The 144179-nt window shown below is 44.7% G+C and overlaps 1 long non-coding RNA gene across 1 annotated transcript; it reads left to right on the forward strand.

Moving 5' to 3' along the window:
* Positions 1–46811: 46811 nt before the first annotated feature.
* LOC144824772 (uncharacterized) lies at positions 46812–109117 on the forward strand. Its single transcript, XR_013609108.1, has 3 exons — positions 46812–47012; positions 66280–66422; positions 108419–109117. It is a non-coding gene; the product is annotated as an uncharacterized LOC144824772 (long non-coding RNA).
* Positions 109118–144179: the final 35062 nt, after the last annotated feature.

A 144179-nucleotide genomic window follows, 5' to 3' on the forward strand; every position in this document is an offset into this window, starting at 1 on the left:
GTTCTAGCCCCCCTTGAACTTGAGACAGGTACCCCTTTCTTTTCCTTTAAAAGGGGCAATAACTTGAAAGATCATTTAGTGAGAGCTGCTTGTTGTGCAAAAAAGAAAAATGCAACTATAGAGACCTATTTAAATCTTCCACCAATTATAGGGCACTATAAATGCAATAACTGTACTGCATGCTTGTTCACGAGTAATACGAAATGTTTTGAGTATGAAAATTGCAAGTATAACTTGAAATCTTTTACGAATTGTAACTCCAAAAATGTTGTGTATTGCATTCAATGCCCCTGTAAAAAACTGTACATCGGCCAGACTACGCAACAAATCAGGATGAGAATTTCTCAACACCGAAGTCGAATACGATGTAAGGTACTCACTGCGCCCCTGGTTGAACACTATGTGGAACTTGGACATTCAGAAAATGATTTGTTGTGGCAAGTGATTGACCATGTTGTACCTAATGTGAGAGGTGGAAATCAACAGGCTATTTTGAATCGTCTAGAGTGTAAATGGATTTTCCTATGTAAAAGTATTGAAAAAGGACTTAACACTCTGGATCAATGGAACAGTTCTGGCTAAAGTAATAATTTACAGTTTAGCTCTTATGTTAAAAAGCTGGTCCAAACTGTAAATTCTGATGATGACTGCTATATATATCTATATATAGATTTTCCAAAATGCAAAGTATATTTGTGCATGCAAAGTTTTTTGTTTCCTGGCTTAAACAAATTATCGGCATAAAAGAATTATAATAATATGTGGCCCGCTTCTACAATGTGATTATAACAATATGTGGCCCGCTCCTACAATGTGACCATAATTCATTCACTAGCCCGGGAGTTTTGTTTTAAAAAAACGGAATCTGCGCTGGTGACACTACCACCTTCGACATGCGCATTACCAAGACAATAGTGCGCATGCGCGCTGTTAGACCCAGCCGACGCATGCGCTTTAAAAACATCAAGGCAGCAAGAGATTAGTGCTCGAGAGAACGCCAGATCGGTGAAGCTATCTGCGGTGCCGAACAGGACAGAACTTAGCGGTGTTTAAGTAAGTGTTGGAACTAAGATAGATACGTCCAGTCCCCGTACTCTTCTTCTAAGGTAACCGTCAGAAGAGACGAATCTAACTACCTTGTACTGTTTTTGATTAGCTCCCGCATTGACAAAGTCTTTGAGGTACCGATGCGAGTAATTGAAGCCTCACATCCCATAACGTTTTCCTGCCACGAAAATTACATCTGGCACAGAAAAAAGCGGCTTCTTTAATCCAAAAACGTGAAGAGGTAAAAATGTCTTATGATTAAATGTTAAGGTTTAGCTTACCTTAGAAAACACCACTGAATACATGAGTCACATAAATGGTTTTCTGTTTCTTCTAGATAACGCTATGGAAACGAAGACCCAAAATACAAACAACATTAGATATTGCAATTTCTGGCACTTATTGCATAGACTACGTGTAAGTGCTAAGTTCAAATTAAATTTGCGTGGGCCATTCACTGCACCCCCGTTAACTGTAAATGTAATCACCTCCCTTTTTAATTTTAGGAAGGTAGTTTTACAACACCGGCCCTATTAATTTTCCTGCCGCCTAGGAACTAAAGGTGACACTTCTCTAAGTAAGTTTACAAGCAAAATAAAGCGCGTAATCCAGCCTATAACTGGCTAGGGTAGGTGAAATTATTTCTCTTGCCGCCTAGAAATCAAAGGTGACACTGCTCTAAGTGAGTCTACAAGCAAAGTAAAGCGCGTAAACTAGTCCGCAACTGGCTAGGTCCAGTGCTAGAACTGCCAATTTTTGTGCAGCTATAAGAACTTTCTTAAGTGAGTGTGGGCAATTTAATAACGCCTAACTACTAGTATCTTTATCTGGAGAATTTCAAATTAATTTACTGGTCTGTCTTGTACAATACCTTAGGACTAAATCTAATTTTATTATTAGTTTCAGGGAAGCTCACGTCCTGATGATGATCTAAAACAAACTAGATTGAAACGCCGTCGACAAACTCAAGGAAAACTCCCCCCTTTTTTATTGTATATAATTTGTGTGGGAATACCCTTGTGGTGACATCTTTGTATATAAATGTATATAAATGCTTTTTTAATATATTCACTAAAGTCACTTTGAGCACCTTTGTCACATATGTGAGCACCTGATAAGAAAGTAATTATCGCTATTGTTTAAAAAATTTCTGTATAATTTTTGTTTAATACTGTAATAAAATTGACCTATATGGTATTCTACCGAGACCTTCTCCCAGACTTAATTTTATGAATTAATTTCATAATTTACAATACTTTCCTCAGGACCTCGTTGAGGCCACCAAAAACCATTGTAATCCCTACAAGTACTCTCAACCCCAGGTTTTATTAATGGGGTACCCTTGTTCTCTTTAAATACTGGAATAAGATTGAAGCGAAAGAACTATCAGACATACTGGAATCTTCCCTACCATCCTTGTCTGGTGAGGTGGATGTAGCTATTGCTAGTTTTGATGAGTGGATCAACAAAGCCTGCAACAAACTCGCCCCTAAAAAACGTTTTGGCGGTAAAAGGACTCATCCTTCTGCCCCTTGGTATACTCCCAATTTAAAAGCGCAGAAATGTCTATGTAAACACTCTGAGAGAGAATGGAGATAGCGTTATAAGACAGAGGAGAAAACTAAATATAAAGATTGCCTAAGGGCAGATAAGCAACTGCTGGTGACATCTAAGCAAGAATACTTTGCGGCTCAAATTAAGTTAGCAGAAAACTCAGCAAAGGAACTTTTTAAAATTGTCTGTCAATTGGCTAATCCTCATCCACCTAAAGTATTAGAGAGTCAAGAACTCTGTGATAAAATTGCTAAATACTTCTTAGATAAAGTGGAAGACATTTTTTCAATTTTTAATAATGCTAACAATAATCTGTCTTGTGATTTAGGTACGGACCTAATCCTAACCCCGGAAACACAATACGCTTTAGTGAAATTTCCCCTGCTGAGCGACACGGATACAGTTGCGCTTCTGCATAAGGTGAAATCTGGGTCTCCTTATGACCCCTGCCCGGTCAAAATTGCTAAAATGACTTCTCAGGTGGTTACGTCAATGCTGACGCCCCTTTTTAACAGGGTATTGGAGGAGGGCAGCTTCCCAGCACACTGGAAGACGGCTTCCTTGATCCCGCTGCTAAAGAAACCTAACTTGGACCCCACAGATGTTCGTAACTTCAGGCCCATCTCTCGGCTACCCTTTCCAGCCAAAATGCTGGAAAAATGGATAAACAAATATCTGAGTAGCTACTTATATGAGGCGGAGGTGCTTGACCGTACGCAATATGGCTTCCGGGAGGGTCATAGTACTGAAACGGCTCTCCTTAAATCAACTGATGAGATAAGGAAAACGTTAGATCAGGGAGGTAAAGCTGCAATGATCATGCTTGATCTCTCCGCAGCGTTTGACACGGTCCATCTCTCATTGTTGATGGACCGTTTGTCAGCCTGCGGAATAAAAAACGCTGCTTGGAAGGTTCTAAAATCTTTCCTGTCTGAGCGGAAGCAGATAGTAGCCCTTGGAGAGTTCTGTTCAACTCCATTCCAACTGCCTTGTGGGGTCCCTCAGGGATCATCACTAAGTCCAACCTTATTTAATGTGTACGTATCGTCCCTGGCCCCATTGATAAGATCTTACGGGTTCCAGCTTACATCTTATGCCGACGATATGCAGATAGTGGTATCCCTCCTCCCTGGATTAAAAGGAACAGTTAGCCACAATTTACATGATTGTATGAAAGCAGTTGGACTATGGATGACCAGCAATTGTCTAAAATTAAATTCAGACAAAACTGAGGTCATCCTCTTTGGTAATGACATCAGTATCTGGACACCAAAATGCTGGCCAAACTCCCTGGGTCCTCTACCGGTTCCCTCCCCACAGGTGAAGAACCTGGGAATCCATCTAGATGACAGATTGGATATGAGAAAACAAATAAATGCGGTGGTATCTTCCACGATGTTCACTATTAGAACCACTAAGAAAATTCTCCCCCTTGTGCCCAAGGAGAGTCGGCAGACGGTGGTTACTACACTTGTCATGTCAAGACTTGATTACTGCAACAGCCTCTATTTAAACATCCAAGAGAGGTTGTTGCAGAGGTTACAGTTGCTGCAGAACACAGCTGCCAGGCTGATTTCTGGCATACCCAAATTCTCCCCCATCTCTAGCGAAATTCGTAGACTGCACTGGTTGCCGGTAAGACAACGGATACATTTTAACCCCTTCGACGCTCATGACGAGCTGGGCTCATCATGGCGTAGCCTCCTCGCACGCTCATGACGAGCCCAGCTCGTCACGTAAAGTGCGATTCCGCAAAACCCAGCGTACGGGCGGAATTCCGCCCGCACGCATGCGGTTAAAGCTTTATGTCTTGTCTTTAAATCTCTTCAGAAGCAGGGTCCACTTTATCTCCAAGATCACTTGCAATGGTACTCACCATCTAGATCTTTGCGTTCATCAGGGCAAAGACTGGTAAAAGTGCCACTGGTGAAGAAGACTCGGTGGGGGGGTAAGAAATTTGTGGTTGGGGCAGCAAAACTTTGGAACCAGCTCCCCGTTCATCTGAGATGCTGTACCGAACTACTCCCGTTCAGAAAAATGCTTAAAACCTGGTTATTCTAGATCTATGTCTATGATTGTGCACCCTACTTCTCCTTAGGGACAGCAGATAGCGCCAGGACACCCTCGGGTAACTGATGCGCTTAACAAATCAATTAACATAACATAACATAACATGCCTCCAGCCCTGACATCCGGCAAGCATTAAAAAAGCACTATGCAGCGGCAGGCACTGGCCGCACCACAGCACCTTTTTTATACTTTCAGCCATGCTGCATGACAGACTCAAACGCACAGTTGTGTAACATATTTAAAACATTATTAAAACAAATAGGGAACATAAGTGAGACCTAGTGGCTTCGCCAATACCTATTTGAGTTGTACCTCTTTTCTCTCTTTGCGGTTAGCTGTAGTTCGGCGCATGGCAATTTTCTATTTTTATATTTGGAAAAACATAACAAAATATGAACAGTAATTAAAAAGAAAAAAATAATTATTGATATCATATGTAAAAAATGAAATCAAAAATTATATATTTTTGTATCAAAAACAAAAAAAGTGCACAGAGTTAATATGTTTTTGGCTCTTTAAGCAACCTCGTTGAGAATTAGGCCTGTGATGTTGTAAGTCTATAGTTCTTGTACCCAGCAAAATGTTCTATTTTTAAACATATGAATGAATGTAGCACATGACAAATTGAATTGTAAAACTGCTTTGCTCTTTGTTGAGTTTTTTCGGATATTGGATTCATCTTCATAGAGTCTATTTCTGAAATAGGTAATTTTGTTTAAATGAGAGTATTTAATACTTACAAGATGCCCTGTAGGAAAGACGTTCATCAGTGTGTTCTGTTCTTTTAGACCGTCAGAAGATTTTAACAGTCTTATTCACATGAAGCCAGAATGATGGTCTCAGTACAAGCTGTGTGCACAAGTTGTAACCAGGCAGGCGCAGCCCGTCCAGGTTAAAGCGGTGAGGCGGCAGGGGGAGCCGGCATATGATGACAAGGGAAACTTAAATTAAAAAAAAGAAGAAAACCACTTACCTTGGAGTTATGTTGGAAAAGGAAATATCTTTTGGAGAGACATTTTCTGCTTAAACCTGTATCCTGTCTGATTTCATTAGATGTTATTAAGCATGGTGTACGCGTGCTTAAAAAACATGCAAAATGCCAGACAAACACCTTTCACACTGAAAACGTTATTTTTCATAATATCATAAATGTCACAAAAAATACTCAACTTCACACACCCCTGTAACCATCACGCTTTCTTCTAAGGGCCTCACAGGGCTTCTTTTGTGTGCACAAAAGATGCATGTTAGCTTAAACTAGAAGGTCCACAGTGAATGAGCGCTTCATGCACCACCGAAGCCAAAGTTAACCAACGACTCTAAAATGTATCTGCAGTGATCTGGAGCCCCCGCAGATATGCCTTCAATCACTGTCATCACCTCCACCTAAAGTGATTTGCCAGGTAGATGGACCTGTCAACGGCTTGGCAGAGCTCAACAGTCCACTTTAGAGGAACCCTCTGTCTTTCCGAGATGAGGTGACAGGGCTGTTGGCAAGAAGAGAGAGCAGACTTTCTGTTCTGAATCCTCAAAAGGTAAGCACAAATAGGTTTCATCTAGACAATGAGAAACTCAATTGATGTATGGTATCCGGTAATTGACAAAGTTTTGATATTGTCTGAATTAGAATGATGAGCGTTACAGTGGAACCATAATGAGATATTTCAATATTCTGTATTACATGTTTAGATGTTTTTGTTACGCAGTGGCTTAAAAGACCATATTTTATGACCGAGTGAAATATAGAAAATATTCACTTTTGCACGTAAAATATTGGTTTTGTCATTATAGTATTAGTGCAGCACCACAACCGAACAGTACAGTGCAGTATTTCATTTACGCATTCTCCTGTTGGAAAAAATAAACACTTTATTCAAGTGTAATGCCACAAAATAAGCATGTAACATAAAAATACATAGGTGCATGATGGGTAACGTGTAATATGGTCCTATATTGTCATCACAGGTTCATAATCAGATGTAATCAGATGTACAAGATGTCAACCTCTGGACAGCTACACAACGTAAATCCAATGTACAGGTTTACTTAATATATATCCTGATTATATATATGTGTGTGTGTGTGTGTGTGTGTGGTTGTGTCTGTGTGTCTGTGTATATATATAAAAACAAAGGTAAATGTAACGTTATAGTTAGGATATTAAGTACAAATAAAAATATAAAATAAGCGTGTTCAGGACATTCTTACAACTTTGGGTGTCCTGGAGTAGTTTAAATGGCTATATTTGAAGGACTGTAGTGCATTTGGCAGTGCTGGTAGTGGGAGAGGGTGGTGCATGCTATAGTGGCGTCCTGAGAGATACCTCAGGCGAGATGGGGGCCTTAAGTGATCCCATGGGGGGGCGCCAGGCTCTAGCCAAAACAAGTATTATGTGATAACAGTGCTTTGTTTTCAACTGAAAAAACGATTGGCAGTAACACACTCTGTGATGGGCCATCACTAACATCTTTTGTCATTTATATCTTGGCTGGAAAAAGGTGTCAACTTTTAATTTTCTTCAAGGCTCCCTCCCCTATTTCTAATAATCGCACTGTAGATACTTTACACAATTGTAAGGCCTGCCTTACCAGAATGGTATGCTTGCCAATCATTTATTCGATTGCATTTTTGAAATAATAACAGAACTTAACGGCAACGTTTAAATATTTATAAGCAAGTACTGATCAGCAGTATTAAAGTGTGCAGAAACACATAACTAGCAAAACCAATGTCCAGAGTATCACCAAAACCAGAAAGTCAGAAGCAAAAAGACTAGGAAAACCCCCAAAAGAAGCCAGGTCTAACACATACCTTTCATAATTGATATCAATACATCTATAAATATTATGCCTGAGAGGAAGTATCAAGAATCATTTCCCATACCACAACTTACAAAGTCAAAGACAAAAGTATACCCATGGGCTGCCTCAACGCCTTTAAGAAGTCAAAGTCTGTTTGTAGCCACATTGAAACATAAGAAAACTGTGGTACAAGTGCCCATTCATGTACTTTAAAGAGCAGCTTCAAGTGCCTTTTTGCTGAGTTTCAACATTTCTGCTGAAATGGGAGTGATATCAGTGAACTACAATATGAATGATCATCATGGAATTGTAGGTTAATTTCCTTCAATATTTCATGGGTAAGGAAAACTCAAAACAATGAAAGTAAAGTTACATATAAATTAGGATATCCTTCCTTTTGCATAAAGACACAGACAAATTACGTTTCACTTGCAAGAATCTGTTGAAAAGCAACTTAATTCATTGCTTGGACATGTCATCATCATTGAACGTTCCACTGGCCCAACACCATGGATTTCTTTCATCGCAGTAGTGCCTAAAAGAAACAAGGAACGAGCTGAATGTATGTGTGTTGACATGCATCAGGCCAGCAAGGCAATAGAGCGAGAGAGGAGTCCAGGTCTGCACATTGCTGATATGATAAGTAAGTTGACTGCTGTGAAGTTCTTCTCTCAACTCAAATTAAATAAAGGAAATCACCAATTGCAACTTGAAGAAAAATCCAGGTACATTACAACTTTTTCTACGCATATTGGTCTGTTTTGCAATAAGCAATTGAGTTTTGGTGTATCCACCACTGCAGAATTTTTCCAGAATGTCATTCAACATATCATACAGTCTGTAGTAAATGCATTTAACTCCATTGATGACAACTTTGATCTTCTGAGACACACAGAAAGAGCATAAGAAAGCTCTGATGCAGGTATGTCAATTGTGAACGATGTAGGCCTAACTCCGAATGCTGTCAAATGTAAATTCCACAAGAAAATCTTGAAATTCTTTGGCCATGCCTTTTCTGACAGGGCTATGAAAGCTGATTCAGTTAAAGTGCAAGTGCTGTCTACTGAAAATCCACCACAAGACAATTGTATGTTAGGATAATTTATTGTAATGGGCAGTTACTGTTCAAGATACATATGAGACTTTGCTACGGTCAGTGCACCATTATGAGAACTGACGCAAAAGAATGTGTCTTTTCATTGGTCATGTAAAGGTGAGAAGAGCTTCCATAAAAGTAAGCAATCTATTCAGAGTGCCACTAAAATGGCCTTCTTTGATCCCAAACATCATACAGAGGTTGTAGTTGATGCTAGCCCTGTTAGGTTAGGCGCAATCCTTGCACAACACAACAAACAGCCAAATGCCCTGAGACATATCATGGCATAAGCCAGTAAAAGCATTTTACAAATGAAACGTGCTTTCTCGCAACCCGAGAAAGAAAGTTTGGCAGTAGTCTGAGCTTGCAAATATTTTCATGTTTTCCTGTACCGAAAGTATTTCACAGTAGTGACTGATCATCAAGCACTATTGGCGATATTTGGCAATCCCAAAGCCAAAATGTCTCCTCGAATTGAACATTGGGTTTGAGATTACAAGAATACAAGTATACAATTCTTCATTGTCCAGGGAAACATCAAAATCCTGCTAATTATTTTTCAAGAGTGCCATTGCAGTGTCCCGGTACCTAATCTAAGACATCGGAGGCCCATATCTATTTTATTGTGAAATCGAACACACCAGCTGTCATGTTTTTAAAACAAATTGTCACTGCCACGAGTCAAGATAGTGACATGTTAAAGTTAAATAACATTATTATTCATCAATCATTGAACCAGCACTCCAGACCTCTCGCTATTGACAGTGAGTTTTTGAAGTTTAAAAAAGTAAGAGATGAACTGTCAGTGATTCAAGAACAGTGGTGTAGCAAGAGTGGGGGCAGTCTGCCCCTGACGGCACAAGTTTTGGGAACGGTGGACACCCCCCTCTTACCTGCAGACTTTGCAGGATGGCATACGGAGGGACCGTCGATACCCCCCACTTTTATCTAAGGTGGGGCGGCAAACAGGCTGACTGCCACAGGCAGCAAAAGGTCTTGCAATGCCACTGACCAAGAAGGCCTCATTCTGCGAGGTACACAAATTGTTATTCCAGAGAGACTACAGCAATAAGTAATCGACGTTGCCCATGAGGGACATCGAGGAATAGTTGTCACCAAGAGAGCTCTCGGTGACCAAGTCTGGTTTTCTTATCTCAACGAAAGGGTAGAAAAGATGAAGTCTTGTCATAGATGCAACTGTCCTTCATCTCAAGTTATTTAGTATCCTTTGAACATGTCGGAACTGCAACATCATGCTTGGGAGAGAATTGCTGTTGATTTTTTTGGTCCTCTTGAGAATGGACATCATCTTCTAGTCATTGTTGATGAATACTCATGTTTTCCATTAGTAGAAGACCTTTCATCTACTACACATGACAAGGTTATTAAAAGATTTGATGGCATCTTTGCAACATGTGGTGCTCCTGGAATCTTAAAATCTGAAAATGGCCCTCCTTTTAATAGTTGAGAATTGAAAGACTTACTCAATCACCTCAATATAAAGCATCAAAAAAGCACTCCTCTTTGGCCCCAGTCCAATGGTCTGGTACAATGATTCATGAGTACTCTACAGTAAGCTGTTCAGCCTGCTGCATTGGAGAAGCTCGACCTCAAAGCTGTTTTACATACTAGTCTTTGAGCTTACAGTTCAACCCCTCACTCAACGACAGATGAAAGCCCTGATGACCAAACTGCCCCAATGGACCAACCTCAGATCCAACAATGAGGAAGACATTCATAGTATGGACTTTGGCTGCAAACAGAAAATGAAAATATATGCTGACAGACAACGTCATGTGAAAGATGTCACCTTTACAAGAGGAGATCGAGTGCTTGTGAAACAACCCAGAAAAAGAAAGTCTGATGCTCATTTTGAGGCTGAACCATTTACCATCACTAACACCAATGGACACACGATGACTGTCCAGCATTCTGGGAAGTCCCTTGCAAGAGATTCCTCTTATTTTTGACATGTGACCCATCTCTCACCAAACATTGATGTCAATGTAGAGACTGGGTCCCAACAGACTATTGACGACTCGGTGTCTGCTGATGATTGCACCTGACCTCTGCCAGTTCCCCGTTTCCAGTGACCCTTTCAGGACATGCGATTCAGGCACCACAACAATTAATTGAAGAATTATAATTGCCTGTATATCCATGATCGTCTGTTTGTTTATTCTGTATTTATTTGTTTATCCATATTGAAAAAGTTGTAACTTTGTATTTAACAAAGCAGTGCATGTAGTGTCTTGTGAATAAAAGAGCGCTGGGACTTAAAATGTTGAGCTATGACTTACACGCAGTGGAAGAAAGACGTGTAAAACTACTCTTCATGTGTGGCGTGGTTATTGGTGAGTACCTGGGTTGGTGGGAAACTACAATATTTATCCCAGGCTCAAATGTGGATGTGTGTGTATTTATCAACTATTAGTTCCTGAAGATGCAGAAAATAATGCTTAATTAGAATACAGGAACATTGGGAGTTACAAAGAAAATGGTGGAGGCATACTCCCCTACCGAGGGTAAGACCCTCTGCAATAGGCTATACTGTTTGTAGTTAATAAGGTGGTTCATCATATGCTTGTTTTAAAACAAGAATGGACCTTTTATGCTTAAGCTTTCCTGAAACATTTTATTCAATTTCTACATGTCAAAGAAACGTCTATCCCACAAAAGATTCAATCTGATTTCAAAAACCTTTCACATGCACACCACATTTCTTCAATACAACGTATTGTAATATACAAAACAACTTATGTAGTGGCTCATAAACACATCAATGCAAACCTTTTGATTTGTCTTAAGATCATGTTGGTACATATAATAATACAACTATTATTTATTATGCTACAAAATATTTCTGTCGGCAAGAACTACATTAAACGTAATAGTAATTACTATTTTGAATATTTACAATATTGCCTTTACTATTAATGTTGCTAGCAGTAGTAGTAGCACCAGTAGTTTTAGAAGTATTTTTAGTAGTTGTATTATGATGACGATGTAGAAGTCATGCTAGCAAAAGTAGTATAGCTTTAATATTTCTACAAAGCCTGTGCTTCAGTTATAGCACCATGGAGAACAAACAGTGTGCAAAGTATCGAACCAACCAAAACGTCCCTGAATTATCTTTGCCTGTTTTTTCGCAAACCCATATGACAACAGCAGGGTCTGCTGCCTGCTCCGTACGTGCACATGCCTGGCGGCGTGGCGTCTCGGTAAAAGGTCATTTGCACAAAGGTGAATGTTGCACGCATGAGGGGCTGTCAATGGTCGGTATATCAGCAGGGGATGAAAAGGTCAGGGTGGCACATACTGAACTCAATGCTTGCTGTCCCTGCAGAGGAGCTCTTGATGACCACCAGCCATCATGGCCGCCATGGAGGGCTCAATGTATCTAAATCCACCATGGTATATTGGTAATACCGAAACGATCCTTAGTACTGGGACTGGTCAGCAACTTCGTCACAGACAGGAGCAACTGGAACAGGCAAAGAAAGAAAGGTATGGATCCTATTTTAGGAAAACATGCTCTTTCCTAGTCTCTCCTCTCAATTTTTGTGACAAATGTAACAGGTAGAGTAGCGGCTATACTTTGCAAGGGAGAACCTTAGACTGTGGTATTTTAATAGGTTTATCTGTGATCGTGTTGCTTTATGGTTCAGATCTATGCATGTTTTTTAAAAGGTCGCAAATGTGACATATTCAAACATACCAATGTTTTTTGTTTTTTAAAAAACAATGATGCAATAATGAGCCCTGCTCAAGGTATAGCACCACAATGTCATATACAAAATATCGTCAGGCAGAAATATTGCATCCTAGATGTCGCTTACAAAAATGCCACACATTTGTGGATCGTAATAGGACGTCTATGCCAAACAGAGTAAAAGATATTTAGGGAATAATACTAATAATGAAATATGTCTTCCCGGCGCTGCCATCACGTTTGTCTGCTGTCACTCAGGGGTGCCGTAAACTTTGCACGCTGGAATATCCCTATCATGGAGACGCATTGGAGTACTTCTAGGATTCTTTGTGAATGTTTAAAGAGGCAGAAACCTAAACCAAACTTAAGAATAACTACCATTAAAGGGACGGTGCAGGAGAGCATAAGGCAAATGCAGTTACACAGAGTCTGAACGGTGTTAAAAGAAAGCTTTCCACAAAAACGAGACCAATGAATTATGTTACATTCCACTGATAAATCGCAATGATTGACACCCTTGTATAATACTGATTAACACAAGAAGGGAGTTATAAACGAACTGAACGTAGTTTTTTAGGACCAGAAAATAGCTCGTCTTAAAAATGGAGATAACACTTGGGGCCTCTTTACAGCAGGCTTTGGTGCTGGACAGCGCTGCAGGCAATGTTGCTGCGCTGCCCTGCAACCAAACTACAGGGCAGGAATGTGCACCATCAATAAGATAGTGTGCATTCCTGGGCCTTAGTCATGAAGAGTGTTGCAAGACAAGACAGCGTTGCAACACTTTTCACTACTCCCTTCTTGCGACACCATGGATGCGCTGTATTCACTGGACAGCGCTCCATGACGCAAGTAATGACATATCAGTCTGGAATCTAGACGTATCTGTCTGCGCTAAAGTCATGCATTGCTTCAGTCATGTCACAACCATGATACAACTTCAGCAATGCATGGGGCAGCCTATCCCTGTGGCACTGCATCACCCTTATGCCTGGCATCAGGCAGGCATGAGGTACTGACGCAGTGCCGTTCTTGAGGGGTGTCAGGGTGTCGTGCAGTTGGTGGTTGCGCACTGTGGTGTCATTGTTTGTAAGCGTTGGCGGAATGGTGGTGCTGAGGGAGTTGATGGGATGTTCTTCGATGGCCTCGATCCAGCTGCGAGAGGGGGGCGATCATGGTGGTGGTATACGGTGGGCATGGTGAAGACGTGATGTATACAATGATGGTCGGTCAGGGAGAGTCTTTGGTGTGCCTGTAGCTGAAGTTCCAGCTGGCGGAGCTGACATGCTTGACCGTGTGTCCTGCTATCTGGCTTGCTGCGGTGACTAGCTGTGTGAGTCTGAGGTTAGAGAGCTTCTGGTGTTGTTCTGGTCACTGTGGTTGTCCAGGTGGAACTTGAGTTCACTGAGTAGGATGTCGAGCCTGGGGTGCAATAAGGTCTACAATGGTATCGGAGAATGGGGTCCATGGTCCGGGGGGCCTGCAGATGAGGGTGCCACAGAGGATGGGCTTGGGGTTGGTCTGGATCTGGAAGTTGAGGTGTTCCATGGTCACCATTGGGTCATTAGAGTGCATGGTCAGTTGAAGAGGGCTTCTGTAGGTTCTGGACGGTTGGGGTGGTCCTTGCGGGTGATTTAGTAGCCGTCAGTGATGGCAATGGCGATGTCCGGTCCGGAATAGAGGTTTTTCCTGGCAGGCGATGTGGCGTCCAAGGTTGATGGCAAGGAGGGTGCTGGCGCTGTAACGGTGGAGTGTCTGAGAGGAAGGGTGCTTGGTGCTGAGCGCGTTCCAGGGGCAGACGGATGCAGACTGGCTCGCCTATGGCTTGCCTTTGGCACAGGAGACGTCCATAACAACGCAGGCATTACATCATAATGCCTGTACAACATAACCCTAACAACGCAGGTGCCTTTACATCACATTCCATTACGCATTGTGAGGTCAGTATTGGGATATTTTTAAGTTTTAGGGCGGGTATGGGTTTCGGGTGTCGGAGATGAAACTTAGGGTGTATTATAGGGTAACATTTAAAATTTGGGGTGTGTTTTGGGCTCAATTATGAAAATTGATGTGTGCATTTGGGTCAAATTTGATTTTTAGAATGAGTTTTGGGGGCTCAAAGATGAATTCTAGGGTTCAGGGTTTGATTTGGGGTGCAAGGGTCAGTTTTAGGGTTGCACTCACTGATGTAAGAATAGTAATATTTATACATCCGCTATCCAACACCTTCCCTACTGTTGCAATATGCCTAGTATTAGTATGCATTGTAATGGAATACCATGTAATGGTATGCAGCGTAAGTTCATATATACGCATAGCGGCTGTCATTGAGAAGTGCTGAAGGGGGGACTGGACAGCTGGGAGGTGGGAAATGCCGGAAAGGACACTGGATGGAGCGTGGATGCAGGGCTGTGTGTGTAAGCCGGTGTTGTAAATATTTAAATGAGAGAAATCTTACCTCGAGGCCTGATCCCGTGTCTTCGTTGATCCTGCTCTCCTGAGTCTGCTTCCTGGAACAGGAAGTACGCAGCCAGACTCCCTTTCCTAAGCCAATCACAACGCTGCTATGCAGCGTTCGGATTGGTCATTGGCACCCGGACCAGGGGCTGGAGGGGTGGGCATGTTCTCCATGCAGGCTGTAATGCAGCCTGCATTGCGAACAGGACAGTGCGCATGACTGCTTTGGGCGGCCTGAGTGGGCTGACCAGACAGTCATTACGTACATAGGTGGACATGACATTCTGCCCCTGCCAAGGTCCGTGAGTGGAGCAGACCTACCCAACCTCCCGCCTGCAAAGGAAACTTAGAATGATTACATCTGGAAGTTATCATCATGTGATGATTTTTCCTCTTCTTGCACTGCTTGGAAGCAGTGAGGCGACACTCTCCAACCATAGCGGATGAGCCGCCACTGGGGGTGTGTCATCTACAGGTGCTAGGCCTGGGTGACTTGACCCACGGGCCACCTCCACTATGCGCCCCACCTTCTCCTTACCTGTACATTGACACTGCGGAGCAATCTGCTGCACTCTCTCTAAATCTGTGACTCAGCCAGCAGGAGCCTCAGCCAGGTGGGATTTCACAAGCCTGGGTACAGCAGTCACCGACAAGTCCGCTGGTGAACTTCCCGATGCAGTTGATGCAGTAGGGCCCCCTTAGGCGGGAGGGTGCAGCGCTCCCGCCAAATAAGTTTGGTGCAGCTCAGGGGCCTCACCCTCCACAGCGTCCGGCCAGTGCAACATCATTCAGCCTGTGATGCAGAGAGGCACTGTCCACTATTGGTAATCCCCTCCATGCACCCCAGTGTAGTGGTGGATCGTAGTATGCAATGCAGGCCTCTCTACTTTGGTGCGCAGGAGCGCCTCTACCAGTCACAGCTCCAAGGGGCTCAAGGCGGTCTTCTCACACAGGTCAGCTCATTGTCTCAACAGCTCCTCCGCATCCCACTCCAGGCTCCAGATGCAGGTCCAGCGAGGCATCCATGCTCCAGGCGCAGGTCCAGCGAGGCATCCAGGCTCCAGATGCAAGTCCAGCGAGGCATCAAGGCTCCAGGCGCAGGTCCAGCGAGTCATCCAGGCTCCATATGCAAGTCCAGCGAGGCATTCAGGCTCCAGGCACAGGTCCAGTGAGGATGCCAGGCTCCAGGTGCAGGTCCTGCTAGGCATCCAGGCTCTCATCCTGGTCATCCTGGTGTGTGCTGCACTTTGCCCTGGCTGCTCCATTTTTCACTTCATTTTTTTTTGCCTATTTTCTACTGGAGGTCACCTGATAGGCAACTTTTTCCAACAGGGGCAAAAAAAAAACTAACATTAGGCTGACTAACGTCGATTTTCCCCCCGCTAATGAGCCTTTTGTTGTTTTTCACATGCTAACGCCGGAATTCCTATCACCATCACGCTAATGTTAGCGGCAGTTTTTGCCACTGATCCCTGAAGCTATCGCCATGTAGTGACGGCTTGTAAATAAGTCGCTAACATGGCGATAGTTTTCAGCGGTACACGGCGGTAAGAAAACGGCCGCTAACTAACGTTAGCAATAGTTTTCGCCAGTCCTTGTACACATGGCCCCCAGTGTTTAGTCCTGTCCCTGCAGTGTTCATCTAAACTCACAGATTTGCCAACATTATTATCTTGTATCAGGAACTCCTAGAAATAAAGAGCTAACAGGACAGAATATTTGCAGAGGCAGTTCTAGCCTTGGTCAAATAGTTTTCTGGAGTTGTACCAGCATGTCATGCCATTTTTTATGTATGTATGCCCATACGTGGGTTCCTTGCTCACTTTGCCACTAGTTTCAAGCCTGGCTGATGAGGGCTATTAGTCCGAAACCGGTCCCAAGATACTTGTTTCCGGTCCGGGGAAGACATGGCTTTGCAGTTCAGGGTGGACTGTTCCCATGAGGCACAGAGTTAAGACTGGTATGCATATAGCTGTGTCTGAACTGGGGTGGCGAAGTGAGCTAAAGAATGGTGATGGATTCAACCCAGATCTGTGACTGGGGGTGAGTGTCTGAAAAGTTTCAGCGATCCGTCCATCATCTCCTTATGTTTGCTTGGTCTTATGTAACAGCACCAAATATTGGCCTAGCATGATGAATTATTGGGCCAGGGAAAAGTACGTGCACCAGAATTGCATGCTTGTGTGAATGAAATCACATTGCCCTGTTCTGTCTCTGAAGGTGTCCACTAAAATACCAACAAATGATTTCCCCCTAAATTGACTAGGATAATGAAATGTGTCTAGCTCGGCTTACTCACCAGCCATTCCGGTGTCTGACTTTTGGTTGCATACATACATGTCTACATAGCATATAACAGTAACAGAGGCTGGTAAATCTGCCTTGGCAACAGCGGTTGCCTATCTTGCTATTATCCTACCCCCTGGGGTAATGAAACTTGAGGGGGCCCCCCTGCAAAGCATGTGCAGGGGGCCCCTCTGGACTCAATCAGGAGCCTGTGGCCAGAGTACTGTGCTGAGGGGGGCACCTGGAGCTTGGGCCCTCCACACCGGGGCCTACGTTATGACACTGATCCTACCTGGTTCTTTGTATTCATCAGTATGCAGTACTACTACTTCTAACATTAGTCAGGAGCCAGAAAGTGTGGGCATGCAGCAGAGCATGGAGCCGAAAAAGAGAGTGCAGTGGTGCAAAAGCTGGGGCGTGGCAGCACAACAAGTCTAGCCTCCTGAATGAGGATACTGTATGTGGGTGATCAGGAAGTTGACACACAGTTAAAAGAATCATTTAAAGCCTATTAAAGGTGGTGGCATCAGCAGAAACACAATGGGAGGAGGTAAGTGGATAAGCTGAAAGGTCAATTTGGTTAGTTGGCTGCAGTGACTACAAATCTGTGAGCATTAGAATGCACTAGGATGCCATCTACTAATGTTGCATAACAGCTCAAATAAATTCTAAGGAAATACAAAAAACCTTTATCTTAATATATGCACTTCTTTAATGCCTCTTCAGAATAAAAAAAAAATCTAAAGGTGTCAGGCTTTCTCAGTATGGGAAAGCAATTAGGGAGAAGAGGAAGAACCTAAGAAACACTACAATCGAGGATGAAGACAGAGACTTGGACTCATCAATGTCCTTCAACGGAGCAGGGGTGCCTGGTCAGTTTGGCTGTAAATATAACACTCAGTAAAATTAGCTGCTTGTTTTAGGGGTTTTGTGGGGAAGCATTTTAAGATAAGCAAAGTTGGTACGTCACTAAAGGCACCATTGTCCATGATGTAGAGAAAAGTTTACGCAATCTACATTGCTTGTAAATTTAAGAGATAATATGCTTTCTTCTCTGGCAAATCAGTCTATGGGATTTTCTACAGCCACAGTCATCATCCGCCCCACTGCTAACGCAAATACCCCAGTGTAGCTTCATCTCAGATGATAGAGAAGAAAAAGCAAATAAGGGAGATGAGTCTTATAAGAGGTACTATGGAAAAAGTGTTCCTCAAGAGAGCATATGGGCACATAAGTTAAATGTGCATAGACTTCAGAGCAAGAAACACAAATCATTGCTCATTCTCGAGACTTCAGCAACTTCTTCTTCATCAATGCTGGGTGTTTGCTTCCTCATTCAAAAAACTTTACATGGCCTTCTTGAATCAATACTTTGGACAATGACTGACTAAGGGCCCACACAAATATAATTAAATCAATAGACCATGAGCAAAAGAACATTAATGATGGTATGTCCTCCCTCGTATGACCAATTACATGCCCAGATAATGGTTTTCATATAAAATGTAATGATCATCCCATCCTGAAGGAGTAAAGTCAAAGGAAATCATATAGTATATATATATATATACACAAAATCCCAATGTTGATAAAATGAAGATGCTATCCTCTGTGTGACAGAAGAGTAAAGTTCCCAGTAAGTAGTAATCGGGGCAGTACCTTAAAGAATGCTGTAATTGCAAATAATTTTAAAAGAGTGGGTAATAATAAGATCTTAAAATGTAGAACATTGAAAATCAGTAAGATGAGGAAGGGTATAAGAGAGTAGTAACATTCTCTGTTTCACCAATGCATAATAGGAGACAGGAATTTGCAACAAAAAGAATAGAATAGAAGATGAATGCAACCTAAATAACTATCGGGCCCATTATGAAGTCCGTCCGCGACCATAGAGGAGGAGGGAACCTCCGCATGGCCTGCGGAGTTCCCTCCTGTCCAATTAGGATGTGACCGCCACCCTGGCGGTCACATCCTCTATTTTTACCATTACGGCGGGTGCGGCTTCAAGCTGCACCCGCCGCAATGGTTAAAATGCATACATTGCATTTGTATGCAGAAAGCAGCAGGCACCGTGCGGTGCCTGCCGATTTCTGCACACAAATGCAGGGGGGATGGTACCCCCCATGTGCACCCCCACCCCCCTTCACCCAGGGGGCCCGCAACGGGCCCCCGCACTGAAGTTCCACATGCTTTTCCATGGCGGATAACCCGCTGCGGAAAAGCATTTTTTAAAGCCCATCCTAATATGGCTGGCGGTGTCTGAGAGACACCGCCACCATATTAGAGCTTTTCCGCCACGGTTGTAAGCCAACCGCGGCGGAAAAGCTGCGGACGGAAACCAGGACCCACCAGCCATCCTAATGTGGCGGTGGGTATTTGGTGGGTCCGCTGCGGTTTTTCCGCATCCTCCGGGCCGGCGGTGGCTTCCGCCGGCCTGGAGGATGCGGAAAAAACGCAATCGTAATAGGCCCCTATGTTGGTATGTACAAAAGAATAAATGCGGCCTTTACAAGTCAAAGAAAGGAAGGAAGAATCAGGAGCTCTGTGGCCAGAGTACTGTGCTGAGGGGGCCCACTGGAGCTTGGGCCCCCTGCACCGGGGCGGGGTTATGACACTGATCCTACCTGGTTCCTTGTATTCATCGGTATGCAGTACTACTACTTCTAACACTAGTCAGGAGCCAATGCATAATAGAAGACTGGAATTTGCAACAAAATAATAGAATAGAAGATTAAACCAACCTAAATACCTATGTATGTATCTAAAAAAGAATAAATGTAGCCTTTGCTAGTCAAGAAGGAAGAAAGACTCAAGAGTAGCTTAAGGAAGCGCCTCAGCTCCCTCTTCCTAAGAAAGAGACTAGACAGTAGCATCTTCCCCAGCCAGGGAGCATGCAATTAAATTTGCCACCAATGGAATCTCTGGATTGTACATCTTCATTCCTCAGCATACGATCTCACTCTGTTTTCTGATTACATCATAACCGTTAATTACCATACCTAACACCTCCCAACAAGTTACGTACTTCCTCTATTGAGTCCGTCCAGAACCACAAGGGTCATAGAGCCATAGTCTCACGACATTACATCTCCCACTTTGTTAAATAAAAATACAAACAACATTTATATTATATTTCTTCAATGAGTCTTTGAGGCACTTGCACTATTCGACCAGGTCGAGTGACATGAAGTGTTTAAGATGCACTCCTTTCAGGAACCAGTGGTTCAGGTTCTAGTGCATGATCAGGACAGCCTCATCTGTCAAATCAAAATCAAATCAGGTGTTTGTTAAGCAGACCACTCACCCGTAAGGGTCTCAAGGGTTCCAGTCCATCAAGAAGGGGGTCTGTCGAAGAGCCAGGTTTGAGGTTTCTTGCAAAGATGGGGAGCGATGTTATCTGTCTGAGGTGGAGTGTAAGGTTGTTCCAGGCACTGGTCGCCCAGAAGGAGAATCTGGTCTTTCGGGTGCGTGGGAGAGATGGGCTGACCATAGGGTCCTTTGGGGTGCGTGGAATTTGAGACGGCTGTTTAGGGATGCTGGTCCGGTGTCGTGGAGGGCCTTGTGAGCATGGGTTAGCATCTTCAAGGTGACTCTAGCTTCAATAGGGAGCCAGTGGAGTGTGGGCAGGTGCTGGGAGAAGTAGCAGTTGCTTGGCAGGTTGAGGACCAGTCTTGTGGCGGCGTTTTGAATGTTCTGTAGCTTGCAGGTGAGGTTTCTGTTTATTCCGGCATAGAGTGCGTTGCTGTATTCGAGAGTGCTGGCGACCAGGGCATGAGTGACGGTCTTTCTGTGTTCGAGGGGGATCCTTTCGAAGGTCTTAGGTAGAAGGCAGAGGGTATGGAAGCAGAAGGACGGGACGGAGTTGATCTGTCGGTCCATTTTGAGCTCTGAGTCCAGGATGATTCCCAGATTGCGTGCGTGGTCCGTGGGGGATGGGCGGCCTTCTGAGGGCGGGGGGCCACCAGGTGTCGTTCCATCTATTTGGTGATGGCTTCCATGCCTTCTTCCAAGTTGTGTCTGGCGGTGTTGGGTTCGTTGGATAGGGAGAGGATGAGTTAGGTGTTGTCTGCGTATGACACAATGTTGAGTTCGTAGGTTCTGACAGCGGGGGCGAGCGGAGCCATGTAGATGTTGAAAAGCGTAGGACTGAGGGAGGACCCCTGGGGGACTCCGCAAGTGGTAGGTGTAGGATCTGAGAGGAAAGGGGGGAGTTGACCCACTGCGTTCTGCCAGAGAGGAAGGAGGGGATCCAGTCGAGGGCCTTGTCTTGGATCCCTGCATCGTGGAGTCTGCATATTAGTGTGCGGTGAGAGACTGTGTCGAACGCTGCTGAGAGGTCGATGAGGATGAAGGCTGCTGTTTCTCCTTTGTCCAGTAAGGTACGAATGTCGTCTGTTTTGGCAAAAAGGGCAGTTTCCGTACTGTGGTTTTTTCTGAAGCCGGATCTGGAGGAGTCGAGGATGTTGTGGTCTTTGATGAATGTGCCGAGTTGTCTGTTTATGGCTTTCTCGATGAATTTCGCTGGGAACGGGAGCAGGGAGATGGGTCTGCAGTTTTTGAGGTTGGTGGGGTCCGCTGAGGGTTTCTTCAGGAGGGGGTTGATCTCAGCGTGTTTCCAGACGTCAGGGAAGGCGGCAGTTGCCAGGGAGCGGTAGATGGTGTGGCAGAGCATGGGTGCGATGGTGTCGGCGGCTCTGTTGAAAATGTGGTGGGGCGGGGGTCACTTGGGGCCCCGGAGTGGATTGACTTTATCGCCTTCATTGTGTCTTCAGTGGTGAGGGCTGTCCAGTTGTCGATCTTTGGCTTCAGGGTGTCAGGGGTGGTTGGTGAGGGTTCAGTGTGTTGGTTGTCTTTGTTGAAGTTGGCATAGATGCTCTTGATTTTGTGGTGGAAAAAGGTGCTCAGTTTGTCACAGAGGTCTTGTGAGGGAGGGATGTCTGTGGACACGCTGGTGGGTTGGGTGAACTCCTTAATGATGTTGAAGAGTTCTTTGCTGTTGTATGCATGAGTGGAGATTCTGTCTTCAATCGCTTTTTTCCTAATTTTTCTGATGAGTTGGTGGTGGACGTTGGAGGGGGCTCTGAAGTTGTTGTGGGCTTCTGTGGATTTGGTGTTCCTCCAGGTCTTTTCAAGGCAGCATCTGGACCCTCGTAGTTCGGTGGTGTACCATCTAGCTTTCTTGGCATGGGTGTTGTTGTTTTTCTTGAGGGGGCTATGGTGTTGGCGCTGTTGGAGATCCATCTGTGCAGGGTTCGGGCTGTGGTGTTGGCGTTGTCAATTTCCATGATGGTTGGAGTGGAGTTGCTGAGTGATGAGGTTACCTGGCCGTCAGTGATTCTGGTCCAGTTTCTTCGTGGGAGCAGGTGCTGGTGTCTGTGGATGGTGGGTGTTCTGAAGATGAAGTGGACGCATCAATGGTCAGTCCATGGGAGTTTGGTGGTGTGGCTGAAGGTGATGGAGTTTCCTGTTGTGAAGAGGGGGTCGAGGGTTTGTCCTGGTGAGTGCGTGGGTTCCGTCACGATCTGGTGGAGTCCAATGTTGTGGAGGTTGTCCAGGAGAGCTGTGGTGCTGGGGTCCAGTTTGTTGTCGAGGTGGAAGGTGAGGTCTCCCAGTAGGGTGTTGTTGGTGGACGCCATGGCATGCGGGGAGATGATGTCTGTAATGGAGTTGGTGAAAAGTCAAAAAAATCAATTGGGGAAGTGTAGAGGAGATGATAGAATCACCCTCCTGAACTAGACTTGTAAACAATGGGATTCTATCAATGTGAGTGGTGACTAATTTTATATGATATTCTCTAAACTTGTGAAAAACTACAATGTGAAAATTAGGCCTCTCTGCGGGTGGCAGAATGAGGGCACTGTGTGTTTTTAAAATACCCCTCACACACTATCAATCCCATAGTGTCATTCTCCCATCATTGGGGTCTTCCCGTCCCTCTACGGGGCGGGGCGTGCTTCAACCTACGAGTGACGCGGGAGCACTTCTATTTTTTGACAAATAGGCTATGTGATGTGATGAGGATAGTGGTATGTGTTAGGGAGTGTAGGGACCTGTTTATGTGAATGGTGGTGTAAAAAAGGTAAAAATTCCCTGGCTAGTCGAAAAAATTAATTTTAATGGCTTCGCAAGCTGGGAACATTAAAAAGGGGTTAGTAAGTAGAATTACAAGTGTAGTCTACTTTGTCGACATGACATGTTTCATAGGCAGACCCCTCCTGCCTACTCATCAGGACCTCTGTTGATCCCTACAAAAATGCTCAATTCTAAACTAAATGTTAAATGCCTATGGTCCTTAAACTTGACAGCAAAAATCGGCTGCTAGGTTTAGCCTCTGGGCTTGAGTTGGCCCTTAGTGAGGCATTATCATGAAAAATTGTCATGAAAAATGACCTAATATGGTCTCTGTGGTAAGACAAAAAGGGAGAAAAAGGGGTACATGATTGTAGAATTACAATTTGTCAAGCACAATTCATACATGGCTCATTTTTGCGTGAGTCACAATGTGGCTTAGTATCCCAAAGTATTCTCAACATTAATTATGTATATGACCTGATGAACTGCCTTTCGCCATCGTGGCCAAAGGGTATGAACCCTTGGAAAACTTCAACACAAAGCGTGATACACACTTCAGACACAAACACATATTCATAATCCAAAACGACCCATCTGGTGGTGGGTTTTTAAACAAGCAAGGGTGTGGGCCTTGCAGTTCCAGGACAAGTGTCTAATCAAGAAAAATGTCTCACTAGCGGCATGACATCAAAACATCCACTCATCATACTAATAAGTGGGTCATTTATCACACATGCCGGTTGATGTATTATTCGTGAATAAAACGGCAAATGATGGCTTAATGCCTCCCAGACATCAGCCTAGTAAGCTCCCAAATGCGCCGTAGTCAAACATGCTGGTTGAAATAATGATCGTAAAGATGAACAAAACCAAATGATGGCAAATGCCTCCAAATGTGCAAGCATGCTACAATTGATACATACATTTGAAGCGTGGTGATAAGACCTCATGAGCCTGCGTCTTAGGGTGATTAGTTGACTGGTTACAAAGGAGGAAAGTTTAAACATAGTCACTCACGCTCTTTTTGGGCGGCAGAATCTCACTGTCAGAGACGCACCCTTCCGCTATCACAAGACCAAGTTTTTAAAGACCCATGGTCAGGGTCTCACTTACGTGAACGCATGCCTAATCTGGCTTTATTCCGTACCCTTCAGCAGCTCCGTGGATGTGACCGGAGTCCTGCCTCGGCTTGTGTTCTTATGCCGGAAATAAGCCTAGTCATGATTGCCTCTGAAAAAAGACTAGAGAGCTGACCCAAAATGGCGGCGTCCATTGGGACACTGCTAGTCTATAGTCTGTCATCTATTTTTTCTTCTCTTGATCGAATTTTTTAGGAAAATTTGCGCAGTACTTTCTAAATACATCTCATTCATGCCGCAACATCTTAAATTAATTTGGAAGCGATTTTTGTTTTTATTTTGTTTTGAATTAGTCTGCCAGGAGGCTCACTGAATGTGATAGGCGGGCTCGAACTTTCTTAAATGTGAAAGGTGTTATATGAATGCATGATCCATATTCCCAGGGTGGTCAGATTCTATGCACTGTCTTTGAGAAATGGGGAGCTATTCATGGGTCCTTCCGCAAGACATGTTGCACTATGTTCGTCAGTATTATGCTGAGTCTCACATTAGCCCATGTTCCTATTGTTTTTTTCAATCTGCTGAAACTATAATACGGATAGCCTCATAGTTTGAGATCTCAGGGTATCATCGTTCTCGTGTCATCATGATTACTGTTGCTGTGGCATGCCATGGGGTGGGTATATGGCGCAATCATTAATGTGGTGGATGGCCGTGCCAAACGTCAGAGTTGGCCCCTATGGAATATCATCATTAAGGCCGCAGTTGTTAGTGTCCAAGCGAAACACCCACCTTTGTTCTTTCTCCAAGAGTATATGTTCCCTGGATACCTGCTCTATCACTGTCCATGAGATGTCATCAGGCCTGTGTCCTTTTTCCAGAAAGTGAGCGGTCAGCTTAGTACTAGCTCTTTGGCATCTGATTGTGCTCTTGTGTTCCCCTATCCTGGTCTTGATTGCCCTGCTCGTCATTCCCACATATTCGAGGCGGCAGGGGCACGTGATGAGGTACACTACGTTGCAACTGTTGCACGTTGTGAAGTTTCGCTGTTCCCAGGTAGATCCATTTCTAAAAACCAGGTTGTTGGTCTTCTTTGTCAGGCAACATACTTTACATTGACCACATGGATGGTGGCCTTTCACAAAGTTAGTGTCCCGACCTTGGTTATTGTTGTTGGTCTTTGGTCTAGTGTGTACAAGGATGTCCCGTATGCTCCTCCCCCTCCTGTGGGAGAACATAGGTTTAGGTAACTGGAGTTCCCCACTGTTTAGAATACTCCAATGTTTGTTGATGACTTTCGAAACCCTGTCTGAGCAGGTATTGAATGTGGTAATGCATATGGGTCTCTGTTCCTCTTCTTTGAGTATCTTTTCTTCCAGGAGGCTCTCCCTGCAATTATTCCGTGCCCTCTTACATGCCTGATCTATTATCCTTTCTGGATATTGGCGGACTGCTAGTTTCTTCTTCAGATCCTTTGATTGGACCTTGAAACTCTCAATTTCCGTGCAATTCCGTCTTAGACGGAGGAATTGTCCGTAGGGTAGGTTATCTCGGAGATGTTTGGGGTGGAAACTCTGGTACATGAGGAGGCAGTTCCTGGCTGTACTTTTGAAATGTGTTGTCGTCATTAGCCTTCCATCTCTTGGGAAGATGTTCAGGTCAAGGAACACCAGACTGGTTCCGGAGACCGTGCTGGTGAACTTGGGAAATTCGTCTTGGTAGTTCAACCACGTCAGGAATTGTTTTGATGTATCCTCATCCCCATCCCAAATGATCAGAATATCGTGGATGTATCTCTTCCAGACTTTTATCCTTTGTCTGAATGGGTTGTTGGGGTGTAGGATCCTCCTGGTTTCCAAATTGTGTACGTAAAGACCAGCTATGCTGGGAGCAAATGTGCTCCCCATGCTGGTCCCATGTTTTTGTAAGTACAGAGTCCCGTCATATTCGAAGAAATTCTCCTTCAAGGCGAGGGAGCAGCACTCCATCACGATGTTCCTTGGTGTTTGGTATTCCCAGTCGTCATCAAATAGGACGTCTTCAATGATACTGAGCGTCTCATTGTGGGGGAGACTCGTATAGAGACTCTCCACATCACAACTGATCATTAGTTGGCAATTTGGATCAAAGGGGAGGTCTTCCAGCAAATTCAGTACATCCTTAGTATCCCTGAGGTATGTACTAGTGCGTTATACCATCGGGCGTAAGAAAGCATGTGCAAATTTTGAGATCGGTTCCAACACTGAACCGATGCCAGACACAATTGGTCGTCCTGGAGGGTTATCCAGTCGTTTGTGTATCTTGGGTAACGTATATAGGTATGGTGTCCTTGGGGTTTTTTGACACAGGAAATCACCTTCCTTCTTTGTTATCCAGCTGTGGGCCAGTGCTTCTTCCACCATGGTGTTGATTTTTACTTGGATCCTCTTGGTTGGATCGGTCCTGAGTATTTCATAATTTCTTTGGTCCTGAAGCAATCTCACGCATTCATTGTTGTATTGTAATTTGTTCTGTATGACCGTCGCTCCCCCTTTGTCCGCTGGTTTTATTATCAAGTCGGGGTTGTTGCTCAGTTCATGTAAGGCTTCTCGTTCATCCTTGGTGATGTTTTGGAAAACCTTCTTTTCCTTTGGGTCCTTATCCTTGATGTCTTTCATAACCGCCTTCTCAAAAGTAAGGAGTTCCACAGGTAGGGTGCTATCCAAAGGAGTGAAATTGGACTTTGGTCGGAGACCTGTGTCTCCCAAATCCGTTATTTTTTCTTTGTCCTTGAAGAAAACCTGTATCTTCAAACGTCGTATGAACTCTTGGATTTCCTTGCAGAGAAGGAATTTGTCCATGTTGGCTGTAGGGACATACCCCAGGCCTTTTTCCAAAACTCTCATCTGAGCTTCTGTCAGGGTTGAATCGGTCAGGTTTACAACGAGACTTACTTCTTGTTCTTGGATGCCCCTGTCATGCTCCTTGTTGCCACTCTCGGAGGATCTTCTTCTACTTCGGTCCAGTGTACGGTCGTTCCCCTCCGGTTGCGCCCCCGGTTGCCTCCATGGCGCACCTCTAAAAAAGGATTCTGATTGTAATAGCCATAGTCTTGTTGTTGGTAAGACCATGGTGGGTATGGTCCTTGTGGGTGTTGAAATGGTGGGGGCCCGTATTGCTGGTGTGGGTACATCATTGGCGGCGGATGGTTGTTCCAACCTCTTACCCCCTGGTAGTGTGATCGTCGATAGTTCTGGCGAGTGCCTTGGTATCCTCGTCCTCTTTCTCTACTTGAGTTTGAGCCGGTGGAGCCACTGTCTGAGGAGTCATCATCAGTGGTGTTGATTCTAGTGGAACGGTGATCATCCTTGATGTAGGGATAGACCTTCTCTTGTGTCCATCTGGATGTATCCTTCTTGAATTTCTCGTACTTATTCAGTTTCAAGGATGTTTTGAAATCATTGAGTGTTTTATTCAATTCATCCAGGTGTTTTTTGAGTGCGGCAGGTGACTCGTAGTTCTTCAGTCGAACCTCAATGGCTTGAATTTCAATTTTTAAATCAGATGCTAGTCTGCTGGCTGTTTTTATAATTAATACAATCCAGTCCCGGGTGCATCGCCACGAGATCTGGGACCAGTCGATTCTGAAAGTTTTATTCTCAAGGAAAATGAACGGTTCGTTATGGACCACCAAGCCTGGTGGTGCTGTATTGACTCTTAGATACTCAGACATGAGTAGGCCATGGAGCGCAGTCTTGATCTGGGTTCTCCTCAGTTCCTCCACTTCATCCCAGTCGCTGTTACTCGTACTAGGCACCGCCGTGTTAAGCCCCTCAAAAGTGCCTAGTGATGACATGAGGTTTGAAATTTCATCCTCGGTAAAGGCAAGTCCTAGATTAGACATGTTTCAACTCGTATTTCACTTGTCGTATGGAACTTCCGTGGTGGTAAATGTGTAAAGGTAAGTGGAGGTGTTATATCTCTCTGTGGTGAAGTTGGTAGTTTGACTTCCGCAGCTGCACGCTGACTGTAATTCCAAAAAATCAATTGGGGAAGTGTAGAGGAGATGATAAAATCACTCTCCTGAACTAGACTTGTAAACAATGGGATTCTATCAATGTGAGTGGTGACTAATTTTATATGATATTCTCTAAACTTGTGAAAAACTACAATGTGAAAATTAGGCCTCTCTGCGGGTGGCAGAATGAGGGCACTGTGTGTTTTTAAAATACCCCTCACACACAATGAATCCCATAGTGTCATTCTCCCATCATTGGGGTCTTTCCGTCCCTCTACGGGGCGGGGCGTGCTTCAACCTACGAGTGATGCGGGAGCACTTCTATTTTTTGACAATAGGCTATGTGATGTGATGAGGATAGTGGTATGTGTTAGGGAGTGTAGGGACCTGTTTACGTGAATGGTGGTGTAAAAAAGGTAAAAATTCCCTGGCTAGTCGAAAAAATTTATTTTAATGACTTCGCAAGCTGGGAACATTAAAAAGGGGTTAGTAAGTAGAATTACAAGTGTAGTCTACTTTGTCGACATGACATGTTTCATAGGCAGACCCCTCCTACCTACTAATCAGGACCTCTGTTGATCCCTACAAAAATGCTCAATTCTAAACTAAATGTTAAATGCCTATGGTCCTAAAACTTAACAGCAAAAATCGGCTGCTAGGTTTAGCCTCTGGGCTTGAGTTGGCCCTTAGTGAGGCATTATCATGAAAAATTGTCATGAAAAATGACCTAATATGGTCTCTGTGGTAAGACAAAAAGGGAGAAAAAGGGGTACATGATTGTAGAATTACAATTTGTCAAGCACAATTCATACATGGCTCATTTTTGCGTGAGTCACAATGTGGCTTAGTATCCCAAAGTATTCTCAACATTAATTATGTATATGACCTGATGAACTGCCTTTCGCCATCGTGGCCAAAGGGTATGAACCCTTGGAAAACTTCAACACAAAGCGTGATACACACTTCAGACACAAACACATATTCACAATCCAAAATGACCCATCTGGTGGTGGGTTTTTAAACAAGCAATGGTGTGGGCCTTGCAGTTGCAGGACAAGTGTCTAATCAAGAAAAACGTCTCACTAGCGGCATGACATCAAAACATCCACTCATCATACTAATAAGTGGGTCATTTATCACACATGCCGGTTGATGTATTATTTGTGAATAAAACGGCAAATGATGGCTTAATGCCTCCCAGACATCAGCCTAATAAGCTCCCAAATGCGCCGTAGTCAAACATGCTGGTTGAAATAATGATCGTAAAGACGAACGAAACCAAATGATGGCAAATGCCTCCAAATGTGCAAGCATGCTACAATTGATACATACATTTGAAGCGTGGTGATAGGACCTCATGAGCCTGTGTCTTAGGGTGATTAGTTGACTGGTTACTAAGGAGAAAAGTTTAAACATAGTCACTCACGCTGTTTTTGGGCGGCAGAATCTCACTGTCAGAGACGCACCCCTCCGCTATCACAAGACCAAGTTTTTAAAGACCCATGGTCAGGGTCTCACTTACGTGACCGCATGCCTAATCTGGCTTTATTCCATACCCTTCAGCAGCTCCGTGGATGTGACCGGAGTCCTGCCTCGGCTTGTGCTCTCATGCCGGAAAAAAGCCTAGTCATGATTGCCTCTGAAAAAAGACTAGAGAGCTGACCCAAAATGGCGGCGTCCATCGGGACACTGCTAGTCTATAGTCTGTTGTCTATTTTTTCTTCTCCTGATCGTGTTTTTTAGGAAAATTTGCGCAGTACTTTCTAAATACATCTCATTCAAGCCGCAACATCTTAAATTAATTTGGAAGCGATTTTTGTTTTGAATTAGTCTGCCAGGAGGCTCACTGAATGTGATAGGCGGGCTCGAACTTTCTTAAATGTGAAAGGTGTTATATTGAATGCATGATCCATATTCCCAGGGTGGTCAGAGTCTATTGATAGAATCCCAGTTGGTGAAAAGTCCGCGGGGTCCAGGGAGTCGGTAGATGAGTTTTCCACGAAGGGTGGGGGTAGGGTTGGCCAGTATCTTGAAGTGAAGGTATTCTACCAGTTCTGTCGGCTCATCGGGGAGTGTGCTCAGGCGGAGGGTGAATTTGTGGGCGATGGCGATTCCTACTCCAGGGCTGGTGGGGCGGTCCTTCCTAGAGATCTTGTATCCTTGGGGAATGGCGATGGCGATGTCAGGTCCCGAGGTGGTGTTGGTCAAGGTTTCGGTAAAGAATGCTACGTCCAGGTTAGTGCTGTCGAGGAGGTCCCAGATTTCGGTGGCGTGTTTGTAGAGGGAGTGGACGTTGAGGAGGATGCATTGCAGGGTCTTCGGTTTGGTTGTGTTCTTGCGGGTGGTTTGAGCTGGGTCAGTGGTCTTGGCGGTGCTGCAGGTGTGCCAGCAGCAATGACAGCTGAAGGGTCCGTGGCTGCCAGCTGGTGATGCTAGCTTGCAGTTGTTGCTGCTGCCTGGATTCAGAGCATGGAGTGCCGCTGGGTTGTAGCGTTGGCGGTGCAGAGATCTAGGGTTCCTGGTGCTGGTCGCAGTCAGGTTGCGGACGGGTGCAGACGGGCTAGCCTTTTGTGCCCCGGCGGCGCGACCGGGAGGGGAGCTGGATTGGGCCGGTCGCCTTGGTCGTGCTGGGGGGAGGGGCCACGGGGACAGCAGCGTCGGGGGAAAACGGGATAGAAACGGCAAAAGAAAAAAGTGCAAATAAGGCAGCAAAAGTTCAAGAAAGAGTGGAGGAAAGACACAGAGGACACAAGAGAGTGAAAGGGGGAGATTGAGATGATGGTAAAAAACAAGTGAAAAATGGAGGAAAACCACAGGAGAGTGAAGGGGGGAGCTTGAAATGAGGGGGAAATGACAGAAAATGGAGGTTAAGACCCAGAAGGAGAGTGAAGGGGGAGATTGAAGTGAGGGAAAAAACGAGTAAAAAAGGAGAGAAAAAGCGGAGCAAGAGAATGGAGACAGAGGTCCACTGGACCATCAGGGATGAGGCGCAGGTGAAACCTGCGGGTGGAGGAGGGCTTCGAACACCAACACTCAAGATTGCAGGGGCTCGGGGGAAGACCTCAGCTAATGGTTGAGCTGTGAGGGAGGGAGAGCAATTTCACTGACAATGAGTCTGTGGTCTGTAAGCAATTTCATTGGTCTGTATGTGTAGAAGCTGACAATTGCAGGGGTAGGTGTTCAAAATGTGATGAGTCCTGTGTGATGGACTGTCCAGGACAATGTGCAGTCACCATTTGTCCTTCGCCTGTCACAACCCTCGGTGGATCGACAGCAAATGGAGTGTCTGTTTTCCTCTTTCTCTTCTGCCTGACCAGGACTAAGTCACCTTTATTGAAAACTGTTGATTAGGCTCTCCGTCGCATATTATGGTATCTTTTAATCTTGCACATTCAGAAGTGTCAGTGACACGAACTTGTCAGCACTTAAGGATCGCTCTTCTGTCCACTGTGATAATTTGGTTGTGATGGCTCTTGTAGATAGCAAGGTGGTGGGACTTTCACCCATTGTAGAGTGCATAGTAGGCCTGGGTGGTGAACTCCGCTCTGTCCACACTCCACGAAGCACACGGAGTTTGCAAGCACAAGAGATGAACATCTAACGCTAGACCACCTCCAAGCAATATTTCTCAATGCAGGAGGTTACGGATGGTCGTGACTGCTCACATTGAGAAACCATCCGTTCACGTGGAGGAAGCTGCTGCTCGAGTAGAAAATGTACTTGAGCAACAGAAAGAAGCAGCGCCCTCTTGTGCTGCGCATGGTGCCATTTGCACTGATTTTCCAGCGTGGGACAAATAGCCTGCACCAAAAATTGACACAAACGGCGCTACCTTACGCACTCCAATGGTTGTGCAACTATGAGTAGTGCGGCAGAGTTTTTTGGTCACTTTGCAGGTTTTCCATACTGGAACTCCACGAACTCCACCCAGGCCAAGTGAAGAGTTGAATGATAAGAACCGTGAGCTTGACACAGGTATTGCTTTAATTCAGTCCCTTCCATGGATGCTTGCTGAATACCCTTTTGAGGGTACTCATTTATCGTTCCACAACACCATTTTCTTGGGGCCATAGAGGTGTACTTTTTTGGTGCTTGATATTCATTCTGACTAGGAACTCGCTGAACCCTTTGCTATTGAATCGTAAACTGTTGTCAGATTTTAGAATGGTAGGCATACCCCATGCTGCAAAGATGTTGTCCAGCCGCTCAGTGACCTCGTCGTGGTTGTTGATCTACCAAAGGAAAACATAAATATTTCATCAGTGACTATCATGAGATGATGTCTGTTTCCTAGGAGCCCAAAGAAATCAACTGCAATCCTTTCACGAACCTTTCAAGGAAGGTCAAACATGGTCAGTTGATGTTGAGTCACTTGCAAAGATGACACTCTTTGAGTTCCCTCTCAACTCGTTTGTCTAAGAGCGGGATCCACACTCAGTCTCTTAGAGCTCTTTTGGTAGCTACAAGACCATGATGTCCTTCAAGCTGTTGTCTTAGGCTCTCAACAATGACAACTCTTGAGCCTCTCGATTCAACACCTTCTTTGGTCACAGACAGTTCATCCTGTAATTTTTTTAATATTTTGAAATTCGACATTGTCAGCAAGAGGTCGAACAATCCTTTTCCAGGATTGAGTCAGAGTGACATCTTTGAGGATATGCATGTTCTTGTCAGCATTCATGGCCTCAAAATATGTTTGATTGATATGGCCACTGGTGTACTGGACTTTACAATGAAGTGATGTAGTCCTCAGCTGTCTTGGATGTTGAACTGTGGCAACGTAGTTGTATCTCATGAAAAATAATCAGTTTGAAGCAGTGAAAAGGCAGCCGGGTTATGAGAGACTGCACTTCCTAGGTCAGTCACAATTAGTACGAATATTGCCCACCTCAATCAATCAATCAATCATAGCATTTATATAGCGCACTACTCACCCAGAGGGTCTCAAGGCGCTGGGGGGGGGGTCCGCTACTGCTCGAACAGCCAGGTCTTGAGCTGCTTCCTGAAGGCGAGGTGGTCCTGGGTCAGGCGGAGGTGGGTCGGAAGGGAGTTCCAAGTCTTGGCAGCCAGGTGGGAGAAGGACCTTCCTCCTGTGGTGGCTCTTCGGATGAGGGGGACGGTGGCGAGGGCGTGGCTGGTCGATCGAAGCTGGCATTTGGGAGCGTAGAAGTTGAGGCGGCTGTTGAGGTATCCTGGTCCTTGGTTGTGTAGGGCTTTGTGTGCGTGGGTGAGGAGCCGGAAGGTGATTCTCTTGTTGACCGGGAGCCAGTGCAGGTCTCTCAGGTGTCCGGAGATGTGGCTGCGGCGGGGGATGTCCAGGATGAGTCGTGCTGAGGTGTTCTGGATCCGCTGGAGTTTGGCGGTGGTTCCAGCGTAGAGGGAGTTGCCGTAGTCCAGACGGCTGGTGACGAGGGCCTGGGTGACCGTCTTCCTGGTCTCGGTGGGGATCCATCGGAAGATCTTTCGTAGCATGCGCAGGATGTTGAAGCATGACGAGGAGACGGCGTTGACTTGTCTGGTCATGGAGAGGGAGGAGTCCAGGATGAAGCCCAGGTTGCGTGCGTGGTCTGTTGGTTTGGGTGCACTGCCCAGGGCGGGGGGCCACCAGGAGTCGTCCCAGGCGGAGGGTGAGGATCCCAGGATGAGGACTTCGGTCTTGTCCGAGTTCAGTTTCAGTCGGCTTTCCGACATCCATTTGGCTACATCTGTCATCCCTTCGTGCAGGTTGGCTCTGGCGGTGGCGGGGTCGTTAGTGAGGGAGAGGATCAGCTGGGTGTCGTCGGCGTAGGAGATGATGTTCAGGTTGTGTTGGCGTGCGATGGCTGCGAGGGGGCTCATGTAGACATTGAAGAGTGTTGGGCTAAGCGAGGAGCCTTGAGGGACGCCGCAGATGACTTCGGTGGCTTCCGATCTCAACGGGGGGAGGCGGACTCTCTGTGTCCTTCCGGCGAGGAAGGAGGTGATCCACTCCAGTGCCTTCTCCTGGATTCCGACGTTACTGAGGCGCTGTACTAGGGTACGGTGGCAGACAGTGTCGAAGGCCACGGAGAGGTCCAGGAGGATGAGGGCCGCTGTTTCTCCATTGTCGAGCAGGGCTCGGATGTCATCGGTGGCTGCGATCAGGGCGGTCTCGGTGCTGTGGTTGGACCGGAAGCCAGATTGCGAGAGGTCGAGGGATCCGTTCGTCTCGAGGAAGGCGGCCAGTTGCTTGTTGACGGTCTTCTCGATGACTTTTGCTGGAAACGGGAGCAGCGAGATGGGGCGGTAGTTCTTGAGGTCGGTTGGGTCTGCTGATGGTTTCTTGAGTAGAGCGCTGAGTTCGGCGTGTTTCCAGCTCTCCGGGAAGGTGGCGGTGTCGAAGGAGGTGTTGATGATGTCCCGCAGGTGGGGTGCGATGACAGCGTCGGCCTTGTTGTAGACGTGGTGAGGGCAGGGGTCTGTCGGAGATCCGGAGTGGATGGAGTTCATCGTGCGGATGGTGTCTTCGGTGCTGATCGGGGTCCAGGCGCGGAGGGTGGTGGTGGGGGGGCGGTGGTTCGGTCGTGGCGTTCGTCGGTTGAGTGCTGAAGCTGTTGTGTATATCTGCGATCTTGTTGTGGAAGTAGGAGGCGAGGGAGTTGCAGAGGTCTTGCGAAGGGGTGATGTCGTTGTTTCCGGCGTTGGGGTTGGAGAGCTCTTTCACGATGTTGAAGAGTTCCTTGCTGTTGTGTGCGTTGTTGTCCAGTCGTTCCTTGAAAGCGGTTTTCTTGGTGGCGTGGATCAGCTGGTGGTGTTTTCGGGTGGCGAGCTTGAGAGCAGTCATGTTGTCCGGTGTTGGGTCTCTGCGCCAGGTTTTCTCAAGTGCCCTGCAGTTCTTCTTGGAGCTCTTGAGGTCGTCGTTAAACCATGGGGCTTTCTTGCTGCCGGGTCTGCTCAGCGGGGTCTTCAGCGGGGCGAGGTCGTCTGCGCAGTCACTGATCCATTTCGTGAGGTTGGTGGCTGCTTGGCTGGGGTTCGTTGTGCTGGTGGGAGGGTTCTTGTTCAGGGAAGTAGCAAGCTGGTCTGCAGTGATCTTGTTCCAGCTTCTGCGGGGAGCCTGTTGCTGGTGATGGTGGAGCGTGGTCCTTCTGAAGCTGAAGTGGACGCAGCTGTGGTCCGTCCAGTGGAGCCCCGTGGCATGGATGAAGGCGATGTCCTTGCTGGAGGAGAAAATCGGGTCGAGAGTGTGTCCGGCGTAGTGGGTGGGGGTGGTCACCAGTTGCTTGAGTCCGAGGTTGGCGAGGTTGTCCAGCAGGGTGGTGGTGTTGCGGTCGTTGTTGTTCTCCAGGTGGAAGTTGAGGTCCCCGAGGAGGATGTAGTCGGTGGAGGGGAGGGCGTGTGGGCTGATGAAGTCGGCGATGTCCTCGCTGAATTGTGTGCGTGGTCCCGGGGGTCTGTAGATGAGGGTGCCTCTGAGGGTGGTCTTGGGGTTGACGTGGATCTGGAAGTGCAGGTGTTCGGCGGGTGCGAGGGTATCGTCGGTGTCGGTCGTGATGCGGATGGTGTTCCTGTGGATGATGGCGATGCCTCCTCCTGTCTGGTTGTCGCGGTCCCTCCGGATGATCTTGTATCCATCTGGAATGGCGATGGCTATGTCGGGCGCTGAGGAGGCGTTCATCCAGGTTTCCGTGAGGAAGGCGACGTCTGGGGCTGTGGTGTCGAGCAGGTTCCAGAGCTCGACGGCGTGTCTGTGGACGGAGCGGGTGTTGAGCAGGATGCACTTCAGGTGGGTGCTGCTGGAGGATGGCTTGGTGGGTGCTGGTGTGGCGTGGGTCCGGTTGCAGGTGAACTTGCAGGTGTGGCAGCTGAAGGGTCCGTGGGTGCGTCTCGGTGTGGCTCGGTAGCAGCCCGGGGTTCGGCTGGTGTTGAGTGCGTTGAGTTCGGTGGCATCGTAGGTCCGTCGGGTCGGCTTCCGTCGGTGGGGGCCAGGGGTCCTGGCACTGGGCGCGGTCCAGGCGCGGACGGGCGCAGACGGGCTTACCTTTGGCGCTCAATCGGTGCTCCCGCTGCGCGCGTCCGCTGCGCGGTCGCTCTGGGGGCGTCATAAGAAGGGAGCCGGTAGGGAGGGTCTGCGGGGAGGCGGGAGCGGGCTGACCAATCGGCTGGCGGGGGGGCGGGGCCGCGGGCTGGCAGCGGCGGGAAAATGGATGTCGGGCTTGGCGGGCGGCCCTGCGGCGGCTGGGGCAGCGGCAGTATCAGCAGGTAGTCAGCGGGCAGCAGGTAGGCAGTGGGGGCGACCAGGCCGAAGGCGCAGTGGTCGCTCCCTTGGAAGAGTCTGGGTCCCCTTTAAGAAGGGAGCCGGTAGGGAGGGTCTGCGGGGACCACCTCAAGTGATACGCTGCCACTTGACCACAAATACAAACATGCATAGGGGCATATGATAGGCAATATAATTAATGCACAATACGAAGCAAAAATAAACATTTAAAGAACAATCCGTATTGATTCATCCTTATCGACAGCCAACGCATTTCGCCCAAACAAAGGTCTCCTTCAGGGCAAAGAGTAATGCTAAATGTGTTGTGCCTGGAAGTGGAACTGACAGGTCATGGACAGTGAAATCTGTCCATGGTAGGACAAAATTAGGGGCCTCAGGCTCAGGGTTCCGCATAATATTACATATTCTTCAAAGGTAATTTATCAACGTGTTCGTGTCCACTAGCGCTAGCCATGTCCGTCTGGCATCCAAGTCTCTGCGGGATAACCAATTACCTTTCAAGATACACTTTGCATTTGCGCTGACTAAGTAATATTAGGCAAATCCCTGAGCCTGAGGCTCAGATCCTGCACTCGTCACCAGTTTTTTTTTGTGGAGTTTTATATAGCGCAAACTAGACCCGAAGGTATCAGTATGGTTTAAATGAGTGCCAGTTACTTTACAGATGGACACATTAATTTTTTTAGGCACAGGTAGATTAGGTGATTTGCCCAGAATCCCAGAATGTTGAGCGTTCCTTGCCTAGACTCGTACCCGGCTCCCCAACTCAGAGGTAGACTGCCCTCTCCATTAGACCACATTCTCTCCCAGTTGTAGCATCATCCCCAGGATCATGCAAATAAATACACCACACACGGAGCTCTGTATTGTATGTCTTTATTCCTCAGCATATGATCTCACTATGTTCTCTGATTACGTCATAACCATTAATAACCACACCTTAACACAGCCCAACACGTTACGTGCTTCCTCCATTGAGTACGCCCAGAACTGCAAATGTCCTACCACACATAGGGGGAGATTTACTACAATTTTACACCATATTTGTGTCACAAAAGGGATGCATATTGGTGCAAACTCTTTCTTTTCTGATTTACTTTTCAGTGTTACACTTGTTTAGCGTTGGAAATAACGTAAAGGTAACGCAAAGCAGCACATAGCGCTGCTTTGCATTACTTAGCGGCAAGGGGGCATACCATGGGTGGAGCACAGGTGTTCCCATGCGACCACCGAAGGTTTCTGACTCTAAGCCCAATTTACTAAATAAAGAAGACATGGTTTAGTGTCAGAAAACTGCGCCCTTTTGAAGTAGGCGCACAGAAGGAGAAATGCTTTAATTTCTCCTTCTTTTTCCAACTTTGTACATGTGCTGCACTGTACCGCACACATCCAATGGTAATGGTTTAAGTCAGTCTATGAATAGTATTTTGTACTGGATGGGTACCCTTCCAATACAAAACCTATGCTAGACCATGGAGCAAACGTGCCTCTGTGGTGCACAGAAGCTGATTTCAGTGCTGACGCTAGGGAAAGGGGAAAAGAATGTCATATTTCAGTAAATTTGGCACTCTCCTCCTCTCTCCTATTCATGAAGTGTAGCATTTGCGGCTGCTGCACTGTGCTGCGTGAAAAAGTGACAAATCTGTCCCAAGTCTCACCACACTACATAGATCAAATATAAAACATAGTGACAAAGAGAGAGGACGTACAGAAAGAGCAAACGGATATGGATAATAACTTGTTTCTGTACTTTGACCTATAGTATTCTAGCAAAAAAATGTTCTAAAAAAATTGAGACTCTTCAGAGATAACAGCTATTGCAGGCCTTTAAAAGCCCTCCTTCAAGCTGTCTCTTCAAAATACATCAAGCACCTAGGATTTGTATTAAAGAATGAAGGAAGTCACAAAAATATGGTTTTACTCCTTGGTGTTGAAAGAGCTAGTGCAGGATTCTGCCACCAAATTAAGGCTTAAGACTAGTTCCTGTAGAACTGGACAAACGCACTGGTAAATCATTTTTAAGCAATCATGCAAGGTTAAGAAGCAATCAAATCAACTCGTCCATGGATTAATGAATCTGGGTGGCACAAAGGCAATCGGTTGGAATCAGTATGTGAAACCTAAAGGTAACTATCCAACACAGTGGTGATTTATGGCAAAATATAGTCTCACAGACTGAAAATCATGATCCATGTTGGCGCATGAGTTGTAAAGAACAAAATAGAAGCATTAGTAATAAAGATTAGTATGAGAGCATCCCAGAGGACCCATGTGCATCTCTTGATACACTAATTGTGATGAAGGTATAAGTGCTACTGGCGGGACAACCTACATACTAATAATCAATTGCATTTATTCGATGTTGATATAAGTTCAATTTGAACTATGTCTGTGAATACTAAGGTAATTTTAATGGGGCACTTTAATATGCAACTGAATCCATTCAATGAGGATATTGCTCAGGCCGATATGTTAGCTGCATATGGATGCCACAGGCAGTCTTTCTAAAATGTGCAACATCTAGCTTGACGTTTCAAATCAAAAGTGTATGACAGACTGGAACTTCATCTGCCTTAATGGTTGCTGTGTGACAGCTGCTCCAGCATCTAAAAAATGTAGCTCAGGACAACAGAAATGCCCTATAAATGACCCCATTTCTGCCAGTGACTATTGGCCTGTACCAGCTGGGCTAAACTTGAAAATAAGAAAGGTGCTACAGCTGCAAATTACGTACCCAAAGAGACTGACAACTAGAACCAATGAGAAGCATCTTGAATTATTAACTCAGAGCGAAATTAGGTTGGATGCTGGACAATTGACAATGAAGCAATACTAAACACTTAAATGGTAGAAATAATGAGAGAATCCAAAATGAAAGTCTTAGATCTACAAGACCTACTAAGGCAGCAATATGGTTTGATCACTACCACATTGTAAAAAAGAAGATGAGAAAACTGAGACAAAGCAATCGCACAAAATGGAATACTAGGCCATACAATACCTGTCGAGTGATACAGGTCGAATATATTTCCCGGATTAAAAGGAATAATGAGAATTATTAGAAGACAAAATGTGAGTGAAATCTTAAGAGTGATAGCCTCAAAGAATATGTGCAATGTTTGGAGACTGATCCAGAAAAAAGTGAATGGTAGATTTGTGTACTCGTATATCCATTGTCCCTGAAGAAAGTTGGGTCACATTTGTGAGTGAAGTTTTAGGAGGGTAGTAACAAGTCTAGTCAGAAAGACACATACATAGTAGAAGAGGGCTTATTGACATACGTATCTTCAAGTTTGCTAAAAAAAAAGAATAATAATTTAACAAGTACTACAGGCCCTGATGATCTACCCGCAATAATAATTAAAATTAATGTAGAGTGTTGAGCAATGATATTTAAGCCTGCTATCCAGTGGTTCACAAAATATGGGCGCTTTCTTAACAGCTGGAAAGGTTGAATTTTAAAGCTCATTTTAAAGACAAATGACTCGTTTGTTCCGTAAAAAAGAACTTGATCAGTCTGATAGATGCTAGGGCAAAAATCTATGCCAAAGCATTACTCCAATATATGAAAGACTAGAATGATTCAAATAACATAATTCCCACTGAGCAGAGAGGGTTTAAAAAAGGTCACTCAACAATTGACCACTGCTTTAACCTCTGGTCTGTGGCCCAGAAAACAAGCAAAACTTGGAGCAATCTATATTATATATGAGACTTTTGCTCAACGTTCGACCTTGTAAATCTCAAGACCTTCTGGTATAAGCTAGAAAGCATGAAGATACCAAGGAGGCTTCTAATGGTCTTAAAAGAGCTACATGATGGTAACTGGGCAAGGATTGGAATAGATAGAAGTGCATCCCTGTCATGCGAAATACCATTAGAGAATGGACTCCATCAAGGGTCTGTGCTGGTCCCTACTCTTTTTGTATTCTACCTCGTGGACTTCCAAGTAACTCTACAGAATACCTCGTCTTTTCACCTGAAATGGAGGTCCTAATGTTTCCTTTTACTGCATGCCAATGACCTTGCCCTACTGGACATTGCACTTTTAGTAAATATGAGGTTTTCAGGTGCTAATGAATATGGATAAAACAAAAATACTGGCGCTTCGGCAACAAAAGTAAACCTTTCACGTGGTCAATTGGCACACAAGCGGTTGTGATATTTTATAGTAAACTAACTTAGAAATTACACTTAGAAACTAAAATCTGTGCTTCTACCACACTAGGAGGGCTAAAGTAATTTAAAGGGACTATGGTGGTGGTCCAAACCAGTGTTGATAACATATAATGCAATGGTTCCCCCTCAAATGCTGCATGGGCCAGAAATACAATTCTGTGACTTGGGACAAAAGTGGACTGGGAGAAGACAGAAGGGTGCTGCCTTAAAACTCTTTTGGTTCTCGAATTTTTCGATGGTTCAAGCAATAAGGATGGAAGCCCAATTGAATTCATGGAATTGCATTGCAAACATTCTTAGTATTTGTTTTCCAGACAGACTGTTAAATGTCCCAATATTAAAAGTCACAAGTTACAGTACAAATTAAATAATTTTTAGTGGGCAAGAAGGGAAGGCCTAGGGCATATCGCCAGCTGTTTTAAATTGGCGAATTTTTATATTGAGGAATCCCCGCTTTCTTCTAGGAATGAATAAAATGGCAAAGGTTTAGCAGAGTAAAGGGACCAGGGGGCAGATGTATCAAGGTTTTTTTTTGTCGCAAACACTGCGATTTGCAAAATAGCAGCGTTTGCGACAAAAAAAACGGGATTTGGAATGTATCATGCAAAAAGCCTCGCAATATTAAGGAATCGCAAATTTTGCGATTCCTTATTATTGCGTAAGCATTTAAGAAATCGCAAATTGCAATTTCTTAAATGCAATGTGTTAAGCATTTCAGTTTTGCGACTTTTGACTAAGAAATCACAATTACCACCAACTTGTAGTTGGTGGTAATTTGTGAATTCTTTTACAAATGCACTTTTTGCATTTTGTAAAGGTGCCATGTGACGCTCATACATGCCCTTAGGGAATGTATGTGCGCCATATGCGCACACATGTCGATTTCAAGGGTGCAGCAGGGTGTCCTTGAGACACACCTGCACCCTTGAAATTATTCTCAATTTGCGATTAGCAAATTACGAATCGCAAATTGAGATTAATTTCACATTCATTCCTATGGGCCTCCTGGCCCATAGAAATGAATGGGAAATTGTTCCTTAATTGCGATTAGCAATTTGCTAATCGCAATTAAGGAATTTTAAGAAATCGCTAAAAAATTGAGAATTTCTACATACGTACCATTTTGCAATTCTCAAATAGCGATTCCTTAAAAATCGCTATTTGAGAATCGCAAAAGGGTGTCTTGATACATCTACTCCCAGGACTTTAGCTATTTTTCCTTGAGGATATCCACTATAAATTCGAGACTTTATTGGGAAAATTTTACCCCATTTCTGTTCCTAATGGAGTTAAACAGTCCAGCAATCCGTAATGTTTTAATAAAATTTAGAATACGGCTAAATCTGCTCTATACCATGGAAATGGATTGTCCCAATTTTTTTAGACAAGGACAGGAATTGTAGTTGTGTCCTAAGGGTGCAATTTTCAAGGATAAAAGTTTTGTATGATTGTTTACACTTTTTAGCACTAAGGCATTGGTTATTAAAACCGTCACTAATTAAATATGCGATTACGGTATGAAGAGATGGGGACACTAGAGGGCCCGCAGCAAGATGACTGCGCTTCAGTGCAGCTCTGCCCGGCTGATCCACGATCCGAAAAATATCCTCTGAGAATCGTGGCATCAAGCTACCAAACCTTACAGGATCGAAAGGCTCATCATCCCTGAACATATTGGTGCCACAGAGAGCCGATACTGTTGCTGCAGAGCCGGGAGAATCCACATGGTTAGGCCCGGACGGCAAGGGCGCAAGATGGTGGTGGCCGCATTGCTGTTCTGAACTGTGTTGCAGCACAGCTCCGCTTTGATCCTGAGGCGAAAGACAACAGCTGCCAAATGGTGGGAAGCCAACAGCAGTACTTCTGATTGCCCGTGCTACACAAGCTCATGGTGAGCCGAGCTGCTGCCAATTCGCCCGGAGGGAGCCTGGCAGTTTGGGGATGACGGAGTGGGCCCTGGCAGAGGATTGCAGATGTGAGGCGATCCAGTGATGGAAGCGGAACCTGGTACGGGCCCTGCACATTGCTGTGGACTGATCGAGTCGCCGCTACTGCCTGCGGTGAGTGTGGTAGCTGCCTTACCTGGGCCTGCAGCTGTGGAGGTGGGTGTGGGTCTTAGTGTCGGGCCGCGACCTACAAGCTGCGGCAGGTGGGATCGCATGGATATCGCTTGGGCCTGCGAGTGCCTGCTGATGGTCTGGATCGTGTCCCGTGCTGAGTGGGCACCAAAGTGGCTGTGTGACACTGTTATGTTTTAAATATTGCCCTGACCACACAGAGACTCCACCATCTGTGAGACGCTCACATAGCAAAGTCTATATCATCTGCTGGCCTGGTGAGTGAGCGATATTGGGGTGCCGTGGAGACTTGGCAGGCGCCTGGTAAACTGTACTCTGCGGGCTCTGTGGGCCATTACCCTGTATAAACTTGCATTGCACCTTCACGCTGGAGTGACTCCGGTTAGCGGCTCCTCGACACTGCATTGTCAATAGATGCACTGCATTCAGCCTGGGCTCCTCTGCAACTTGCTAGGTCATGAAGCTGCTGCACGCCATTATTTTACTGTAATTGGATGGCGGTTGTGAATTTGCTTAGCCTTTTTCCACTGTGATGCCAGCTGAAGTGCAGGGGACTGCTTCTATAGAAGTGCACATCTGCTCTCAAAGCTTCTACCGTCTCTGCTTGCCCGGCGTGGTCATGGCATTGGGGTGACGGGTGCCTGATGTCTGGTGCCTGCATGCCCTGTTGGTCACTGAGGGGCCACCTGGGTATTCATCCTCACATTGGAGTGGTCTCTGGGAGGGATTCTTCCATATTGCGCGGACACTGCTCTTGCTGGCCAATCGTCAGGGATATAGCTGGCACTTGGACCCATCTGATATCGATTATCCTTTGGGACTGTTCCACGCCACCCCCAGTACATCCTTAGCTGGCTGCTGCATCCTTGCATTGCTTCTTTTCGACATGGGGAAACCTGATTAATCACAACCTTGCCTCACGTTTGAGGCGCGCAAAACTGGCAGAGCTCAGAATAAGGCAGCCTCCGACTCAGAGGCGGACGCCCCAGGGGATGGTATCTCCACGCTAGAAAAGATGCTCATGGCCATGCAGCGAAGTATTAAAGCTATTGAGGGGACGATGTCGGCCCTAAATCACAGACTTGACCATATGTCTGCTCAGCTAGAAAAGCAGAATACGAGGATAGGGGAAGTAGAGCAGTCGGTCTCCGCCACTGAGAATGGTCTTGGCGTAGTATCGGGCAAAACACTCAACATGGAGAAAGTGCTGGAATGATCCAGGCCAAAAATGAGGACTTAGAAGCCCAGTTGTGCGTAACAACATACGAATTACAGGCCTGCCGGAATTCACTAACACTGGTAAGATGGAGACCTTCATTGAGAACCTGCTCAAAGAAATTTTTATCCCGGAAAACTTGTCTACTATGTTTATTGTTGAGCGGGCACATTGTTCCCTTGCAGTGAGGTCAGTCCCGGGAGCTCCCCTGCCCTATATTTGCTAGGCTCTTAAATAATAGGGATTGTGATACTATACTATGCCTGGCACAAGAAAAGGGCACCATTGACCATCAGGGGAGTGCATTGTCCTTTTTTCCTGACTTTATGCTGGCTGTCCAGGCGGCATGGAGGACGTTTGGCATGGTCAAAAAAATTCCTCCCATCTGAAGGCGTGCCATATGCCATGCTGAGCCCGGCCCACCTAAAAATTGCCCATGATGGATGATTTTTACCACCCCGAAGGCGGCGATGAAGCACACCAAGAAACTGAAAAGGAGGCGCTCTGAGACTCCAGTTGACTCTGGGGATGATGAACAGTAGGGTGGGTGGGTGATGTTATCAAGTGTGCATACCTGCTTTTTTCACCGGGCTGCTGTCCTTAGTACAAGATGTAAACTATGAGGATGCCATATCTTATTTTGGGTAATGGGATGACCATTACATGTTAGAGTCCTTGATGAGTTAAGTGTATTGTTTTGCTTATAATACCTTAGAATAGATATTAGATTTGATCAGCCACCTCCTGCATTGTGGGAGGCCAGTAGCACTCTGCGTTCCCCACATGGGAGTTCCCATCACATTGCAAACTAGATGTTGTTCATGTTGGGGATTGTTTTCTCAGGGATGGGATGGCTTTGGCACGTTGGGGCCACTGAAGTGGGAGGAGGGTATGGGGGAGGGAAGGGTGGCACTCTTATGGTACATCATTGCTGCACCCTTACGGCTTGTCCTTAGTGTTGAACCTTACACTATTACTTCAAGTTGCTACTGCATATCCATGGGTGGTAACATAAAGTTCCTCACGTGGAACGTGCATGGCTTAAATAGTCCCAAGAAAATACGCTCTGTTTTGGCACACTTGGACAGACTGAACGTCCAGGTGGTGTTCTTGCAAGAAATACATATCTTTTAATAGCACTGGGCCGGGGTGATGGTGGCTTCCTCTTATGCCTCCTATGCTAGGGGAGTGATGAATCTTGTTAAACGAGGGGTCCCATTTACTGTATCTAATACGGAAACTGATGCACAGGGCAGGGTAGCATTTGTCCATGGTAAACTTGGTGGTGTGAGAGTCCTCATGGTTAATGTATATGGCCCGAACGTCGACGACCATTCCTATTTTGCGGATGTCTGGCGCTGTATTTCAAAGTTTGGTCCTGCTGAATTACTATGGGGGGTGATTTTAATACCTGCCTGGATGCATAATTGAACAGACTGGGAAGCGGGCAGTGCGACACAGACAGGCAACTGATGCTCTACTAGGGCTACTGGATGCACGTGTTATTCATGATAGTTGGTGCCTGCGGCATCCCGGGACACGTGAAAGTGCATTTGTTTCCAGGGTGCATGGCACATGGTCCCGCTATGACTATTGGCTCCTCTCAGAGATTGCTTGCACCTGGGTCATAGATGTTAACCACTTGGCCAAAACACTGTCAGATCATTCCCCCGGGCTGCTGGTGATGCAGGTCCCCGCCTCTGAGCGCCCCCCTTTCCTGTGGCATCTACAGCAGTCCTCGCTTACTGAACAGGTGTTCAAATTTACGGTGGGCGCAGCGATTTCTAATTTTTTTAAAGAAAATGAGGGCTCAGTAGACAGCGCTGGAGTCCTTTCGGAAACCTTTAAAGTCACTATCTAGGGGTCTGCATGGGAGGGCAGGCAGAAGTCCTGAAGGATCTGAGTTGCAGGATTTATAAACTACCTGGGGATATCTCTTCTCTAGAGTGCGAATATGCCCAAAACCCTGACCCAGAAAAACTGGCCGCTCTACATGATTTGGTAACAGAGCATAACGAAACGGTTGATCAAGAGATGGCACACAGGTCTCTGTGCTGCACTGCCCGCTACTATGGGGAGGGAGGGCGGCCCAGCCACTCGCTTGCTCATAAGCTGGCTGGACCCAGTAGGCTGGACTACATCACTGAGATTTTATATGTTGAGGGGGTAGCGCACTATCATACTCCTGAAATTAGCAGGGTGGTGCTTGACTTCTACTCCAAACTATATGGGGACCGAGCAGAGGTGTCGGTGGCAGACATAAATGCATATCTAGATGATATTGCACTGGGGTGACTGTCTGCGGACCAACATGAATATGTCCCGCAGTCCTTTGATGTTGAAGATGTCAAATTGGCTATTATGTCCCTTCCCACATGTAAGGCGGCTGGCCTGGACAGACTCCCAAGTGAGTTTTATAAGGTCGACGATCTCATGCCCAGGCTCTTGGATGTATTTGCGGAGGCGTATGACAAGGGACTGCTCCCTCCCACATTGAAAGAGGCACTCATTGTTATGCTTCTGAAGCCCGATAAGGTTGCAAATAAGTGTGACTCTTACCGCCATCTCTCAATCATTAGTATTCCCACTTGTGTCATCAGGCTGCACCAGGGCTGTAGAAAAGCACAGCCGGTGCCCCGCAGCGCGGGACGTGCTTCTATTGAGCCTTGGAACCTACCTCTGATTTGCCGCAGGGGACGTGATGTTTGCTGTCTATCCGTCGTGAGGAACACGACATTCAAGCCCTCCACAGAGCCGTGAGGGGAACGGCTGACGACCTACCTTCACCAGGGCCAAACTACATTTCCCATCCGCCCGAGCACAGGCGCATGCCACTGGTGTCATCAGTCTGCGCCAGGGCTGTAGAAAAGTACAGCTGGTGCCCTGCAGTGCAGGACGCGCGCAGGCAGAACCCGAGCTAAGGGCGTGCCCGTCCTTACCCATCAGGGGCCGGAAGAGGCTGGGCTGGGACATTCCTCTTGAATCTTTGTCTTCATACGTGTATATGAATTGGACATCATTTATGTGCCCCAGGTACTTTAAGAAAGCCCAGTAACTATCTGTCCACATATAGAGACATGCCAATGAGGGGGTTTGGTACCGTTGACTCTAATGTGGACCTTAGCCCTATTGGTATGTAAACGTGATTTTAAATACTGTTTTAGTTAGTATCTGAGACCAGTTTTATTTATTTATTGATTTATTTATTTTTCTTAATTACGTGGTACTTTTGACTTTTTTCTGAAGCCCCTATTTTATTGAAGTCTGTATATTGAATCTTCAATCTTAGCGTATTTTGCACATTTACACATTTGGTATCTCATTGCTGTCTTGATGACATTTTCTCTAACATAACCCAGTCCAGGCGTTTTTTGCACATTTTGGCATTTTGTTGCTGCCACATTGGCATTCTACCCTTTATCTACCGTAATTTGCACATATTCCTGCTCCGTGTTGTTGTATTATTGGCACTATCTTCATTTTTCCCTTTACCCTGGCGAACTTTGTACACTGTAAAATGTAGCTGTCATTATTGCACAGGCATCTTTTATATTGGATGTATAATTTATTCCCAAAAAGCAGTAATAGTCATTGTGTTGCTTGCCAGTAATTTGCTTGTATCTGCTGGGCCTTCCAATATATTTTGACAATAGAGCTACTGGTAGCTCGAATTGATACTTGCACTGTCTGGGCGACACAGGTGGCATATCTGCTAAGTTGACCGGGGTTGGATATAGTACAGGTTCAACATAATGGGAAAAAGAAAGAATGTTTCCACCTCCTATACTAATATAGAAACAGGAGGCCGAGGTGGACAACAATCACTAATGACATACTTAAAGGATGCCATGGGAGCAATCGAGTAACAAATAATCGCTGTTGAAGAGACATTATCACAGGGCAGAATATCCCTACCTGTAGAATCAAGTAGAGGGGAAGAAGCCCATTACAAACACGGTGATATTACCAACGAAGGGGAAATTAAGACAGGTGCAACAAATGGGTGTATATTGGATGTCTCAGATCACATAGAGGTGACCGATTCTGAACAAGAGATTGAGCCCCCATTTAAAAGATCAAAAAACCCTTTATTAAATAAGGGCAGCCAACACGTGATAGAAGATATAAATACAAACATGGCCACCATGCAGAAAAAGGAAAGCTATTAGTAAGATAATAAAGACTACAGAGAATAAGAAACAGGTGGGAGATGGGTTTGACAAAACTGGATATGCTTTAGATGAATACAGAAAAGAATCAGTTAATATAACAAAAATATTGGATAAGCTGTACACTTTTGTAACAGGTTCACTGGGAAAACTTTTTGAAAAAGTTGAGGTGATTGAGACGTAACTGAAATATAACTACCCGCATAGGTATAATGCCAGTATAAGTCGATCATCCTTATCTGGTAGCCCATCTCAGCCACTAAATCCGGTTATTACCTGTGTAAATGGCGCTGTAAATCATGATGCACCGGTAAAGAATGATAACACCAATAACAACAACATCATGACCAAGCAAGCTACACAGAGCCAGAATCGCAAATGACTAAGGGGTTAGAGGAGAGACAAAGAGCAGAGAAGGTTACATCTAAGACTTATAGTAATACCGGTAGTCACCTTGACCTGCCACCGGCAGTATCACTCTATGTTATTGTGATAGCAATGTCCCGCCCCTACCTGATGCAGATCATGAAACTTGGGAAACCCTATGAAACAGATCACTTGCATGGTTAGGAAAAAAAACTGGCTTGGATGATGCTCTTTTTTCAAATTTTAAAATGGCTCGATGTGTAAGCTGGGTAGGAAATAGAAGGAAAATGGCGGCAGGGGATTGTATCGTTTTAACGTTTAAAGATCCCAGATTTATTCATGGAATATTGACAAGGATAGGAAAAACCCATATTAATGAGAAAGAAATGTGTAATTCCATTGTTTTTTTTTCTATGCTTATCCAAATTCTCAAAGACAGTGTACCTACCCTGGGCCTAATTATAGAGCCAGGTGGAATCCTTTTAATGTGGCAGTACAAAATAGATTTGAACCTTTATTATCACTAGGGAACGTTGACTGACTAACTCCCCAAGACCTTAGAGGGGGCAGCAAGGATAATATGCTAATTAACAGCCTTCATCTGGCAACGTGGGTAGAGATTAAGGTAACAGATATGTCTGTATCACAACATGGTAAGAATATTAATGTGAATGACTCTCTGGAGAGTAATATAATGATTGGCCCCCAGCCACATTCCCTATTTAATAAAAATCAACAAGAAAAAGTAGAACTAGAAACCGTGAGCCTTGCAAAGGAACAACTTAAAAATACTATTTCTAAAGTTAACACAAATAACTTAAATATAGAGCCATCTGGAAGGCCACAGTTATCAGGGAAACAACAATGTAAATTATTGTTCTGGAACATTGCTGGGCTGGCTGCAAAAATACAGGACCCGGCATGGTTGAAGGTTGTGAATGATCATTTGATAACCTGCTTACAAGAGACCTGACAAATTAGTGAGCTGCACATGGCGGGGTTCCAGACCTACCATACTCCACCTCTTCCTAGCAATTCTGGCAGACCCAAGGAGGCCTATGTACTTATATTTCAAATTTGTTAAGTATCGATAAATCAAAGTTTGTTAAAAATAATGATTTTTACCAGATTGTGGAGTTACAGCTGAAAGGAGACGGTTGTTTGATAATTATTAATTTTTATAATAATGTACCAAAAGATATGATATTGAGTGTTCTGACCCAACTACAAAGGGATCTGAGGAAACTTCAAAAGAGGTCCAAAGGGAATTGTGCTTCATATGGGGTGGGGATTTTAACTGGTATTTGTGTAGGCACTATCAGAGTGGTATATGTGGTCTAGGGGAGGAAACACATGGAACTGTACCCCATTTTACACACTCCTCTGTGGGAGATATGTTAAACGAAATTATGTTTGAATTCAATCTAGATTATGCAAATTAATTATGTATTTCCCCAGTAGATTTAAAGCCCACATATATAGGGGGAGGATGTAATACAACGATTGATTTTGTCTTATTATAAAAAAAAAAAAATTTATAAGGATTTTGACATTTTTGACATTTTGTAATGTGGCCAGCGATCATTACCCTAATAGTGTCTGCCTTGAACTTGAGAATTGCACCCTCAATGGAATGGGAAAAGTGGGTATTTTGTATAACCAGGAAATATATTTATCGAGTACAAATAGTTATACATTGAAAAGGAAGAAGGTTGATCTCACCGCCTTCCTGGGGCAGCTTGTAAAGGAAACACAGGAGGATTTTAATGTGTGTTTAGCTGAGGAGAATAAGGATACAGACGTGATAGAAGCCTTTTTGAATATTTCAGCTAAAATTAAAGAAATCCTTACGGTCAAACAGAAGTCGACAATGAACAAAAGACGGGGGTAGTTTGATCACGAATGTAGTAAAGCACACAAGAATTTTAAAAAAATCCCTGAAAAAGACGCGTAGAAATAGAGAAGAGCTAAGAGACTCCAGACTGCTCTATAAACAGGCAAAAAGAAAAAAAGAAGGTTAAAATTGCAAGAGCAAGGTATGGCAAGATTTACACGAAGCATATATAAAGAAAGACAATATTAAGTTTTGGAAGATAGTAAATTCCCTTTACCTCTCTGAGAAGGATTGTGATAATATGGATATAGCCATCACAGAAGATAGCTGGATTCATTATTTTAGTGGTCTAAATAATGACGGCATGAATCTAGTAGAAAATGAGATAGAGAGGGAGATATCCCAAGGTAATGAGGTGCATGGTATTTTTGAGAAGAATGAGGGGATATCTGTATACCCTCTTGATATCAGCTTTACCCTGGATGAGATAGTCTGTGCAATATGAAATAGTGCACCGGGTAAGGCCCCAGGGCAGGACGGTGTCCCAGTTGACGTGTATGGGTCAAATACCAACAAATGGGCACCACTTATAATGAATGTTTTAAACAGGCGCTGTCATATTGTTTTTATAAAGTCCTGGTCAGATGCTATTTTAATACCCAATTTTAAAAAGGGAAACCGTGATGACCCTAAATGCTATCGCCCTATATCTTTGCTAGATTCTTTTTTAAAGGTGGTGGGGAGGGTAATTTTAAACAAATTACAATTATGGGCGGAGGAAATGGGTGTGCTATCACGGTTACAATATGGCTTTAGAACTGGACTGGTCACAATTGAGCAAGGCCTGAACCTTAGCCTAATAATTGATAAATATACCAGGGCAAAAAGTGGAAATTTGTTTTTAACCTTCGTAGATTTATCTTCCGCATTTGATTGTCATACACAACAAATTATGGGACACTTTATCTGAGCTAGGAGTAGAAAAAGGCATATTGTTATTTATCGGGAGGCGGGAGCAAGGGTGAGATATGGGATAAATGGGGAGTGTTCGCCCAGATTTGGCATTGGCTAAGGAGTGAAGCAAGGATGTGTCCTTGCCCCGTTCCTTTTCTCATTATATATCAATAGCCTGGGAGAACGATTGGCCGAGCTCCCTTATGACAACCCAATAATAAATAAAAACCTGGCCCCAATAATATTATATGCGGATGACGCAGTTTTTATGTCAAGGACTCAACTAGGTCTCCAGAAAACAGTCACACGTTTTGTTAACTATATGCAGGTGAGGAGGCTTCAAGTGAATGTAAGCAAAACATTTAGTATGAAGTGTGGGAAAAGAACTGCAAAGAAATGCGATATCTTCATTAATGGCCAAAAAATTAAGTGTGTGGAAAAATTCGCCTATTTAGGGATACATTTTGATCAGAAGGGAAATTGGCCAGCTGCAATACTAACACGGAAAACTATGTTCTCAAGAGCTACTGGGGCGCTTATAAGTCTGTCAAGACAATTGGGCTGCCGACCTGTCCCAGAATTGCTAGCAATTTATAAATCGAAATGTGTTTCAACAGCCACATATGGTGCAGGTATATGGGGGTTTACTAATGCACAGTGTGTGCAAAATTGTGAAAACATCTTCCTGCGTTACTTACTAGCAATACCTAGTTCAACTTTCACAAACATTTGCCATTCTGAAGTGGGCATTAAGCATATTGCTGATATTATAAAGATATGCCCCTTATTACTTTGGCACAAGATATGGAACACCCCTGAAGCAGTTTTTAACCAGGATGTGATTATGGACTGTTTAAAACTGGATAATGCGCATCGCATCACATGGCTACGACACATTAAGGACATGGCAGATGAAATTGGGCACCCAGATTTCTTTGTAAACCCGAGTGCATGACAATTATCCCCAGAAAGTCCCTTAAAAAGGATTACCTGTCCCATCTGGAGGAATAGCGGTGGTTAAAGGAGAAAGAAAAACTCTCCGTCATGGATAACCATATTATGCTGACATGCACAGGGATACAGCCATATCTGTCATATGTGACAAGACCCTTTGATCGGATGCTTTTGACTCGCTTTCTCTTAGGTATCGTGCACAGGCTTACCACATTCCCTGAGATGAATGACTGGTCAACCACTTTAGTACCTTGTCCGTGTGACGGTATTTCGGTACAATCAACATTGCATGTAACTCTCTTCTGTAGGTTCTACAAGCTGCAGAGGAGATTTTCTCTACTACCGATTCTAAGGCAGCATGGGTTAAGACAATGTTGAGGTGCATATTTAAAGATACAATGTATGGAAGATGAAATGACAGTGGGGATTGTAGCAAGCTACTTAAAATGTGTGATCAGACTAAGAAAGACAACTAGGATGTAAATTAAGTAAGATTGTAGTTTTTCCCTTCGGGACCCAAATTGTATTGCATTATTTATTTCCAGGTAATGTAATTTTATCTGTGCTTTTATGTTTTTCAAAAATGAAATACGAATAAAGTAATTTGACTTTGACTCTTACCGCCCTCTCTCAATCATTAATATTGACGCCAAAATACTGGCAAAAATGATAGCCAGCAGGCTCCAGCCCCTCATCCCCAACCTGGGCCTTACGGACCAGTCTGGCTTTGTTCCTGCCCATTCAACGGTGCATAACCTACGCACTGTGTTTACCACATTGCATTATTTTGAGGTGGACTTTCAGGCAGCTGCTGGGCTGCTCAACGCAGCAAAAACGTTTGACTCCCTGCTGTGGGAATATATGTTCGCCGTCCTACTTAGGATGGGCTTGCCACCCTTTTTCCTTAAATGGATACAGCTAACATATGAGGCATCTGCAGCACGTTTGGGGGTCAATGGGTGGGTTTCAGATGCTTTCCCTATCAAGCGTGGCATGCGGCAGGCTTGCACCCTGTCGCTGATGCTTTGTGCGCTAGCATTGGAGCCACTTTTAGACAGAGGCCCTTGGGGGTCTCGTTGTACGGCGATGATTGCTTCTGTACGTTCGTGAGCCTGCAACGTTTCTCCCAGAACTGTTACGCGAATATGTCAAATTCAGCAATATTCGGGGCTTGGTATTAACTGGGCAAAATCAACAGTGTTTCCGCTGATGGCACGTACACAGCAGGTGGATCTGGAATTTCCACTGGCATGGTCATCTGATCGTGTGACATATTTAGGGATCTGGCTACAGAGAGATCCTGACATGGTGATTTATGAGAATTATGGTCACGTCCTTACCAAGGTCGCTGATCAGGCAGCAAGATGGGCCAAACTTAGGTGCTCATTAGCAGATCGCATTGCTGTAATTAAGATGACAATATTGCCCAAGCTGGATTATTTGTTTGTTCATATCCCCATCTGCCTCAATATTGCAGTCTTTAATTTGCTTCAGTCAGCACTACTGACCTTCGTATGGGGGAGGCAAGAAGCCTAGATGTAGTGGGGATGTGCTGGTGCTACCATTCGATACAGAAAAGGGGGTGGTGATGAACAGAGTGTCTGAATTAAGCAGACCACTCTTACCCAGTCCAAAGATCAGGGCTTGATCCATCACCGTTATTTATCTCACTGCCCCATCCCAGCTCAGAACCTGGCTATATGCAAATTAGTCTGTCCCTGGCCCAGTGCATCATGGGAACAGGGCAGACCAAACTACCAAGCCAATTCTTCACCAGAAAGGAGACAAGCTACCGGGGACCGGTTTCTGGCATTTCAGCCTCTTCGGCCCGGCTTGCTTGAATCCTGATGGAGCAGTGAGAAAGGGACTCATGTCTGAGTATACCCTGCCACACCTATAGTGGCCAAAAACGATACAGAAAAGGGGGTGGTGATGAACAGAGTGTCTGAATTAAGCAGACCACTCTTACCCAGTCCAAAGATCAGGGCTTGATCCATCACCGTTATTTATCTCACTGCCCCATCCCAGCTCAGAACCTGGCTATATGCAAATTAGTCTGTCCCTGGCCCAGTGCATCATGGGAACAGGGCAGACCAAACTACCAAGCCAATTCTTCACCAGAAAGGAGACAAGCTACCGGGGACCGGTTTCTGGCATTTCAGCCTCTTCGGCCCGGCTTGCTTGAATCCTGATGGAGCAGTGAGAAAGGGACTCATGTCTGAGTATACCCTGCCACACCTATAGTGGCCAAAAACGATACAGAAAAGGGGGTGGTGATGAACAGAGTGTCTGAATTAAGCAGACCACTCTTACCCAGTCCAAAGATCAGGGCTTGATCCATCACCGTTATTTATCTCACTGCCCCATCCCAGCTCAGAACCTGGCTATATGCAAATTAGTCTGTCCCTGGCCCAGTGCATCATGGGAACAGGGCAGACCAAACTACCAAGCCAATTCTTCACCAGAAAGGAGACAAGCTACCGGGGACCGGTTTCTGGCATTTCAGCCTCTTCGGCCCGACTTGCTTGAATCCTGATGGAGCAGTGAGAAAGGGACTCATGTCTGAGTATACCCTGCCACACCTATAGTGGCCAAAAACGATACAGAAAAGGGGGTGGTGATGAACAGAGTGTCTGAATTAAGCAGACCACTCTTACCCAGTCCAAAGATCAGGGCTTGATCCATCACCGTTATTTATCTCACTGCCCCATCCCAGCTCAGAACCTGGCTATATGCAAATTAGTCTGTCCCTGGCCCAGTGCATCATGGGAACAGGGCAGACCAAACTACCAAGCCAATTCTTCACCAGAAAGGAGACAAGCTACCGGGGACCGGTTTCTGGCATTTCAGCCTCTTCGGCCCGGCTTGCTTGAATCCTGATGGAGCAGTGAGAAAGGGACTCATGTCTGAGTATACCCTGCCACACCTATAGTGGCCAAAAACGATACAGAAAAGGGGGTGGTGATGAACAGAGTGTCTGAATTAAGCAGACCACTCTTACCCAGTCCAAAGATCAGGGCTTGATCCATCACCGTTATTTATCTCACTGCCCCATCCCAGCTCAGAACCTGGCTATATGCAAATTAGTCTGTCCCTGGCCCAGTGCATCATGGGAACAGGGCAGACCAAACTACCAAGCCAATTCTTCACCAGAAAGGAGACAAGCTACCGGGGACCGGTTTCTGGCATTTCAGCCTCTTCGGCCCGGCTTGCTTGAATCCTGATGGAGCAGTGAGAAAGGGACTCATGTCTGAGTATACCCTGCCACACCTATAGTGGCCAAAAACGATACAGAAAAGGGGGTGGTGATGAACAGAGTGTCTGAATTAAGCAGACCACTCTTACCCAGTCCAAAGATCAGGGCTTGATCCATCACCGTTATTTATCTCACTGCCCCATCCCAGCTCAGAACCTGGCTATATGCAAATTAGTCTGTCCCTGGCCCAGTGCATCATGGGAACAGGGCAGACCAAACTACCAAGCCAATTCTTCACCAGAAAGGAGACAAGCTACCGGGGACCGGTTTCTGGCATTTCAGCCTCTTCGGCCCGGCTTGCTTGAATCCTGATGGAGCAGTGAGAAAGGGACTCATGTCTGAGTATACCCTGCCACACCTATAGTGGCCAAAAACGATACAGAAAAGGGGGTGGTGATGAACAGAGTGTCTGAATTAAGCAGACCACTCTTACCCAGTCCAAAGATCACGGCTTGATCCATCACCGTTATTTATCTCACTGCCCCATCCCAGCTCAGAACCTGGCTATATGCAAATTAGTCTGTCCCTGGCCCAGTGCATCATGGGAACAGGGCAGACCAAACTACCAAGCCAATTCTTCACCAGAAAGGAGACAAGCTACCGGGGACCGGTTTCTGGCATTTCAGCCTCTTCGGCCCGGCTTGCTTGAATCCTGATGGAGCAGTGAGAAAGGGACTCATGTCTGAGTATACCCTGCCACACCTATAGTGGCCAAAAACGATACAGAAAAGGGGGTGGTGATGAACAGAGTGTCTGAATTAAGCAGACCACTCTTACCCAGTCCAAAGATCAGGGCTTGATCCATCACCGTTATTTATCTCACTGCCCCATCCCAGCTCAGAACCTGGCTATATGCAAATTAGTCTGTCCCTGGCCCAGTGCATCATGGGAACAGGGCAGACCAAACTACCAAGCCAATTCTTCACCAGAAAGGAGACAAGCTACCGGGGACCGGTTTCTGGCATTTCAGCCTCTTCGGCCCGGCTTGCTTGAATCCTGATGGAGCAGTGAGAAAGGGACTCATGTCTGAGTATACCCTGCCACACCTATAGTGGCCAAAAACGATACAGAAAAGGGGGTGGTGATGAACAGAGTGTCTGAATTAAGCAGACCACTCTTACCCAGTCCAAAGATCAGGGCTTGATCCATCACCGTTATTTATCTCACTGCCCCATCCCAGCTCAGAACCTGGCTATATGCAAATTAGTCTGTCCCTGGCCCAGTGCATCATGGGAACAGGGCAGACCAAACTACCAAGCCAATTCTTCACCAGAAAGGAGACAAGCTACCGGGGACCGGTTTCTGGCATTTCAGCCTCTTCGGCCCGGCTTGCTTGAATCCTGATGGAGCAGTGAGAAAGGGACTCATGTCTGAGTATACCCTGCCACACCTATAGTGGCCAAAAACGATACAGAAAAGGGGGTGGTGATGAACAGAGTGTCTGCGTGGAAGGGTATACTCAGATGTGAGTCCCTTGCTCACTGCTCCATCAGGATTCAAGCAAGCCGGGCCGAAGACGCCTGAAATGGCAGAAACCGGTCCCCGGAAGCTTGTTTCCTTCCCAGTGTAAGAATTGGCTTTTGTAGTCTGGTCTGCCCTGTTCCCATGATGCACTGGGCCAGGGACAGACTAATTTGCATACAGCCAGGTTCTGAAACTGGGATGGTGCAATGAGCTAAAAAACGGTGTTGGATCTAGCCCTGATCTCTTGACTGGGTGAGAGTACTCTGCTTAATTCAGAGACTCTGTCCATCACCACCCCTTGTTGTAAATTATTTTGTCCACCCTAAGCGTGGAAGGGTATACTCAGATGTGAGTCCCTTGCTCATTGCACCATCAGGATTCAAGCAAGCCGGGCCGAAGACGCCTGAAATGGCAGAAACCGGTCCCCGGAAGCTTGTTTCCTTCCCAGTGTAAGAATTGGCTTTTGTAGTCTGGTCTGCCCTGTTCCCATGATGCACTGGGCCAGGGACAGACTAATTTGCATACAGCCAGGTTCTGAAACTGGGATGGTGCAATGAGCTAAAAAACGGTGTTGGATCTAGCCCTGATCTCTTGACTGGGTGAGAGTACTCTGCTTAATTCAGAGACTCTGTCCATCACCACCCCTTGTTGTAAATTATTTTGTCCACCCTAAGCGTGGAAGGGTATACTCAGATGTGAGTCCCTTGCTCATTGCACCATCAGGATTCAAGCAAGCCGGGCCGAAGACGCCTGAAATGGCAGAAACCGGTCCCCGGAAGCTTGTTTCCTTCCCAGTGTAAGAATTGGCTTTTGTAGTCTGGTCTGCCCTGTTCCCATGATGCACTGGGCCAGGGACAGACTAATTTGCATACAGCCAGGTTCTGAAACTGGGATGGTGCAATGAGCTAAAAAACGGTGTTGGATCTAGCCCTGATCTCTTGACTGGGTGAGAGTACTCTGCTTAATTCAGAGACTCTGTCCATCACCACCCCTTGTTGTAAATTATTTTGTCCACCCTAAGCGTGGAAGGGTATACTCAGATGTGAGTCCCTTGCTCATTGCACCATCAGGATTCAAGCAAGCCGGGCCGAAGACGCCTGAAATGGCAGAAACCGGTCCCCGGAAGCTTGTTTCCTTCCCAGTGTAAGAATTGGCTTTTGTAGTCTGGTCTGCCCTGTTCCCATGATGCACTGGGCCAGGGACAGACTAATTTGCATACAGCCAGGTTCTGAAACTGGGATGGTGCAATGAGCTAAAAAACGGTGTTGGATCTAGCCCTGATCTCTTGACTGGGTGAGAGTACTCTGCTTAATTCAGAGACTCTGTCCATCACCACCCCTTGTTGTAAATTATTTTGTCCACCCTAAGCGTGGAAGGGTATACTCAGATGTGAGTCCCTTGCTCATTGCACCATCAGGATTCAAGCAAGCCGGGCCGAAGACGCCTGAAATGGCAGAAACCGGTCCCCGGAAGCTTGTTTCCTTCCCAGTGTAAGAATTGGCTTTTGTAGTCTGGTCTGCCCTGTTCCCATGATGCACTGGGCCAGGGACAGACTAATTTGCATACAGCCAGGTTCTGAAACTGGGATGGTGCAATGAGCTAAAAAACGGTGTTGGATCTAGCCCTGATCTCTTGACTGGGTGAGAGTACTCTGCTTAATTCAGAGACTCTGTCCATCACCACCCCTTGTTGTAAATTATTTTGTCCACCCTAAGCGTGGAAGGGTATACTCAGATGTGAGTCCCTTGCTCATTGCACCATCAGGATTCAAGCAAGCCGGGCCGAAGACGCCTGAAATGGCAGAAACCGGTCCCCGGAAGCTTGTTTCCTTCCCAGTGTAAGAATTGGCTTTTGTAGTCTGGTCTGCCCTGTTCCCATGATGCACTGGGCCAGGGACAGACTAATTTGCATACAGCCAGGTTCTGAAACTGGGATGGTGCAATGAGCTAAAAAACGGTGTTGGATCTAGCCCTGATCTCTTGACTGGGTGAGAGTACTCTGCTTAATTCAGAGACTCTGTCCATCACCACCCCTTGTTGTAAATTATTTTGGTGCTACCATTCGAGCGGGTGGTTTTGAAGCTTCCGACATGCAACTTTATTACTTCTGTGTGCAGGCCCAGTTTGCACACTACCGGTATTTTCCTCAGCGGTTCCAACCCCACACTGCAATCAAGGTGGATGCTGTTCTCCCAATGCCCCTTGTAGTGGCAGCCTTGTCTGGCGGTGCGGTGGTCCAAAGACGGAAAACAACCCCACACTTTGCATGGCAAGGGCGTGGAAGATACTTGCGGAACGTGCGCAGTTGCCTTATCTTTATGCCCCAGCTTTACTGCTTGTGATGCATCCAGATATCTCTGCTGCATGAGAGCCGGCTGCCCTGAAAGTATTGGGTGCGGTGGGAATTACACAATTAGGTGACCTATACAAACAGGGACAGTTCAGGCCGCTTTCAGATGTACACAATGGAAATGACCGGGGTATGATGCTGGGGTTAACTTATGTGCGTGTTCGGCAAGTGATTAGAAGTATATAACCGGATTATCCGGCTGAACCTAAAACGCTGGTGGCACTGCAGGCGGTGCAAACAGGAAAGTAACGCCAGGCCTGATCACGAAGTTGTACAATGTGTCCCTCAGGGAAAGGGAACCTCTTGATACACCTTCATATAATAAGTGGGTGGCGATACTAGGGACTACATTGTTGCTGGATGTGTGGAAGTTCTGCTGCACCCTGACTGGTCGCTTGATGGCAAATTGTAATCTCTGCATCATCCACTTTAAGTATTTGCACCAATGATACTATACACCAATTCAACTGAAGCATTTTGGTCTACAGAAGAGTGCCTCCTGTGTGCGGTGTGGGCAGGGTGATGCAGATTTTCTGCATCTTGCATGAGGTTGTGCAGGCATATAGACATTCTGGACTAGGATCACGAATATGCTTATGAATGTTGTGTTGGAGCCTGTGATGTGTGCTCCCGATGTGTGCTTATTAGGCTGGGTAAAGAACCTAAAGCCCTGCAATCGCAGGCTCGTGGCTGTCTCGTCCTTGCTTGCAAAGAGAGCAGTAGCGCAATACTGAGGTGGCTAAAACTACCCCTAGACTAAAAAAGTGGGTCCGGGATTTGCTCTACTGTAAAGAACAATTAGGGATATATGCAGAGGAACTGCGTCAGGCCTCACGCCCCAAAGATTTCCAATAGATACTAGACATTTATGTTTTTGCTGCATTTGACTGTGGGACCAGGTCACTTGTTGAGAAATATCCACCTCTGATGGTATGCTACTTTGGGTTCAAAAGTAACACCTACAGAGCCGTGTGCGGGGAGGGGGAGTGGTGGGTAGAAGTTAAGGGGTGCTGTTTTTATAATATGACAAACTTGCTTGTACTATTTCATGTATATTAATGTTTGCCTTAGTCCTAACCTAGGGGCGTATCTGCTTTTGTTACAAACTGTTCAATAAACACATTTTTTTTAAAAGGTATGAAGAGATGCAATAGGATTTTTATTTGATATAGAATTTTTAAATGTCACATGTGCTGTGGGTACATTTTTAATGTTTTTAACCTCAATGGATGTTTTTAGATGATTTTTAGGGTTATGTATTTTAACTATGTCTGTAATAATATGTATCAATCATTGTTTAAATATTTTGAAATAAATGTATCTGTTACTGCTAGTACTAAAACTACCACTATGACTACTACTGCCACCACTAGAACTGCTACTACACTGCAGCAGTTCTTTTGCCCATTACTCTGGCCGTAGCTCCAACAGACCCTTCGTGATGGCTGTTTGCCTTGCCCACAGTGTAGGAGGATTGCCATCGAACTCCTGAGCCTGGCGTGCGGGACTAGTGCAGCGGGACGCCGGGACTGCGAGGACCAGCATCCTTTGAGAGACCTGCAGCTGGTGACTCTTCCCGCGCTGTCCCCGCCTATTCCAGCCAGCACTTAACAGCTCGCGGCCCCCGCGTCGCGGGAGCCATTCGCAGCAGTTCTTTTGCCCATTACTCTGGCCGTAGCTCCAATGGACCCTTCGTGACGGCTGTTTGCCTTGCCCACAGTGTAGGAGGATTGCCATCGAACTCCTGAGCCTGGCGTGCGGGACTTGTGCAGTGGGACGCCGGGACTGCAAGGACCAGCATCCTTTGACAGACCTGCAGCTGGTGACTCTTCCCGTGCTGTCCCCGCCCACTTCTGTTGTATTTAATCCCGTCCCCTCAACGCATCGCGGGACGCGCGCGGGCGGGCGCCAGGCGAAGCTCAGGCCAAGGGCGGGCCCGTTTGAGCCCGTTCGAGCACGGGTGAGACCGGACCGGGCCACCCCTCTTGGTTCTACACTCCCATCCCATGCCAACCACTTATCCTGGACAAAGGGACCATGGCTACAAGAGAAACCAGGAGTAAATCTACGCTGGGAGGAGCCCATAATACAGGTACCTTGGACAATTACTTTGTGAAAGCTGGCTCCCTCCTAATTGATGAAATCACCATACTGGAGAGGCGAATTTCCCAAGAAATCGAATGGGTAAGAAGGTCCTCTATGGGAACTTTAGCGCATGCTAGAAGCCCTGCTAAAAGTCTGGACATTAACGAGTCGGATTTACGGGACTGTGATGCGAGGGTCTCGCCTAACCTACCTATTGCATCTTCTCACTGTGGGGGTAATGCAATCCTTCCTGTTGGGAAGGACCCAAAGAATACAACTTGGGGAAGAAACATCTGTAGTGGGGACGTTAGAATGTGGGGTACCTCAGGGCTCGGCCCTGTCCCCACTTCTATTTAACCTATACCTGCAACGTCTGATTGCTTCCCTGGCGCGCATGGGCTGCACAGTATTTAACTATGCGGACGACACGCAGCTGTTGCTGAGTGTCGATAACACAATTGCCGCACAACTTCACACCCAGAACATCTTGAGGTACACGGTCCAATGGATGACAGAAAATCTTCTAAAAATTAACCCAGATAAGACTGAGGTATTGGTGATTCCAACTGCCACCTCACCATGGTGTGCCCTCTACTGGCCAGCAGAGTTAGGCCCGGCCCCAAAACCAAGCCTGAATGTAAAGAGCCTGGGGATTAAACTAGATTGCGACCTATCAATGGTCAATCAGATTTCTTCCGTGGTGAGTAGCTGTACCAACATTATCCGACAGCTACGGAAGCTAGTACCTGTCATCTCCCAATCCATGCTACGTTCTATTGTCGCAGCCACCGTGATCTCGAGGATAGACTACGGAAACGCCCTCTACCTTGGCCTGCCAAAAACCCTGACTAATAGGTTACAGGTCATTATGAACGACGCTGCTCGTCTCATTTTTAGACTGCCAAGACGATCCAAAGCATCTCCCCTGCTACAGAGCCTTCATTGGCTCCCTATTAAAGAGCGAGTGGAATTTAAAAATCTGTGCATAGCCCACAAAGCAATTTATGGTTTGGCGCCTGCATACATCAAAGACCGCATGGTGGTGTACAGTCCAATGAGAACTCTTAGATCTTCAGACTCTCAACTATTGGTCTGCCCCCGGTACAAACTTGTTACCAAGGGAGGAAGAGCCTTCTCTGTGCTAGTTCCTCAGCTATGGAACACACTACCTGAGTCGCTGCGCAGGGAAGAGAACCTCCTACGCTTTAGGAAGGGTTTAAAAACACTATTGTTTAGGAGGTCTATGAATGCTATTTAGACTAGTGGATGCCTTTTTCTGTATTGCCAAGTTGTTGTTTGTATCATTTATTTCCGAGCGCCTAGAGACCTGTAGGTGATTGGGCGCGTTATAAATCAAAAATAACAATAACAATAACAATAATGGTGTTGTAGGTCCGGGACCACAGCTACTGCCCTCACCCTCGGTCCTAACACAATGCAGCTCTCCTTCCCCATCTGTAACTCATCCCAATAGCGAAACCCCTAGCACTAGAGACACCCGCCAAAAACTAGGAGCTAGGGAAGGAGCAGTACCTAAAAGGAAAAGAGGGGCCCAGAAAGCAGGGGGACGCAAGGCCAAAATACCCAAGCATAACACACTAGTGGAGGCCAACAAATCGGTAATTAGTCTAACCCCACCCGCACCCCCAATCGATCCACTAATAGCATCCCCAGCGATTTCACCAGCCCGAACAATGAAACAGGCTAATGCCTGCCCTATGGTAACGGATGGAGGTGCTATTACTCTGGCTAAAATCGGCTACTAGTAATGATAATGATGATTCTTGCCAGAAACCGGAAAAGGGGCACCCCTACCAACAAATAAACCACTCTGGTCAGGTCAATACATAGTTCTAAGAGACTCTCTTCTCAACCCTGATAGCTAAGCCACATGCAGAAAGTAATCTAGACAGAAGTATGTGTGAAGTTCAAGCAACATCAACAATTTCAAAATACGGTACACAAAACAATGAATTCCCAAACCAATTAGGAAAAATAGCAAAAAATGTAGATCGCGAAAAGACATCAAGATAACAAAAAAAGTTTAAGCAGAACTAGGACATGATTTTTCAAAGTTTAAGGCAAAGAGTGACTAGAAAAAAATTAAGTACTATGGAAAAACAACGGTTTGCAGTGGACTAGGACCTAAGCACAATTTAAGGCAGACTGCAATGGAGTAGAGAGTCAGATACACAAAAAGGGTTGTTTAGGTCAAAGGTTTTACCTTCAGATGTGGTCTCCAACTAGTGGAAAAGCCTATTTTGGTAAATCCTGGCACTCCTAGCTCCTCAGGTCAGGCTTCTGGGCACCAGGTCTCTCTCTAGCAGGGTCTTCTGCAAGGCCTAGTCCTTCTTAGTCAGCTGGGCCCTGTTGGAGCCTGGAGTTTTCCTACTTTCTGTGTCCGTGAACCAGAAGGCCAACAACTTGACCCCTGGAGATCAGCTTCAGTCCTTGAGTGCCAGCAGGATTCAGAAGTCCTTAAATCCTTGTCTGAGTCCTCTTATTCCAGTGGGTGCTGAAGTTAGGATTTTTCTTCCAGCATTGTGTACTTTCATTAGATGGAGTCTGCCCACGTCCAAGAATGATCTGAAGAAGTGACGATGGAGGCACCAGATGTATCCTGTGCACTAGCCAGTTTTTGGGGAAATTCTACCACCCAATCTTACCAATTCTCTAATAGGCCCCACCTCTTTTTGCAGCACTTCATCTTTGTCTTATATTAAAAATGTGCAAGACCTGCCATTTAAAGATGACGGACCCAGCTGCCACCCAACAGGCCTGTCTTCACCTGCTTGGCCACTCTCCTACCTGAAAAGCTCAAAACTGGTATCACCTCCTACTGTGGCTAGAGTCTAACTGTCTAAAAGGGCCTGTGATGAATAGAAGAGGGTTTCCTTGACATCTCTAGGTTACAAGAGATAGTGCTGGAGGGCGTGGTTTTGGCACCAGTCAAGATTGCCACTTGATTGAGGAGCTCCGCTACGCCGGATTTCGCCGCAATCATTTAGGTGTGTTTCTTCGCATCTTTGGCACACAGACGTCAACTCTAGTAATGGTGGAAAACCCCATGACCATGGTGAGACGTTCGTAGTTCTGAAGCACGGTACGCTTCTCTTCAAATTTCACCGTTTTTAGCGCACTTCAGTGCAGCCGCCATTTTGTCCTCTGATGTCTAGTAATCTCTCTCCTCACAACAACTACTAAAATGCAACTTACAGCCTTCCACTAGATTTTAGCATTGTCTTGGACTCTTGGAGAGCATTATATGATGTTTCCGTGTGTTTTCATGTTCTAACAATGACCTCTCTCATCATATGCAACGGAGTATCCTCTCTGGCATATTTTCCTTGGTGTTTTCCTTCATAAGCGCTCCACAGCATTTCTGAAACCAGGTTCTTCCTCTCCTCATTTAACTCCTTTGGACTATTTTTTCTTGGAGAATGCTTTTTTATATGTGATACCTTTCTCATCACTCGCTTACTGTGGGCTGCTCACTTCATGATATTTAGGAAATTTTTCCTATCGCCACAGTTTTACAGTACCTGAGGAAATGGTACTTTCACAATTGCTTTCTCTTGTCTAATATAACGTATTTTGCTCTGCTGAATTGACACTCGTATATGGGCGGAATGCGCAAGCCACAATTTGTCTTTGTCCCTACAGCTTCTTCCACAATGATGCCTACACCTACCTTATCATCTGTATTTACTACTTCATCCTCCATTGCAGACATGGCTGGGGTGGCTTCTGCTCACAATCAATCATCACAATCAACACCGCATAAATCTTCTCCACCAACTTCAACACCTAAGCGACTGAAGCAAGACAGTCCATCTCCTGATAAGGCATCTCCTAATATCTCCTTGGAACTGCTGTTGGAGGAAATCCATGCCTTAGGCCAGTTTGTGGAAGAAACAAACAGTAAGATGCAGTTTCTGGAGGAAAAGTGGTCTTCAATGGACAATAGGGTCTCTACAATGGAACAACAACTTTGGACTGTTCAAGGTGACTCTCAAAGGCTTTCCTCTCTGGAGAAGGAGGTTCGTAAACTCTATCAACATACTGAAGATTTGGAAAACCACAACAGGAGGAATAATCTACATATTTATGTACTACCTGAAGCTTTGGAAGGTGAAGACCATGTCGCCTTTTTTTCTTTTCCTTCCTGCTGAAGATATTGGATAAGCCTTCTTCAACGTCACTCAATATCCAGAGAGCCACAGGCTTGGTCCTCATCCTTCACTTTATTCATCCTCAGTCATGCCCCGGGGAGTCATTATCCTCTTTTTTGAAATGTACTGATCTGCTCTCAGTTATTTTTGCAGCCAGAGCCAAACATCATATTTCTTGGCTTGGTCAGAGGGTTTCTCTGTCTCAAGATGTCTCCAATGTCACAGCAGCCAGGCGAAAAGAGTTTCTTAGAATTCGTCCATCTCTCCGTTCACTGGGAGCTTGCTATAGCCTTTTTCACCCCTGCATATTTAAGGTGACTTTCCAAAATCAAACTCTGTCCGTTGAAGACCCTGCGGAACTTAGGAAGTTTATACACTCTCACTCTTCATCCAATATACACACTGCTGGTCCTCCTAATGGTTGACATGTTACATCTATATTTGAATTTTTCTCATAGTTTTCATACTATTAACATATGATTCAAATATGTTTATATTTTCTCCTCTACCTATTTTTTTGTATTCACCAATATCATTCACTTGTTTGAATTTTTTCTTTTTCTGTTCTCAATCATAGTATAGTTACTATCAGCATTTCTCATGGTTAACTAGTTATGCTCCTTCTCTTATTTATTTATTCATAATTTAGCTACATCCTTTAATTGTTCATTAATAATCTATAAGCCATTCCTACAGTTCATATTTATTTGTGTCTCTGTTTTTGTCAAATGTGTATTTTCTAATTTTCTCTTACCATTTTTGATGCTTTCTTCATAATTTTTTTATATTCTCAAAGGTTTTGTCTGTCATTTTTTAAACTTGTTTGGTCTGTCTACATACCCCTATTTGTTCTGGCGTGGTCCGGACTTCCTGGTTCGGGCATCTCATCATCCGTACGTCGCCATTGCCCCAATCTTATCTTGTTGTTGTCCCCCTCAGGTATGTTTTTTCAGTCATCCTTTTTGGATATGTACTGTCTCTTCTTGTATTTTTCCTCTTAATTCTGAATTTTCCTTTTCCTTCCCTAAATTTCTACCCCCTTTTTCCATTTGTCTCTCCTTTTATTTTCCTATTACTGCATATTTTGTTCTGTATACATTGTTAATGTTTTTGCATTCAGAGTTATTTCCTGGAATGTGAAAGTTTTTTTTAACCCAATTAAGAGACAGAGAATCCTTTCCCATCTCGCCTCATATAATCCTGACTTAGTACTCCTACAAGAGACCCATCTTACAGAAAATGAGGTGTTAAAATTAAAAAGAGGTTGGGTAGGTACAGTTTTATTATCTCCTTCTGCTAATAACAAAAGTGGTGTTATAATTTTATGTCATAAGAAATTGAACTGTGAAGTATTATTGCAAGAAACTGTCACAGAAGGTAGATGGTTACTAGATAAGGTATTAATTAATTCTGTTTCTTTAACTGTTTTTAATATTTATGGGCCTACACATCCTAATTGTTCCTTTTGGCCTCAGATTACGTAAAAATGTATCCAATTTCAAGATTATCTCTTCATACTAGGAGGCGATTGCAATCAAGTTGTTGATCCATTTCTTGATCATCAAACTCAGGTCCACTTTGTTGCCCATAAGCCCCACAAACACTTTCTCGACACTATTTCTCAAGCACATCTTATAGACTCTTGGAGGCTTTCTCACCCTGACTCTCTGGATTTCTCTTGTTTTTTCTCCTCCTCATAAATCCCTTTCTCGCCTAGACTATATCTTTCTCTCTAAATCTTTATCTCAAAACTTGCTATCTTCCTCTATTGAACCTACAGTTATTTCTGATCATGCTCCAAGTGTAACAAATCTTGATTTTCTCCCTCCGCTTCCCAGAGCTTCTCGTTGACGTTTTAACAACTCCCTTCTCTCAGACACTACTTTCTTATCCTCTTTTCGCTCCTTTGCAAATGAATTATTTGACCTTAACAGTAATCCCAATTCCTCTTCCCATATCATATGGGATTCTTTTAAGTCTACGGCAAGAGGATTCATTATAAATTTTGTCTCTAAAAAAAGGAAACGTTTTCTTCAGCAACGAAAGGCCACTTTGGCGCATATTAAGCTCTTAGAAATAAATTTTATACGTCCTCCACAGATACGGTCTCGCCAGAATTGAAACGTGCTAAACTTGCTTTTAATAAAACTACCACTGATAATGTGTCCTCCGTGCTCCTTCGTAGTAGCGCTCGTTACTATGGTGGTTGTAATAAAGCAGGGAAGCTCTTGGCAAATTATCTCAAAGCACGCAATGATCGCATCCTCTTTGACTCTATTTATTCTACAAAAGGTTCCCTCTTACATAAAGATCAAGAAATACTTAATGAATTTAAACTTATTTACCCAACTTTTTAATCTCCAGAATCTCCTTCTTCCTCTTCCCTCATTAAGGCATACCTTGATAAACTTCCTCCTCCCTCTAATTCTTAGCTTAATCTCTCTGATCTTGAAACAGGTCTCTCCCTTAATGAGTTATCCACTGCCTTAAATAACCTCACTAAAGGGAAGACTCCTGTCCCAGATGGGTTTTTCTGTAGAATTTTATTTGCATTTTTCTGATTTACTTCTCCCGAATCTCTTCTCACTTTTCCACTCATTTTTTAGCTGGTAAAACAGAAGGCACTTTCCAGGAAGCCACAATCTGCCTCATTCATGAAGATGGCCGAGACCCTAAGTTTTGTAAGAATTACCGTCCGATCTCCTTAGTTAATGTTGATTATAAATTATTTGCTACATTGCTTGCTTTACGTTTAGATCCTCTCATGCCTCATCTTATTGGTAAGGAACAATGTGGTTTTGTCAAGGGAAGATTTACCTCTGATAATTCTCGTCTTTTCCTCAATCATTTAAATAAAATTCACTCCCTTTCCACCTCTCTAGCGGCCATCTCTGTCGATGCTGAGAAAGCTTTTGACAGAGAAGATTGGTCCTTCCTATTTGCCTCATTGCAATGGCAGGGTTTGGTCCCAAATTAATTTCACTTATCTCTTTACTATATTCTGCTCCTAGAGCTTCGGTATTAGTGAATAGTTGGATCTCTTCTTATTTTCCTCTTCAACGAGGCATTCGTCAAGGGTACCCTTTATCCCCTCTTCTTTTCATTCTAGTTCTAGAACTCCTCTATTTGTAATAATGACCCTATTTCTGGATTTTCTTATGGTGACCAACAGCTAAAACTCTCCGCTTATGTGGATGATATTCTTTTATTTTTTTCCTGAACCCTCTATTCCCCCTTTATTACATGAATTTGACTCTTTTTCACAGGTCTCTGGTTATAAAATCAACTCAGACAAAACAGAAATTCTCCCCCTCATAAAATGTTGTCCTTCCCACTCCTTTTTCTCCACTGGTTTTGCCTGCAATAGCTAAGACATTAAATATTTAGGTATATGTTTTTACAAATCCATTACCTCTTCAATTAAATAAAATATATGTGCAGTTCTAACCCGCATTGAGAAATTACTCTCTTCTTGAAACCCCCTTTTTCTTTCTTGGTGGGGCCAGTAAGATTCAATCAAAATGATGACTGCCCCTATTTTAATTTATACTCTCTCCATGCTTTCCATTCATATTCCTGCCCTTTATTTTAAACGTATTGATTCCTGTCTCTCTAAATTTCTTTGGAAAAATAAGAAACCTAGAATCGCCTTATACTTCCTTCGTAAGACAAAATCTAACCGTTAAGTGAACTTCCCTGACTTTCATCTCTATCACAATTTTTTTTACCTTCACCAGGTTTGGAAATGGCTCCTATCTGATCCTCCCCTTTTCCTCCCCTGTGGCTCCCCATTGAACAATCTTTATTATTACCCTTTTCTTTCAAGGAAATTATGACTTTTTCTGCCAAAACTCCTCATACCTCCCTCCCCTTATTTAGACACACTTGTTCCCTTTTGAAACCTTTGATACAACCCAGTCCCGTCTCTCGGGAATCCTTTTTAAATTCTCCTATTTGGCATAACTCTCTTATTCTCTTCAATAAAAAAACCAATTTTTGGAAAGCATGGAGATTGGAAGGTATTATTTGGGTCAAACATCTTTTCAAGAACTTTCTCCATTTTCTTTCCCACAATTTCAAGCCTTTTTTTATTGTCCCAGTTCCTTTTACCAGAAGTTTACTATTCTCATGGCAATTATTCTTGAAGTTTATTATTCTCTTCCCCCATCATCTCTCACTGAAGTCCAAAACTCTCTTCACAAAATACTCTTATCTTTATCCAAAGCCTCCTTCATTTACAAATATTTCTTAGCCCCCAATCCAGACTGATCTAAATCTAAATTGGAACTCTCTTGGGAATCTGATCTGGGATGTGAATGGACTATCATCTTCTGGGAAAAACTCTGGTCCTGATCAATAAAAATCTCCCGCTCTACTTCTCTTACCCAATCTATATTCTCTCTATATCATAGACTTTTTCTCTCCCCTGCTTCTATAGCTTGTTTTTCTTCTTCTACTGATTCTAAATGCTGGACCTGTAGCTCCTCGAATGCTAATCTCATACATCTTCTCTTCCTCTGTCCTTCGGTTTCCAGTTTCTGGAGGAATGTTTGGTCATATATCTCTCGTCTGTTTAAGATTTCTAGCTCTTATTCTATACCCCTCCTCTTTGCTGGCAGCCTTTCTGATTCCTTAGATCTACCCTTACATAGCCATGGTCTCTTCGATCTCATGCTTGCTTTAACCTTCCAACATAGTTTTCTCAATTGGAAAACACTTACAAAACTCTCTATACAACACTGGTGGAATAGTCTTTGTCATTTTCATAGACTTGATGTTGCTTTCACCTCCTCCTGTAAGCCAATGGTTAATAGGGATCTCTTTTGGTTACCCCTTACTACTTTTCAAAATCAGATTATTTTAACAAATAATTCTTCTCTAAATGCTGAGAATTTCAAACCCCCTTGAATGTTGTTCTCTCTGTTCTCTATGTTTCTCATCTCTGTTGGCTCAATATATGGTATTATTTGATCAATATTTCACTCGCATTCATTTTTACTACGCAATGTAATATGCAATCCTCTTTTATGTCACCGTGTTAGACCTTTTCCTGTCCCTACCCCTGCTATCCCTCCCTTCCCATCTCCCTCCCCTGCTTCATATAAAATCTTAAAAATATCTTTTATTCTCTTCCTCAATGTACTAGCCAACTCTTCTGTTAAACTTCTACTTAGTTATTTTGATTCTGTATTGCTGGTATGTTATATTTTATTGACTATCAATAAAGCTTTTCAAACACAAAAAAGAAGAGATAGTGCTAAAGCTGCCCCTTCTTCGGCAAAATGTTTTGTTCACTCCCATATAGTGAAAGGCCAAATGATAAATCCTTGCTAAATAGTCAGCAATTAACACCCACTGGCCCTTTCTGGAACGAGAGGCAAGCTATTGTCCTCTGAGTTAGAGTCCTTAACTTTCCAAGCCAAAAATGTGTATCCAAGCCCTGCAAGTGTGGTTACTGGCAGAAGAGTTTTAAAACAGTTCTGTTCAGGCAGCGAAAACAATATTTTTACGGGGACTCTGGAGATTCAAGATGGTGGAGTGAGAATCTGCGAGTAGCTCACCTGTTGGGTCCTCTCTCTCCCCTCTACGGAGTAGCGGATAACGGATACCGCGCTGTTTAGGAAATACAGTATCTGTGCTGAGAAACCGTGCTGAGAACCTTACGCCTTGATTCTAGACAGTGCAATGGAGCTCTCCGTGAGAGGACAAAACCCGACGTCGGCTTCAGAAAGAGCTTCAAAGCCGCTATAGTGGTGGCGTTTCAGTCCTCATCGATGCTTTAGCTTCCAGATACAGCCAAGCTCTTCCGGCAGACGATCCGCGGCTTGCTACGGAGCTCGGGGGTCGGCTGGCTCAGCCTCAACTTCCGCACACCGCACACCTGGTGGTCGAGAAGGATGTCGCCGAAAAAAACCCCACGGACTACACGGAACAGCCGGCAACCGGCAGGAGCCGCTGCACCCTCTCTCCCTCCCCCTGCCGTCGCTGTCATTACACAAGCCTTGGTAACTACGGCTGCTCCAATGTCTTTTTCCGCCACTGCTGCCTCTGGGGGCGCCGGTAACACTACAGCGGAAAACGCTGCCGCGAGCGGAGAAAGAAAAGAAAAGAAGCAGCCCTCCACCTCAGCAGAGCTGAAGGAAACAGTAACTACGCCTGACATGATGGGGGGTCCGGACCGGGACCGGGAGAACTGCAATACTGACAGACAGGTACAGAGACAATTTAATCTTCCTCCTGGTTTACATACCAAAAACCCTGGTCAGACTATAGTCAAGCCGGTAACCAAATCTGTGGCTAAATTAATTGCAGTAAAAGGGGGGCTGAGTGGGGGACTGAATGGGGGTGAAACAACCAGCGCACTTCACATCTCAGCGATCAAAAAACTAGGGGTGACACTACAGAGTAGCTCCCCTGCGGCTTCGGAAGAGTCTGAAAGTAGCCCCCCAACAGAACCTTTAACTGCACAGGTTGACGTACCAGGGAAAGCTGTTTCCAAAAAAAATGCTGGAATGCTGGATGATCTAAATTTTGGTTTAAACACAGATACACAGACTTCCACAGGAGGGACAATTGCTGACAGCGTGGGCTCGCTTACATGTATTGAACCAGGTATTTCTGACTCTACAGTTGAGGGAGTCGAAATAATGGAAGATAGCACGGCTCCTACAAAACCTATAGAACCAGCAGAACTCACGGAGCACATAGAATCTATTGAGTCCACCGAATTTTTAGAGCAAGGCTCCTTTGAAGACTTGGACGTTGAAACAGAGGATGAGTTGGCGGAGAGGGGTGAAAAAGAAGATCATTTAGATACGTTGATCAAAGTGCGAACAAAGAAAGGGCGCAAACAAAAAAACAAGTCTAGAGTAAAGAAAAACGGCAAGCCTGGCACCTTAGCAAACCGGCCTATTGCAAGTAGCAACCAAATCCTGAAAAAGAACTTTTTGGACAAAAGCCCTCTAAGAAAATGGATTGAGGCCAAAGGATTATACAAAAATATGACAATGAGGCTATCAGGAGCTAGCCCCACAGAGACAACCCCTGCAATAGAAGCGCCTAGCATTATCGCCAGTCCCACTACTTTAGAGAACAATGCGGCGACTAATTAATCTAATTTGCTACAACCATTGGACGGATGCATTGACCAAGCACTGCATGAGCTCATTGTTGATTCACATGAAACAGACACAGACAGTCCACAATCTGGCACAATAGCTGGTACAATAGCTACAACCATGACGATAGATGCCACTCCTTCCTCCTCTGTGGGCTCCCCTCACTTATCAACCTCTCCCCCAGCTATTCTAGAGATGGATAAGATTTTGAGCGACACTATAAAGGGACCAAATCAAAGACCAGAATCAACCGAATCCTCTCCTTTAGATATAATACTCCAATTACTGAGTAACCAACGGGCAGAAGCACAGGAACATTATCTACAACTGAGAGAAGATAACAGCAAAGTACAATCCTCCCTGCATGAACTCACCACCAATTTCGGGGGGATAGCAAAAGATATTGATGAACTACAACAACGAGTGGTTGAGTTGGAGGAAACAAGCACGAACACTACGCGTGAAGCTGATAAACATGCGACTCAACTCTCAGCGCTTCAACAGAAGGTGCAAGACTTGGAGAACCGTCAGAGACGGTCTAACCTTAGACTCTTTGGTATACCGGAGGGATCAGAGGGTTCAGATACTAGGGCCTACTTAGTGGGACTGTTTCAGAAAGCATTTCCAGACCTAGCAGACTGGGACTGGGATTCTCAAATTCAGCGTGCTCACTGCCTTCCACTGGTTCAGAGAAACAGCAAGAACCGATTTCCACGCCCTTTTCTGATTTTTTTGGGCAATTTTTTATTACGCCAGGCTGTTTGGCAGAGAGCTCGCCCTAACTCTCCTGTATCTATTGGCGATCTCTCAATTTTTGCTCGCTCTGATTTAAGCAAAGAGACAATGGGTAGACGGTGGATGCTCCGCAAGCTGATAGACCCAATTAAATCCAATGGGGGCCAAGCATTCCTTCAAGAACCTGCCCGCCTCAAGGTCATCAAAAATGGACGCACTCACTTCTTCACAAATGTAAAAGAAGCAGAAGCATATTTAGCCAACATTAGTGCGGACAGCGCGGGCAAGAGCAAGACTTAAACTACACAAAAAATCTGTTGTAGTAACATGTGCTAAATGTTAACTCCTACCGGAATTTTTTGCGTTAAGGATACTTTATTGCACTAGGGGTTTTCATCTCCTTTTTTTTTTTTTTTTTTACTCTATGATCTATTAGGAACCGAAATTTGCGCAGTTTGCTTATCTGTCTATATTAACTGACAACTTGTGAAAGATAGAGGGAGGGAGGGGACCTTTCGAGGTGTACCGCTACCCTGGCTGCCTCTCCAATGGCAGCAGATGCAGATGGGTGGCTCTTCCCTGGCTAGGGCTAGAGCTAGAGGGGGGGAGGGTGCTTTTCTCCGCAAGAGGGGGGGTTGGGGAGGGGGGGTTGAAAGCTGGAAAAAACTGCTTGCTGGCCGACAGGGCAGAATGTAGCGAGGTTACTCTAATTTTTTTCTTTTTTTTGGCGCACCATTGGCTTCAGAACTGGGAAACTTATTGGGACATATGGACACTCTGGACATTTAAAGATAGGCCCGTGGCTTATTATCTATTCATAAATGTATGAAATTAAATGTTTAGCTTGAAACGTAGCGGGGCTTAACAGCAAAAACAAAAGGGGTATGATAAAAGAAGAATTAAAGTTACATAACCCTCATGTTGCTCTCTTATCTGAAACACATATTGTAGGGAAGGATAAGAAGATCCTTAATCAACTGGGATACGACATCATAGTTTGCTCTACTTTCGGGCACCCCACAAGAGGGGTTGCTATTCTTAAGGACAAACGATTTAGGGCTGAAGTCATACAAACCTCATATGGTAAAAGTGGTAGATGGGCCGTCGCGGAGATTAGTTTTGAGAATTACAAATATGTTTTGTGCGTGGTTTACGGCTCAAACACAGATGAACCTACTCTCTTTGACCAATTGAACATTAAACTCTTGGACTGGGAGGGGGAACTTATTATCATGGGGGATTTTAACTGCATCATGGACTACAGAACAGATACTACCAGACCTGGTAGTTTTCAAAGGATGCACAAAACTCGATCGTCCATACTAGATCTATGCCGTATTCATAACATCAAAGATGCTTGGCGATATTTATATCCAAAAATACCGGGGTACACGTATTACTCCGCGCCCCACAAAATGTGTTCAAGATTAGACATGGCATTAATAAGTAATAATCTATTGAAACTCAGCTCCATGGCTTTATGCCCATGTATCTCCTCTGACCACAACGCAATAAGGCTGACTTTTACAACTGCACACACTAGGGCTCCTCCCAGATCATTTTCCTTCCCCAGATATTTAGTTTCCGACACATTTTATATGACACAATTAAAAGCACATATTAAAGAATTTATAGATTTCAATTTAAATACAGCCACACTCCATATGGTATGGGACGCTTGCAAGGCAAGTATAAGGGGATTCAGCCAGGCTTACGTGATTAGACAAAATCTGGAACGTAAAAAATATAACGATACGCTGATTTAAAAAATAACTATTCAAGAAGAGGCATTGTCCTCAGCACTGCGATTAAATTTACCAACGACTACTGAAATTGGCCTTAAACTGGGTTTATTAAAAAATGAGGTGAAGACCAAGTTTATACAGAAAAGCATCAATAACATACATAAGGTTAAAATAACACAATATGAGGGGGGGGGGACAAAATTGGGAAAATCCTGGCCTATAAAGTTGCAGAGGACAGAGCAAACTCTACAGTCACAAATATTCGGGGGGTGGCAACAAGCTCTATAACCAGCCACAAGACATATTGGAACAATTCGCTGATTTTTATAGAACCCTATACACCCCAGAAACCGTGCCCAATTCAGAAGATATACAGGAATATGTCAAAGCGCATCCTACAAACACTCGGAAAACTCTTGAGTTGGAGCGATTATCTGACGATATAACAATGATAGAATTACATCAAGCCATAGCTTCACTACCCCTAGGAAAAGCAGCTGGGGAAGACACAATACCTCTTGAGATTTACAAACTATGCTCAGAGGAGCTAGAACACCTTTTTTGAAAGTTATTCAATCTGTAGGTTTAAATGGAACAGCCCCTAAATCCTGGAATAGAGCGAAAATAATATTCTTCCTGAAAAAAGGCAAGCCGAAAGAAGAAAGAGGGTCATATCGCCCTATTTCATTGATAAATACAGATGCCAAGATTTTCGCCAAAATCTTGGCATTAAGATTAGCCCCTTTTATGCTTCAGATTATTAACCCACAGCAACACGGGTTTATAACGGGGAGAGATACCACAATACACGTCAACATGGCGATCACTGCATTCGATGTAGCAGAGACTGAATCCACCCCACTCGGTATGGTCCTTTTAGATGCGGAGAAGGCTTTCGACCGAGTGGGGTGGGACTTTCTCTGGTGCACACTGTCTAAAATGGGGTTTGGGGGACAATTTCTGCAGAGTATACAGGCACTCTACGACAACCCAAGGGCCTGCATCAGCTATGGGGGGTTGACTTCCTCAGACTTTTCAATCCAACGCGGTACCCGTCAGGGATGTCCTTTATCACCTCTTTTATTTGCCCTCTCATTAGAACCTTTTTTGTTAGCCCTTCAGTCCCAAACCCAAATCGTACCCTTCAGATCTGGCTCACAGGAGTTAAAAATAACAGCATATGCCGACGATATTGCGGTTTATTCAGAAGACATTGTGCAAGCCCTAAAGGGAATTACTAAAGAGGCTGGGAAATTCGGTAAAGTTTCTGGCTACAAACTTAATTTACAAAAGACACAAGTCATAGCTAATTATACTCCAGCGGTGTTAGTTCCTGAGATCTGCAAAACTGCTACCTACTTAGGGGTAAAAATAACGGATAAACTACAAGAAATCATTAATATAAATTATAATGAACTAACAAAACTTACTATCACTTCATTAAAAAAATGGCATAGATTACCTTTGAACCTAATAGGCAGAATAAACCTAATCAAAATGAAGGTATTGCCCAAATACGTATATCTATTTCGTTCTATTCCATTAGCGCTAAACAACCAGTTCTTTCAGAAACTTGATGGCGCACTTAGCAGCTTTATTTGGGGCTATAAAAAAGCGAGAAGGTCGCTGAATTTCATGAAAAATAGCATAAATGAGGGAGGGCTTAATTTCCCTGATTTTAAACTGTATTTTTGGTCCGCCTTTGTCATTCGTCTTCGCTCCTTACTTAATGCTGGAGGGGCACTATTCTTTCACTCTTTTATGTTAAAAACTGATTCAAACATGTTTTTGTTTAGAACAAACGACCCCAATTATTACAAAAGGGTTAGATTCAAGACCGCAAGGGACATCACAAAGATTTAGAGGAATATACTAACCTATTGTAAAACTAACTTTTTTCATTCTAAGTTGCCACTGTGGGGCAACCCGGGCCTCCCTAGTATCTTTCACGACAATATCGCCCACTGCTGGTCTAGATCAGGAATCACCGTGCTAGGAGATCTGTACGGCACACAAGGATTTTTAGACTTTAACACTTTGAAATTGTTATATGACCTATCTGAAAATATGAGGTATAAACATCTACAGCTACATGATTTTTTAATTAACCAAAAGCAAATTCGGGAGGTTTATGATTGCGATATCTGGACCAACTTATACTCCGTAAAAAACAAAGCAGTAATAAGTCTAGCCTATAGACTCCTAATCAGTTTTAGATCTAACGATAGTGTAAAATTGGCTGACAAATGGAGCAGACTGCTGGATTTAAATATCACACCTAAACAGATAGTGCTCTCTGACTAATATTAATAAACGTGTACGCTCATCGAGCCTTAGGCTACAACAATTTAGAACAACCTGTATGTTATATTATACTCCCGAAATAATTTCTAAATGGTCCCCTAATAATTCCTACAGTGATCGCACAAAATGCCCTAAATGCAACGCCGATGCAGCAGATTTGGCACACATGCTGTTCTCCTGTCCTAACCTCAAGATCTTTTGGCTTGGTATCCTGAAGGTTTTGAAAATGAAGCAAATTCAGCTACCTAAACTTACAACTGCTTCTGTTTTGTTAGATACCTATTCAGTTTCTATACCACATGCAGCCTTGGCTACTATACTTATGTCATGTGCCAAGCTAACTCTGGCAAGAGCCTGGACCTACTCTGAATCACCCACGGTGTGGGACTGGTGGGCTCTCGTAACTGAGATTCATTCAATGGTACTAGCCTTAGCAAAAAATAGGGGAACTCGATCACTAAACAAACATGAAAAAAACTGGGGAACCTTTGTGGAACAATGATGCTCCATCTCTTTTTTTGAAAAAAACTCTTTACTACTCTCTTATTTTTTTTCACCAATAGAAAAAGCAGTATCAGGGAATTAATTTCTTTATATCTTTTTGCTTCCTTTTTAGTATGGATTTCATGCCCCATCTGCATTACTGTCCCTTACACTTATGCTCATCAACATATGTAATAATGATTTTATGTAAACATGTACTAACGATTTCATGTACCTTTTGCCTTGTTTGCTTGTAAGCAATAAAAATATTTTAAAAAAAAAGAAAACAATATTTTTACAAACTATGTTGCTGCTTAATTTAACAAAAGTCTAATTCCAGCAATATTTTAAATACTAAGCAGAAAATAACTTTTAACCATTTTGTAGTCCTTTCCTATGAAGAGGTGGAAAATAAAGATTTTGGTCAATCTAGGACTATTAGAAATAAAGTCTAGTTAAGCCTACAGAGCAAAATCGCTTTTGACTTTTATTTAACCCCAAAACATAGTGCCATATTTCTTAATAATAGTACCCTGACCCGTGGGCTTACAATACACACTTTAAGGGTGACTTATGATTATATAAAAAATGTATTTTTCTAAATAGAAAAGTGGTTTCCCTGCCATGTGTTAATATAGTACATTTAAACTGCAGCCTAGCCAGTGCTCATTGGTGGTCCTTGCAGAGGTGTGTTTTGTCACACAGGTGGGTGCTGGAAAGGTGCACTGCAACCCATGATCACTATGTAACATGTCATGCCATTGGTGCACTTTAGACACCATTTACAGTGGACACCTTGGGAAGTGAAATAGGCGAAACAGGGAAGTTCCTATGTACAGCACATGCACTTTTTTACTGTTTAGCAGTAGTAAAGTGTACACAGTCCTAAAGCCAGCAATGATAGTGTTGCAGACAAAGGAGAAAATACAGGGTGACCATGCAGGGAAGGAGAAATTGCTACAATATTACTATAAATATATGTACTAGTATAACTAATAAATTACTCCTGCTGCTACTACTACTACTACTACTATTACTAATACTAATAATTATAATAGCAATAATATTATGAATTTCAAATGTACTAGTATAATGGCAGTGTTTAATGTAGTGCTTGCCAACAGATATATTGCATTTCATACTTTAGTAAATACTATTTGTGTCATTTGTGTTACAACTTGATCTTAAGACAAATTAAATGAGGAACATGAATAAGCTTGCTAGCAGTGGTGCTGCAACAATGTTCAGAGTGGGGGTGCTGCCATTAATGCTACATCATTGAAGTCACAGGGGTTGTGAAAAATTCAAGTGTAGCAAATGGGCCATCCTCATTCAGTGGGAGAGGGGTAAGGGTGTAGTATGTAGCTGATGGTACATTTTTTTGAAGCACATTGCTGCAAATATAATATTAAAGCATCGTGTGGTAGCACACTCATTTACAGACAGTGCATTTTCTATCGAATTTCCCACTAAATTTGCACAGACAAACATATATATAAACTATATAGCATGTCAATAATAATGAGTGGAAAACTGGTTTCAGTGAATATTTATCATTTACACATCACCAAATACGGAGTCTTGTTTTGTTTTGATCATACTAACATCTTTGATTCTGTCACACCGGAGAATTAAAATGGTGCTTCATTTGTGCTTTCTTAACTGGTGATAAATGTACAGGCCTTTGCACAGTTAAGCTCTAATATTTTGAAAATTACCCGGGGCTACCATGTTTCTAACACCACCAATGGTTTTATTACACCTCTCTTCTGCAGTAGCTTTACTACTGGGATACCCTACGGAGACAGTATTTCAGTTAAACCGCCAGTATAACACAATTCCCACAGGAATAATGCAACAGAGTCATTACCTTATGTGCCTTTAGGGACTGGAGGACAAGCAACTGAGTAGTGTTTTGGATTCCGCTGCATTTTACAGGCAATTCTTCCTTAGCAAACAGAAGGCCACTAATGAATAGAGTAGGAGGAAGCCTATGGAAGCACCAAAGTTGCAAGAATATGAGGTACAAACAAATAGAGAGTCAGAAATTGTGCTGATAAAGATTTTGAGTTTCCAGACTGTTGTTGTGTCTTTCCTTATTAAAGGCTGGAGTGAGGCTTCCTGCCTCTAGCCTAAGAGGGAATATACTCACTCTTAGCTGTGCATGTAGGACATTGGGTTACTGGTTGAGGGCGGGTGAAACCTTCCTAAAGTAGCAACCTCAATTCTTGTAAGGGTGAAACACAAGCAAACCCAAAATTAACCTGCACTTAACCCTATGGTAGAATGGCACAAAAGCAGTCAAGCTTAATTTAGAGGCAAATGTGTAAAGTGTTTATGCAGCACTTCAAATAGTCTTAAAGTAAAAACACAACACACAAAAAAGCCCACACCAATTTAGAAAAATAGACTAAAAGGGAATACATTATTTGATACCAATACAACACAAATCCAATTAGTAGAACTAAAGATCTGCAGTTTTTTAAAAATGTAAGTGAAATTAGTACCTAGAAGCACAAAGCACCAACTGTGTTTTTCCATTCACACCAGATTCGGACAAAGTCACATGTTCAGGTCAACCTTAATAGAGCATGGGCCAGCTAAAGGTACCAAGTTAGGCCAGTTGAACACAATAACCTAAATTTGAATTGCAGAGAAATGCGAGGTCCTGCGCAGAGCCGAGCAGCAGCAGGTCCAATGGGCTGTGGGGCAGTGCTGCAATTTCGTGTATTGAGATGTGCTGTGCAGCTGTGGATCTGAGAAGCTGTGGAGTTGCGATGTGAAGTCCTGTGTCAAGATGCGTTGCGCATTGGACATTCCAAGTAGCTGTGGGGCTGCAAAGTGTGGTTGTGGTTTGAGATGCGTCCAACAGCAGCAGTTCTGAGGAGCTGCGGGGCGATGTATTGTACTGCATTGTTTCTGCGGGGACCGCAGCTGGGCTGGCAGAGCCCAAGGATCCAAGACTGGGGTGGCAACACTTGAGGGGCAAGACTCACAGCAGGCAGAGTCCAGGTGCTGGTTTCAAGATGTTTAGAGCCCTTTCTGTCCTTAAGCCTCTGATCAGAAGGCCAGTTAACCAGCCCTTGGAGTCACTATGGTGGTCCTGGGTTCAAGATGCAAGCCCAGTCCTTCTTACTCAGGCAGCAGGGCAGCAGAATAGTAATCCTTCTTGCAGAGCACCAAAGCAGTCCTTCTGAGGTGCCTGGTATTTCCTGTCTCCCTGCTCTGGCTTGTCGGAGGGGCACAAAAGAATAGTGCTAAACACTGTGTGAGTGTGCTCAGGTAGTGGCTTTGTGATGTGCAAGTTTGTAGGTGACAGCTCCTCCCTCTCATCAAGTCGGAGATGGTCCATTCTGCAAAACACCTATTCCCTTTTTGTCTCATTGCCTGGGAGCAATGAACAAAGACCAACTGCCAGATACACCATGTCAGGACCCAGGATAAAGGCTGCAGGCACCACATGATTAGGATAAGAAAATGCCAATGTTTTAAAAGTGGAATTTTCAGAACTGTGATTTAAAATCTGACTTTACTTAGCCAACACAATCAACATTCCTACCTGTTCCCAAATGAACGTTAGCACTTAATAAATGTAATAAGTTAACCTAGTTTTATCCTATGGGAGAGGCAGACCTTGCAGTAGTGAAAAACTAATTTAAGACTTTGTCACTCTCAGGACAAGTAAAAGTTAAAAGTAGATGTCCAATATTTTATATACACTGCACTCTGGGCTGTGACATATGTATTAAAAACGAAATTTTGGAACTGGCAAAATGTTTATTTTGCTAGGTCTAGATGGCAGTTCAATACTGCACATACATGCTCCAATGGCAGGCCTGAGAGATGTTTAAAAGGCTACTTGTGCTGCAGGTTCACTTGTAGCATTTCAATGACAGGCCTTGGGAACACGTAGTACTACTTTACTAGGGACTTACAAGTAAATCAAATGTACCAGTTGGGTGTAAGCCAATTTTACTCTTTAAATGAGAGAGCACAAGCACTTTAGCACTGGTTAGCAGTGATAAATTGTGCAGAGTCCTAACCACCAACAAAACAAGTTCAGAAAAAAGGAGGAGGAAGGCAAAAAATTTGGGGATGGGCTTGCAGAGAGAGGGCCCAGTCCAACCATGCAGCGATTGCAACTCTTGACTTTTTTTGTGTGTTTTTCATATAATCGATGTGGAACTTGTAGAGTGGAGGCTTAGCCAAAGGAGTTCTGTACTGGGTAAAAGCAAACGATGCAGTTAATGAGTGATGTGTGGTGATGAAGAGTTCTGAGAGGGGACGTGAACTGAAACTTAATTCTGAGAAGCGTTTTAAGGAAGTGTGTCTTCACTTCTTCCCTAAATAGGAGCACGGTTAGGCCGGTTCTTATGAATACAGGGATTCAATTCCAGATACTTGATGACTCCAAGGAACAGAAGTGCAACATCACATGACCATTAAACAGCCCCAATGTGAGACACAAGGATATTATAGAAATCAGATGGTGGGAAGCATACCCACCTAAATGCTCTACTCACCTATGCCTACAAGGATGGTAAGCACAATCTAATACACAATCAAATACTTCTCACCCTGCGCCATTCCTCTGCAAGCATAAGCACACATATACAATCTCAACAACAGGAGTAGAACTACCAGCTACACAGCAAGCATAAAACCAAAACACCTGCCTTACAGGCAACAATCACAGCCCACACCTTTCCAAAAAGATACAAAGTTTAAGAATGCTGTCTTCTGTCCTTTTTGTTACATTTCTCGCTTAAGCCTGATCATCACGGAGAAGACTTTAATACTTTCAACATAGGTCCCTCTACAAACATGCTCCCAACCAAGGAGCACCTAGGCTGTGGTGTGCTGCCTGTCGATTAATTCACCTCGCCGCCTAGTCAGGAGGTTTATTAGCTCTGTACATGTAACCACAGTACTGCTCAGCATAGTATTGTGTAACTATGTCAACAATCATATGTATCTATTATAAATACACGGCTGGAGCAAACAACTAAAACAATGATAAACTCATATTTTGCCAAAAAATGACTTACAATGTATCTATCTAAATTAAAAAGATGTTGAACTATAGTAACAATGTAAACATCTTTACTGTGTGAATACATAAATAAGCTAAACATATAACTATGTATCTTTTATAAATATGTGACTATATCCGTACAAAGTACTTCTACTCGTTCTGTAACTGTTTGTCCAAGGATTCTGCTCCAGTTCAACCAAATACACATGGAAGGGATACATAGACTAAACCGGACGTTTACGAACAGCTACATCAGTTAATATCTCACTATTAGCATGGTTCTGCAGCTCGTTTAGGAATTTCTGCGGATGCTAAGTTCAAGCTAAAGATATCAGGTGGCAAGGGCCCTCGTCGGAAGACTTTCATTGATACACAAAGCACATTAGCTACCCCTCTCGGTGTGAAGTTTAAATGCCCCCTTAACCCTTGACTAATGAATCGTTCTCATACAGCTTTCCTCTCGAACAACCGCCTTAAAGGTATGTCTCTAATTAGAAAATATCGCGTAGAAATATCTCCAGGGCCCAGGCTGCCAATCACGTCATACTAAGGACTGTAATGGGATGAAAGTTTCAGGGCACGAGGGATTTTAGCAGACCTTGTATTCGACTCTCTCTAAGTAAGACACTCAGGCCTGCACAGAGCATACGAAAGGCTGATTTCATTCGACATGCGAATTGAGCCCTCATTTGGCCAAATCGGCATTCCATCCATACATTGCCTTGACCTGGACTGTCTCAGGTATTCTGCCTGCACACCAGGTGCCCCAGAACTACACCTTGCAGCATGATTAATGTATGCTTTAGCTGCGTGCGATACAGAACCTATGTCGAGCAAAGCAAGCATTGCAATTGGTTAGTTAGCAGTGCCTAACACTTCTACCCCAGTAGATGTGGGGGTGACATTGGGACCAGGTTGCACTTTTGTCCCAGAAGTTGAAGGATGCTCTGGTGACCTGAATATCTTTCTGGCGCCACAGCGGTGACTGGACCCTGAACACAATACTATTGTGAAACCTGCAAATTGAGATTGTGACCAAAACTTGTTTTTTGGCAGTGAGAGGGTGTGTGAAACTGTGATCAATACGCATTTATGTTTCTGAAGATGTTTAACCAGAAACAACCACTATACCAGGGGTCTGTAGAGTGTGAATGAAACTAATGGTAAAGTAGAAATCAGGTAATTGGGTCCGGGATGCGCTTCTGATCCAACTGATGACGGGTGGGATTGATTCCATTGGCAGCACTTACATTGTGCAATCGGGTCCAGGGTGCGTTTCTCTCTCATCAGATGAGTGGTGTAGCCGTGCCCAGAATGCACCCCTTTGCAAGCAGTTGCAGCAAGCAATTGGGAACAGGACAAACTACTTCGCCATACTTGCAGGTGTGATTGAAACCAGAACACAACACTTTGCTAGTAGATTAGAGTGCGATTAGGACCGGCATGCGTTAAAATGGCAGGAATTTCAGGGTGCGATTGGGTCCAAGACATGCTTCTGTCCTACTAGATGAAGGGTGCTAATAAAGCATGGCCAAAATTTTAATTATGCCAGCGTAATCAGAGTAATTTCAGAAATTATGCATTACTCTTGTGATGCGATATTACTGAAATTACCCATTTATAGCTTGAGTGATTTTTGGCAAAAGCCCTACCTCAGGAGCAAAGAAACAATGATCCATGGGGGAACGAGTGGTTGCTGGTTACTGCTGTTCATGTCCTTTAGCATTTAGTGCTATTTTCATAAAATGCATGGTAGGATCCATTTTGGACGCAAGGGTGTATTTTGCACTAAGAAAACAGCGCAAAATACTGGATTACGCTTCTCACGCAATTACACACAAATGAGAGTAACTTTACTGAATAACTATGCTAGAGATACTTACACGAGTTATGTCCACCCCAATGCTAATCGTACCAGGAAGAACTGTTGCCCGGCAAGACTCATGGTGCAATAGTGGCGAGACCTATTGGCTATGCCAATGCTTGTTCTAATAGGCAGTCAATTTTCCTAATGTTTGTGGTTTCAACTTACATTCTAGTTTGTGGTAGAAAAAGGGATAAAACTCATGGGTGATCATGTTATACAGTCTTGAAAATGAGGCAAAATTCTCAAATCAGTAAAGAGTCATTTGTGTAGATCCCTCAAAGTTTTCCCAAAAAACAAACTGTAAAAATTACAAAATATTGAAAATGAGTCCGAAAAACCAGCCATTTGTGACAATGTACTCATACGTAATCTTTTGTCATGAAGACAAATTTACAAAAGCAATTTACTGTTACATCTGATAGACCCTTCTGGTAAAAGGGATACATAGGGTTTGTAGGTTCTCCAAAGTATGCGATACCCAGAGCTATAACTGCGATGTACTTTACAATGATTTTTCATTGTGTACCAACTATACCACAATTAATATGGCAAAATGTAAGGAAAGAAAAATGGGTGTGAAAGAAATTCATGTATTTCTGAAATAAATGCAAAATACTGAGTGTAGGAACAGTGATAATTTGTACACCTCTGAAATTCTGGTGACCCATGCTAACTTGTAATTGGGAGGGCATTTTGCAAACTATCTTCTTTCTTGTGCACTGGCTTACACTCAGAAGTCACCTACACTGAGAAATCCAATTAGTAATAACAAATGCCATTCTATTCTGTATTTTCATCTGTCTCCCAATAAAAATGGTATCCCAAGTTGTGTGGGGGGCCTAGTCCCTGTGACAACCAAGGACTCAAAATGCAACATGAACATATCGCATTTTTCCACTCAAAATAGGCTATTTTTTGTAATCTGTGTAGCTGTGGATTTTGGGCCTGGGCATGGCCACCACCAAGGGAAATCTAGCCAATGCAGACATTTCTAAAAAAGGACATCCAAGGAAGTACAAAGTGGTGTGACTTGTGTGGGGCTCCTGAATTTTCTTTACTCAGAAGCCCTTAAACCTCTATGTTTTGCTAAAAAGCAGATTTTCTGTATGTTTTTGCTAGGGAAATTTCCAGAATTTTGGGGAATCCAGAAGTTTCCTCCCACCCAGCATTCTCACAGGTCTTTCAATAAAAATGGTACCCTACTTATGTGGGTGAGCATAATGCTTGTGACAGAAAAGGGCCACAATTGCAACATGGACAGATCAAACTTTCCCACCCAAAACCATTTTTTCCCACCCGGATAGCTCTTGATTTTGGGCCTTGGATGTGGCCACCACTCAGGTAAACTTACCAAATCCAGACATTTGTTAAAACTAGACATCTAGGGGAGTTCAAGGTGGTGTGAATTGCATGAACCTCTTCTTTGAACTTTGTTAAGATTTTTCACAATATTTATAACTTTGCAGTTTTCCAAGTTCTGAAAAGAACAAATAGTAGGAGGGTCATAATGCGCATGCTCCCAGCATGGCTCCATATCACAATAGTCATCATTGTGATTCACACTGATTTTCACACAGCAATAATGAACGTTTTAGCTTGATCAATCTTGTTAAGAAGTAGAAAGTTTGGAGGTGATATTATACATGCGCTGTTTCCATGGAGCGACAACGAGACGGATTGGACAACGGTATCACTCATACTTTGACCCCACAGCGTGACTCAAATTGGTGGATTAGTGATGAGAACTCATGATTTCAGCACCACCTCTATGAAAATAGATCCAGCTTCATTGGTCTGTGTAAAATCACAAAACATATCATGCACCGTCTTCTTATTAATTATGTAATTTCAAATCTTGCAGTGAAGTTATCAGTAATGTCATAGATAATGTCATGAGTGATGTAATATGTGAGAAAATCAGTGCATGGTGATGGCGAGAGTAATAGTTACTTTAGGGTACAAGTTATAGTTACTAGAGATAACTATAACTGGTAAATTTCAGTGTTTTTTGTTTGAAACTTTACATTGTAACTGACATTTTCACCTAAGTATATTTTTATTTTAACCTCTGTCTTTTTCTGTGAATTTCTAGTTTTTTTTTTAATGTAGGGTAATATTTTATTACCATCTGTAAAGCCAAATCCCTGCCATGCACAACCTTTGGCCATACACCACATGGGGTTGGCCACACAGCTTAGCCTGTGGCCAGGCCCTACATCCGATGGCCACTGGCAACCATACCCCATGGCACATGGCCTTTGGCTTTTCATAGGGTAACGTTGGCTGCAAGGTCTACATCCAGTCCCTCACTGGCAAGCAACCCCATTTCACACACAGCCTCTGGCACGGGGAGCTTGCGGTCGGTCTCACAGGTTGAGGCCACAGTGCCAGGAGTGCTTAAAAAAAATATATGATAAGTTCTTCCGGGGTTATGTATTTAATGACCAAGGAGACTTATTGCTTTATGTTGCTGCTGGGCTGCTACACTCCTTGCAGCTCCCAACAACATTAAACAAATGTTTGGTTGGCACACCCCTCGTAGGAACACTACCAAAATGAGAAATTGTATACAGCCCCTGCAGGGCATTATAGGGAGCTATTTTATGGAGCAGTGAATAAAAAATGAGTGGCTGCTCATTCATTATTCTTTGTTTTTCTTTACTATTTTTCTGGGTGTCGTAGTGTCTGCACAGGATTCCCACATGTTTTATTGTAATTGGGGCATATGGGTGGAACCCCAGGTCACCTGCTGCACCAGCATGCACACATCATGAGTACCAGCAGGAGCTAGCATAATTTTTAAGCTGGTGCCCTGTCACTCACCTTGGGTACCCACAATGATAGTCTTTTTGGGGTATAATGGGGGGAGCATCAGGGCCCCTGCAGTCCCAGCCGGCTCTCCTTGTTCAAGCTGGCAACTATTTTTTGTTGATGGGTGCCCCAGTGGTCAATTTGGGGGCCATCAAGCCCTCCTGCTATTTGAGATGTCATGAGTGATGTCATGAGTGATGTCACTGACCATGTCATGAGTGATGTAATATGTGACGTCATCAGCAGTGCATTGCGGGCGCGTGAGTTATAGTTAGCTGAACTAACTATAACGGGTGAATTTCAATGGTTTTGTATGAGTGAAATGTCCAGCTAACTATATCATGTGGGAAACCTATGGTTTTTTCAGTGAATATTACCTACTGGCGATAGCCAGTAGGTATATATAGTTAGGATTTTTTTCCTATGGGATTTTTGAAAATTCTATGTCGAATAACTTTGGCGTTTGAGGACAGAATTGGCTGAAATTTTCAGGAAAATGGAACATTTTGTTTCTGAGCAGCCCCTGAAAATTTGGGGGGGTTTCGTCAAGGGGGGGGCAAGAAAAAAGGGGGGTCCCAAAACGTGTTTTTCCCATGCAATTTTCCATAGGGCGGTTGGCCTCACTTTTAGCCTGAACGGCTGAATGGATTTACACCAAACTTGGCAAAATTGTAGGGACTGGTAGCCCGATGTGCCTTTGCTATGTCTCAAGATATAGGCTCCAGTGGTTTTTACGAAAATTAACTTTGAAAAATATATATTGGGCTACATTGGGCTATATATATGTTGGAGCCCAAATGTAGCCCAATGTAGCCCAAAGATGGCCACCAGAGACAAAAAAAACAAATGTAGCCCAAATATCAGCCAGATGTAGCCCAACTATAGCCCAATGACAGAATGTCCCAGAGTGTTCTAAAGAACAACTAGAGTGCTAACAGTCCTACTTATTACAAAGGTATGGCACACCTGAAGCCATCTTGATTGGAATAAAGTGGTAACTCTTAAAACATTTAATTTAATAAGGAACAAAATGAGGGCGTTCATTTTGCCATAGAAAGTATGATTAGCGAATATATGACGAAATCCCGCATACCATCAGTCCGCAAAAAAAATCCCGCATGTACTATTAGGCCGCAAATTAAAATAACGAAAACTTTTAGAACGAATATGCCTTTAGTATACACTAAACAACTAAACTACCCTAAACCCTAAAACACTACCCCCAGCATGACCCTACACTACACAAACAGTACAACACTACCCTAAACCCTAAAACACTACCCCCAGCATGACCCTACACTACACAAACACTACAACACTACCCTAAACCCTAAAACACTACCCCCAGCATGACCCTACACTACGCAAACACTACAACACTACCCAAAACCCTAAAACACTACACCCCAGCATGACCCTACACTACGCAAACACTACAACACTACCATAAACCCTAAAACACTACCCCCAGCATGACCCTACACTACACAAACACTACAACACAACCCTAAACCCAAAAACACTACCCCCAGCATGACCCTACACTACACAAACACTACAACACAACCCTAAACCCTAAAACACTACCCCCAGCATGACCCTACACTACGCAAACACTACAACACTACCCTAAACCCTAAAACACTACCCCCAGCATGACCCTACACTACGCAAACACTACAACACTACCCTAAACCCTAAGACACTACCCCCAGCATGACCCTACACTACGCAAACACTACAACACTACTCAAAACCCTAAAACACTACACCCCAGCATGACCCTACACTACGCAAACACTACAACACTACCCTAAACCCTAAAACACTACCCCTAGCATGACCCTACACTACGCAAACACTACAACACTACCCAAAACCCTAAAACACTACACCCCAGCATGACCCTACACTACGCAAACACTACAACACTACCCTAAACCCTAAAACACTACCCCCAGCATGACCCTACACTACGCAAACACTACAACACTACCCTAAACCCTAAAACACTACCCCCAGCATGACCCTACACTACGCAAACACTACAACACTACCCTAAACCCTAAAACACTACCCCCAGCATGACCCTACACTACGCAAACACTACAACACTACCCTAAACCCTAAAACACTACCCCCAGCATGACCCTACACTACGCAAACACTACAACACTACCCAAAACCCTAAAACACTACCCCCAGCATGACCCTACACTACGCAAACACTACAACACTACCCAAAACCCTAAAACACTACCACCCAGCATGACCCTACACTACGCAAACACTACAACACTACCCAAAACCCTAAAACACTACCCCCAGCATGACCCTACACTACGCAAACACTACAACACTACCCAAAACCCTAAAACATTACCCCCAGCATGACCCTACACTACGCAAACACTACAACACTACCCAAAACCCTAAAACACTACACCCCAGCATGACCCTACACTACGCAAACACTACAACACTACCCAAAACCCTAAAACACTACCCCCAGCATGACCCTACACTACGCAAACACTACAACACTACCCAAAACCCTAAAACACTACCCCCAGCATGACCCTACACTACGCAAACACTACAACACTACCCTAAACCCTAAAATACTACACCCCAGCATGACCCTACACTACGCAAACACTACAACACTACCCAAAACCCTAAAACACTACCCCCAGCATGACCCTACACAACGCAAACACTACAACACTATCCTAAACCCTAAAACACTACGCCCAGCATGACCCTACACTACGCAAACACTACAACACTACCCTAAACCCTAAAACACTAGCCCCAGCATGACCCTGCACTACGCAAACACTACAACACAACCCTAAACCCTAAAACACTACCCCCAGCATGACCCTACACTACGCAAACACTACAACACTACCCTAAACCCTAAAACACTACCCCCAGCAGGACCCTACACTACGCAAACACTACAACACAACCCTAAACCCTAAAACACTACCCCCAGCATGACCCTACACTAAACAACCACCACAACTCTACACTACACTAACACAACACTACACTTCACAACACTACACTACACTACACAATCACTAACCCACGAAAAAATTAACACAAACCCACTTACCTCTCACGTCATCGTGGTTTTCACAACGCAAATGCATTTACCATACATGCCTTTAAAACGTAATTCTTTGTAAAGGCATGAGCGATAAATGCACATGCGTTTTGAAAAAATGCGGGATAATGGTATGCGAGGTCAATGACCTTGCGGGATAATGGTATGCGGACTGAAAGTCTGCGGGATAAAAAATGCGGGAAAATGGCTGCAAACCATGATTAGCAGCAGACTTCCCTGGTGAGCACTAGCTTTACTACAGTGATCTAATGAGCAACTAGAGTGCTAACATTCAGAATTTATGGCAAATGTGTGACACATCTGAATGCCTTCTTGATAGAACCAAAGTAAACAAGCATTGAAAATGCAATAGATCTCGCCCTCGTTTAAGTTAAAGCCATTCTGTTTGTAATGAGGTGGCTTTTTAGCTTTGCTTTTATTAGTGTTTTTAAAACACTACACCCCAGCATGACCCTACACTACGCAAACACTACAACACTACCCTAAACCCTAAAACACTACCCCCAGCATGACCCTACACTACGCAAACACTACAACACTACCCTAAACCCTAAAACACTACCCCCAGCATGACCCTACACTACGCAAACACTACAACACAACCCTAAACCCTAAAACACTACCCCCAGCATGACCCTACACTAAACAACCACCACAACTCTACACTACACTAACACAACACTACACTTCACAACACTACACTACACTACACAATCACTAACCCACGAAAAAATTAACACAAACCCACTTACCTCTCTCGTCATCGTGGTTTTCACAACGCAAATGCATTTACCATACATGCCTTTAAAACGTAATTCTTTGTAAAGGCATGAGCGATAAATGCACATGCGTTTTGAAAAAATGCGGGATAATGGTATGCGAGGTCAATGACTTTGCGGGATAATGGTATGCGGACTGAAAGTCTGCGGGATAAAAAATGCGGGAAAATGGCTGCAAACCATGATTAGCAGCAGACTTCCCTGGTGAGCACTAGCTTTACTACAGTGATCTAATGAGCAACTAGAGTGCTAACATTCAGAATTTATGGCAAATGTGTGACACATCTGAATGCCTTCTTGATAGAACCAAAGTAAACAAGCATTGAAAATGCAATAGATCTCGCCCTCGTTTAAGTTAAAGCCATTCTGTTTGTAATGAGGTGGCTTTTTAGCTTTGCTTTTATTAGTGTTTTTAAAACTTTCATGTAAATAACATGCATATGTATGCATATATGTATATGTATGCATGCATTTATATTTATATAGATATGCAGATTATATATGTTTATATATGTATATTACCTACTGGCGATAGCCAGTGGGTATATATAGTTAGGATTTTTTCTCTATGGGATTTCTGAAAATTCTATGTCTAATAACTTTGGCGTTTGTGGACGGAATTGGCTGAAATTTTCAGGAAAATGGCACATTTTGTTTCTGAGCAGCCCCTTGAAATTTGGGGGGGGTTTCGTCAAGGGGGGGCCGAGAAAAAGGGGGGGTCCCAAAATGCGTTTTTCCCATTCATTTTTCCATAGGGCGGTTGGACTCACTTTTAGCTCGAACGGCTGAATAGATTTACATGAAACTTGGCAAAATTGTAGATATGGTTTGCCCGACGTGCCTTTGCTATGTCTCAATATATGTGCTCCAGTGGATTTTGAGAAATTAACGTTTAAAAAAATATATATATCTGTGACAGCGCTCCGGTTAGCGCCCCGGTTCGCGTACCTGACGCGTAACGGAACTTCGCGAAGCGAAGCTGATTGGCTCTCCGGTGTCTGTCAACATTCTAAACAGTCCGGAGCGGCCGCCATCTTGTCTCTCGGTACGATCGAGAGACAAGATGTGGTGAAAAACAAAGGGGGAAATGAAGGAAAGGGGGCAAGGTAGACCACTCCTGACCCCCTAGGATTGATGAGGGGGATATTAAAGTGCCCCACGGGGCAAAAAATAAAAATAAATTTTTTTTTGCGATTTTACGCCGTAGAGGCGCGTCCCGGTACGCGAACCGGGCAGCTCACCGGGCAGCTCACCGGGCAGCTTACCGGGCAGCTAACCGGCAGCGTAGCTGTCAACATTGTAAACAGTCCGGAGTGGCCGCCATCTTGTCTCTCGGTAGGTTCGAGAGACAAGATGTGGTGAAAAAAGAAGGGGGAAATGAAGGAAAGGGGGCAAGGTAAACCCCTCCTGACCCCCTAGGATTGATGAGGGGGATATTAAAGTCCCCCGCGATTTTTCGCGGTAGAGGCGCTTCCCGGTACGCGAACCGGGCAGCTAACCGGCAGCGTAACGGGAGTCCACCATCTTGTGTTTTTGGAGCGTCCGGTTCGCGTACCGGGTAGCGTCCCGGTAAGCGTAACAAGGGGAAAACCAAGAGAAACAGTAAAAAAAAAATTAAGGGAATAGATTTTCAGCAAACTTGGCAAAATTGTAGGGACTGTTTGTTTGATGTGCCTTTGCAAGGCCTCAAGATATGTGCACGTGTGGATTTTCTCTAATTAAGGCTTACGTTACGGGTTTTGTTTGCGCTGCAGAGCCGATACGTCATGGTTATGCGACGCGTCATGAGGCGTCTCACGTGGCTACGTGATACGTCACGTAATAGAGAATATATTTTACAGCTATAGATATTAGCTTTTAAAAAACCAATGAAATTCACTGAAAAAACCATAGGTTATAGACCATATATAGTTAGGAATTTGCATTTACAAAACCTTGAAAATTCACTGAAAAAACCATAGGTTAGAGACCATATATAGTTAGCTGGACATTTTATTGACATAAAACCATTGAAATTCCATATATAGTTAGTTGCACTAACTATATATCGCGCACCCGCAATCCACTGCTGATGATGTCACATATTACATCATTCATGACATGGTCAGTGACATCACTGATGACATCATCCAGTGATTTTATGTTTCTGTAAAGTTTAAATATGTCTTACATATTGAAGAATGAGTGGATGTATAAGTGTCTGGACGAAGGATTTAGTAGGTGCATGACTGACTGTATGAGTGAGTGATTAAATGTGTCTCACTGAGTGCATGGGTTAGTGACTAAACTGTCTTAATTTGTGCATCATTATGTCTGTTGTTCTGTAAACTGCTGCATGTGTTGATCAGTAGCTATATGAGTAACTATATGGGTTATTGATTGATTGTCCAAGTATGTGTATGGGAGACTGAGTGTGTGTGGCTGGCTGGGAGGTGTGTGACTCTGTGCAGATCAATGTGTACTTATATCAATGATTGTATAACAAGGTAAGTATGTGTTAGTATATGTTTGAAAATGTAAGGTGCTCTATGTTTAACTGTATAGACAAGAAAATGGAAGTGTGATTGATTCTTTACAGGACTGACTAGGTGTGTGAGTAACTCCATGGATGAGTGGCAGAGTGTGAGTGTCTGTATAGGTGTATGAGTGCATATGATAGTGTTGTAAAGATGAGTGATTGTATGTATGAATGATTGTATGGGTGAATGAGTGAATGTGTGTGTAGACGTAGGAATCAGTGAGTACATATGTAGTAACTAGTATTGGTGTGTCAATGGTTTCAAAAATTATACTCTGTATTTAACACTGGGTGAAACAGAGGTTATATTAAAATGTGAGGAGATGCATTGTATTGTCACATGAATGATATCATCAGTGATGTGGTCATTGATGTCAAATGAGATGTCATCAGTGATGTCATCAGTGATGTCATTTGAGATGTCATCAGTGATGTCATCAGTGATGTCACTGACCATGTCATGAATGATGTAATATGTGACATCATCAGCAGTGGATTGCGGGTGCGCGATATATAGTTAGTGCAACTAACTATATATGGAATTTCAATGGTTTTGTGTGAGTAAATAAGGTTTTTTAAATGCTAATTCCTAACTATATATGGTCTATAACCTATGGTTTTTTCAGTGAATTTTCAAGGTTTTGTAAATGCTAATTCCTAACTATATATGGTCTATAACCTATGGTTTTTTCAGTGAATTTCAATGGTTTTTTAATAGCAAATATCATAAGCTGTCGAATGTCAAGTACGTGGTAAGTGAAAACATTTTCGTGTTTATGCACACTGATCTGCTTTGAATGGTGCCCCCCCCCCCTCATTTCTATTAAGAGTACTCTCTCTTTGCACATAGTGAAGGGTAGTTAACGCAGGCCTTTGCCCCCGTTGTAATACGTCGTGCCTGCTTCTCTCTCCATTTGATTGATTGTTATCCAAGTATTTACTGTTTTAGAATTGGTTCTCTTTGGTTCATTCTCTATTTACAAAAAACACAGAGTCGCAATACTCTGTTTAGTCTTTGCAGATAACGAAAAATCGTGTAAAAAAAAAAAGAAAAGGAATCGAGCAAAATCAGTAGGCCACTAATGGGATCTCTTTTTGACCTCGCTAAAATAGAAACATTAGGAACAACCCCTCATGACAAATACAAAAATAGTGAAATGAACTGAACTCCACACAATGATGGCTGCAAAACAGCTCGGCTCCGCCACCCACCCCGCCCAAAATAACGATAAAGAGCGGCTGCCATGATTGGTTGCGGAATGGCCACAACGGAGCTACGAAATGGTACTGCTCTCATGCTAACCCCAGCTTCAGTCAGAAACATCCAGAAACACTGTAGACTACCAATTCGATCAGTTCCGGTAGCGCCCCAATGTAACCCGGTAGAGAAGAACTAGCCCTCCCCTCCTTGACTGATGGTTCTTGTTGCCTGTCCCTTCTGTTGTCATTTAACAGAACTATTTAGCCTGCTGAAAGGGGTTGTGTTCCGACCGCTGGTTGGTGGAGACATTTTGACTATATTCTGGACCTGCGTTGTCGCGTAATGCGTCATATGACGCGCCGCGTTAGCGCATCCGGAAGTCATCCGGGGCGCGCAGCGCGTAACGTAAGCATAACAAGTCATGTGACTTGTTAATAAAACTTTTCATTGGTTCATTTTACTTTTCTTATTCTAATGATGAAAGGCTTGGTCATATGACCTAAAAATTACGCTTTTTATTACTTCCGAACATTATTTTTTCTTAAATATATGTTATAATGTTCCAGGCTAATGTACTTTCCCGGAAAATTTACAACTGTCCTGCAAGTAAAATATATTCTTTTTTCGAGAAAAAGAGCGTTTCTTCGTCCCATGACGGAGCCGTTGAGCAAAAGAGGGTCGACCTGCTGTCTTAGTCGCCGATACGCCTGAATATGAGATTCTTATCGATCACTTTATGTTGCAGGAATAGAAAACACAACAGCCCTTGACCATTTATCTTTACTGCGTTCCTTCGTATTATACCTTTTACCCTTCATGTAATTGGTCTGCTTTATTTCACTTGCCTTTTAATGATTCTAAAACAGTGACTATTATTAAAAACTTTATCAATGTATATACTACTACCATGTTTTCTTTTAAAAACCTTTATTGTGAAAATTTCATTATACAAATACGAGCCTATAACCACGTGGGCCGGCCACGGAGCAAACTGTAATCGTATATGATGAGTAGACATTTACACTGTAGAGGAACGTAACGGGTGGGCCATTAGGTTGCAAGAACTAAGGTGTCTAACAGTTACGGAATCGGTGGACGTACATTTTATAATTAAAATACGACAGGGCCAGTTACAATAAAATTATCTAGATATACATTTGCGGGCAAGTACCATGGGTGACGTTAATTCGAACTTTCAATAGTACAGTAATCAATAACACATCAGAACTTAATATCAATAGGGATGTCGAAATATTCAATCAATTCTCGTCCCCGCGCGCCATGTGCTTCAAAACTGCATACGTATCTCGTGATTTCAAGGTTCTGCAACCAGTACACAACAAGGAGTTACGAGTCCCATTTATTCCGGCGCCATTTTGGGCGAGGACGGGCAGGTCCAGGATATAGTCAAAATGTCTCTACCAACGATCGACTATGATGATGTTCATATGCTGTATTTATTAGAGTAACACTCATCTGTCCACATGAAATTAATTTGCCACAATCTAAACATGTCATTTTAATCTTTCCAAAGTTCTTCTAAATATTTGGGACCGTTTCCCTTGCCTCTGATGCTGTCAGTGCCACTTCTTTGATGAATGTACTAGCAGGTCAGGGGTTCTCCTCCAAATCTCTCTTTTATGCAGCACTATAATTAATTGGTGCCACCTCTCCATATGACGATGCATGGTATAGTTACCATAACTATATTTTTTTTCGGTTCCTCTGGAGAGTTCATCGTGGCAGATGAAGCGTGTAACGTACCGGGCATTTACCTTTTTTTGCATGTACAGGAAAGGAAAAAAAAATCGAGCGTCCGAGTTCTAAGGTGTCCCAGGGCCATTTTGGTGGACCAGGCCCAAATCCAAAGAACAGGCCGCCATTTTGAGAGTCCTGTTGCAGCCGCCTGTCGCTGTAGCATCAAGAGCAGCCGAAACTCAGCTGAATGGCAACTGAAACGGTAAAGGGGCGCCCCACTACAGCAGACGAGCCTCCACCTAGGAAGGCCCGTTCACGCCGCCTCCCCCCCCCCCCTTCGGGCACCCCACGCCGTTATTCGGAGCAGTATTGTAGGATGGCCACACCAGTGCGGCAACTTGCTAGACATCACCTCGGTGGTAACCGAATCTCAACGCCTTGTGGTGTCTTCTATTCAGAAAACATTGTTATGCTGCCTTCGACCTATTCGCCGCAAGTGCGCACGCAACTCAGCTGCATAGCTTGCTAGACACCACCTCGGTGCTAACCGAATCTCAGCGCCTTGTGGTCTCTTCTATTCCAAAAAAATTGTTGCGGTGCCTTTGGCCCCATTCGCACATCGGTCCGCTACTGACGCCATCTCACAGGCTAATGGGGCGCCCCACGCCGAGTTTCAGCATTGTAGGATGACCACACCAGTACAGCAACTTGCTAGACATCACCTCGGTGCCATCCGGATCTCGGCGCCCCACTGCAGATGAAGTGCCTCTCAACTATGAAACCACCACGGTGACATCCGGATCTTGGCGCGTTGTGCTGCCTTCGGCCTATTCGCACATCGGTCCACTACTGACGCCATCTCACAGACTAATGGGGCGCCCCACGCCGAGTTTCAGCATTGTAGGATGACCACACCAGTGCACCTTACTAGACACCACCTCGGTGCCATCCGGATCTTGGCATCTCAGCGCCTTGTGGTGTCTTCTATTCAGAAAATATTCTTGCGCTACCTTTGCCCCATTCACACATCGGTCCGCTACTGACGCCATCTCACAGGCTAATAGGGCGCCCCACGCCGAGTTTCAGCATTGTAGGATGACCACACCAGTACAGCAACTTGCTAGACATCACCTCGGTGCCATCCGGATCTCGGCGCCCCACTGCAGATGAAGTGCCTCTCAACTATGAAACCACCACGGTGACATCCGGATCTTGGCGCCTTGTGCTGGTTCCGGCCTATTCACACATCGGTCCGTTACTGACGCCATCTCACAGGCTAATGGGGTGCCCCACGCCGAGTTTCAGCATTGTAGGATGACCACACCAGTACAGCAACTTGCTAGACATCACCTCGGTGCCATCCGGATCTTGGCATCTCAACGCCTAGTGGTATCTTCCATACAGAAAATATTGTTGCGCTGCCTTTGGCCCCATTCGCACATCGGTCCGCAACTGACACCATCTCACAGACCAACAGGGCACCCCACGCCGACTTTTACCATTGTAGGATGGCCACACCAGTACAGCAACTTGCTAGACATCACCTCGGTGCCATCCGGATCTTGGCATCTCAGCGCCTTGTGGTGTCAGTCAGAAAATATTGTTGCGCTGCCTTTGGCCCCATTCGCACATCAGTCCGCTACTGACACCATCTCACAGGCCAACAGGGCACCCCACGCCGACTTTTACCATTGTAGGATGGCCACACCAGTGCCACAACTTGCTAGACACCACCTCGGTGCCATCCGGATCTTGGCATCTCAGCGCCTTGTGGTGTCTTCTATTCCGAAAATATTGTTGCGCTGCCTTTGGCCCCATTCGCACATCGGTCCGCTACTGCCGCCATCTCACAGGCCAACGGGGTGCCCCACGCCGACTTTCAACATTGTAGGATGGCCACACCAGTGCGGCAACTTACTAGACACCACCTCGGTGCCCTCCGGATCTTGGCGCGTTGTGCTGCCTTCGGCCTATTCGCACATCGGTCCGCTACTGACGCAAACTCACAGGCCAACGGGGCGCCCCACGCCGACTTTCAGCATTGTAGGATGGCCACACCAGTGCTGCAACTTGCTGGACACCACCTCGGTGCCATCCGGATCTTGGCGCGTTGTGTTGCCTTCGGCCTATTCGCACATCGCTCCGCTACTGACGCCGCCTCACGTGCCAACGTATTTTCTCCGCATTTTATACCCTATGCCGCATAACAGGTCATGTGACTTGTTTATAAAACTTTTCATTGGTTCATTTTACTTTTGGTTTCCTAATGATGGAAGGCTTGATCATATGACCTAAAAACAACACTTTTCATTGGATGAAAACTTTTTTTTTTCCCAAACGATGAAAGTCCCACCTTGTTTCTGGATGTTTCAGACTGAAGCTGGCGTCAGCATGAGAGCACCACCATCTCGTAGCTCCGTCGTGGTCATTCCGCGCGCAATCATGGCAACCGCTCCCCACCAGAAGCCTACAGGAGTCGGGGGGCCCCCAAAACTTTTGATGAATCCTCAAGGCGGAGGGGACGCTTTCGAGAATGGGGTCCAAGACCTAGCAGACAAGCGTCCGATTTCCAATGTGTCCCAGGGCCATTTCAGTGGACCAGGCCCAAAAAGGAAACCGCCTGCCGCCATTTTGAGAGTCCTGTGACAGCCGCCTATCGCTGCACCGCAAGAGTGGGCGCAACTCAGCTGAATTGCGGCTTTTGACACAGTGGACCAAAAACGGACGGAATGGCAACTGAAACGGTAAAGGGGCGCCCCACTACAACAGATGACACTCCACCTGGAGAGGCCCATTCACGCCGCCTCCCCCGGGGCGCCCCACGGCGTTATTCGGAGCAGCATTGTAGGATACCAAAACCAGTGCGGCAACTTACTGGACATCACCTTGGTGCCATCGTTCTGCTGCCTTGGAACTATTCGCACAACAGTTTGCTACTGATGACCCACCCCCCGCGATGCCCCACGCCGGAAATCTGGACGTTGTGCTGCGTTGGGACTATTCGCACAGCCGACCGCTACTTCGTTGTTTTTCCCTAAAAATGTTTATATGTTATTACTGTTTTTGTTTTCTTGTATATATTTATAAGTTATTAAAGTTTTATAATCTTACTACTTTGTCGGAGTGCTATATATTTTTTATGTGACACATAATTGTAAAAACTTTGACGTACAAAGAGTCATCCCTGGAATGTTCCGCTTCAGGCTCGGTCCCCTCCCCAATCACAATACAGGATGGTTTTCAGATAATAGGAACGCGTCTGCTGTGACGGATCTCATCGAGTGTGGGCCTTGATCTACTATAACTCCTTTGAAGAGGGGTGATTCTTTACAGCTGGGGCCATAAACTACATCTGCAGGGCTAGCTGATACCCTAGGACCGGCCTGGACAATCGGACACAGAGGAAAAGGAGTGTCAGAGGGTGCGGTAGTGAATAGGGCGAAAGGGAGGTGTCGGGCGGGCACAGGGTGTGATTCTCAGGGAAGAGCAGCGCAGATGGGGGGAGGTTTATTACCCATGCATAAGACAGAGAGCGGGGGTGACCACTGCCTGGGGGAGATGCTTGTGAGGGTGGGGAGCCATGCTAAGGATCGACAGCGTGCACAGAGTGGGTCTGGTCAAGGCATCTAAAATGGCTGCCGTGCACGACAAAAGTGTGGCATTTGAAAAAAGACAAGATGGCGCAGACAATGTTTTTCAACACTTCCTGATTTCCTTCGAATCGAACGTTAACAGACGTTGGGGCATATTACCAAAGTTAAGCGATATTTATCCCTAACGATGCTTAGCAACGATTTTTTTACCGCTAAGCATCGTCAGAAATTATCGCAGATAAACCTTGCTATTATCAAGGTTTATCGCAAATACGATAAAAAACAACCGCAATGCATTAATATCGCTGAAAACTCAGCGATATTCATGCATTACCGAGCTAATACTCTTAGCCATGTTATCCACCTCCCATTGGATAACATGGCTGAGAACTGCTCAGGGCAGGTGCTAGCTTTTGGAGATATTCGCGCTTATCGCGAATATTTCCAAAAGTTGATAATAGGAGATAGCGATTTTAGCGACTGTTTCCAGTCGCTAACATCTTGGCATGCCCACTTTGCATGTCATTAGTGATAAATATCACTCACATGCAAAGTGGGGCCCAAGATGGTCGCTATCTCCTACTAGCCGTCGCTAACTGGTGTTAGCAACAGCTAGGTAATACAGATATAATTTTATCTCCGCGAAGCGGAGCGCTGTTACAGATATATATCTTGTTTTTGAACGTTAATTTCTCAAAATCCACTGAAGCACATATATTGAGACCTAGCAAAGGCACATCGAGCTACCAGTCCCTACAATTTTGCCAAGTTTCGTGCAAATCCATTCAGCCGTTCGATTATTATTATTATTTTTTTTTTTGCCCCGCGGGGCCCTTTTAAAACCTCCACATCAAACCTAAGAGGTCAAGGAGGATCTACTATGCCCCCTTATGGTCATTTGCCCCTTCGCTTTGGCCTCCTCTTGTCTCTCGATCCTACCGAGAGACAAGATGGCGGCCGCTACGGACTGTTTGCAATGTTTACAGACGCCGGAGAACCAATCAGCTTCGCAAACCTCCGTTACGCGAAGCGGAGCGCTGTTACAGATATATATCTTTTTTTTAACGTTAATTTCTCAAAATCCACTGGAGCACATATATTGAGACCTAGTAAAGGCACATCGGGCTACCAGTCCCTAATATTTTACCAAGTTTTGTGCAAATCCATTCAGCCGTTCGATTATTATTATTATTTTTTTTTTTTGCCCCGCGGGACCCTTTTAAAACCTCCACATCAAACCTAGGGGGTCAGCGAGGATCTACTATGCCCCCTTATGGTCATTTGCCCCTTCGCTTTGGCCTCCTCTTGTCTCCCGATCCTACCGAGAGACAAGATGGCGGCCGCTACGGACTGTTTGGAATGTTCACAGACGCCGGAGAACCAATCAGCTTCGCTTCACAAAGCTCCGTACCGCGAAAAGTCCGCGAACCGGAGCGCTGCCCGGTCCGCTGTTACAGATATATATCTTTTTTTGAACGTTAATTTCTCAAAATCCACTGGAGCACATATATTGAGACCTAGCAAAGGCACATCGGGCTACCAGTCCCTACAATTTTGCCAAGTTTTGTGCAAATCCATTCAGCCGTTCGGGCTAAAAGTGAGGCCAACCGCCCTATGGAAAACTCAATGTTAAAAACACGTTTTGGGACCCCCCTTTTTTCTCGGCCCCCCCTTGACAAACCCCCCCCAAATTTTCAAGGGCTGCTCAGAAACAAAATGTGCCATTTTCCTGAAAATTTCAGCCAATTCCGTCCACAAACGCCAAAGTTATTAGACATAGAATTTTCAAAAATCCCATAGAGAAAAAATCCTAACTATATATACCTACTGGCGACCGCCAGTAGGTAATATATATATATATATATTCCCTGCCCAATGCACAGGGCATTGGGGAGGGAATTCCATATCATGGATGCCCCGTACATGAAGGATCTGCGACCTAGCATCGCTTTCTTAACTCAGGGTGTGCAAAGCAGATTCTGAGAGTTCGACCTCAGTGACCGATTCTGCTTATATGCACCTAATCTCCGCTTCAGGTAACTGGGGCATGTTCCATGTACTGCCCGAAAAGCTAGTGTTAAGGCTGTAAATTTAATGCAGTGGATACCGGTAACTGATGGAGTTCTTTGATGTTTGGAGAGATATGCTGCCGAAAAGGGACTCGTCTGATTAATATCGCAGCTGCATTTTGAACCATTTGAAGTTTTTTAAACAGTTAAGCCGGAAGACCCAAATAGAGGCTGCATAGTCAAGGCGAGAAGTAACTGTGGCTTGGACTACTACCTGACAACAGTTCTCTGGCAGTAGGTGTATGAATTTTCCCAGGTTTCTCAAACTGCTGAAACAGGCAGCTGTCATCTGCTGAATTTGGGCCAAAAAGGAGAGATCATTCTGCCATTTTACTCCCAAATTTTTAGCGCTGCCGGCCGGGACGAGTGGGGGGCCCATTTCCTCCGGCCACCAGAGATCTGCAGCAGGGGCTGGTCTTTGCCAAAGAACATCACTTCCGTTTTATCGGCATTCAGCGTTATTCATCCAGTGAACAACGTCTCTCAAATAACCCTTAAAGCTCCTGAAAGAATCTTCTGACTGATCCTTAAAGGGTATAACCAACTGGGTGTCGTCAGCGTGGGAAATCCCTTTCACGCCCCAGTTGGCTATAAGAGTAAATAAAGGGGCCAAAAATATATTGAACAGCAATGGGCTTAAGGCTTAACCCTGTGGTACCCCACACCATAGGTGTTTACGGTCAGATTGATATGGTTGTAGAGCCACCCTTTGAGTGTGCTCAAGAAGAAATGACTTCAGCCTGTCCAAGGCAGTAACCTCAACCCCAATGTCCAAAGGACGTGGAGCCAATATTGAGTGGTCTACCATATCAAATGCTGCTGATAGATCCAGGAGCACCAGCATCACTGGTGCCCCTGAATCTAGCGCCAATCTCACCAAGTTTGCCACCTCTAATAGCGCTGTCTCTGTACTAAACCAGCACTTAAGGCAGATTGAGTGTCGTGCACGATGTAGTTGGCCAATTGGCTCTGCACTACCTTTACCAGCATTTTTGCAGGAGATGGTAAAAGGTAAATGGGCCTATAATTGCTCAGTTCCCCTAAGTCAATATTGGGTTTCTTCTTGAGTGGAAGGAGAGTGGCGTTTTTCCATAGGACAGGGAAGATACCAGAGGAAAGGGACATGTTTCATATTTTTGACATCACATAACTGGAGAAATGTGCTAATTCCTTCCATAATTTTGCATACAATCAGTGTGAATGCCAGGCGTCCTCAATGCGGGTGCTTATGAGGTGCTTGACTCCAAAACCGAAGGTAATTTTTCAACAAACAAAGTATGTCGCACTCAGGTATTTCGTGATTCCAATCTTTTAATTACAAAACTGTACTACTCCATCAACGCGTTTCAATCTCACAGGGCTTTTTCATATATATATATCCGAAACATTCACCAGTTCTCCTTCAAAAACCGGACACCGACACTGCAGACTCAGTTAAGATTTTGGCATTTAATTTATTCACTTTCTTGCTGTAATGTTTTTCGACAGGATCCCTTGCCTTGCTCACAGTTCAAACAATTTTATTATTATTTCCTATAGGGTATTACTTTAAGTCCTTGCCTCCATAATTTTCTATGGGAGTGTGTTCTGAGGTCACATAATTGCTTCAAGGCTGAGCTGGAGTACATTCACAACTGATTTTGGACCTTTTTGGCCCAGTAACTTTTGATGTGCAGTTTGTGAATAGCAATGGGGTTGCTCTTGTGTGGGTGGGAGTTTTATGTTGCATGTCACTCACTAAATTTCACACTGGGTATGCAATGACTGCCTCTCATGATGACACATAACCAAGCAACCTATCGAGAGTTGTGGGAACAATACATCATTTTACTCTCTACAGAAATTGACAATTGTACATGCTCTAAGTACCTACGCCCTTTGCGATTGACTGCCCCAAGTGACGAGGCACGGAAGAGGCAGGAAGGTGATAGGGCGTGAGACATATACTGGTCTAATAATTCTTAAACACATTATTCCGGAGTAAGTACTGTGGATGGGTAGAAAAGGGAGGGGGATATTTGCTGCAAAGTTTTGGGTTGTCTATGTGTATTTTAGTCATGTGACTCTTTTGTGTGGAGGAACCTCCTGAGTTGGGCCCATACTGCATAATTAATGTTTGTATCATTTAATACTAGAATAATAACAAAACAGATTTGAACCTGATGGAGCAGGGTTTCACAAAAAAGAAACCTGCTCGGATTAATACCCCCCATAATACGTACTAACAGTGAGTAGTTATAGTAAAACTAATGTACACCCAAAATAAACACATGGGAAAATTGCTTTGTGCATGCATGAACTAACATGAAATAATACACGAAATAGTTAAACAGTAATAACGCTTGTGTTTTGGAAGAAACAAGAAAAGTTGCATGACTAGGCTGGATGTGCATCAGTGATTGCATGTTGCATCCTGCTTTGAAATAACAATTAATGCTGCTGTTTTCACAAAGCTTAAGCTAGGTAAAATTAATGGGGAATAGTGCAAGGTGGGTGGTAAACAGTGAGGGTTGCATTATCATATAATTTATAAATGTTAATTTTTATTTACTTTCGTGTGCCAGATGAAACCGCCATCTTCCTAAAGTTGGCCAAAGTGGGAGGGGGTAATTCGAGGAGTGAGTCGGCTCTGTTAGAAGCAAGACAGGTGTGCTGTGCACCGCAGATGACATGAGAAGGTTGATGGCCAGAGTATCAAGCGACTGCCAAGTGATGTACCCAGTCGTGAGCCTGGAGATTCATTCTGCGAAAGATGTTGAATAATGAATAGAGAATATTAAAATTGGTATCATATGAAGTAAACCTGAGAATGAACTAAGACCCAAACCCTGAGAACTATTATAGAACAAAAATTTGTTGAATTAGAGATGAGGTCACAGGGGTGTGACAACGCCACCTACCAAGCCGACCAATCCCTTTGTGAGTTTGATGAAAGTTTGCAAAAGTTGTGGGATGGACATGTCAATTTTAGGATATAATTGGGTGCCTTTAGGGGTGTGGTTAAGGCTTAGGCTGGCAGAGGAGAAGAGGGGAGATGCGTTGCTGTCCGTCGGTTCGCAGAGAGGCCTAGCTGACCTGTCCTGTTCCTGTCCTTATGTCCTTTGTTTCCCCGTTACTATTTCGGGGAATCCCCACCATCTACCTAGGCCGAGGGGGTGGTTTTCCTACAGACCGATAGGTTCGCATTTAGTCTAACTTGCTCTCAAATTTGTTTACTTATAGATGTATTTTCTGTCTGAAACTTTTGTCTCTTCACCTACCCACTTTGTCAACGATATATTGCTATGTAGTATTTAGATGAAACTATTGTCTCTTCATCTATTCCCTCCGTTAGGTGTATTATATTTCGCATATGATTTTGCTGAAACTTTTGTCTCTTAGTGTTCCACCCCTTCATTGCATAAAGTAAATATTTTGATTGAAGGAGTTTGTATTCATTTAAGTTTGCATATGTAATTTCTCCTTTCGTGAGATTCAGTGTTTGTCTTTTGTGACATTATGCAGGTGAGCATGAGCCTTATATGTGCGATAAAATTCATTTTTAACTTACCAAGAATCTGTGATTATTTAGCTGACGATATAGTTAGTTAGATAGTATTATCATTGCCATGAACTATTCAACTAATTGGTCCATCGATCAAGTGGAAGGAGAGTTGATGTATAAGTTAGTAATGTTTTCAGAGATGTCTCAAAAGATTGTATAAGGAAAAGAATTGAATGTGCATATAAATTGACCGCCAGCACATCAGGGATTCTGGGTGAATGTGTATGGGCCATGGTGGTATAATGTTATTGAGTATTGATCCCTGATCAATTATTGGTGTTGCGCTGGATTAAACCATAATAGGATCATTGAGCAAGTGTAATGGTTCATCCTTCCTTTATCCACAAGTACTAAGACAATAGTGGAACAGGCAAGAATAGACTCAAGGAAGGCTGTGGGCTCACTTGTGAATAGTCACTTCCTGTCTAAGCTTCTGGAATCTGATTATAGACCTTTCATCCCCGTTAGCCATTATGAGGCTGTCACCAGACCTGCCTCATTTACCTACTGCTGTGCAATACTGTCAATGGATTCTTGTTTTATTCATCATGTTTCATTGCTTCCAGAACTAGACATTGTTGTAGGGTGAGGTGGAAAATGGTGGCTCAAAGAATATGCCAGTTTGGCTTTGGACAAGCTATGCCAATGTGGCTTTAGGCAAGTCTGGTGCTGATCTCTCTATCCCTTGTGTCCTCAGAGTTCTGTATAATCAACAAGGAGCATAGAGGGAAAACAGAACACCAGGGTCGCCCTCCACTCATATAGTCATCAAAACAACATGACCCGGTTCTTTAAGGCAAAAAAAGTAAAGAAAAGAAGGGTGACTGACGTATATATGAATTCTCAATACATTCAGTTCACAACACTCAAACTGTGAAAAATGTGTGTAGGCAAGATGACCCCTCATGGGCGAACCACCATCGGGATACCAGATAAGCCAATTTTTATCATCATCGGCGATCATCTTCCTTTTCTTTTCTTTTTTTGCATTTAGATAGACTGTCACAATTGGGTTTGAGGCCTTTTATTAATAGGCAGATAAACGTGTGACACTCTACCCTAAAGGTATAAAAAGTAGGGGAGAGATTTATTTATACAGAAAATTGTAACATATTGTACATGTTTTCAATTTTAAAGTAATTGCCTTAAAGAGCCGGGTCATGTTCCTCAGAGTTCTGGCCAATTTGTCCTGTCAGTGCCAGCCACCAGTTTTGAACCCTTCAAACACCTTTACAAAATCCCCCATTCAGGATGAAAAAACTGAACCAGACCCCATGGATGAAAGGTGACTCCCCTGGCACATTCCACAGTCACCATGTGCCTGACACTCTCCAAGTGACTGAATTCACCTAATCATTCACACCTCAAGAGGGCACAGAAAAACTCAATCAGTACCTTAGCCTGTCAGGCCTCTCTCACCGATCAGTCTCAGGCCATGTACACTACCTACAGCACCATCAGGCTCACTAAGTGGGTACATGTTTTCTTGAAACCAGTGCACGACAAGAGACCCAGCTTCCCTGGCAGATGGTCCCAACTATTCTCATTGGTGTAGGATCAACGTAATCTTTTGATGCAATGAGGCAATTAATTATCTCACTAAGAGGTCAAATGCTTACATCTATCATTGAATAGGAACTGACTTTGCTTTACATTTTTATAATATACCAACTCGCCAAAGCAAGTGACTTAAAAAAAAAAGGGGTGGGCCGAAAGGTAAATTCTACCCACTGAAACCGTGGAATTTGGTGATGCCACATTACTCTTATAATGCAGACTTCTGGACAAATTCCTCAAATCGTCACATGGTGGAATTTTTTACCTGTGAGGCTCCAGAAATATAAGCATGAGCGAGATTTGGCGTCCCCTACTCGAGCACCAGCAAAGTAAACTCAAATAGCTGCTCGCAATTGTGAAGGAGCAAGGTGGAAAAACAAAATTTTGTATACCCCTTGTGAAATCGTACTTCCATAACCATAACTTGAACTAATTGAGTGATGTGTGAAATTAACCAACACGTGGGAAACTAATTTTGCTTATGTTGCGATTATAATTAACTAATCATGTGATTTTGTCGTGTCTTGAACTAATGCAAAGCTTCAAAATAAGTAAAAGCAGCATAAATGTGCTTTTCGTACATGTATTTGGGGCAGAAATCAAAGGATAAGTGAGTATATATTGCATAAATGTCGCTTATTTGCTAGGTAATAATTAACAGGGAAACCTTAGTATGGGGGGAGGTAAACAGAAGGGCTATAGTTCCATATTTAACATTTATTTGTGTTTGTTTCTATGATAGTTCCCATTTTGACTCGTGAGGCCTATCAGAAAATGGAGTCACTCGATTACTGTGGCCATAAGCGAAATACGCATGCGCGAATAAAGCCGAGAATGAATGCGAGCTGACTGTGCCTGAACAGCGAGGTTCAAGGCCACCATGTCCCGAGAATACAGATGACTGCCAACAACTGTGGATGTCACTATTGTATAACGTGGAAACATGTTTGGATATAGCAATTTGAGAACGTGACTAGGCCGGACATTTTCTTAAACAAAGGACCCATTAAATTTTTGCTAACACAATGGAAGGCGAATATTAAAAAGATGAGTTTATGCTCATCCACCCCTAAATTGTCCAATCAGAACTCGAGTTTATGCTGATAGTTACTTTTGTAGATAGATAAAGTTAGTGACAAAAGGTATAAAAAGTGCTGATTTTACTCAAGAAAAAACTCCTCTTCAATTTCCTCCAGAGATGCTGTCGGAATGCTGATTTTTCCTGAGATGTAAGACTTTGAATAATTTTCTATTTCTTCTGAATGAGGTCTGAACTTAAGGTGAGGTTATAAGTCAGGGAAGTTAGGAGAAAAAATGAACTTTGGGAACTATCTGTCTTTTGCTAATGCTTGCATTTCTGAAATTAAAATAAAATGTATATTTCTGAATTTCTGAAATAAATGAAATTAACTGTTTGAAATAAATTTCTTATTCCTTAAATGTCGTTTTGAATAAAGAAATAAATAAAGAGAATACATTTTTAGACATGCTAAACTTTGATTTAATAAAAATTAGATAAATGGAGAATTAAGCTGGTCTTGTATTTTCCTACGCCTAATTTTTTACTAGCAGATTCGTCTACCATAATGGTGGCGTGTCTAAATAAATGTTTTGTTAATGAATACCATGGTAAACTCATTTAAACTGCAGGTGTAAATAGTATAAATATCCGGTTTTAGTTTAGACACCCCACTATGATACAGCAGCTCTCCTTTGAATCTCACCGATCCATGAAGGAGGATGGAAGTGTATTGTGAGTGACTCGCGGTGTTATGGGCCCCACTGACGAGTAGATGTATGATTTTGTACTTCAGGGAAAGATGACATGGTTTTAGAATTTATTTCCGGAGTAGCGCTGCATCACTTGCGCACTGCATTGTGCCGTTCTCACAAATTTTCTAAGCTGCTTATGCTACTGCCCCTAAATTGCAGCATGAGCTGCGTGACATGCATATTTTCTGCCCGATGGCGGAACTCTGTGGAATCCCACTGAGTTTTTATGTAACACCACAGAATTCTACAGATTTCTTTTATTTATTTATTTGTTTATTTGAAGAGTTTTATATAGTGCCGGCTAGACCCGGAGGTATCAGAGCGATTTACATGAGAATTAAACAGTTTCATTTACAGTTTCAGCGTTACATCAGTTACAGCTATATCAGTTACTTGTGCAATTAGAATAATAACAACAAAAAACAGAACAATGGTGTAAATAGGGAATCTAAGTAAAATAAAGGGGTGCAAATACGAGAGGATGTACAGTGTTACAACGTTACTACAGTTAACAGTTGACTAGGGCATTAAGATCCAAAAAAACAGACCAATGGAGTGCCTAGGGAAGAAGGGGGAAAAAGAAAAGGGGTTAGAACACAGATTAAGTCTCATCAGAAAGGCCATGGAGTAAGGTACAGGCCAGGGACACCAAAAAAAGTCAGAGTTAAGCAAACCGGTGGTGAATCTGTGAACCCACACGTCAAAGCCGGGCTCCCTCGTAGCGTCGGGTCAACACATTGCGATGGAACGGTACCATAGAAGACCACAGAGCGAGCTGGGTTGTAAGGGCACCATGAGAGTTAACAGGAGATTCAGGGGGCTGAGGGTGGGGGCGAAAAAGGGTGCCTCACCGAGAGGATACAATGAGAGCAGGGTGGGAGATGCACAGAAAATGGGGGGTTATACCGGGGGCAAAGGTCCATATGGCGGTAAAAAGGTGCTGACCAGCGGCGAGGATAAATCTGTAAATCAATCGTAATCGCAAGATGGAGGGAGCAGGTCATGGACTCCAGCTACCTCACAACAAAATGCCGGGACTATGGGTAAACAAATCTATCCAGAAATCGAAAAGAACACCTACCCCAGGGGCAGGGCTGAATGGAGAGGGCAAGACACCGGACCTGGAAGGAGGAAAGACTGGATGTTGTCAATCCCTCGCAAGCCTTTGATTGTTAGGGAAAAAGTCAGCACAGGCAACAGCTCCGGAAGGGGAAATGAAGCTGGTGGGTCAGGAGGGTGCGAAAGCACAAAAAAAGGGAAAACAGGCTCGGGATAAAAAGGAGAAAGGGCTTCAGCGTCACGGGGCTCTCGAGGAAGTTCCGACTGGGAAGCAGGACCCCCACGTACCATCTTCAGCCAGTGAGGCACCTCAAGATGTCAGAAAAATGCAGCAATAGGGGCTTCTGGTATTCGGAGGGGCCACCAGGGCAGCGAGGCAGGCATCGACAGGGATGCAGAGGGCCAGAAGCTAGCAGATCCTTGATGTTCACCAAAAACGGCAAAGGAAGAAAGGAGAAAACCAGCGGAGTGGTGAGGAGAACTGAGCCCGATGTCCCGCTGGGTAGGTGATGGCAGAGGCGGTGAACCGGAGCCGATCTCCTCTATAGCTGTCGGTGCAGCTCCACCGGACATCGGCCATGTTGCTCGCACTCTGCGGCCAGGAACATCAACCACGATTCCTCAGAAGTTTAAGAGTACAAAAGCGGGAGACCAGAGGGGCGAGGAACGTAGACATGCATGAACCCAGGCACGTAGAAAAGGTCCAAGGAGGGGGGGATTTCAGGGGGATTTAAGCCAGTAAAGGCGATCCCAAACCAGGAGATAATGGCCGGAGCTCCTCACCACAAATAGTACCACCCTCAGCCAGGCAAACTCAGTGAGTTTTACCCACCCCTAAATAGATTGCATTCAAGCAATTAACACTGTAATGATTGGCAGTCCAAGTATGTACAAAAGTTGCATAATTTGCTTTTGCATGATTATCCAAAATTTTGAAAAATTATGTGAAATTATGCATAGTCATATGAACTGCAAAACTGGTATCGGTGCTATGTTTTAGCATGAAATGTATTTCTGGATGTAAAGATGCATATCCTACTAAAAAATAGTCTTGACAAACTGGACGACTCAAATCCATCTCCCTTAGTGTGGCTATCCTTATCAAGGAAAAATAAGAAAAGAAAAAAAAAGTGAAAAAAGATAAAAGCTACGCAAAAGGTAAAATCGAGCACTGGTTTTCGCCAGCGAACAAGGACAACAAAGTCATCAGTAGTGAGGGTCAGAAGGGTCGGGTTTGACTTGTATAGACCAAAATAGAGACACACAAACAAAAACACATGAAATATCTACCACGGCAATGGCTCCCAAGAACCTACCATGTGCTTCAAGCAAAAACTTGCCTAAAGTTTCAACTGAAAGATCTCCCGTGTCAAGTGGCATCTCGAATTATGCACAGGGCAAACAGGTCCACGATCTCGGCAATGATAACAGGCACAAAATTGACACAATAGATATAAAAGCCCATAAGGGCTTTCAATCGGAACTCACATCGAACGCTTAATGGGAACAAATCACTACCCAAGCAAGTAACAAAAACGACCAACCTCAGGAGGACTATACCATCACCTCTAGGTTTTACTTGCACACTCACACTATAAAAACAAATAGGATCGAGGAAGGACAGGTCCTAGGGGACAACCTCACCCAGAACCTAAGTGTGCCTCTTGTAACTTCGATGGCTCCTTCTAACACACCAAATCCCGCTCAGTCGCTAGACCCAGACCTTGAAAATCAAAAATTATTGCTATACTCAGAATACATCTCGCAAGGGCGTTGGGACATCCTCAACAGAGGGAATCTCCTGAAACTCTGCAAAAGCATTTCTGGTCTAGAGAACATAAAATCAACAGACATTGAGAGGGTGGCCTTTTCTGGTCCAGGGCCTAGCGAACAAAACAAAACAACAGAGATAACCTTTGCCAACTCCAACATGGCGAATGCACTGAAGGGATATAAAATACAACTGGATATTTGGGGAATAAAATCAAACCCCCACCACCGATGAAATATCCGGAGATTTTGAAAGAAAAAAATTGTCAACAGGGAGACGAAGACCTGAAGGGTCGGAAAATCAAGCACCCTACACATCCAATCCCTTCCGCCACCAGATCCATTTTACATGGTTCATTGGGTGGCACCCAAAGCAATACAGTTGAGCAGCAACCTAATTCAAATCTCCAAACACACAGAAGGAGATAATCGATCCTGCTCAATTATGGGGCAGGGTAGCAAAGATTGGTCTTGGCTGGCCCAGACCTTGAATTCTGCTCCCCAATAGTAACACTGGCGATTCACCGAATAATCTTCTGCTAACAACAAAAAATATTCTGGGTAATAACAGGCAAAACAAGCCTGTTTCATGCATTATCAACACCAATCAAGAGTTGGGTAACTACTTAGCACCAGCAAATCCCAACATTAGCCATACTCTCTATAACAATCCCACACACAATCCAATCATCAACATAGTGTCTTGGAATGTCGCAGGGATTTATAAAGCCTTGCAAAGCCCAGGTGCAGTAACACTCATGGTTGAAGCAGACATAATCTGTGTACAGGAAACATGGGCCACCTCCTCTACACCATTATGGAACTATGCCGAATACTTCAAACCTGCAAAAAAGGTTAACATCTTTGGGAGACCATCAGGTGGCATTTCAATTTATATTAAACACGCATTATATTAAACTTCGTAACAATACAAAACACCTCAGACATGTTTCTGGCCGAAATTTTGAAAGGCCTCATGACGACTAATGGCCCGATCTCAATCCTCCTCATCAACATCTACTATAATCGTCATGGGCCAAACTCAAATGACAAACTGACCGGCTCATTAAACGAGATCGAAGCCCTATTGATACGTGATGCAGGTATGGACTCAATTATTTTGGGCGACTTCAATTTGCATGACGTAGGGCACACAATTGACGAAAACCATCACAACGGGAGCACTAGAAGATTCAATGCCCTATTGCGAGCCTATAAGTTGGCAACAACACACTATATTACAATAAAAAATAACCCAACAGCATTGATACCTCCTACTTTCAATAACCAGACAACAATCGATTACATTTTATTAAGCGAACGATTACAAAAACATATGTCAAGTTATAACGTTCATCCTCGGACTGACAGCGACCATGCCGCTCTTATATTAGAGCTGTGCTTGAATGTGAAATCCAGACACACCCTTCACCATAATGGAACCACAAATGGAAATGAACAACACAGACTCCTTCGAAGAATTAAATGGGGACCGCTTCCGACCCATAAGTTTACAGAATGGAAATCGACCTGGAAAGGTTGGCAGACCGGCTGTAACGACCAGGGTAGAATTGGAAAATGGGGCGATCTCGCCTATGATTTAGCCCACCAACTCCGAGGGAATAACAAGCAAAGAGCTTATGATAACTCCACATACAAACTGGGATTCCAACCAGCAATAAAGAATTCCTCAAAAGGACTTAACTCCAAACGCAGAGCCTATCGGGCAACTAGATCATTAATTGCAAAAAATGACTTAAAGGAGGTGACCAAGGCCCATGCAAAAGTTGTTTGGCAGGTGAAACGCGAAGCAACCGAGTGAAAATGGTTGAGAATCTTTGAGCTGCTTGCCCCTAGCAAGACCCAAGCATTCTGGCAATACATAAACAAGCTCACTCATGGGTCGTGTAATAGAGAGAACCCACTAGACGTAAGTACTTGGGTAGCCCATGTAAAAACTCTCTATACTAACGACTCAGAGATGAACACAAGCAAAAGACCGCCTCTTGACGAACATCTAAACGCCACATCTGCTGAAAGAAAGGTTTTAAGAGCAATCTTGAAAAAAATACGCCACAACAGGGCCCCCGGCCCAAATGGCCTGCCGGGCTCTCTCTTCAGAGAGGATATCGACTTTTGGGCCGAGAACCTGGGTCAACTGTACACAGAGTGCAGACTCCTGATGGATGTCCCAGACTCCTGGAGGGGATCCCTGTTACATCCAATCTACAAAAAAGGGGTAAGCACAGACCCTAAGAACTATCGAATGATTGCCTTATTGGATGTGGAAGGCAAGGCATATGCAAGTTCCCTCCTCATGGAATTAGCACACTGGGTCACCAAGGAGAACTTGCTTCCCTTCTACCAAACAGGGTTCCGCCCGGGAGGCTCAACCATAGATAACATCATAGCCCTATCATACATTATACACCAATCTATGGCTCAGGGTGACCAGCCTCTTTTTGCCTGCTTCATGGATTATACAGCAGCTTTTGATGGCGTTGACCGAAACATCTTATGGAGCAAATTGGCGGGCTAGAACATCTGTCCGAAACTCCTGCAAGCCATCAGATCACTGTATACTCAGACGTGGGTAAGAGTCAAACTTTCATGTGAATCGGCCACGGAAAAAATTAGCACAGACCACGGGCTAAAACAGGGCTGTGTCCTTGCCCCGCTTTTTTTCAACTTATATACAGCCGACTTGGGCAAGGCACTGCAGGGAGAAAACCTGGCGACTCCTAGGATTGGGGGAACCAGACTACAATTGATCCAGTACGCAGATGACTTGGTCCTTTTGGACCATACCAAAGTTGGTCTTCATAAAGGTTTAACAGCACTAGCACATTACAACGCCAAAAATAAATTGGTTGCAAATCCAACAAAATCTAAAATACTGATTTTTGGCCGCTATACAAAAAAGAATCTAGTAAAATGGAGACTGGGACCACTTACGCTATCTAGCACACAATCATATAACTACCTTGGAGTTTGGCTAAGCGAAACTGGTCGGCCACAGGTCCATCGACTGAAGCTCCTGCAGAAAGCCAAAATGGTAACTTACGCCATCTGCAAACTCAATACCACTTTGGAAAGCCCAACCACCATGGCCATCTGATGAGTTTTGAAAGCAAAACTATTACCCTCCCTCAATTACGCCACACAGGCGTTCCCAGGTAAATTGGGACAAGATCTTGAAAAGATCAACTGTGCCGCCTATAAAAAACTATTTTGCCTTCCGTCATGCACAAGGAACACTTTAATTCGCTTAGAATTCAATCTCACTTGGCAATCCTTGGAGATCTAGCAAGCCTGGCGAAATATTATTATCTAACGACCATCGCACCAGAGAACTCGATGAAGCAGGTAATAAATAAAATATTCACAAAGGCAGGCAACCCGTGGTCAGCCAGCCTTACTTTGGCCAAAGCGTGCTTGAACTTAGCAATAGAGAACTGGGACCCCAATACAATAAAATATACAACCATCAAATCAGTTATGAAAAAGCAAGTAGGAGCTTGCTCACGAAATCAGGACATTGAAGCTTTGACGGTCAGAGGCTTCCACAAGTCCCAAAGATCTCCTCACATTTTAAACTGCCATAAACCACATCTTGAACAGTCGTTGGGTAGGCAAGCCCTACAAAGGATTCTGGCTGCAAGATTGCATGTGCGCCCCTTAAAACAGCTGTACCCTTCTGTCAAAGTTGGCCTAGCGATCATGGAATGTCGCCTCTGCCACTACAAGCGTGAAACACTGTCTCACATTCTATTATGCTGTCCTGCCCTGCTGTCAGTCCGTAGAATCATCTAAGGCCCATTCTTCTTCAACTAGGTATACGGACGGTAAAAGAGGCTGTTCCCCAATTATATGTGTTGGACACGGTGAAGCACATGGCCAACTTCGCCAAATTCATCTACCATGCGCGACTAGCACTAATGGACAGGTCAACCATGGTATGAATTGACTTTTAACTGATTGAATCTTCCACGTAGCACATGCTTCCCAAACACACACTGTTTTATCCAAATTTTAAATATCCTTTTATACTGATTGTTCTTTTTTATACTAATTGTTCTCTTTTGTATTGATTTTTATTAATCATTCAAATAAAGAATTGTCATTGTCATTGCCTACTAAAAAATAGGGCAAAAATGCACAGTAGCCTAAGGCTGCTTGCATTCCGCTGTTCACATTGTTTCTGTTAGCTTGTGGTAAATTTGCAATACCAATGCGTATTTAATTTAAATTGTTAAAGCGAATGGCATGTAATTAGGGAATTTCTTGCAGCAAGAGTAACTCAAAATTACCGTATAGCGTAAAGAAAATGTTGCCCTGGGCCTAACCCTTAAGCGTGAATATTCTAATGTAAATGCAGCTTCCCGGGGGTTTAGCAAAGGTGGGCAGGATGATATTGAATTATAGGTTCACTATATTTTGCGCAAGAAAGTCATTGTCCACAACTTCTTAGTTAGCAAGAAAGGCCACTTTATTAAGACAGGCGTAAACACATTAAACAATCTTGTTTATTCATTTAATTAATTATTAAATCAAACAGCTCTCAGCCTAACAGAACCTTCCTACCCAACTGATAAACCCCCACCAAGTTAACCCTAAAAAAAACAGAAGCTCCTAACTCTATGTATACCCCTTCCTTTCCTACAACTGCCTTTTGAGGATGGACCAACCCGCTCCAGGCTGCCCACCCCCACTAAAAAAATACGCCTACAAAGAAAACAACCTGTTTTACAGTGGCAAAAATAAAAAAAATAAAAAATAAAAAAAACCAGCCCCCCAGAATGAAGGCACTGGAAAAACAAAAAAGACCCAAAGAAAAACAAAAGGGGGAGGGTGGGTGGGACAAAACGAACCTCGCCGCCCGCCTCCCAGTGCGCAATGCAAACCAGCCTGGCCCTAATTACCCCACCTGGCACTCACTCATCAAGCCCCACCTGCCGTGGCCACTGCTGCTGCGCGAATCTACCCGGGGAGAGACCGGCTCGCGCACGGCTCTCCCCAGGCCCCCCCTCGCGCAAGAAAGTCATTGTCCACAACTACTTAGTTAGCAAGAAATGCCACTTTATTAAGACAGGCGTAAACACATCAAACAATCTTGTTTATTCATTTAAATAATTATTAAATCAAACAGCTCTCAGCCTAACAGAACCTTCCTACCAAACTGATAAAACCCCCACCAAGTTAACCCTAAACAAACCAGAAGCCCCTAACTCTATGTATACCGCTTCCTTTCCTACAACTGCCTTTTGAGGATGGACCAACCCGCTCCAGGCTGCCCACCCCCACTAAAAAATCCGCCACCCAGGAAAACCTTTAGAGTTTTCCTGCCCCACCCGCAGAGCTAAAAGGAACGCTGAGAGCACCACAATTGAACATCAAGCACCTTGGCAATTAAATCACGTAACTCTAAAAGATAAAAGGATTGACCCATTGGAGAAAGATGGACACCATCCGCACGAAATAGGTGCCATTCCGAAACCTGCAAATGAGGGTGTGCCAACGCATAAATACATAAATCCTTACAAAAGAGTCTCATAGCACGGTTCACCTTTTTCCGTGCTTTCTCCATCGCAGAATCCCTCCTTGCACCAGTCCAGTGACGTCGAGGGACGAATTCAGTCCAGATTAACATGGTGGTTTCCCATGCGACCTTGAGTACTTCCAGATCCATTTGCATAGACTTAATCAAAGTTAAACCAGATAGAGAGACAAGGTCATTCTCGCCCAGATGAAGCACTAGCAGGTCAGGCGGGCCCCCACCCTCCAGACAAAGAGTAGCCAGCAACTGAAGCAATCCCCCCATCGCATTCCCCCAATCCCATGCCACACAACCTCGTGGGTTAAACTGCTGAGCCCCAAAGAGCGCCCACAAAGTTGTCCTTCTGCAGCCACAGCAGCCCATTTCACGAAGGAGTGTCCAATAATCCACACTCTCCGTTTTAAGCCAGCCCGCCTGAGCCAGGGACCTAGAAGAAAAAGAAATGTTAACAGAGCAAAAATGCACTACTTTCGCACATATTTCTCGCAGCACTTCGACCTCCAACGCCCAATTGTACGGATCCGAGACCAATCCCACCCCAAACGAGCAGCCTCCATCGCCGCCCCAATCCTAAAGGAGTGCGTACCAAACTGGGAAGGTTCCAACCCCAAAGTGAACAAAACCTTTCGGAGCACAGCCAATAACTGGGCAACGGTAAGGGGGCTGCCATCAGCATGACAAAAAACCACACCAGGTGAAAAAAAACCAGACAGCAAAAAACACTCCCACTCACGCACTGGGCAACAATCCACAACACCACTCCTACCTAAGAAAACCCACTTACCCCTACCCAACTGGTCCGTTTTAGAAGCGTTCAACCAAATGCGCAACCTATCATGGTCCAGAATCACTTCGTCACTGGTCAAACCCACCCTGGTGCGCAAACCTAGAAGCTCAGAGGCCCGAAAGGCTCCGAAGAACAGCCATACAAAACACAAACGAAATTTGACAAACTCAAAATCATCATAACAGCAACCCCTTAAATGAGATAGCAACTGCTGAAGCAAGTCAAAAGTGACTGGGCGGCGCAACAACCGGGAAACAGACTGCAACCTACCCAGCCCTTTCAAAACCTTCCTGACCAACACCCCCTCAACTGGATCCCTCCCCCAGTGCAGTAGCCCATAAAAAGAAACCCCAGCCAATTTGCTGGAAATGGTCGTGTGAGACAGACCTTTATCAACAAGATGTAACACAAAAGACAACAAAAACTGCTCTGCAGACAACCCTCCATGTGGTACAGCAAAACCTTTACCAAATTCCAAAAATTCCCTCCATGCCTGCAAATAACTCCGGCGAGTAGAAGCAGCTACCGAATGCTCCACCAGCTGAGAGACTCTCATTCCCCCCAGGCCCATACGTACTGTGGGATCAGAGTCTGCTTGGGATCTGCCCCAGGAGCCAATCTGCGGAATTCCGACCACTGAAATCGAGATAAAGCGTCCGCTATACAATTAGTGGTCCCAGGTATATGTTGTGCTTTGAAAACAATATTCAACTTCATACACTGCAACATGAACACACGCAGCAACTTCAGGACACGCAGATCCCTCGCCTTCTGATGATTAATCAGCTGAACTACCGCCAGATTATCCACGTGGAACAACACAGATCTGTCCTGAAATTCAGCACCCCAGATGCACAGAGCCACTAGCAGGGGAATCAACTCTAAAAAGGCAATACTACGGCCTTGACTCCGCCAATGATCAGGCCAGCTGGCAGTGCACCATCTCCCTTCCCAGAAGATACCAAACCCATGGGCAACAGAAGCATCGGTGTAGATCTGCACTTGCCAAACCATGTCCTCTTCTGTGAAAAAGAGAGACACGCCATTAAAGTCCCACAAAAAAGACAACCAGAGACTCAGATCCGCCCTGATGGCCGCCGTGATGCGCACCCTGTGGTGCGGAAGATACGCCCCGGACAAGGACATGCCCAACCTCCGATAAAAGGTCCTGCCCGCACGAACCACCCGGCACGCAAAATTCAAGTACCACAAAAGTTTCTGCACTTTCCGGAGCTCCAACTTGCGCTCCACCACCACGGAAGACAAAAAGGAAGACATTTCTTGCACTTTTGCAGCAGGCAATATCGCCGCCAAGGTATCGATCTCTATTCCCAGAAAAGTCAAAGTGGTGCTGGGACCTTCTGTCTTGTCAGCAGCCAAAGGCACCCCCAACTCCCCAGCCATCGCCTGAAAAGTCTGCAACGCCAGCCGACACTGACCTGAATCCCGCGCCCCAATGAACAGGAAATCGTCCAGGTAATGGCAGACCAGCCCATGGCCACTGATGAAGGAAAATCGCCACTGCAAGAAAGTACTAAATGTCTCGAACAATGCGCATGACACAGCACACCCCATAGGCAAGACCAGATCCACATAATACTTCCCTCGGAAATGCATCCCCAACAGGCCAAAATCAGAGGGATGGATTGGCAAAAGGCGAAAAGCCAGCTGTATGTCACATTTTGCAAGCAGAGCACCCCAACCCGCAGTCCTCACCAATCCCAAAGCATCGTTGGGGTGACGGGCACATGTTTGGCCTCCTCAAGATGTTGAGGAGGTTTCTGCCTCTCTTGTCTGAAGAACATAGGAAGCTGACCGTGCAGGCTCTGATTGGCTCCAGGTTGGATTATGCTAATGTTCTCTACCTGGGCCTGCCAGAGTATCTGTTGCAGCGGCTCCAGGTTGCGCAGAATGCGGCCGCGAGGGCCATTTATGGCCTAAATAGGCGAGCCAGTGCTGCCGGTCTCCTGCAGACCTTACATTGGCTGCCTATCCGCAAACGGATCGCCTTTAAGGTATTAACCTTGGCCTACAAAGCCCTTCATGCTGTGGGAGCTAAGTATCTCCAAAGGAGACTCGCCTTTTACCACCCGGCCCGCTCTCTCAGGTCAGAATCTCTGTTCTTGGCGACGGTGCCGCACGTAAAGAGAGCTCGCACTGGAGGTCGCTCCTTTGGACTGCTGGCGCCACAGCTGTGGAACACCCTGCCGTTGACACTCCGTGGAGCCACTAGTTTACTTGCCCTTAGGAAGGGTCTAAAAACTTGGTTGTTCTCCCTTTAGGTTGCTTCCTTTTTTTCTTTTCTGTTACGCCCTTACTCTGTTTTTATTACTGTGTTGTGTTATTTTGCGGCAGGTCTCATTATTAAAGCGCCGGGACACTCTTTTTGAGTAGCCGTGCGCTATATAAAAATAAATATAACATAACATAACATCGTCCACTGAAGCGTAAGAAACACTCGAATCCTCTGGGGCAATGAAGTCGTTGATGGAAGAACCCTCGGGCCAAGACCAATGATGAATAGGCCGGAATTCACCAGCCGCTTTCTTGGGGACAACTCCCAAAGGGGACACGATCAAATCCGGCAAAGGGTAATGGGAAAAGGGGCCAGCCACTCTGCCTGCAACCACCTCAGCATCTAACTTCCTCTGCACAACCTGGGGGAGTTCTTTAGCAGATTTCAAATTGTCGGACCACCTCCCACTCCGAGGGCCCTGGTACCCAATCCGAAAACCCACTTTGAAACCCCAAGACAAGCGCGTGGCCGCGTCCACATCCGGGTAATCCTGCAACCAGCAATCCAACAGTACCACATTAATAGGAGTAGGAGCCCTTTGCGCCAAAGTGAGAAGACTGGCCTCGGCCCCAAGAACCCCGACCTGCATCGCCCCCGCGGTGGCCCGGGAAACATTGGGTGAGTGCGTGCCGACCACCACACTGGGCACATTCATGCTTGTATCTACACAAAGGCCGGGCACACAGGCCCCTGTTGTAATGCCAACAGGTGCCCGAGAGAGTGGACTGTCCTCTGCCCAGAACCCCCGCCCCAACGTGAGCGGGGCGAGAAGGAAAGGGCCGATACGTGATCGGTAAACCACTAGCCGTGTGAGTAGTGGCGGGGGGATGGGCCGGAGACATCCACTGCAACCACAACTCGGTATCAACTTCACCCCAAGATCGCTCAGGGAACAAGCTCATCCTCGCACGGAATTCCTCGTCATACGACAGCCAAGCAAAACCCCCAAAATAGCTGTAGGCCTTCCTAATGACATCTACATATTTCAGCATGGCCACCGCCCTATCTGCATGACGCTGGCAGTAGACACTAGCATAAATCAAAAAGGCAGATGTCCAATTTTCAATGGACTTTGGAACCCGCGGCCTCCGCGCCAACTCCAACTCCTCCTCTTTAGACCCTTCCTTTGCCTGCAAATCCCAATTTAAAAACATCAACATACTCATTACCCCAAATGCGAGATTTAGTTCTTTCCGACAAGTGGGAACCTAACGGCATACCAATGCCAGAATATGGCAATTTCGTGGGAACAGCCGGGACCCTGCACTGGCCACAGGAGCCACATCACCTGACCGCCCCGCTGAAACGGCGGTCTCCTCCCCTCGCGACGTAGCCGGCACAGTAGCCTGCCGCTCAGACAGCTTTGGATGAGCAACTTGCTCCCCCACATTCCCATCCCCAACACCAATAGAACGAGTCCTTTTAACGGGGAGACTCTCCCCTTACTGCCACACAGACCACCAACCCTTCTTACCTGTAGGCAACTGTGCCAACTTCTGCCAAAACACCGCAGGATCCCCTTGGCGCGGTCTCTTAGCCGGAATTGACGCTGCTGCAGGGTCCGCTCCAGACTCCTGCAAAACACTGAGAACACAGGATTGCCCAGACCCCCGGTCTGAACCGGCACCCCAGGAGCAACCTCCTCCTCCCGAACTTCTCCCTCCTCCCAATCATCATCATAAAGATCCAAATGTAAAACATCATCTTCAACATATTCACCACTTCCACCAGGAATTTCCCCATCTTCCACACCTTTGTCATAAGATTCCCATTGAAAACCAGTACTGCGCACTGCGCCCTGTTTCTGAAAAAGGGGGGTCTGCTCCAGAAACCCCTTCCGCTTTCCCCTTCCCAGAAACTGCCGTTGGGGCAGCCCGTGAACCATTCCGAATGGAAAACTGAGGACCCGCAGTAAGACCTGTACTGCGCACTGCGCCCTGTTTCTGAAAAAGGGGATCCGCTCCAGAAGCTCCTTCTGCTCTCCCCTCCCCAGAAACCGCAGTTGGGGCAGCCCGTGAACCACACTGAAGTTGAAACTGAGGACCCGCAGTAAGAGGAGTCTTCCGTCCACGGCCGCTCAGACCGGACCTCACTGATGCCGAGGCACCGCAACCCCCAGCCGCACCCAGAGGAGCCACCTCCAAATCCGCACCAGCGCCCAACCCCACTCCCCGGCCATCACCCAAAGGGCCACGCCGCCGGACAGGCACAATAAGGGGCGCCCCCGCGGTTTGGGAAAGGACACAGTGGAAGGGGGGCAAGGAGCAGCCGAGGCATCCCCTACAGAGTGCACACCACCGGAAGGCTGGGGGAAAAGAACAGGAAGCGAAAGGGGGCCCACCACCCCCCCGAAGGCCCGCGCGCAACCCCATCCAGGAGATGAGCTGGCGGGGAGGACTCCCCACAATCAAATGAGCAACCCCGGGAAAAGGGGGAAGGAGACCCGGAAACACAGACCCCAGGTCCCACAGGGCCCACAACCTGACCATCAAAATCCCCCGATAGTGCAGGAAACCCAGGTGCAGCACATGGGGCTGGCGAAAGCAGATAACGCTGCCCATTTAAAACGAGGAAAGGGGCCAAACCAGGCTGGGGGGGGCTCTACCACTGATGGGGGGGCAGGCGCAGAAGGAAACCGTAAACCAGGCACGAAGGAAGAGCCTCTGGACACCAAGCTCCTCCCCCACCGACCTCTAGCCGTCGAGGGAGGCTTAAGGGACCTGCATTCCTGCAAAGCATTCCCCTTCCGAATGAGCCTCCCCCCGGAGCGACCCCGCCTCCCGCCAGGCACCCCACGCACAACAGCAGCCCCACGAGGGGGGGAACATACCTGAGGCAGGGGGCCCGGCACTCCGGAGGGGGCATGGAACTGCTCCTCGGACTCGCCTCCTCTGAGGGCTCCGCCTCCGGCATCGCCGCGTCGCCGTCGTCCTCGCTCTCAGCCTGGGGCGAAAGGCAGGCTGATACTGCCTTGGCAACTCCCCCGGCCGCCTTGCGAACAGGGCGGGTGAGCCCCACCCACGCCGCGCCAGAGACACCAGGGACAGCAAATCCTCACGCCCGTCCCTGCAAAGGACCCGGACCGCACTCCGCACTTCCTCCGAGTCCGCCATCACAACAAAACAAACCTCGCCGCCCGCCTCCCAGTGTGCAATGCTAACCAGCTTGGCCCTAATTACCCCACCTGGCCCTCACTCATCAAGCCCCACCTGCCGTGGCCACTGCTGCTGCGTGAATCTACCCTGGGAGAGACCGGCTCGCGCACGGCTCTCCCCAGGTCCCCCCGTGATACATAGTAGGCTGGCCGCCACCTCCAGAGGTCTGAAGCCGGGAAGAGCACACATTCAAAGCTCAGTTTTGCTCAATCTTCCATTGCTCTGAATTCAATCAAAGTTAGAGCATCGGGTTACACGGCCATTAGGCTTCCTACGAAGGTAAATACACATCGGGTTACACGGCCATTAGGCTTCCTATGAAGGCAAATACATTACAAGAAGGTAAGCGTTTTCTGGTACGGTCTCTGTGATACGTGAAGGTCATAGATGTGAATACTGAGAGAATGCGCCTGCCCGAGGCCACCCTGTGGCCATCAGGAGGGCGGGCCCTTAGTCGCGGAGGGCTGCCCCCGTCCAGTAATATGGTCAGCCACTCCTCCCCAGGGCAGGCGTTGCCCTGTGGGATGTGGGCGGGTCAGGTGACGCGCGTCCGGGGCGGCAGGCAGGGAGAGTGGGGTATATCCCTCCCTCTCGCCATTGCTCCGGCCTCTTTGCCGCCCCGGACGTTGTGCGCTCCACATCGGGGACACTCTTTTCCCTCCCTACCTCTTACCCAGAGTGTCAGCTTTGGGGAGGCGCTCATAAGGGAGTTTTTAATGTGTTCCTTTTTTCGTTGCAGGCGGAGTTACAGGGCGATCCGGAAGCAGAGAGGTGCAACAATGTACTTCAGCGGGCACATAGGGGTGCCAGAGCCATTATCTGGAACCTCATGGGAGGTCCAGGAACTCGAGTCGGCGCCCCAGTAGTCCTTCGGGCGGTTGTGGGCCTGTGCAACCGGGGGTTTGCCTAGATACGCCCCGCAAGGGGCGTGTGTAGTTTTATTACCATAATGGTGCAGCAGTTGGGTGGTTCGCCACTGTGCTGATTGGCTCAACAGGTTGGCAGGTGGCCAGAATGTGGCCTGCCCTTGGATCGTCCGTAAGATAACCCACCGTGATTACATAATGTTGTATGTAATAATAAACCTGCAGCAAATTTTCCCAATCTTAACACCTGTGTCTGTGTGTTATTTGCGGGATGTTGTATATGTTGGGGCGGGGGATCCTGTGGCCCTGAAGTGACTATCTACCTAGTATGTTATCCTTTTGAGGTCTGCAGATTGAGTACACTTATATTGGGTTAAATAGCTAGCAATAGTTGTGTGTGCTATCCATAAAAATAACTGTACAAAATTGATTATCGAAGTCCAGAGATCCATGTCAGGTTCACAGGACATTCACAGGAGAAAACGGTGTATAATTCATCTACACAGGAAATATTTACAACTACAATGGATATTCAGGCAGGCGTCCTATCCGGCCCACGTGAACCAACTTTGGACACCCAATATGTTTTGGGAGCCCTTATCTGAGGAGAACAGTCCCTTATAGGTGCATCATAAAAGCAAGAAACCACCACAGATAAGTTTTCACTTGTATCTGATGGTATTGCCAGCACTTGTGAAAGGGATTTTAGTCACTCTTGGTTCTACCTGCGAACATTGTTGACAGGATAGTATTTGCAATTACCTGTTTACTGATGAGTAACTAGTACAGTGAAGTTGTCGTACTCCCTCTAGTATGAAGTAACAAGCAAAGGGCAGGAGGGCATCTGTATTCTTTGCAAAGGGAAGCTGGTTATGTAAAAAACGAAAAGAAGACTAAAATGGAGCTATCAGGTGAATGAGTAAGTCATTTGGCAAACGAGTAGCAACCATGTATGCATAGGACGGTGTGCAGAATAATCTGTCTGCGAACAGTCTGTCTGCAGAACAATGTTAAATGTGTGGGATCCCTCAGAAGGGTTCATTGGAGCACAATGGTTTATACAATACCTGGCACCATCAACTACATCTGTTTAGCTGGGCTGATGTACTGTTGAGGAGGGCCCAGCCCCCAACCTGGACTTAGGGCAGCTTTGGAGAGGACTGCAGGGCTTCCAAGGGCCATGCAGTACAGAGGCAGAGGGACATAATAATCCATTACAAAGGGCCTCCCAGCTGCTGCTGTGACATCACAGGTTCTTACCAGCTACCACTGCCACGCCATCACAGAGGCCTGTCCAGCTATTGCTACCATGACAACACCAGGCCTGACCAGCTACAGCTGCCATGGCAACAGAAGACCTCATCAGCTATTGCTACTATGACATCACAAGGCCTGGCCAGCTACCGCTGTCGCAACATTGCAAAAGGCTGTCCAACTACGTGCTACCATGCCAACTGAAGTCCTGACCAACTACTAGCGTCGTGACATCACAAAGGTCTGACAGATACCGCTGTCATGGCACCACAAAGCTCGAGGACATAATCAGCTACAGCTGGCTCTGCTTCACAACAGTCGGTGGGGCCCTCACGAGTGAACACGACAGTAGAGGAGATCGGAGGTAGGTGGAGATTTCCAATAACTAGTGCTTAATTTGAGCTGACGGTGTGGGTGGGCGAGCAACAGGCACTTAATTGTTTGGCCTTGCACTCATTTGTCCCATCAGAAATGTACCGAGAGCTACTAATGGAAAATACAAATAGCGAGGAAGAGAAAGGTTGAAATTCGTCACAAAGGGGGAAACAAGAACTAGCAAGAGTGAGACAAAGGGGCTGGGAGTATCTGGTAGTGGACTGAGAAGACATGAGGTGGATTTAAGACCACCAGCTTCAGTTTCGGCGCGCTGGCATTTAATTTCACCGACGGCTGAATTCTGAGTAGAGCTTCAGGCACCGGCATTTTTTTTGTTTTACAAACGAGTACTTCCTATAATAAGATGCGTGATGTAGCCGGAACCAGTGGATGACATGAGATCCAGGAAGATGTGCTGGCAGTATCTTTGTGGCAGAGTTAAAAAAAAATGTATACGTTAAGGCCCAGATGTTGCATCAGGATCGAGTCTCTTTTTTTGCACAACCCTGATGTAAATATCCTTTGTTAAATATTTTAATGCCCTCAGATATCCTCATGGATTAGCCTTCCAAACATTAGGTGTTAAGATCGGATATCTCTTCTTATGACGCCACTTCCTGTGATGCAGTGCCGTTGTGTCATTTTCCATGATATAGCTAGCATACTGCCTAACTTGGGTAGTCCCCAACTTCTGTTTTTTAGGACTTGTGCCCTGGTTAGCACTGGAGGAAGAGGGCTATTATTACCTAGCCCCGAGATCGCCGGTTGCCGGCGAGGGGCACCCCACTGTTCTTTGGGGACCAGCACTTATTTTTATCATACACAAACATTTCCCCAGTGCAAGAGAGTGAAAACGCACACAGGAAAAAATGAGGAACAGAAAGACAGAAAAGTCACCAACAGGAAAGGAGAAAGCAGGGGCCTGCGGGAGTGAGATAAAGGGATAGGCAGTGCAGTAAAGACGCCTGAGGTGGCTTGTGGGCTTCGCAGGTTGTCTTCGGCGCACGACATGTAATAACGCCAGCTGCAGTCTTCTGAGCAGCGCTTTGGGCATAGGGTGACCAACCGTCCGTAAATTTCACCGACAGTCCGTAATTTTGGCCGTCTGTCCGTTGTCCGTGAAGGATTCTTTAACGGACGCCATTTGTCCGTAATTTTAACTGGGCCCAGCTTCCACCCACCTCCTTCTTTGACTCTGAGGCTGTTCCGAAGCTCAGACACCCAGCATTGGAGGCACAGCGGGATGGCAACCCTCACACCTCCAGCCCGTGATGAGCTGTTAAGAGGTGCTTGAAGGTGACTGAGAGGGAGGGGCTGCCGGTTCAGGAGCAGCGACATCTATTCAGATGCAAACAGCACAGAATGCGTCATGACTCTGCAAATTAGAGGGGCCTCACACATTCCATTTCTACCCAGGGCCCCAAACATCCTAGACTCTGCCAGATTACACCGACCTCGGTTCTTCAAACATGCAGTCTATAATGTAATAAAATTAAGAAATGTCACAATCGCACCCACACTGATTAACAAAGTATGGAGGACAATCAGTTAAATCAGTTCTCTTGGAGTATCTCCTATAAGTACTGTACATCACAGTGGGGGAGGGCATTTTGGACAGAGAGCCTGTCTTCTTGTTGTCTTGTGCAGGAGGGGGCGAGGAGCCCAAGATGATACTAGAATACTGCATGCCCACCCCTGTGCCCACCCTGGTGGATCCTGTTCCCCCCTCCTGAGGTGGATCCTGTTCCCCCTCCAGTGATGGCTCCTGCCCCCCCGCCTGTGATGGCTCCTGTGCACCCCCCCTGTGATGGCTTCTGTCCCCCCACTGTGTTGGATCCTGCTCCCCCCCCCCACCTGTGGTGGATCCTGTCTCCGCCCTGGGTGGCAGTCCTGGAATGGCTCCTGCAGCGAGGGTGAAGTTCTTGATGGGCCTCTTCTCAAAAGGCTAAGCTCAAATTAATATGGAAAGGTCGGCGAGTAAGTAAGTGAAGGGATGGGTGGATGGCTCGATGAATTAGTGAAAGGGTGAATGGATGAATGAAAGATTGAATAAATGGATAATGAGAGAGGATGGATGTATTGATGAGTGAGGGGAAGGAGGGATGAGAGAAAATGTAAATAGATGGATGTATGGGTGGAAGGGTAGCTGGATGTTGGATGAGGGGAAGGATGGATGGATGAGTGGAAGGATGGATGGATGAGGGGATGGATGGATGGATGGATGGATGGATGGAGGGGAAGGATGGATGATGGATGAAAGGAAGGATGGATGGATGAGGGTAAGGATGGATGGATGAGGGGAAGGATGGATGGATGAGGGGAAGGAAGGATGGATTGATGAGGGGAAGGATGGATGAGGGGAAGGATGGATGGATGGATGAGGGGATGGATGGGTGAGGGGAAGGATGGATGGATTGATGAGGGGAAGGATGGATGAGGGGAAGGATGGGTGGATGAGGGGATGGATGGGTGAGGGGAAGGATGGATGGATGAGTGGGAGGAGGGAAAGATTGATGGATGAGGGGAAGGATGGATGGATGGATGATGAGGGGGTGGGTGAAAGGATGGATGGATGGATGATGAGGGGAAGGATGGATGGATGATGAGGGGAAGGATGGATGGATGATGAGGGGATGGATGGATGATGAGTGGGTGGGTGAAAGGATGGATGGATTGAGAGTGGGTGGGTGAAAGGATGGATGAATGGATGATGAGTGGGTGGGTGAAAGGATGGATGGATGGATGATGAGTGGGTGGGTGAAAGGATGGATGACTGGGTGGGTGGATGGTGGGTGGGTGAAAGAATAGATGAGTGGATTGGATGGTGGGTGGGGGGTGAAAGGATGGATGGATGGATGATGAGTGGGTGGGTGAAAGGATGGATGAGTGGGTGGGTGGATGGTGGGTGGGTGAAAGGATAGATGAGTGGATTGGATGGTGGGTGGGGGGTGAAAGGATGGATGAGTGGGTGGGTGGACGGTGGGTGGGTGAGTGGATGGTGGGTGGGTGAAAGGATGGATGAGTGGATTGGGTGGTGGGTGGGTGGGTGAAAAAATGGATGAGTGGGTGGGTGGATGGTGGGTGGTTGGGTGGATGAGTGAAATGATGGATGGATTGATGGATTGATAAGTGCAAGGGTGAATGAATGTACGTATGAGTGAAAGGGTGGATGTAAGGATGGATGAGTGAGTGAAAGGGAGGGTAGATGGACAAAAGAATGAATAGATGTGTGAAGGAGTGAAATGATAGATGGATGAGTGATAGGGTCAATGGATGGATTCATGAGTGGATGAGTAGATGGATGGATGGGTGGGTGGATGGATGGAAGGAAGGATGGCTAAGTGAAAGGGTCGGTGGAGAGAGAGGGAGGATGGATGGATGACTAAAAGAGTGGATGGGTGGAAGGATTAGTAAATGAAAGGATGGCTGGATTAGTGAAAGGGTAAATGGCTGGATGGAGGAGTGAATGGATGGATGGGATGAAGAGTGGATGGATAAGTGTACAGATGGATAGGGTGAAAGGGTGGATGGATGGATAATGGATGGATGAGTGAAAGGATGGATGAAGGAATGGATAAAGGGATAGATGAGTGAAATGATAGATGGAAGGATACATGATGGATAGGTTTGCAAATAGTTGAATATGTTTGGAAATGGCTGGGCTTACTTATATACTATTGCGCAACCTCTGACGTGTCTGTAAAACGTACCTATTGTCCTGAAGTTTTGTCCTGAATTTTTACCTTCTGTCCTGAATTTGTGTCCTGAATTTTGACCCTTTGTCCTGAATTTTTACACTCACCGTCCTGAATTTGCACCAATGCCAGTTGGTCACCCTATTTGGGCACCGGCACTCTTTATTTTCCCAATTAAGCACTGGCAGTCCCTCTGACTTTCTGGACCTCACATGGAAATCAGACATGTTCGTCTGGATAACACCCATTCCAAGACTGGCTGAGCCGCCACCCCGAACCAAGTGCCATCCCCGATGTATTAATACTGATGTAACAATCAGCAACATTAATAATAAAAAAGAAGAATGATGTTAAACCGACGTTCTGGATCACTCTTTCTGCTGACTTAATACACCATGCAGATGATCAGGATGGACAAACAGAGAGCAGCTATGGAAACCACTACTAACCTCTCTTCACGGGTGAAGGCTGTCTTGCCTTCTAATGCTTCATGGGAGCCACCTAGCGCTGCGGATAGGGGGTCGTTCGAGTAGCGCTGCGTGCTAGCTTTGAGACCAGAGGCACTTCTCTTCAGTTCACAGTAAAGGCAATCCCGGATTGAATAGCCGTTTCATATTTATTCATATGATTTAAAGTTTTAATCAATTTTTATTACATATCATGTTAGCAATAATTTACAACGGACTCTCTAAGTATTCAATCAATATATCTTACTTAAAACTTCAATCTACATTTATCAAAATGCTAGAAAATAAGAACCAGCGCCTCCTTGCAAACTTCCAATTTAGATGTCCATTATAATTTCAAAGTAGGAAGTTGAAAAAACATAACAAAACCTTAGTATAGACACGGTAAAGGCTTTTTGCGATCGGCAGATATCACAGCACAGCTTATCAGAATAGGCGAGATGAATTTAACTTTCCTTATATGAGTTGAACATTATTCAATTTGCGTTTAAAACAATGTTGGATGAAAGAAAGATATCAGGATATATCTTAAAGATGATGAAATGCATTTTGAGTTTTTTTTTAATCCTAACTGGAAAAAGGATACATATAAGAAAAAAATATCAATTAAAATACACGCACAGGAAAGAGTTGTTGGAGTTTTGTCAGCAAAGCTCGATAGTAATCTTAGTTTATTTAATCACTACATCATCTTTTTTGCCCACAGGATGTGATGAAAACTCACCGCCATATCATCCAAGGAAAATAATTTATTAGTAATTTACAGCTAAGCTAACCGGGAAAGCAATCTTTCAGTGGACACTCTCATTAGAGTCCGATCAATGAACCGTGAGTCACTTTCAAGTCTAGCCCCTGAATCGTCAGGCTTTGCAGTGATTGTTGGCTGGCAATTCTCATTCATTGCACTAAATAATTCAGGTCATCGTCATCATGTATTCTTTATTTGCTTCAGAACAGCCATAAAAGACATATAAAAAAGAAACAACAATTGTGCAACGTACATTAACATAAACAGACAGTTAAAAATACAACTGAAAAAAACAATAAAAAGATTTAAAAAAAAAATACAACTCATCTATCTATAATGAGCAAAAAGAAGTGTAAGGAATAACAGCATTGTAGGCAGGAATATTTTGTACAGGAAGGGACACCTTCCTGCACAAAAACAATCCTCAGAGGCATTTTCTTCTTTCTAAGTGTGCTGCAGAATGCAGCACACAGGAATAAGCTAGGAGAAATAAAGATATTTCTAATCAGGCATTGCATTGTTATGCATTCCTAGGTCTATCACTCATAGCAAATGTGGGTTGCACCAAAATCCATGGGTGGATGGATAGGAACACCCATGCCCCACCCATGGAACCCCTCTCTAAGGTAGAGTAGTGAAAGGCAGCGATCTGCGCTGCCATGTGTTACTGTAGATTTATCAAGCCATGCAGGACCACGCATGGTGGACTTTCTGGGCTTGATAAATTTGATGTTAGTGTTGTTTCACCCATGCATCCCCTTCCGTTGTGTAAGAGCGACGCAACACTATAACAAATATGTTCCTAGATAACAGGGATACCACAGAACCTTATCACAGGAATGGTGCTAACAGTAAATCTAGGAGCACATGTTCAAGAATCTGGAACAAACTAAGCTGGCCATGAGACAGCATCAGCAGCACTAGAATCTCCAGAAGTAGCACAATTCTTTCCTTGTTTAGCAAAGTCTCACAGGCAAATATGCAATTGATTACTTTCTTCATGACGAGTGCAAATCAAAGAAATGTGTAGATTACCTCATGAACTAACAAACAATTTTTAAACTCTGGTTGATAGTTGCCCAATTTCCTCAGTGGAAATTAAGCAAAAACCACCAAAAATACTGTAAAGTTATGCGTTACTATGCAAACTTTTGTTAAGCACGCCATGCCCAAAAAATTAAAGGAGAGTGCCTTTCCTACTAAAAAAATAACACACATTAGGCATTAGACATACAATTCACACCAGATGCCATTTTGATTAGGGTGTGTCACTCAAGACTGCTGCCTACCTTCAATTCAATTCAATATTTTATTAAAGATTTGGAACTCCTAAGAGGTCCACATAAAAATGCATGCATATTAATACAAGAATAAAACATGACAAAACTCATTCCACAGACCATCATAGAATGATCACAGGCCTGCGTTGACAAGGTTAGAATTCCTCCAGATAACATCAGTCAATATTATCAATTATCCCAATACGCAAAATAATTAAGATTTTCAACAATAAAACCATTTAGCTCATCACAGAAACAGAGGCCCAAGACCTCTACTGTATAAGATAAAGTTTGTTTTGGACCGTATTAGTCAATATCAGGTACATTTAAATAAAAAATCAGGGGCCATATGTAGGTGGCCAAATACCGGTCGGTAACACCGAAAATGGGTCGTTTGCGGCGTTACCGACCGGTATTTAGCCATGTGAGATGTATGTAATACCGAATTGAATCGATAATAACGAATCGGTAAAAAATTACCGATTCCTTATTTACCGATTGTAGAATACCGAAACAATGAATACAGATTCGGAAATAACGATTCGGTAAATACCCCAAAAATGCGATGTAGCAAACCTCGTTATTACCGAATATGACCAAAATCGGTAATAACGATTCGGTATTTACCACTTTTCAAGAGCAGGTGGTAATCAGGTGCAGTGCATAAAAACAGGCCCAAAATGCATCTGTGTGAACACAATGGCGGCCTTCTACCTCATAGCAAGGCGGCTACGCTTGAGAGCAGCAGGAGTGAGGATCTGGAGATGGGAAGAGCGGGTGTACAGACTACGCATCACATTGTTCCACTTGATTGAACCTGAAATCCATGAACGGTACAGACTGCACCCAGATACCATCCTTGACCTCATACGGGACCTAAAACCCTATCTGGAGCATTAGACACCAAGGGCCCATGCAATCCCCACCCATGTCCAGGTACTCTGTTGCCTGCACCTCCTTGCATCAGGAAGTTTCCAGGGTGTGATAGCTGCAGTGGGTGGTGTGTCACATTGCTGTCTATCCCGTTTCTTCAACACCTTCCTGGATGCCATGATGGACAGAATGGAATATTACATTACCTTCCCCAGTACACAGGCGGAGCTGCAGAGGACCAAGCTGGAGTTCTACCAACTTGGACAGTTCCCATGGCTGCATCGATGGGACCCATATACCCATCTGCCCACCTGCAGCCAGTGAATACATCTACAGAAACCGCAAATCCACCCATTCCATCAATGTGCAGGTGATATGTAATGCCAAGTACATTATAACTGACATCGTGGCAAAATTCCCCAGGAGTAGCCACGACTCGTACATCTTCCGGAACAGTGGCATCCATACACGTCTGCTTGCTGGTGAATTTGGAGACGTATACCTACTAGGTAAGTCAATGTGACACACCCTGATGTACACCCTGGCTCAAGCTGTTGGTCACACAAATTAATGCCACTTTCTTCTGTACATAGGTGACAGCGCATATGCCCTCCGGCCTTATCTACTCACACCATATCTCAACCCAACCACCCCAAGGGAGAGGAGATACAATGTGGCACATAGGAGCACACGCAACGTGGTGGAGCGCACATTTGGATTGCTCAAAAGCAGATTCCGTTGCCTCCACAAAACTGGAGGTGCACGTCTGTACAGCCCCATCAAATGTTGCAAGATAATTGCTACATGTGCAATGCTACACAATCTGGCCACAAAAAAAGGAACAGCAGTGGAACTAACTGACTCAGAGGACGAGGACGAGGACGAGGACAACACTCAACCAGAGCCCTGCGCAGCTGGTGTTGCAATTGAACATGATGGGAGACAGAGACGGGCAGAGATTACGTCAAACTATTTCAGAGTGAGTAACGAGACAGAGCCAGTAACAGTTACATGTTAAGGTGTTTATTAAGCACACCTCCAGTATTGTGATCAATGTCCAATTGGACATGGGTTACATCACCCATCTCTTGTACGGCAACAGCCATAGGTCTCTACTTCCTGCGTCCACGCGCTGCACGTGCACGTTCCCTATCGACACTGTCTGGTGTGTTGGACGGTTCCTGTGCAGCCCCGTGGCATTCACTACGCCTCCTGCACTCAGTGGGTGAGGGCGTAATGCTACCACGGCTGGTAGCCTCCTCACTGTCCCCCCCTTCCATTGTGGCCGCCTTAGCATTTTGCAGGAGCTCTAAAGCTGAGGTCATAGACACCAAACCCCTGGCCACATCCCTGCTGCAATGCGCCATCTCCTCCTGCATGGCGATGGACCTGCGACACATCAGTGATATTGCAGTGGCCAGCCGGTCCACGGACTTGGTATAGGCCTGGAGCCTCTGCCTCTCCCTGCGCCTGCCAAGACGGTCCTGCTCCAGCTGGCTGCAGACGTTGTCCACAGAGGTTGCTACTCTCTCCATTCCCACACAGAAGTTATCTCCCATTGCACTGATGCCCCTTTCCATCCTGTGCATGTGCTTGTTGATGTGTGCCACCTCCCTGTGGATTGATTTCATCTCCCTCCATTGCAGGCGCTAGACCTTCAGCATGTTGCCTTCCAGTCCAGCAAACACACTTTCACCCTGCTCGGATGCTTCTGGACTGTCCGGCGTCTAAATGAAATGTGGGCGCCCTCGGATGGAGTACCAGCCCTCTCCCTGTTGGATCTCTCATGTATTGGACTTTGTTTGCCCACTGTGCCCTCCTCCTCCGACTCCTCCATCTGCTGGAGGGTGGCCACGGCATGCCTCCTGCCTGACTGTGGTGGTGGTGGTGTTGGTGATCATCGCAGTGGGGACTGGGTGAGAGGGGATTGCGGCCTTCCTTGGCGCTGTGGTGATGGCTGTGGTGGAGGATATGATGGCTGTGATGGCGCCGAGCTTGTGGTCCCTGCAGGCATGCTGTCATCCTCATTTTGCCTCCCCTCTGGCCTGGCTGACTTAGCTCTGCTGCCCTCTGCTGCACTGCGAGATGACTCGCCTGTAATGACACAAATGTAGATATACTCACTGCTCTGTCTGCAATGGAATTACATTAAACATCATGCCTACAGAGCACAGACCTCCCTCCTGATTCTTTTAGACCTCACGGCTGCCTTCGATACCCTTTCTCCCTCAGTTTTAACATCTCGCCTGAGGGAGATCGGGGTCCAGGGGGCGGCCCTGGGGCTACTCATCTCCTTTCTCGAGCAACAAGAGCAAAGAGTTAAGCTGGGCAAATTTCTATCTCCATCCCTGTCTGTGCAATGTGGGGTCCCCCAGGGATCGGCGTTAAGCCCGACCCTTTTTAACATATATGGGACCCCCCTTGCCAGACTGATTAGATCCTTTGGGATTGAGGTAGTTTCCTATGCGGATGACACGCAGATCCTCGTCTCTCTCTCCCAGTCAGTTACTTCGACTGCCTCCAACTTTAGATCTTGCATGGAGGCAGTCGGACAATGGATGATTTACAATTCATTAAAACTGAACGGGGAGAAGACGGAGGTGATGGTGTTCGGAGGAAAGGAGGAGGTATGGTCAACTGATTGGTGGCCAGACTCATTGGGAGCCTGCCCTGTCCCTGCTTCTTCTGCAAAAAACCTAGGGGTCGTGATTGACTCCACCCTCAGTATGTGCCAACAGGTTAATAGAACTGTATCCACCTGTTGGGGTATTATTCACATACTGAGTAAGATTAGGCATTATCTCTCTCTGCAAGCAAGGAAACAACTTGCTGTTGTTTTTATTAGCTCACGGCTGGACTACTGCAACGCGCTGTATGCGGGACTGAATAAAAGCCCGCTGCAGCGCTTGCAGGTGGTCCAGAATGCAGCGGCTAGGTTTGTCCTAGATCTACCCCGGCGCACTTCGGCCACCTCGGCCAGGAAATTGCTCCACTGGCTTCCCTTAGAGGACCGTATACTTTTTAAGACCATGTGCATGACCTATAGGGCCTTAGCAAAAAGCAGCCCCACTGGAATTGGATCCATTTTGTCCCGCTACAGCCCTTCTAGGAACTTACGTTCCTCTAACAGACTCCTTTTATCAGTCCCTCATATTCGGAGAACCAAATGGGGTGGTAAAGCCTTCTCCATCCTGGCACCTAAGTGGTGGAACGCCCTCCCACTGGAATTAAGGTCTCTTCCCACCCTTCAGCTATTTAGAAATGCCCTGAAAACTTTTCTTTTTGTGCGGACATATATGTAGTTGTGCTGTGTCTTTTTTTATCTGTTTTGATAGGCGCCTTGATACCTTTGGGTTTTAGTTGCACAATACAAATTGCTTTTCAATTCAATTCAATTCACAGTGATTGTCCTGACGTAGCCAATTACTTTACCATGCTATTGTGTTTGCTAGCCTGACTGTCCTATACATCAGTTCCCTCTGACTACATCACCCATAATGCATTGCAGGTAATCAGTAAGACATGGAGTGGAGTGGGAGCCCCTATGCCACTATGGGGATTGGGGTCGGGGAGGGGGTAGCACAGCATGCTGAGCATGCTTCTTACCTTGTTTTCTTGCTGCTCTGGCGGAACTGTCTGCGTCTCCCACGCCACTCACTCTCTCCGGCTGGATGGTGGACTGCACCATCAGTTCCAGTGGTGTTGGTGCTGGGGCTCAGTTTTTTTCTCCACCTGTTTTGCCAGCCTGCCTCTGTCTCTCTGCCATCCTTAGTTTTGCTGTCTTCCTGAGGTCGTACCACCTCTTCCTGAGTCCTCTATGATGCGCTGGGTCACTCCTATGGCATTGATTTTGTCCTGAATGCCACTCCAGATTTGCCTCTTCTGTGACTCGGGCACTTGGTGGGACTGGGCTCCAAAAAGCTTGTGGTGGTCTTGGCTGACATTCTGGATCAGTACCTCCAGCTCCTTGTCACTGAACTTCAGTTTTCTTTTCCTATCACCTCCCTCCTTCTCCCTGTCCTGGCTTGCCATTTCAATGCTTGTTATGTTGTTTTTATTTCTTGCTTGTAGCTGTGTGGCTCTGTTGCTGCTGGCTCCTCAGCTCACCTGCCTGCCTGCCTGCCTCACAGTGAGCTCCAGGTCCTGTGCACCTGCCTGGGTGTGGCCACTTCCTGTTTGGGAGGTAATTGGGTGATACAGGATTGGCTGATTCAACGAATTACGAATTTTTGAATTATCGAATCGGTATTTACCGATTCGGTAATGGATTCTGTAAATCCGATTCGGTATTTGACTTTCGGTATTTTTATTTTTTACCGATTCGTTCACATTCGGTATTTATTACCGAATTTTAACGAATCGGTAATGTTTAACGATTTTTTACATCGCGTTTACTGAATTCTTAATACCGATTCGGTAAAATTCGGTATTAAGGATTCGGTATTCTTGGTTTACCTACATATGGCCCCATATGCATAATCTCAGTGCTTAGCGAAAGTTTTCAATCATTTGGACCATAGCCATTTTGACAGAAAATCGCATTTACAGTTATCAGCATAAGGATTAAAGTAACAAAGCATATCCTAGAATATGCAAAGGTCAATAGGTAGCAGCCAATTCGTATACAAAACAAAATCCAAAATTGAACTTCGGCTAAAAGTTCAATTTAGAATAGCAGCAAGAAGGAAGCAATAGCAGAACATATCCAAGAATGTACAAAGGACAGTAAATAGCAACCAGTTTATATGCAAAATGGAGTCCAAGATTCAGCTCCAGCTAAAAATTCAATTTGGAATTAGCAGCAAGAAAAGGGAATAACGGAGCAAATCCTAATATGTGCAAAGAGCAATTCAGTAGCAACCAGTTTATGTGTAAAATACATCAAAATCCGTCTTCAATTAAGTTTTGAAATTAACGAGAACATGGTGGAAAACAAACGTAACCTATCCCTATTGTTGAAATAGCAGTAAATAGCAGCCAATCAATGTGCAAAATATAGTCTGACGAAAGAGAAAATACTAATATTTCGTAAAAGGATGACAGACAAGGGGGTTAACCGCCCAGTTAAAAGAATGTGAAAAAGATTTAAAATACATACATAAAATCTTTAAAGTAATTACAAAGTTTTACACACACAGCTTTGTTTTTGGGACAGAAAAGATAATCAAGGGCTGAAGCTACATTTTTAACACAATTTTGTAAAAATTTCGGCCAAAGCCAACGATGATGACTCGAAGCCAATGCTTGACAAGCAAACAAGACATGGTCCAGGATCTGAATGCTCAGTTTACACATATTCAAGTTTTTCCATATTTCAAATTCTGGGGCCAGTTTGCTTTTAAGTCGCTTAGAGGTAAAAGATTCATATAACATAAAGTGAGCAAACGTCGAGTTCTGTGTTCTAAATTCCAATATAAATATGTTTGTGAAATTCTTGGTGAGTTTGTCCTGGCTATTAGCTTTAATCTCTCTTTAGAATTACAGAATTTAGTATCTCTATCAAAGCTAACTTTGCCACTTAAAGTGTTTAAGAGAGATTTAAATACTAATGGTGGAAGGGTAGTCACTGATTCTTCTTTTATACAATTTTTTTTAGTGCCAATGAAAAATCACTGCAAAAAGAGTAATTACCTGCCTTAACACCGAAGATTTCATGGAACATGAAGCCTCTTAATGAATCTGTTTTGCTATTTTTTAGCTGATATCCCCAGCATAGAACCCTGGATAAACCTTTGTTAAAGGAACTTATCGAGCCAAATTCCAGTCTAATTGCTGCCGTTGGAACTAACGTGTCAAAATTACATATTTACGTAGTATCTTACCTTCCATCCTATCTAAAAACTCCAATCCTTAACAGGGATTGATTCAATCGCATAGAGCATGGTTGGAGGAATTTTTGCCTTAAAAACCATCAGTAGATGTATAAAATGTCTTCTGCCCATAGCACTGTAAAAAATACACAGACCATTACCGTGGGATGTAGCTTTACAAGTGCTATGTTCAATATGAAGTTTGTTTTTCGTACTACCTGCTATAAGTTTTTCTAAATAAAGGTATGAGTCTACCACCTCCATCTTTTCAGGACCAATTTGCCACTTATAATTACATGATTTTCTACTTTTCTTAAGTTTCATAATTAAGATTTTACTTTTAGAAACATTTATTTTCAAGAAATGACCTACTGTAAAATTCTGGAGTGATATCAGCTTTCTATTCAACCCAATAGGGATTAGGTCCATTACTAATATATCGTCTACATATAAAAGACATGCAAAAGGCCGGCTACTTATCTTTGGTGCATCCCCATCTATTTGAGCAAAGCAATCGGCTAAATCTGTTATATATAAAGAAAAAAGCAGCGGTGCTAACAAGCAATCTTGTTTCAAACCATTTTCTGTAGGGATTTTATCGGATAAACCTTGATTTCCACCCATTAGTATCTGGCACCAAGTTTGCGAATATAGTTCAATAATTAAGGATAGTAGGGGTGAGGGCAAACCCGTTATTTGCAATTTTCTCCACAGTAGTGGTCGATCTACCTTATCGAAGGCTGTTGAAAAATCTATGAAAGCCCTGTATACATTTGAGTTACGAGAAATTGTGTATTTCTCCTCAATTAGTTTCAGCATGGAGATATTATCAAGACTGGAATGATTTTTTCTAAAACCTGCTTGTTCTATGGGGAGGACCTTCTTCTCCGTCACCCATTCCGTAAGATGATCGAGGATATTACATACAAATATTTTCCCCGCTGCATCCAATAAGGCTATTTGCCGATAATTCCCTGGGTGTGTTCTAGGGCCCTTTTTGTACAGAGGAATTAAAATACTTCCAGACCAAGATGGAGGTTTCTTCCCCTGGGAGTAGCCAAAACAAACAATGGAGCTAAATAAGTGGCCCACAAAAGTGGCTCCTTTTTAATTACCGTCATGGGAATTTCATCAGGCCCCATTGCTCCTGAAGATCTCATTTTTTAATAGCTCCAGCCACTTCAGTGATTAAATGTATATATTTGGATGCAGGGGTTTTAAACTGATCGGGTCCCGCAGTGGTTAATCTAGTCGAATTAAAATTCTCAGAATACAGTTCTAACAAATGAAGTTTCCATTCCTCTTCTTTTATGGGTATAGGGAGATATTTCACTTTTTGGAATTATTTTTTGAGGCTGCCTCTTTTAGCTGCAACCATGCACCATCTTCCATGATTTGTCTTAGGGAGCATGTTTTCCTCTGTTTTTTCTCTTTAGAAGGTTTATTAAATTGCTTCGCTCGGATGAAAAGTTCAGGAACTTGGCCCCCACTAAGTTATTTATTTTCCTATTTATAGTAAGCAATGGGTTAAAATATGATCTCTGCTTAACTGGAACATGTGTGCCTGCTGCCTACATGCTCCCCAGTGTTTCCATGCTTATCCTAGGCCAATTTAACCCTTTTCCTAACTACCTCTCAAACTTTACTTACTTTATTTTTACTTTTTGTCTACTTTCTCTGTGTTTCTTTTTTAATTTTTTGCTGCATGTGTGTTATGTGTCTCTTGTCTCCCCTACCTCCCCAGTCATGGAAGAGGCAGGCAGTGTGTCCCAGAACATCCTCTCCAGAATTCACTGCACAGGGATGACCCCACAGAATTTTTTTGGGCAAGAGGTGGTGACAGTACTTATTTTTTTCTTACAGCACCATCGCCCCCTCATGCTGGTGATGGTACTGCTAAGGGCTTCAGCTTTGAAGAGCCTTGGCTGCTTTGGGGCGTGTGCAATGCAGTATTCACCACCTCACAGTGTGTCTTCGGCACCCAGGGACGGGTTAACATCCTGCACCATGGACAGGATTTTCTGAACTTGCTCTGTATTAAGGTGGTAGCATTCACAGGTAAGTGAGGTTTAATTTAAGTGATTTTTTAATTTAATTTTTATTACTTCACAGGAAGCCTTGTATTGCTCTTTGTAAGTTTAAGAGAGTTTACTTTACATAAGTGTTAGCGGTGTAGAAGCTAAAGACATCCATTTTGCACATTTCTGAACTTGACTTAATTTCTAAATATTTGAAGAAAAAAAATCGAAATTATTATGTATACATCAAATATGGCTACCTATATGTATATTCACTGAAAAAACCATAGGTTATAGACCATATATAGTTAGGAATTAGCATTTACAAAACCTTGAAAATTCACTGAAAAAACCATAGGTTATAGACCATATATAGTTAGGAATTAGCATTTAGAAAACCTTATTTTACTCACACAAAACCATTGAAATTCCATATATAGTTAGTTGCACTAACTATATATCACGCACCCGCAATCCACTGCTGATGATGTCACATATTACATCATTCATGACATGGTCAGTGACATCCCTGATGACATCACTGATGACATCTCAAATGACATCACTGATGACATCATCTAGTGTCTGTGTGTTTTTGTAAAGTTTAAATACGTTTTACATATTGAAGAATGACTGGATGTATGGAAGACTGAGTGTGTGTGTGGCTGGCTGGGAGGTGTGTGACTGTGCATTTCAATGTGTACTTGTATCAGTGATTGTATAAGAGAGTAAGTATGTGTTAGTATATGTGTGAAAAGTATGGTGTTCTGTGTTTAACTATAGATGAGGAAATCGAAGTGTGATTGATTCTTCACAGGACTGACTAGGTGTATGAGTGCATATGATAGTGTTCTAATAATAACTGACTGTATGTATGAGTAATTGTATGGGTGAATGAGTGAATGTGTGTGTAGATGTACGAATCAGTGAGTGCGTATGTAGTAACTGGTATTGGTGTGTCATGATGTCATCAGTGATGTCATTTGAGATGTCATCAGTGATGTCATCAGTGATGTCATTTGAGATGTCATCAGTGATGTCATCAGGGATGTCACTGACCATGTCATGAATGATGTAATATGTGACATCATCAGCAGTGGATTGCGGGTGCGCGATATATAGTTAGTGCAACTAACTATATATGGAATTTCAATGGTTTTGTGTGAGTAAAATAAGGTTTTCTAAATGCTAATTCCTAACTATATATGGTCTATAACCTATGGTTTTTTCAGTGAATTTTCAAGGTTTTGTAAATGCTAATTCCTAACTATATATGGTCTATAACCTATGGTTTTTTCAGTGAATTTCATTGGTTTTTTAACAGCTAATATCTGTAGCTGTAAAATGTATTCTTCTTTAAATCCAAAAATATATTTTATATGTTTATGAATAATTTTTTTTAAAAATATTTTTTTTTCTTCGTTCCCGCTTCGCGAATCGGGAAGCTTCCCGTTAGCTGACCTTGATGCCGCGAAATAGACCGCGAGCCGGTAAACGTTTCTTTACCGCAAGTGCCGCGTTAGAAAACAACATCGTGACGCCTCCCGTCCGCATGACGTTTCTCGTTGTCGCGTGATACGTCATATGACGTGCTACGTTAGCGAACTGGTACGCGAAGCGAGTCGCAAAGCGCAGGTTTCTGGAAGCAAACCGGGAGGCCCTGCAAAGCGCTTAACGTAAACACAGCAAGTCATGTGACTTGGTAATAACACTTTTCATTGGTTCATTTCACTTTTGGTTTCCTAATGATGTAAGACTAGGTCATATAATCTAAAATGAACACTTTTGATTGGTTGAGAACTCTTGTTTTTCCCAAATGATGAAAATCCCTCCTTCTTTCCTCACTCTGACTTTCATCATTGTGAGAGAAAGACCCTTTGTGATCACTGAGCAATGGCTTCTTTAGTAGCTTCAGCTGGTGCTTCCCCACCACCTCCACCACATCCAAGGAAGAGTGGACCACCTGCTGAAGTTATAATTGAGCAAGAAGAGGAAGAAGAGGAACAGGAGGAAGAGCACGAAGAGAGGCAGTTTTTGCCTGAGGAACCCAGGACGTCTCACCGGAAAGAAAACTTCATTTGGCAATTTTTTTAAATTCCCAAAGGTCAGAAAAAAGTAAATGCAAGATACGTAACTTGCCTTATATGTCAAGATAGACTGTCCAGAGGAACCGAGAAAAAATACAGTTTCGGAAACTACACAATGCATCGCCATATGACTAGGTGGCATCCTAACAACTACAGTGCTGCACAGTTTCGGAACGACCTAGATAATCTCCCTATTATGGCCAGAAGATCTGTTGTACCGGAAGTAACGGGACCAGAGGGCAGGGAGATGGTGCCAAATATACAAATGAGATTTGGTGAAGTAAAACACATCTGCGTATTTTGCGATGGATTCATTTGCTACGGAGAAAGAAGCATCACTCTGATCAACAGAGCTATTGACTATCATATGCAAGTTTGTACGAAACGCCCAAAATAATAAATCCTTTTTTTTTGTTTTGTTGCTCCTGTTGAGCCCTTTACAATGAATCGTTTTCATTGCCCCCTCCAAGAAAAACCCCAAAAAATATAAAACTGTTCAGAAAAATTCAAAAAAAGTAAAAAAATGTTCTGAAAAATAATAAAAAAAATATAAAACAACAAAAACAATAAAAAAAAAAGTTCTTTTCAGAACTACCTCCCCGTTATTAAAAAATTGGTACAATATTTGGAACT

Source organism: Lissotriton helveticus, chromosome 3_1 (assembly GCF_964261635.1).
Source record: "Lissotriton helveticus chromosome 3_1, aLisHel1.1, whole genome shotgun sequence".
In the NCBI taxonomy this organism is placed as follows: domain Eukaryota; kingdom Metazoa; phylum Chordata; class Amphibia; order Caudata; family Salamandridae; genus Lissotriton; species Lissotriton helveticus.